Source organism: Erinaceus europaeus, chromosome 21, assembly GCF_950295315.1.
Source record: "Erinaceus europaeus chromosome 21, mEriEur2.1, whole genome shotgun sequence".
Taxonomy (NCBI): domain Eukaryota; kingdom Metazoa; phylum Chordata; class Mammalia; order Eulipotyphla; family Erinaceidae; genus Erinaceus; species Erinaceus europaeus.
Genome location: NC_080182.1, coordinates 10,655,160 through 10,798,641, shown reverse-complemented (window position 1 = coordinate 10,798,641; position 143,482 = coordinate 10,655,160). Strand labels below are relative to the sequence as shown.

At 46.8% G+C, this 143,482-nt stretch overlaps 2 protein-coding genes across 7 annotated transcripts; one reads left to right on the top strand and one right to left on the bottom strand.

The window, feature by feature from the left end:
- Positions 1 to 33,048: 33,048 nt before the first annotated feature.
- On the top strand, positions 33,049 to 39,921 carry CCK (cholecystokinin). The gene is made up of 3 exons (XM_007517427.3): positions 33,049 to 33,166; positions 34,416 to 34,631; positions 39,516 to 39,921. The coding sequence occupies exons 2-3, from the start codon at positions 34,418 to 34,420 to the stop codon at positions 39,650 to 39,652; spliced, it is 351 nt and encodes a 116-aa protein (XP_007517489.1). The 5' UTR covers positions 33,049 to 33,166; positions 34,416 to 34,417; the 3' UTR covers positions 39,653 to 39,921.
- Positions 39,922 to 78,147: 38,226 nt separating this feature from the next.
- TRAK1 (trafficking kinesin protein 1) lies at positions 78,148 to 134,573 on the bottom strand. Of its 6 annotated transcripts, none has more exons than XM_060180368.1 (16): positions 134,497 to 134,573; positions 125,379 to 125,495; positions 121,182 to 121,282; positions 120,576 to 120,684; positions 119,867 to 119,945; positions 118,321 to 118,451; positions 117,289 to 117,363; positions 116,434 to 116,571; positions 112,648 to 112,724; positions 110,149 to 110,385; positions 104,749 to 105,059; positions 94,867 to 95,205; positions 83,966 to 84,068; positions 83,086 to 83,176; positions 82,111 to 82,186; positions 80,971 to 81,160 (listed from the first exon to the last, which is right to left on the bottom strand). In XM_060180368.1, exons 1-16 carry the CDS (start codon positions 134,545 to 134,547, stop codon positions 81,114 to 81,116), a joined length of 2,082 nt encoding a protein of 693 aa, XP_060036351.1. In that variant the 5' UTR covers positions 134,548 to 134,573; the 3' UTR covers positions 80,971 to 81,113. The 6 variants fall into 6 exon arrangements, with proteins under 6 accessions (XP_060036347.1, XP_060036349.1, XP_060036350.1 ...); XM_060180369.1 differs by having other exon boundaries at positions 94,987 to 95,205; XM_060180364.1 differs by lacking the exons at positions 82,111 to 82,186; positions 83,086 to 83,176 and having other exon boundaries at positions 78,148 to 81,160.
- Between the last annotated feature and the right edge of the window lie 8,909 nt (positions 134,574 to 143,482).

Here is a 143,482-nt window from a genome sequence, read left to right as displayed (position 1 = left end):
TTACAATAACACTCACTAGTACTTGGGATTAAGACCTCAATATATCTTTATGAGTAATATAATTCAATCTGTAACAGTTAAATATGTTATATTTTTTCATATCTCTTTTGGCTTCGGCATACGAAGTTTGTTTATGTGCAAATATAGTTTATGACTTGATTTTTACATTTAAATTGTTTGCCGGGCTAGCTTCGTGGGCAGGAGAGACAAACAGGGACTTATGGCTGAGCTGGGATGCAGTTCAATCTTTATTGGTGAGCGAGGATGCAGTGCAATCAATCAATCTCTATTCGTTAGAAAATCCTGTCCTTTATATCTCCTGAGGCAGAAGTGTCAGGTCAGAAAAGGATGTATGTAGGATAGGGGGTGGGGAGAAGGAAAAAAGCACATGAACTAGTGGGGATTAAACCAGTGCAGGTCTCAAACAAAACAATGATTATGTAAATAGCCCATAGCGTTAAGCAATGCAAGCAAACCTAATGTGATGATCAAAACAGAAGGGGACTGAGAAGCAGAATTAGAAGCAGACCAACAATTTTTGAGTCCTCTAAAATTGTTTTTGGGTGAAGAGTGAGGTCATGATTCAATTTTGCATTTCCCATATGCCTAGACAATTATTTTCAGGCTGATCACTAAAAGATAGTTCTTTCATGGTCCGGGACGTGGCGCAATGGATAAAGCACTGGACTCTCAAGCATGAGGTCCTGAGTTCAATCCCTGGCAGCACATGTGCCAGAGTGATGTCTGGTTCTCTCTCTTTTCCTATTTGTCTCATGAATAAATAAATAAATAAAATCTTTTTTAAAAAATAATTCTTTCTCATTGCTTTGAAATGCCACACATTTAACTCAAGCATCAGAAGATCTGGAGATCAAGACTCAAGGGGAAGTTGGAAGGGATGTGAGTTCAGCCACTTCCCCATGGGACCTGATTTATAGCACGGGAGTACCATCACGGTACATCACGTGGTGCAGAGGAACACAGCTGCTTTTTGTTCATGCCAGTCTTCCAGATCTTATGCAAATGCTTCTTGTGACTCATGCTGGTTTACAAATATGCAGAGAGTCTATTCAAAGCTAATTTGACCCAATAGGGTTTGAACATAGGCATGATGTAATTTAATTAATTAATTAATTTTTATTCATTTATGTATTTATTTTACCAGAGCACTGCTCAGCTTTGAATTATGGTGGTGCTGGGGATTGAACCTGGAACTTTGAAGTCTTAGGCATGAGAGTTTCTCTGCATAACCACTATACTATCTATGCCCTAATTTGTAGTTTTTTGTGTGTTTTTTTTAATAGATTTAATAATGATCCACAAGTCCACTGGATAAGAGGGTGACAGTTCCACACAATTCTTACCATTTGAGTTCCATATCCCATCCCCTCCATTGGAAGATTTCTGATTCTTTATCCCTCTGAAGCATGGACCAGCGATCATTATGGGGTGCAGAAGGTGGAAGGTCTGGCTTCTTTAATTGGTTCTCTCCTGGACATGGGCATTGGCAGGTGAATCCATACTCTCAGCTTGTTTCTACCTTTCCCTAGTAGGGCAGGGCTTTGGGAAGGTGGGGTTCCAGGACATATCAGTGAAGTCCTCTGCCCAGGGAAGTCACGTTGTTATCATGGTAGCATCTGGAACCTGGTGGCTGAAAATCATTAAGATATAAAGCAGAACAGATTGTGTAATAGTCAGGAACTTAAAGGTAAGAATACAGCAGATGAGATTTGGAGTCTCTATTTTGGAAAAAGCTAGGAAGTCTATTTTAGATATATTCCAAGGGGCCCACGACTTTACTAGTTTTTGCCTGACCCCAACAACTAACATACAGGTAGACTAAAAGTATTGTCTGGGGAGATGGTGTCAGTGTTAGATATAGAACTAGAAAGCTGGATCAGGGAAGAGAGTAGCTCCCAAATAAGGGAAAAGTATGTAAATACCATTAACTGTAAACTTGAATTTTAACACTGGTTGTGGGGGACAAAGGAACTCTGCTTCACTCAGCAGAAGGAATGTAAATTGGTCCAGCCCCTGTGAAGAGCAGTCTGGAGAACATTCACAAGGCTAGAAATGGACCTTTCTTATGACCCAGTAATTCCTCTCCTAGGGATATATCCTAAGGAGTCAAACACACTCATCCAAAAAGATATATGTGCACCTATATTCATAGCAGCACAGTTTGTAGTAGACAAAACCTGGAAGCAACCCAATTGTCCCACAACACTTGAATGACTGAGAAAGTTGTGGTATATATGCACAATGAAATACTACTCAGCTATTTAGAATAGTGAACCCACCCTCTCTGACCCATCTTGGATGGAGCTTGAAGGAATTATGTTAAGTGAGATAAGCCAGAAAGAGATAGGGGAGTTTGGGATGTTCCCACTCATAAACAGAAGTTGAAAAAGAAGAACAGAAAGGGAAATACAAAGCATTTGGAGTTTGGAGTATTGCACCAAATTAAAAACTTGGGGTAGGGGGTTGATTTTCAGCTCCACAGTAGGGGGGTAGGGGTAGGAACACACACTTTAGGTTGCTATGGTGTTAATATACACTCCTAACTTACAGTCTTATTAACTTATAAATCACTATTTAATCAATCTGAAGGGGAAAATTGACTGTCTCAAACTTTTAATGCATAGACTTCAGTTCTGAGTATATACTCCTTCAGTCTAAGCACATAAGATTTCAAATGAATAAATTGAATTTTAACATTGGGCTTATATTGTTAATGCATTTCTAATAATAACTTTTTTATGATATATTAAATCACCTATAATCTCATACCAAGAAAACCACAAGCAACGGGTCTTGTTAGTATATAAGATAAAGTTATTTGTAAATAGCTTTAAATGACATAAACAATGTAATATCTTATTTGGTACAGAAAATCCTAACTTTGGGATTTTCAAAGTAAATAAAGTTCCCAAATAAGTTGGTTATGGTAATAATTATCTGTTGCCTTCTTAAACTTTAAGACTGCAAGGAACCTTCCTCATTCTCTACAAAACTCTTGTACTTCTCTCAGTCTTGGAACTTCTGGGTCTTTGCTCATTTTTATTTCTTTTTTTTTTTTAATATTTACTTATTTATTCCCCTTGTTGTTTTATTGTTGTAGTTATTATTGTTGTTGTTATTGATGTCATTGTTGGATAAGGCAGAGATAAATGGAGATAGGAGGGGAAGACAGAAGGGGAGAGAAAGACACCTGCAGACCTGCTTCACCACCTGTGAAGTGACTCCCCTGCAGGTGGGGAGCCCAGGGCTCCAACTGGGATCTCCACCGTCACTGGTCATCTCCATAAGGAACAACATAATAAACCCTCTTGTGGGCCTCTCTAGGACTTTGTCCTAAATGTGGAACAACAGTGATAGAGATTGTCACATTCTCTGAAGGGAGACTGGGTCAACATACTCTGCCATTGGAAAAAGACAAGTCCTGAAATAAGTGCAGACTAGAATGTTCCACGGAATAAAGCTCAGACCCACAGCAATGCAGAGGTTACACAGGCTCCTGTGCTAAATAAGAGTTGATATGAGCTGAAGGTCAGATTGATGGGATTTACATATTTTCCCCATATTTGGGAGCCACTTCCCTGATCCAACTTTCTAGTCATATTTCCAACTCTAGCACCAGCTTCCCAGGCAATGCTTTTAGCCCAGCTGCATGTCAGCTATCGGGCTCAGGCAAAAATTAGTAAAGTCACAGGCCTCCTAGAATATATCTAAAATAGACTTCCTAGCTTCTTCTAACATGAGGACCCCAAATCTCATCTGCTCTATTCTTACCTTTAGGTTCCTGATTACTAAGCTATTTGTTCTGCTTTATAACTTAATGCTTTTCAGCCACTAAGTTGCAGATGCTACCATGACACCAACCTGACTTCCTTGCGCAGATGACCTCACCAATATGTCCTGGAACCCCACCTCCCCAGAGCCCTGCCCCACTAGGAGAAGATAGAAACAGGATGGGAGTATTGATCCATCTGCCAATGCCCATGTTCAGGAAAGAACCAATTAAAGAAGCCAGACCTTCCACCTTCTGCTCCCCATAATGATCCTGGGTCCATACTCCCAGAGGGATAAAGAATAAGGAAGCTTAATAAATAAATAAATAAATAAATAAAAAATACAACAAGTACAACAGAAGGGAATAAATAAATAAATAAAGAATAAGGAAGCTTCCAATGGTGGAGATGGGATGTGGAACTCCAGTGGTGGGAACTGTGTGGAATTGTACCCCTCTTATCCAGCAAACTTGTCGATCATTATTAAATCACTAAAAAAAAAAAAAATCCTTACATAACTAAAGTAACACAATAATCAGCAAAATTAATAATACCTAACTATGTTATCTAGTATTCCTTCCAAGTTTTTGTTTCCCCAGTTGTCTTTTAATAATATTTTAGCTAATTTGTTTGAATTAAGATCCAATCAGGAATCACACATTGAATCTGTTGTTATAACTTTTAAACCTCTTTTAATCTAGAATAGTTTCCACCTTATCCTTTTAAATTTAATTTGATTTTATTTTTATGAAACTTAAAAATTGAAGAGATCTGGCCAGATGTCTTATAGAATGACTCATGTCCTGAGACTAAAATTTACTTCTATGTTTAGGTCAAAATATTAGGCAGAAAAGCACGCTATAGGCAATGCTGTGTACTTCATATCAGATCACACCAGGAGACACATAAAATCTGATCAGTTCATTATTGGAAATCTTAAAGTTGCAATTTGATTTTAAAATTACTTTTCAAAGCAATATAAAATGCACACCAAAGATGAAAAGATACTGATATTCCTAATTCGGCTCATGGATTTATACCGTAAGGGAATAGTGAACTCAAAAGAAAAAGGTGTCCCTAGACTTGTTGCTCTTATCTACTTTAAGACAACAGCTAGTAATAATACGAGTGCTTCAAAGTAATGACTTTGGTTCACTCATTGACTGAAGACTCAATAAACATGTTTTTAGTTCTTACTATGTGCAAGACACGAGGTCAGAGACTAGAAACATGAGGTCAATCACAGTACGGCTCCTACCTAGGGATCTGCTGCAAGGAACAAGCAAATATTTCTTCATCTACTTCACAGTGTGAGGGAAAAGCCCAAGAACATACGGCCGAGGTGGCCTAGCTGTAGAGTGCAGGACTTGCATGTGTGAGGCCACAGGTTCAGATACTGGCATCACACATACCAGAGGGATTCTCTGTCCCCGCCTCTCAGAAAAATAAATCAGAATCTTTAAAAAACAAAAAGCACACAACAGCAATCATTTTCCATCTTGAATGATTTCATTGTACTTCCCCACCCCATGCCTTCCTCAGATGAAGAGGCACTCAAAAATTGATTTCTAAGTCCTATGACATTGATTTCTCAGGTGATTGCAATTTGGTCTCTGTAAAAGATAAACGAAGTGCTAGTTCAGTGGGTGGGTATTGATTGCCTATAGCCCTGAAACACTGAAGAGACCCAAGATATGGGAAATGATATTTGTTTAACTATAGACATGTATCCATCAAGTTTTAATGACCTGGAAGAGGATATATGGGTAGAGGCTGATTATAGTTTATTTGTAGATGTGAGTCATGCCAGTATTTTTTTTTTACTGAATCACTAATGATCAGCAAGACCGTAGAATAAGAGGGGTACAACTCCACCCAATGCCCACCCTCAGAGCTCCATATCCCATCCCCTCCCCTGATAGCTTTTCTATTCTTTATCCTTCTGGGAGCATGGACCCAGGATCATTATGGGGTACAGAAGGTGGGAGGTCTGGCTTCTGTAATTGTTTTTTCCACTGAACAGGGGTGTTGGCAGGTAGATCCATAGTCCCAACCTGTCTTTCTCTTTCCCTAGTGGGGCAGGGCTCTTCAGAGGTGAGGTTCCAGGACATATTGGTGAGGTTGTCTACTCAGGGAAATCAGGTTGGTGTCATGGTAGCATCTGCAACTTTGTGGTTGAAAAGACATTAACATATAAAGCAGAACAAATTGTTGAATAACCAGTAATCTAAAGGTAGGCTTGGGGTCTCCATCTTGGAAAGGGCTAGTAGGTCTGTTTTAGGTATATTCCACGACTTTACTAATTTTTGCCTGAGCCCGACAGCTAACATGCATGTCAGTTTTTAATGATGACATCTGCTGTCTTAGAGATTAAAATCATGGTCCAGTCATAATTCGTTCATGGTGGTGTTAGGGAATGCTGGCTTCCCAGGTGCTATACATCAGGGAATCTAGGCAGTGCTTCTTTGCAGGTGGCTTTTCTCTGCAAAGAAGCCAACTACCTCAAAATAGAGCTGCCAAGATATACTGAGTAGTTTTTCTTCAACATATGTTTATACTATAACACTTATAGGGGGAGATAGCATAGTGGTTATGCAGAAAGACCTTCACACTTGAGGCACCAAAGGTTCCAGGTTCAAATCCCTGTACCACCAGAAGCCAGGTTTCATCGAGTTCTGGGAAAGAAAAAATTAAAAACTTTAAATGGCTAGGGGAACAGCATAATCATTATGCAAAAGACAGCTTCCATGCCCGAAACTCTGAGATCCCAAGTTCAGTCCCCAGCACAACCATAAGTCCAAGCTAAACAGAGATCACAGAGATCTGGTCTGTCTTTTTGTCTAGATTTTTCTCTTATTAAAACAAAATAAGGAATTTAAAAAGACACTCAGAAACTTTATGACTGAGTCAGGCTTGGAGGAGAATTTAGAATGTCTTTATTTCACTCTTCTGCCTTTAAGTTAGCTCATGACTACTTCAACTCACAAAGGTAACCATTTATCTTTTCAAAAGAATGCCAGTAATAATCATCAGTACCCCATGGTACAGTTTTGACATTTGTCCCAATGGCAATTACAAAGAGAGTGAGAGAGAGAGAGAGAGAGAGAGAGAGAGAGAGAGACTCTCATATGGCATGAGGAGGAGGAGAGGCAAGGACACCACTCAAGTATATGTGACACTGGGGACTGAAGCAGAAACCTGAGGTGGGCAAATTCTATGGTCTACCAACTGAGCTTTCCCCTAAGTCAAAATATCAGTTCTTGGGGGCCTGGTGGTAGCACATCAGGTTAAGTACACATGGCATGAAGTGCAAGATCTGGCACAAGGATCTCGATTAGAGCCCCTGGCTCCCCACCTGTGGGGGTGGAGGGGTGGGTCACTTCACAAGCGAAACAGGTCTGCAGGTGTCTATCTTTCTCTCCCCCTCTCTGTCTTCCCCTCCTCTCTCGATTACTCTCTGTCCTGTCCAACAACAACAGCAGCTGCAATAATAACAACAACTAGGGCAACAAATGAGTGAGACAGAGAACTGTGGACCCATCCAAACCACATGAACTAATGTTCTCCAAGTCCTAAGGAGTCTTGGTAGCACTGGAAGAGGAGAAGGTGTTCTGGAAATGTCATGGTCCACCAGAGAGGGAAAGAATGAGCATCTGGATCAGAAGAATTGTAGTCTCAGTGGGAAAAACCTCCTCCACTTGCTGTCGGCTGCAGCATCACACAAATTGTCTTGTCTCTTGTGGACTTCTGTGGTTCTCAGGCATCTGGGGGAAAGTAGATCCTCGGCTTAGGAGAAAGGCCAGAGCCCTGCCCTGCCTTGTGCCACTTGTCATCTGTCTTTTGTGCTATCTTGCTTCTGCAGCAGGACAAAAGGTCACTGGACTGCCCTCAGCATTCACAGGAAAGGGTCGTGCTAGCCTGTAATTTATTCAGAATAGAGAAGAACTCGACCTTCATGGAGAAGTAAACAACTCTCGGGGGAGTTCAGTGACCTTGACCTAAAAGATTCACATATACAGTGATGGACATTCATGGACAGAAAAGGGCATCTATAGTCACCTTCTGCCATGAACTTCATGCTCTCAGAGAGTGTCCATGAAATGAGAGTCTTTCTACGCCCCCCACCCTGCCTTCCTTATTCAAACTATTCTACCTAAGAGAAAGGACATTTTTGCTGATTTTCCTGGGAGTCAAAAAACAAGGCTCAGTGACGGTAAAAGTTCTGTTTTTCCCATTGAACTCCCCCCTTCCCTGGTTTCTGTTCTGTCATTTATTTGCTACAAGGCCTGGGGTTGGAGTTTGTTTGTATCCTGCCTAGACTGTTCTCTCAGGGATGGGTAGTAATAATCAAACCTGTACAAGAAGACACACACACACACACACACACACACACACACATCACACACATGTTCCCTCAATTTTCTTTCCCCAGAACCTAGGACATATTTTTGAAACTTCTTTTTTTTTTCCTTTGCAGACTGTGCTAGTGTTATGAAACAAGGGCTCTATACCAGTGAATGTTAATATCCAGACCTACTCAAATTTATATTTATTCACACTTCACAGCTCCCGGTGTTATGCTAAGAATTGTGGTTTGTTTTTTTTTTTTTTTTGTCTGGATATTCATCAGAATGCTAGAAATGGACCTGCAATTCCTCTCCTGGGAATTTACCCAAAAGAAACACAAACACCTATCTGAAGAGACCACACACGTCTATGTTCACAGAGGCAACCCAGATTCTCAACAACAGATGAGCAGAAAGATGTGATATAGATAGACAGATAGATAGATAGATAGATAGATAGATAGATAGATATCATATATATGATGGATTACTATGAAGCTATAAAAAGGATGAAGTCACTTCCTTTGCCATATCTTGGGCAGACCTTGAAGGAGTCACGTTAAGTGAGACAAGCCAGAAATAAGAATCAGTAGCAAGTTATCTCAGTCACAGGTAGAACTTAAACAAGGACAGTAAGGGAAAACACAAGGTGAAACTTGGTCTAAGTATGGTGTATTGAACCAAAGCAAAATACTCTGGGAAAGGGGCCAAGCAGTGGCACACCTGGTTAAGCATACACATTACAGTGTGCAAGGACCCTGGTTCAAGCCCCTGGTCCCCACATGCAAGGGGAACACTTCACAAGTGGTAGAGTAGGGCTGTAGATATCTCTGTCTCTTTTCCTCCGTATCTCCCTCTCCCTCTCAATTTCTCTTTGTCTCTATCCAACAATAAATAAATAATATTTTTAAAGATTCATCATTTTGGAAAGCCAGGTGGTGGAGCACCTGGTTGAGTGCACATGTCACAGTGCACAAGGACCCAGGCTCGAGCCCCTGGTCCCCACCTGCAGGGGGAAAGCTTCACAAGTGGTGAGGCAGTGTGACAGGTGTCTCTCTGTCTCTCTCCCTCTCTATCTCCCCCTACCCTTTTGATTTCTGACTGTCTCTATACAATAAATAAAGATAATAAAATAATTAAAAAATAAAGATTCATCATTTCTAAAAAAGTGAAAAAGAAACTCTGGGAAAGGAGAGAAAAGAATAGAAGGGAAGGTCATCGGGAGAAAGGAGCTGGGTTGACCGAGTGAATTTCTGACAAACACCTATCATGGGGAGAGAATTTGTCCCTATGTGTCAATAAAGTATTAAGGAAAAGAACTGTGCTTTTATCAGCTACTTTGCTTAATTCCATACATAAGAACATTACCTGGTTTGCTGATGGAAGCCATTCTCTCAGGTGTGAGGTGTTATCTCAGTGTCGTTTTAATTTACATTTCTCTAACGACAAGTGAAATGTAGTATTTCTGCATGTGTTTGTGATCCATGAGTATCTCTTCTTTAGAAAACTGTCCAGTTTTCTTTCTTTTTTCTTTTTTTTTTTAGCTTACATTTTATTGGGTTGTTTCTGCTTCATTTATAGATCTGCACCAATTCTGTATAGACGTTTGGTATTAGTCATTTGTCTGATGTGTGATGTGCAAAAATCTTTTCCCATTTACTCGGTTTCCTGGTTATCCTTGTTTGCTTTTTTTTTTTCCTCCAGGATTTTTTTTTTAATTTTATTGTCTTTATTTATTTATTGGATAGAGACAGCCAGAAATCGAGAGAGAACGGGGCTAGAGAGGAAGAGAGACAGAGATACACCTGCAGCACAGCTTCATCATTTGTGAAGTTTTCCTATGCAGGTGGGGACTGGGGATTTGCACCTGGGTCCTTGCGCATTGTAACATGTGCGCTCAACCAGGTGCGCCACCACCCGGCCTCATCCTCCAGGATTATTGATGGGACTCAGTGTGCCTGCATCACAAATCCACTGCCTCCTGGAGGCCATTTTTCTCATTTTGTTGCCCTTGTTCTTATTGTTGCCATTGCCGTTGTTGTTGGATAGGACAGAGAGAAATCAAGAGAGGAGGGGAAGACAGAGAGGGGAGAGAGAAAGACAGACACCTGCAGACCTGCTTCACCGCTTATGAAGCAACCCCCACGCAGGTGAGGAGCCGAGGGCTCGAACTAGGATCCTTGTGAGGGTCCTTGAGCTTTGTACTATGTGCGCATAGCCCACTGCACCACCACCTGACCTCCATGTAGTTTGCTTTTGATGTGTGGAAGCTTTTTAATTTTATTTACTTTTGTCTTCATTTCCCATGTCCAGGGGGTTGAATCTCCAAATACTTTTTTTTTTTAGTTTGGGTAGTGACAGAGAAATCAAAAGTGGAGAAGTGGAGTGGGGAGACAGGAAGAGAGATAGAGAGACACCTGCAGCACTGCTTCACCACTGTGAAGCTCTTCTCCTGCAAGTGAGTGTTGGGGGAAATACATCTTTGATGTAAAGACCCTCCAAAGGTTCGCTGACATTTTCTTCTATAAATTTTAGTTTCTGGTCTAATATCTAGATCTTTAATCCATTTTGGTTTGACGCTGGTGTGTGATGTTAAGACTAGTTTCACTTTTCTTTTCTTTTTTAAGATTTTATTTATTAATTAGAAAGATAGGAGAGAGAGAGAGAGAGAGAGAAAGAACCAGACATCACTGTGGTACATGTGCTGCTGGGAATTGAACTCAGAACCTCATGCTTGAGAGTCCAGTGCTTTATCTACTGCACCACCTCCCAGACCACCAGTTTTACTTTCCTGCATGTGGCTGTCCATTTTCCCAGCACCACCTGGTGAAGAGACCTTCTTTAACCCCATTGAATGCTTGTGGACCCTTGTTATATATTAAGTAGTTGTATCTGTGTGGGCTCATTTCTGGGCTCTCAGTTCTGCTCCACTGACCCGTGTCCATTTTTATTCCAGTACCATGCTGTTTTGATGACTGTTGCTTTGCAGTATAAACTGAAGTTGGGAGCACAATGTCTCCATATTTTTCCTTTTTTCTCAAAAGTTCTTTGGCAATTCATGACTTTTTGTGGTTCCACACAAATTTTTGGACAAGTTGTTTAATTTGCTTTTTAAAAAAATCTGAAATTTTGATAGGGATTGCATTGAAACTGTAGATTGCTTTTGGTAGAAGGGCTATTTTAATGATGTTTATTATTCCAATCCAGGAACAAGGGATGTTCTTCCACTTCTGTGTGTTTTCTCTATTTCTGTTAGCAATGTTCAGTTGTTTTTGTTGTAAAGGTCCTTCACCTCCTTCATGAGATTCACCCCAAGGTGTCTTATGTTTTGGAGAATCAATTGAAAATGGGGTTGAGTCTTTTCTTTACCTTTCCTCTGTTCCTCGTATACAAAAATATCACAGATTTATGTGTATTGAGTTTGTATCCTGCTACTCTACTGAATTTATTATTTCCACGAGTGTTTGGTGGAGTCTTTGGGGTTCTCTAAGTATATTATCATTTCATCAGCAAATAGTAATAGTTTGAGTTCTACTTTTCCCATCTATATACATTTGATATCTCTTTCTTGTCTGGTTGAAGTGGTGAGAGCCTTGAGAACTATGCTGAATAACAGTGGGGATAGCGGGCATCCTCGTCCAGTTCCAAATTTCAGGGGAAGGCTTTCTGTTTTCCCCACTGAGAATGCCGTTAACTGTGGGTTTGTCAAAAATGGTCTTTATTATGTTGAAGAATGATCCTTCTATTCCCAGTTTCTGGAAGGTCTTTATCATAAATGGGTGTAGGATCTTGTCAAATGCCTTTTTGGTGTCAATTGATATGCCATGTGATGATTTGTGCATATTGAATCATCCCTGTTTCCCAGGAATGAATCCCACTTGGTCTTGGTGAATTATTCTTTTGATATGACGTTGGATTTGATTTGCCAAGATCTTGATCAGGATCTTTGCATCAGCGTTCCTCAGCAATATAGGTCTATAGTTTTCTTTTCTGATAGAGTCCTTTCGGGTTTGAGAATCAAAGTGATGTTAGCCTAATAGAACATATTTGGTGGTGTTTGCCATTCTTCAATTTTCTGGAATAGTGTGAGGAGAATACATATTAGTTCTTTTTTATTTGTATTTATTTTTTAATTTGCTTATTTATAAAATGGAAACACTGACAAGACTATAGGATAAGAGGGGTACAATTCCCACCACCAGAGCTCCGTATCCCATCCCCTCCATTGGAAGCTTTCCTATTCTTTAATCCCATGGGAGTATGGACCCAGGGTCACCATGGGGTGCAGAAGGCAGAAGGTCTGGCTTTTGTAATTGCTTCTCCACTGAACGTGGGCATTGACAGGCCAATCCATACTCCCAGCCTGTCAACATTCCGAGTTGCACCAATTTCAGGTCCCATCTTCTTCAAGTGGAAATAGAGTATGTTATCCAACCCCCCTTCAGAGGATGGAACATTCTCTACCATTGTTAATTTACATTGAGGGCAAGGTCCTATAGGGGCCCACAAAGGGGTCCATTATGTTGTTCTGATGGAGATGACCACCGACAATGGAGAGAGGGACCTATCCAGGTCTAGGCTCATCATGTTTGTGTAGGAATGCCAGGACTCCCTGACGAGGGCCCCAGCTGATGGGGTGGCTTGATAGTGACTAAAGAGTCATCGTTAAAGTATGCCAGTCTCTTGCCCTTATTCAGCTTTTGTAGTCCTTACTTTGATAAGGTCAGCTTTGGAGTGACTAAGGGAAGTATAATAGGAAGTAGGGGAGGAGGGTATTTATGTCTAAGTAGAAGCTATTTCATTAGGTACTTTATGGTGTCTTTTTAGATCTTTCTATTTGCTTGCTTCATTCACTGGCTCACTACAAACTATTGTGCACTTTTGCTTCAATGTATATATTTTGCCCTAATTTATGGATACATGTGTACATCTTCCCTATCTCATGGGAACTGGTCTATATCTAGATTTTGAGGCTTTGTAAGGAAATGAACCGCCCAAAATGGAATTAAGGAGTCCTATGAGAAAGGAAAGGATTTAAAAAAAAGTCACACTGCTTGTTGCTTTGAATTGTTTACCCAGTCTAACAAAATCACAGTCTCTGCTGCCTTCAGTTATATGGTTTGGACAGTATCATTTTATAATCATCTTAGTACAAATACATACACCTTCATCTGCTGTGTGATGGGGCTTCTTCTGATCCACATAGAGTATTTGGTAATTGTTTGGTAAAAAGCAAACATGAAATTGTAATCACTTCTCCAACAATGAATATTTGTTTCATCGACAAACTCTCTTAAGTTTTATTGCTATTTCTGTGCCTTTCTGAATCACAACAACCTCTCATGTTAATGTCAAGATGGACTGTAACCTTTCTAAAGATGGGTTAATGGTGTTTAACGTCAACACAGCACACTCCTCAGTGAAGTGTTATCAGTAGGAATAACCAAGGCCAAGTTTGCACCTGCAGACAACAATATTCACAGACCTTCTAGTCTCCAGTGAATGTAAGTTGCTATTGACTATAATGAGTGTCCTGACTTCAAATGTCAAAGTGTAGAAAAAATGATAACGTACAATTGATAAAATGTGACAAGTGAAAATTGCATGCATATACGTGGACATGCACTTACATAAGCTACATCCCAAAGGAAATAATAATTTGTTCACTAAATTTTTATTAGTAATTTAGTAGTGGTTTACAAGATTATAATATTACTAATTATTTCTCCCATTCTGATTTCAAGTACTGTACATATGCATTGCTATTGAGCTGTCAGGTGGCCACATTTTGTAAATTGGACTAAATTTATGTATAGTTCTCCTAAATGAGAGTAATTATAGTGTGAGCATCTGGATGGGCAGGCCTTGCTCTCACCATCCATTGGCATCATTTTGCGGTAAGAGTTGCCTTTAAATGAAGTTTATCTTTTTTAAAGTTTGTATTTGTTTATTTTGATAGGGCAGAAAGAAGTTGAGAAGGGAGGGAAAGAAAGGGACACCTGCAGCACTGCTTCACTGTCGTGAACTGCCGTGCTGCAGGTGGGGTACTTGAAGGGAGAAGAGAGAAAAGAAGAAATTGAGGGAAGAAGGAGAGAGAGAGGGAAAGAGATACAGAGACTCTGATGATGATTCAGGTAAGAGTTCATGAGGCTCTAAACTACATGAGGTCCAAACACATTACCAAACCCAGGGCTCCTGCCCCCAGTCCCAGGGCTCCTGCCCCCAGTCCCAGGGCTCCTGTCCCCAGTCCCAGGGCTCCTGCCCCCAGTCCCATCTATAGAAGATGGGAGCAGAGGGGGCTAAGCTTAAGGAGAAGTGGAGTTATGCTACAGGTGTCTATCCTTCTCTCTTCTCCCCTTTATCACTCTCTGTTTCTCTCTGTCTTTACCAATAGAGGAAAGAAAGAGAAAAAAAGGGTACCAGGAATAGTGGAGTTGTCCTGCAGGCACTAAGCCCCAGAAATAACCTTAGTCTCACACACACACACACACACACACACACACACACACACACACACACACACACACGTCCTGGATACATCCATAAGGATCTAAATTATAGACTATTGTTAAAGTCTTCCAAATTGGACAATAATCATTAGAGATTTTGGCCATTGCCTCAGATTTGTAATGTAATTTTTAATTTGTAATGAGAGCTTGTTCTCATTCATAGCTGGGGATCAAGTCTGAGCTACATAGAGGCTTCACTGATCTCAATGACAAGCCCTTCAAAGGAGTGTTTTTTCTGAGAGGCAGCTGCTGTGGGGCACATATAAGACTGGGGAACAGGGTGTAACAAGCCCCCAAAGCACCTGACATCCTTCCTTCTCACTCCTCAATGCATCTAATTCTTTCCTTTCCAGAGTGATTCACAAATTCATTTGTTCTATGCGGACACAACCCCACCCACACACAACAGAAATCATAATAAGCTTGGACTTTTCCAGGACAATTCTAGTGCTTGACACAAAGACAGATGCTTCAAAGTGACTGTGAAGTGACTCTCTCCCATCATTTGCACAATTGCATGGTGCCTTCCCATTCAGATTCTATTAGGGATTTGGGATGTCCTTTGTAGTATCTGTGGAGAGAGGGGCAACTTGGTAATAAGCCTGGGAGCTTCTCCTACCCCTCCATCAGAGATAGGCTCTTATGATTTGACCCACATAGGCTCACCAAGAGTTTGCATTTGCTCCGAAAGTTAACCATCAGGCAACCACAAGGAATAACAAGGCCCATGGGTGCACCTCAGAAGGAGCTAGTCTTTCTCATAGATGGGGCTTAAGAAGCGAAGAGAAGAGAAATAAAAGCTTAAACTGTAATTAGATAAGGCCTACTGCAGCAGACCCAAGGACTCAGAAGGGAAGGCTGAGATGGGACTGAATAGGGGTGGACTTAATGTTAAATGGTGGAGGAAGAAGAGAGTGGTGAGAGAGGGTGTGGCAAGCTAACACCTTTCATGAGCAGGTGTGAAAGTGTGTACATGGGATGTCTTGTAAATCAATACTTCCTCCCAAAAAGTCATTTCAAAAGAGCTTCTTCTTTCTTTCTTTCTTTCTTTCTTTCTTTCTTTCTTTCTTTCTTTCTTTCTTTCTTCTTTCCTTCCTTCCTTCCTTCCTTTCTCTCCCTCTTTCTTTTTTTTCACCCCTATTCAGTCCCATCCCAGCTCTTCCCTTCTTTACTCTTTCTTTCTTTCTTTCTTTCTTTCTTTCTTTCTTTCTTTCTTTCTCTCTTTCTTTCTTTCTCTCTTTCTTCCTTTCTTTCTTTCTTTTTTTCTTCCGAGGGCACAGAACAGAAGCTTCCTTCAGCGTGGTGGAGATTGAGCTCAAACCTGGGTTGTACACGTGGCAAAGCAGTACACTATCCAAATGAGCCATTTTTCTGGGTTGGAGCTACTTTGAGGATTATGACATATCTGGAATTGTCCAGCTAAACCTCGCTCTTCATCCCCCAGACCCTCACACCCTTTTCCCACCAATAGCTTCACTCCATAGAATTCTTGTTCAGCATTCTGATTTTGTATGAGAATCACAATCCCCCCAACTGTGCCTTTAAGTAAGCATATCTCTCTGTTATTTATTATTTTTTTAATTTTTACTTATAAAATGGAAACACTGACAAGACCATAGGATAAGAGGGGTACATTTCCACACAATTCCCACCACCAGAACTCCATATCCCCTACCCTCCCCTGATAGCTTCTCTATTCTTTATCCCTCTGGGAGCATGGACCCAGGATCATTATGGGGTGCAGAAGGTAGAAGGTCTGGCTTCTATAATTGCTTCCCTGCTGAACATGGGCATTGGCAGGTGGATCCATACTCCCAGCCTGCCTCTCTCTTTCCCTGGTGGGGAAGGGCTCTGGGGAAGCAGGGTTCCAGGACACATTGGTGGAGTCGTCTGCCCAGGGAAGTCCAGTTGACATCATGGTATCATCTGGAACCTGGTAGCTGAAAAAAAAGAGCTAAGATATAATGCAGAGCAAATTGTTGACTAATCATAAACCTAAAGGCAAGAATATTGACGATGAATATTTGGGGTCCCCATTTTGGAGGAAAAGTTAGTAGGTCTATTTTAGGTATATTCCAAAGGGCCCGTGACTTTACCAATTTTTTTGGTTGAGCCTGACATCTGATATGCAGGTGGACCCAACTTATTGTCTGGGGAGATGATGTCATGGCTGGAAAAAGGGCTAGAAAGCTGGATCAGGAAAGAGTGTATTTTCCCAAATATGGGAAAAGTGTATAAATATTGTTGACTGTAAACCCCATCGATTTGATCTGATGCCAATTTTCAGAATAGGAGCCTATGTAACCTCTACATCCCTGTAGGTCCGAACTCGCATTCTGTGGTCATGAGTTGAGGGTTGGGTGGTAATGCAGTGCGTTGAGTGCACGTGGAGCAAAGCACAAGGACTGGCTTTAGGATCTCGGTTCAAGCCCCCGGCTCCCCACCTGCAGGAGGGTCACTTCACAGGCGGCGAAGCAGGTCTGCAGGTGTCTATCTTTCTCTCCCCCCTCTCTGTCTTCCCCTCTTCTCTCGATTTCTCTCTGTCCTATCCAACCACAACAATGACAACAAGAATAATGATGACGACAACAACAACAACAAAAAGGAACGTTCCAAGTTGCAGCAGTTTCAGGATCCATCTTCCTCAGGTGGTAGATAGCATATGTTATCCAACCTCCCTTTGGAGAATGGAAGAGTCCCTACCATTGTTGATCTACATTGAAGGCAAGGTCCTATGGAGGCCCACAAAGGGATCCATTATGTTGTTCCTGATGATGACCAGTTACAGTAGAAAGAGGGATCTATGAGATTCCCACACAGACATGATGGGCCTAGACCTCAAATAGGTCCCTCTATTTATTTATTTTTGTTGCCACCAGGGTTATCACTGGGGCTCAGTGCTGGCCCACTGCCCCTCATGGCCACTTTTTTCTTCTTTATTTTTCTATTTTATCCGATAAAACAGAGAGCAACTGAGAGCGGAAAAGGAGATAGATAGATAGATAGATAGATAGTAGATGATAGGTATAGATAGATATGACAAATATAGATAGATGATAGATAGGTAGATGATAGATAATAGATGATAGAAATAGATAATAGACAGCTGATAGCAATAGATGATAGATGATGGAGATAGATGATAGATGATGGAGATAGATGATAGATGATGGAGATAGATGATAGATATATGATAGATGATGGAGATAGATGATAGATATATGATAGATGATGGAGATAGATGATAGATATATGATAGATGATAGATGATGGAGATAGATGATAGATATATGATAGATAGATGATAGATGATGGAGATAGATGACAGATAGATGATAGATGATAGCGATTGAGATAATAGATGATAGAGATAGATGATAGATAGATAGATAGATAGATAGATAGATAGATAGGGACCTGTAGACCTGCTTTACCACTCATGAAGTGTCCCTGATGCAGGTAGGGAGCAGAGGCTCAAACCTGAGTCCTTGTGTGTGTCCTTCCACGTAGTACTATGTGCACTTAATCGGGTGTGCCACTGCAGAGCCCCCCTCTCCTTCTCTATCTCTATCTTTATCCCTTTTTAAAATATTTATTTATTTTCCCTCTTGTTGCCCTTGTTTTTTGTTGTTGCCATTGTTGTTGGATAGGACAGAGAGAAATTGAGAGAGGAAAGGAAGACAGAGGGGGAGAGAAAGATAGACACCTGCAGACCTGCTTCACCGCTTGTAAAGTGACTCCTCTGCAGGTGGGGAGCCGAGGGCTTGAACCTAGATCCTTACGCCGGTCCTTGTGCTTCGCGCCATGTGCGCTTAACCCGCTGAGCTACCACACAACCCCCTATCCCTTTCTTAAATAACCATCTCTAACTACCGTATCCGAGGATCAATGAGGAGTTCCTCCCTGACAATGAGCAGTCCACATATGTGATCTAGACTTCAGGAAATATATACTGGTGGTTTGTCATGTAATCTGATGGTCTTAAAAACTGAGAGTGGGGCTGGGCAGTGGCACATCTGGTTAAGCTCACACATTACAGTATACAATTACCCAGGTCCAAGCCCCCTGTTCCCACCTGCAGGGGGAAAGCTTCACAAGTGGGAAGTAGGGCTGCAGGTGTCTCTCTGCCTCTTTCTCTCTTTCTCCCCTTCCCCTCTCAATTTCTCTCTGTCTCTATCCAGTAAATGATAAATTAAAAAGAATAAATAAAAAATTGAGTGTAAGACTTAAGAAGACGTGCTCAGGGACTTGCAGAGGCGTGGCTATGGAATAGGAACCATTTTAGATTGCACTCCTGATAAACTAGAAAAAAATAAAGATCACCTGAAAACTCAACAAAATACAAGCAGGATCTCTCTGGAAACTCACTAAACCACAGCCATCAGGTTTGCAGATGCTGCTATGATTCCATCTTGAACTCACTGGGCAAATGACCTCACCATTGTGTCCCAGAACCTCACCTCTTCAGAGCTCTGCCCCACTGGGGAAAGATAAAAAACAGACTGGGCATATGGATCAACCTGCCACCATCCATGTTGAGCAGAGAAGCAATTACAGAAGCCAGAACTTCAACATTTAGCATCCCATAAATAATTTTAGTCTATACTTCCAGAGGGGTAAATGTTAGAGGAATATGACCAGAGGGCCCTGAACTCCAAATTCTATCAGGACCTGGAGAGAGAAGGGGGGTGGGGAGAGGGAAAGCCACTAAGAAATAGTAGGTGTGACTTAGAAAGGAAGAGAAGGCAGGACCATAGGAAAAAATGAACAAATGTATATATAAATATAGATATGTAGTTATAGAAATAATAGTCAACCCATGTCTGTGATCTTTGGAAAACTAATGCAGTTTCCAATGGAGGGAATATGGACACAGAACTCTGGTGGTGGGAAAGGTGTGGAATTATACCGCTGTTATTTTGTAATTCTGTAAATCAGTATTAAATTACAAATACTTTATTTTTAAAAAATTGAGAATCAGATGTTGAGGTGAAACCATTCCCACTTCCCAGTGAGGGACCATAAAACATTTGGCAAATGCTCTGGCAGCCTGTGCAACAGGAAGCCTCTCCAGCTTCTCAGAGGAATCCCTAATATCTGCATGTTAGCCCAGGCCCATTGGAGAAGCAGGCTCTTGAAAGGCAGCCCCACTCCCTTGTTACCATAATGTCTGAGGACAGCAGTTTCTTTACCACATGGCCAAAAGGGAGATGCTGCCCTTGACAGGTAATAAGCACGAGGAATCTGCGTGCAGTGCCTCAAACTCAGCCATTATAGTTCAAGCTCGCCTGAGCAAAGGTTTTGAGGATAAGTGCTTTACCTGGGAAGCGATTCCAGGAAACATGGGTGCAATAAAGACGTAAAACAAGACCGGAGGGCAGCCAATAAAGTATACGTCACTGGGGCCAAGAGATGGCTCAGTCAATAAAGCACTTACCTGCCTTACCACATGTGAAGCCCTGAGTTCAAGTCCTAGCACCACAAGAAAATGCCATAAAGAGCACAGGATGGGGAGTCAGCAAGGACCAGTGTAAGGATACTGGTTCGAGCCCCCTACAGGGGAGTCGCTTCACAGGTGGTGAAGCAGGTCTGCAGGTGTCTGTCTTTCTCTCCCCACTCTCTGTCTTCCCCTCCTCTCTCCATTTCTCTCTGTCCTATCTAATAACGACATCAATAACAACAACAATAACTACAACAACAATAAAAAGGGCAACAAAAAGATAAAATAAATAAATACAATTAAAAAAGGAGCACAGGATGTTCTGCAGATAGTGGAGTCTTTCCCCTCACCTCTTTCTGTATTTATCCCTCTCACCTCTTACACACACACACACACACACACAATTAAAAAATTGGCCAGGTGACTGGCAAGATGGCTCAGGGGGTACTGCAAGAAGCCCTGGGTTCATTGCCTAGCACTGCATTTAATAAAAGGTGCATATGGAGCAGGAAAGCACCAAGGGCCTTTGAGGTTGAACCCTCATGAAGAACTATGAAAGCCAGGGTAGAGCATGGCTGAGTTGAGAGGGAGAGGGAGAGGGAGAGGGAGAGGGAGAGGGAGAGGGAGACACACACACACACACACACACACACACACACACACACACACACACACACGGGGGGGAAAGGGAGAGGGAAAGAGAGAGGGAGAGGGAGAAAGAGAGAAACAGAGAGAGAGAGAGAGAAAGGGAGAGAGACAGAGAGAGGTCTTCACTTCCCATCAGTACTAGTTGAGTGCAGCTCCCAAAGACAACAGCCCCCAGCACCTGCAGCAGACCCGTGCAAGGACAGTCCAACACCAGAGAGAACACTACAGACAAGAATCGCAGAGATCTGCAGCTGGGGTCAGATCACCACTGCACTGGAGTGGCTTCCTGTAGCCAGTGCTGTGGAGACACAGGCCAGCACTGTAGCATCTGATGGAGCCTCCACATTCACACAGGAAGTCCTCTCTGTGAAGATAGGTCACTTCTAATCACAGTGCACTTTTTTTTTTATAGCCACCAGACTTAACACTGAAGCTCAGGGCAGGCAAGTCTCCACCATTCCAGACCACCATTTTCTTCTTTCAACAGTGACTGAAAGAGAGAGAAATAGAGAGGAAAGGGAAAAGAGGGAGGGAGATGATAGATACATAGATAGATAATAGATAATAGATAGAAAGATAGATGCCAACACTAACCCACCACTTGTGAAGATTTTGCCCTGCAGGTGGGGACTGGGAACGTGAACCCATGTCCTTGCACATAGGAATATATACACTCTACCAGGTGAGCTACCACTTAGTCCTGCACAGTCTCTCTCTCCTTCTCTCTCCCTCTCTCCTTCTCTCTCTCTCCCTCTCTCTCTTTCTCTCCTTTTTTTCTCTCTCTCCCTCTTTCACTCTTTCTCTCTCTTTCCTTCTCTCTCTTGCTCTTTCTCTCCTTCTCTCTCCCTCTCTCTCCCTCTCTCTCTCCTTCTCTCTTCTCTCTTTCTTTCTCTCCTTCTCTCCTCTCTTCCTCTACTTCTCTTTCTTTCCTTCTCTCTCCCTCTCTCTTTCTTTCCTTCTTTCTCTCCTCTCTCTCCCTCTCTCTCCCTCTCTCCTCCTCTCTCTCTTCCTATCTTTCTCTCTCTTTCTCTCCTTCTCTCTCTTTCCTTCTCTCTCTATCCCTCTTTATTTCTCTCTCTTTATCTCCTTCACTATCTCTCTTTCTCTCATTCTCTCCCCCCCCCCACTCTCTCTAAGAAGCCATGGTTGTGGGTGGAAGGAAGAGAAGCAGTCATATTCATGAATTCTCCCGATCCCTAAGACCCATCTGGAACTTCCCAAGGAAGACAGATTGCTTTGTAAGTTGCAAGGCTTTGACTGGTAACAAACCTGGCTCCTTGCATCTGATTTTCCCAGCTGTGTGTACAGCATAGGCGAATGCCTTTAGCAGCCTGGCAACTCTTGCAGCAATTAGGACTGCCAAGAAATAGCTGCACTTTCTCTTCTGCTCTCTGCATCCATAACATCTTTTTAAAATTAGCATCCTATTATGCAGAGGATTGTCCACAGGGAGCCCAGAATAAACCTCCTAGAATATGACTGTGTTGGAAGACTGGAGCTCTCAGTGTGGCTTCCCTCTCTGTTTAGGAGTCAGCGTGCCCAGAAAAGAGAGTGGGTAGCCATCCACAGGAACCTTAGCATAGGGCTGGGGAAGAGACATTCCCAAGATACCTTTCGGCTCCAACCCATCCTTTCCAAAGTTCTCTCTCCTTCAGCAACTCACTCAAGACAAGTTCGTTGTTGTTCCAAGAAAAACGACTTTAAGGAAGGGCTGAAAGGCAGAAGTTTTCCTGTCCTAGGAAAACCTGTCCTTATATGGCAATTGCTAACGGAGGGTCTCTTGTGTTCAGGGAGGTGACTAGTACCCAGCTTGTTTGAGCAGTGTGCAAACCCGGAGTGGCAGAACCAAAGCTCCTGCTGTGGATCACACGACCGCCAGTGATATATCTACTAGCACTTCCGAGGCCAAGTTCCCAGGATCAGAGAAAAAAGAGAACAGTGTTCAGCCTAAGAATAAGCACATGTTTCTTGAATGGTTTTCTCCAGGGTGAAATATAGCGACTTACTGCTGCTCATGTGCCCCAAAGAACAAGAACAAAATAGTGAGACTTGAGTGTCTTCTGTGTGTATGGAGACCTTTCTCAAGATCTTCACTTGGTAGCTACAGGACATGCATATCCTGTACCTCTCAGCCTGCCCCCAGCCCACCCCCCAGCCATTCACCTGCAGCTGCAAGCACAGGTCCTGTGCATTGGCTTGTGAGGGCAAGTTCTCTCTGGCCCTGGCAGATGCACCTCTCTTTTCTGCCATTTAGGTCGCATTTGACTCAGCAACCCTTTTTTAATTATTATTCTCTTTTGTTGCCCTTTTTTATTGTTGTAGTTATTGTTGTGGTTATTGATGTGGTCATTGTTGGACAGGACAGAGAGAAATGGAGAGAGGAGGGGAAGACAGAGAAGGGGAGAGAAAGATAGACACCTGCAGACCTGCTTCACCACCCATGAAGTGACGCCCCTGCAGGTAGGGAGCTGGGGGCTCGAACCAGGATCCTTATGCCGGTCCTTGCGCTTTGCACCACCTGTGCTTAACCGCTGCGCTACCACCCGACTCCCAGTAACCCTTTAACAGTAGGACAGAGGAGTCATGGGTAAATGCTCCAATGGAAGAAATCTGAGGTGTTTTCCATGAGGCTTCATAGAGGGGGCATCACAGCTGAGCCCACTTGTCCCATCAGTAACCTGCATTCCCCCAGGTCGTAGCCACCTTCCTCCCTTCATGTCCTCACCCTCTCAGCTCTTTGCAGACCTCCACTCCCAGCAAGCACACGCCCCTTGGCTTTGGGTCCTGGTGGGATTTGTTTTTAGGGGTATCCCAGCTAAGGCAGGGAGCCAAAATCAAAACCAGCTTTTTTGCTTGAAGAATGAGCTCCAGAAACTTACATAAGCAACACTCTCTGGGGGAGTCGGGCGGTAGAGCAGCGGTTTAAGCCCACATGGCGCAAAGCACAAGGACCGTCATAAGGACACTGTTTTGAGCCCCCAGCTCCCCACCTGCAGGGAAGTCATTTCACAGGTGGTGAAGTAGGTCTGCAGGTGTCTCTCTCTCCCCCTCTCTGTCTTCTCCTCCTGTCTCCATTTCTCTCTGTCCTATCCAACAATGACACCAATAACGACAACAATAAAAAAAAGGGCAACAAAAAGAAATAAATAAATATTAAAAAAAAACACACTCTCTGGCAGATGAAATCATATTCTCATTTCTCCACAAGTGCTTGGCAGCCCCTGGCCTCAACACCTCCAAACTCCCCGCTCATCTGCAGGCCTGTCTGTTGCCAGATGTCTCTGGGGAAGACTCGGAAGCTGGTAAACAAATGCCTTGCTTCATTCGTCCTCTCTGCTGCTGGGAAAATGCAAGCACACGGAGCCCTCCTTTCCGGGCTGCCAACTGTGAGCATTTCATCGCATACGCGGTAGGCTCAAACTATTCCTCATGGAATGGATGCCACGAACATCTAAGTGAAATGTTTGTGGTGAAATTCCCTCTGTCCACATAGCACTGCCTGTTTAGCATGAGATGTTCTTGTTTTGTTTTGTTTTTTTCCTTTTGACTGCCTTCCCTGACAGCATGTCCTTTGAGTGTCAGTCAGTACTACCACTGTCCAAAGGAGCTCCAGACTTGGTTTCCCTAAAACACAGACCTCTGGGCTGGCTCTGTAACTTCTAAGCTGAAATCTGGGACCTCCCTTTCCATTCTGGTTCCCAGGAGAAGTCAGCATAGATTGGATGGGGGGTTGAGGGAGGGGGTCAGGTCCAGCAGTTAGTAGTGTGGTAAGGAGGGAGAAGAAAAGTGTGCACAATTCTCTTTTGATGACAACACCCTGCCCCCTGCCCTGCACACACACACACACACACACACACACACACACACACACACACACACACACACACACTTCCCTGCATCTTCTCAGCATCCTGTCTACACCCCGATCCCAAGGTTTGCTTTTCTGTCTCCTCCAGTTTTGTTCAGGAGAGTAATAAACAAAGCATGGTTTGGTCTTTAACATCCTGGAAGTAATTTCCACACAGGTCATTTGACAATAATTTGTTTTAAAATTTTATCTGCACGGTCATTTAATTTAGCAATTCTATTTCTAGGATTTCATCCCCTAGGTTTAACTTGTGCAGGTGAAAAATGTGGCCTAGTCAAGAAGTTTTATAATGGAAAACATTGAAAACAACTTGTCTTATGCTGAGAACAGCCCTGGCTTCAAAGGAAGCTGGGTCAGTGGAACCAGACAGACTGTAGCCTTCCCCGTGGAGAACCTGAGTATCTCTGGACATTGACCTGTGTTAAGTACAGTTGTAGACTTTTTCTAAAACTTCTACAAAGGAAAGTGAGTCAAAGGAATGGCCGGTGGTTGACATCTACCGGTTTCCTTGACAACTACCATTCCTCATGGCTCTTCAGTGTTAATTTGAAAAGCAAAAGGCTAGCACCACATAGAGATCAATTGGCTGGGAGGCGACCTCTTCCTCCTGTCAGCCATTCAGAAGATGGCCTCCCGGTTCCAGAGGCTTTTTCATCCTTATCTAAAAGAAATGATGCTTAAAAAAAATCACCCAGTTCCTGTTGTTATTTTGGAATCAATGATCCAACCATGAGTTAACCAGTGCCTATTTACTTACCTCTATATGCTTTGTAAATGTATTCAACCAAACGGACAAGAGTTGTTTACTTGATAAATGTCTCTGAATCACTTAGCATGTGTCTAGCACACATGAATGAGGACAGGGGTTCTCTTCTGGTCTACCGGCAGATGGGGTGTAGACCTAATTCATGTGCAGATGTTCATGTGGATGGAAAGTCCTGGCCACAAATACTTATCAGCTAACTACTCTGTACCAAGCCCTGTGGTACTATGGAAATTTCGACTGAGTTCATACATAGTTGCTCTGACACACACACACACACACACACACACACACACACACACACACACCCCTCAGGTCTTACAGTCCCTGAAGACTTTATATACCTCCTGCAGCTTTGCCCCTGAAGGTTAGAAGCCCTTGGACCCAGAAATCTGGCAAGCAGAGAGGGAGTGCTTGGGAATGAATGCTCCTGAATTGCCCTCAGCCAGGAGCTAACAGGAGTTGATAAACACTTAAGAGAGCTGCCTCACTCCTCAAGTGAGTGTGCAGAGTCACAGGCTCTCCAAGAACCCAAGAGCTCTTCAGTGGGATTAACTACCACCCTCACATGTCTCTGGCTTCTTTTCACTGTGGAGTTGCTATTGCTGTTTTCAGGACACAGTCTGTGTCCTGAACTCAGCTGGGGTTTGGGTTCAGATGAGATGGTCTTCAAGCTTCTCCCCAGACTTCAGCTTCCTTGATTTCAGCTAACCTGATAGAAATGCAAAGTAAAGAGGGTCTGGCGGTGGCACGGCACACGTGGTTAAGCACACATAGTGCAAAGTGTGAAGTGCGAGGATCCCGGGCCAATCCTCTGGCTCCCACCTGCTGGGGGGGCGGGCAAGAAAGGTAGATTCACAGGCGGTGAAGCAGGTCCGCAGGTGTCTGTCTTTCTCTCCCCCTCTCTGTCTCCCCTCCTCTCTCTATCTCTATCCTATCCAACAACAGCAATGGCAACAACAACAATAACAGTGACGACAACGACGATGGAGAAAAGATGGCCACCAGGAGCAGTGGATTCATAGTGCAGGCATCAAGCCCCAGCAATAACCCTGGAGGCAAAAGAAAAAAAGAAAAGAAATGCAAAGGAATGACATTTTCCGAAAGGGCCAGCCAGTTGGTGGCCCACCTGGTTGAGCACACATGTTACAATGCACAAGGACCCAGGCTTCAAGGCTCTAGTTCCCAGCTGCAGGGGGAGAGCTTTGCGAGCGGTGAAACAGGACTGCAGGTGTCTCTCTGCCTCTCTTCCTCTCTATCTTCCTTTCCTTCTTGATTTCTGACTGTTTCTATCCAATCAATAAGTAAAGGTAATTATTTTAATTAAAGAAAATGTGTTTTTAAAAAGACATTTTGGGCACTGGGTTGTGGTGCAACTGGTTGAGTGCACATGTCACAGCGCACAAGGACCCAGATTTGAGTCCCTGGTCCCCACCTGCAGGGAGAAAGCTGTGTGAGTGATGAAGCAGGGCTGCAAGTGTCAAGAGCAAGAACCAGCCTAAAGAGCCCAGTTCCAGTCCCTGGCTCCCCACCTGCAGGGGAGTCACTTCACAGGCAGTGAAGCAGGTCTGCAGGTGTCTGTCTTTCTCTCCCCCTCTCTGTCTTCCCCTCCTCTCTCCATTTCTCTCTGTCCTATCCAACAACGACAACATCAAAAAACGACAACAATAATAATAACCACAACAATGATAAAACAACAAGGGCAACAAAAAGGGGAAAAATGGTCTCCACGAGCAGTGGATTCAAGGTGCAGACACTGAGCCCTGGCAATAACCCTGGAGTCAAAAAAATGGTGGGAGAATGGTGAAGGGGTGCACTGCTGCAGCACCTGACAGCCACTGTTGGCAGCAGCCCTTTTGCAAATGAATAAACGCCTTGCTCCCGCTCCTTATATTTTGCCTTGATAAGTAATTTTAATTGGATGTCATTTACAACACTTCTAAAAAGGAATCACAGAGCTTGCTCTCTTTCTCTCTGCACTGAGCAGATACAGCAAGAACAGTCATTTATAAACTAGAAAGAGAGTTCTCATCAAGCTTCTAATCATGCCAGAACCCTTATCTTAATCTTCCCAGCCTCCAGATTGTGAGAAATAACTCTTGCTATTTAAACCACAAATGCCTGTTTTGCTGAGCTAGTTCCCTTGGCTTCCCTCTAACTGTTCCTATTTCAGCCATCTGCTTCTCTCTTCTCTGCCCAGGGCTGCTCTGGCACAGCAGGGCAGGGGGACCTATTAAAGCGCAGAAAGGGTGCTAACATTCCCGTAGCCAAAGGGCATGGTGTGGGTAGGTCCAGGCTTTCCTCTGGACCTCAGCTGGGCTATTGAGGAGACATTTTCCCAGAGACATTTCACAGAGACCCAGTAGGATTGAGTCCACAGCAGTGATACACTCATCAGCCTGAAGAGCAATTGTCCTCTCCCTCCCTCTCTCTCTCTCTCTCTCTCTCTCCCCCCTGCTCCATCATGCCCACTTCCTTGAGATCACACCCAGGAGCTTCTTTCTCCCCTATTCAAGGAAGAACTCAAACTAAGATAGGCTCTTCTAAGGAACTCATTATAATTATCATTATTTGCAGATGATGTGCTGTTATACCTAGAGGGCCCCCAAAACTCTACCCCTACTGGAAGTCATCAATAAATTCCAGTAGTCATCAAACTACTGGAAGTCATCAATAAATTCAACAAAGTAGTAGCTTACAAAACCAATACTTGATTGTTGGGCAGTAGTGCAGCAGGTTAAGCGCACATGGCACGAAGAGCAAGGACCGGCATAAGGATCCCAGTTCGAGCCCCCAGCTCCCCACCTGCAGGGGAGTCGCTTCACAAGCAGTGAAGCAGGTCCGCAGGTGTCTATCTTTCTCTCCCCCTCTCTGTCTTCCCCTCCTCTCTCCATTTCTCTCTGTCCTATCCAACAACAATGACATCAATTACTACAACAATAAAATAACAAGGGCAACAAAAAAGGGAATAAATTTTAAAAAATCAATATTCATAAATCTGTGGTATTTCTTTATACAAAAGGAGCTTCTTATTGAAATAAAGAAAGGAAGGAAGGAAGGAAGGAAGGAAGGAAGAAGGAGGGAAGGGGGGAGGGAGGGAGGAAGAAGATGCAGAACAACCACTGCTGCTTCCTTCCTTTCAGTGAGGTGACTCTGTGTTACAGCAGATGACACCGGCTCTGTGGGCCTTGGGAAAGCTCCGGGACAAATAGTGGCATTTCTGATACGTTTTTAAGAGAAAAAAACTCCTAAGATCAGAATAGATGGCTTCAGATCACTGCATCTCCAAGTACAGCAATCATTTGACTTACTTTCTATCAGTATTCTTATAACAAGTGTAATTATTAGGAATAACAAATCCAGAGGTTCTAGCTTGTGCCTGCAAATTCTATAGATTCGAAGTTCTCTATAGATCTGGACATATGACTTTGAGATACTTCTCTTTACTAAGAACTCCAGCAGTGAAACCATCACATCTGTTTCAGGGACTGCTCTTTGAGGCTGCCTCCTCAGCTCTGAGTTGAACCTCATGAAAATTCTTTACACTGCAATCAGGCAAAAATTCCCAGATTCTAAAACCAGTCAACCATCACAAGTCTCATCTCATCACTTTTCTCTCTCTTTCAAAATCAATAGGTGGATATGACTTTCTGAGGAGGGCAGGAACCTTCCACCGCTTCAGGTACTTGGGGCTCCAGCAGGTGCGTCTCACTCAGTGATGGGTGGGGTCAGCAGGGGCACCAGGAAGAGAGCTAAGAGGACACTGCACTTCCTGTTCCCTCCTTGGGACAAAAGGATGGACTAAGGGTAAGGTTTTATTACCACGTCACCGTTGGTGAAATGCTAACACCACCAAAAGAGGTATAATTCTATTGCAACTTCCAGTACCTACCTTCTCTTGTCCTGAGAAGCACACTTCTTTTTTGTATACACAGTAAGGTTACACATATCAAGAGCCTACGGGGGAGGAGGCACAAACAGGGTTTTGAATAAGTTCATTCACGTCCCTGTCTATGCCACCTCAGAGGCCCTCCTATTCCACTTTTCTCCTCGGCATTTGAGGACCTACTGCTAAGCATTTTTCTTGTCTATTACGTGTCTCTCCCACTAGAACAGAAGCACCAGGGATTTTGTCTATTTTGCTTCCTGTCCTATTTCACAGCACGTGATGACAGCTGGTGACTTCTTAGAATTAGACTACCCTGGGTCTATGCTCCCAAAGGGATAGAGAATGGGAAAGCTACTGGGGAGGGGATGGGATATGGAGATTGGGTGGTGGGAATTGTGTGGAGTTGTATCCCTCCTATCCTACGGTTTTGTTAATGTCTCCTTTCTTAAAGAAAGAAAGAAAGAAAGAAAGAAAGAAAGAAAGAAAGAAAGGAAGGGAGAAAGAATTAGTCGAGATGAGGTGTGTTCAGGGAGGTGTGGCTGTAGACAGAGTATCCTAGAATTACACAAAGCGTTCAGGGCAGGTAGTTTATTCTGAAGATGATCCTGGCTAGCAGAAATGAGGAAACAGAACACTAAGACAGGGAAGGTAGAAAAAAAAAAAAAAACCCTAAAGAGATGTTATTCAAATGTTTGCTGCAAAGAACTTTTGAGAAACTCCTAAAAACAGTCCACACAGAGGGTGAGATACTGAGCTAGTTTAAACTCCCTAGTTTAAAGCTGTTCTCTGAAGAGTTAAGACCCTTGTACTTCCTGGCAGGGAATTTGCTGGGGATCTGAGGTAGGGAAAGCACTTAAGTGCTCAAAACTGCCCAGCTCAACTGCAGTTAGAACCACTGGAGGGACATGTCACTGCTGAAAAATATTAAAGCATCTGCCACAGGAATGAGCAAGCAAAGGCTTCAGTCACTCAATGAATTTTCTTTAATGCAGATGCATATATGACTCACAGGAGAAGTATGAGTTCAAGATCCGTCTGAAGAACAATGGTCATAATTTAATCATTAAGGCAGAAAACTCAGGCCCAGCAAGAAGGGAAGCTTGTCACTATCACCTAGGAGTCAGACATCCCTCTCCTCTCCTCTCCTCTCCTCTCCTCTCCTCTCCTCTCCTCTGCTCTCCTCTCCTCTCTCTCCTGTCCTCTCTCCTCTTCCCTCCTCTCCTCTCCCCTCCCCTCCCCTCCCTTCCCCTCCCCTCCCCTCTCCTCTCCTCTCTTCTCCTCTCCTCTATCTCCTCTCCTCTCCTCTCTCCCCTGTCCTCTTCTGTCCTCTCCTCTCCTCTCTCTTCTCCTCTCCTCTCCTCTCCTCTCCTCTCCTCTCTCTCCTGTCCTCTCCCCTTTCCTCTCCTCTCCTCTCCCTTTCTCTTGTCCAGTATCAGAGCCTCACATAGATATGATGGCAGCACTCCTAGACCAACTTTTCTATTCTTGTAATTGTAGGTATGGGGGGAGGGAGCGATGACAGGGGGGAAGGGAAAGATATCACAGACCACTCCACCCTCTGTAGAGCTTCTCTTGATGCCATGGTGCTGCCAGGTGGTGTGACCGGGACTCAGACTTAGGGCCTGTTGAATGGTCAGGCAGTTGCTTCACTAGGTGAACTATCTGCCAACCTTATCTTCCTAAATATAAATTTCCATTCCTCCTGCTTCTCTCCATCCTAGAACCATCCTAACCAGTTCCCTATTTCCGGTCTACCACATCGCAACTCCTCTCTCTAGTACCCCAAGTGCAGGCTGAGAAGATAGCTCACCAGGTAGGGGGCCTGCACTGCCATGTGTGTGACGTGACCCAGATTCTGGCCTGGTGCCACATATGAGATGCTAGAACAGAGGAGGAAGTTCCTGTGCCATGGTGTCTCTCCTTCTTCTGTCTTTCCATCTGAATGAACCCAGCGACCCAACGCAACAAATCCACAGACACAAGGCCCTGGCTCCACCGCGCCCACAAAACCTCAGCCCTTCACTCTCATCTTCACCATGTTTCTCTGGGAGGCCTCCTGACACCCCCCCCCCCCCCCCGTTCCCAAATACATCAGAATCAGCTGGGGGGGAGGGGTGTTCACTGACTTGCTCAGTCTTTTTTCCCTTTCTGCAGCCAGCCCTCCCTCAGACTTCATCCTCTAAGCCTGAAACACAGCTAGTGTTCAATGAACACTAAGCAGATGGATGGGGGGAAGGTGTTAAGCTATCGTCATTAAAAAATAAAAGACTTTGGGGGGTGGCTTAGTGGAGGCTTTAGACAATCAAAGGTTTATTACATGGCATGGCGGTACAGCAGTATGGAACTGTATATCTGAGGTACAGCAAGATAGGCAATTATTGGCAGAGATATAGGTTACTCATTACAGCCGTTACTCATTAAGCTAAGTTTACCGGAGTTTGGCTACACGTGTTCAGTTCCTGGGAGAAGCAGCCACGGCTGGCACATGCAGGAAAAGAGAGAGCTGCAGCAGTTTGCCTGCACGTGTTCAGTCTCCTGGGAGAGGTGGTGTGGCAGGGGTCCAAGGGGAAGGAAAGCACGCAGGAAAAGAGACCATCTTCTGCCCACCCGCTTAAATAAGTGAGGACATACCCACAATGCCTTGTGGGCTTGTGTAAGTTCGTACTGTGCTTGTAGGCTGATGTCAGTTGTATGTTAATTACATCCATCAGCCATATGCTAATTATACCCCCAATCAGTGTCACAAAATAAGCAACTGGTTCAGGGCAGGAAACTATTGCAGTGGTTATTTTTTTTAAAAAAATATTATCTTTTTTATTTATTGGATAGAGACAGTCAGTAATTGAGAGGGAAGGGGGTGACAGACAGGGAAAGAGACAGAGAGACTCTTGCAGCACTGCTTCCCCACTTGCAAAGCTTTCCCCCTGCAGGTGAGGACCAGAGGTTTGAACCTGGGTCCTTAAGCATTGTGACATGTGTACTCAATCAGGTGGCCTGCAATTCTTTTTTTTTTGACTCATTTATTTATTTATGTTCATAAAAGACATAGAAAGAAAGAGACAGAGAGAGAGAGAGAGAGATCAGGGCACTGCTCAGCTCTGGCTTACAGTGCTGGGAATTGAACCTGGGACTTCAGAGCCTCTGGCATGAGATTCTTGTGTAACCACTATACTGTCTCCCTCCCTTTGGCAGTGGTTCTTACAGTGGGTCCTACAACCTGGGAGCAACATCACTCTTTCTCCTTGCTATTCCCCCTTGCCCTCTCAATTTCTGTTTTGTGGGGAAAAAAATGACCGGGAGCAGTGCATTCATCATGCAGGCACTAAGCCCCAGCAAGAACCCTGGTTAGAAGAGAAAGGAAGGGGATTCGGGCTGCAGGGCAGCAGGTTAAATAAATAAGCATTTTAAAAAGTGACACTACTTGCCCCACCCCCACCCCACCACCAACACAGGTTCCCCTGTGCTCCAAAGACCACTGCTGCCTTGGGTGCTCAGAAAAGATGATCTCAAATTGCCCCTCACTGACACACACCGACACACAGTCTAGGACCATTGACCCCTTGGCAGCTTCTCCATCGTGGAGCAGAATTCAAACTCCCGGGCCTCCCACCTAGACTGCCCCGGAGTAGACCTGGGTCGGAGAGGGGGCGGGACACAGTGGCGCAGGGGCCTGCCCCACCCCCCACTCCGAGGTGCCGAACGCCGAAGGTCCCTCCTGGGAGAAGCAAAACCCGCTGGCAAGGGCTGCGCCCCTCCCTCTCCTGGGAGCCACTTGGCACGTGGGAGGCCGGTGACTGGCCCGCTGCGCCGGGCGGGGCTTTTTAAGAGGCGGCCGCCCGCCCACCTTGAACTTAGCTGGGCTGCCCTGTTGCCGGCACAGAAACCCAAAGCCAGCTGCTCCCTGCTCCAAAGGTAGGTGGCCCTCGCTCTCCTCACGGCAGGTGTCCCTGAAAGATGTCTTTGGTGTTTGTGACCTTTGCATTTTATTTGTCTGCTTTCTGCATCTTCCTTCCCATAGCTCGAAAGACCGGTCTTAAAGTCTGCAGAGCACTGAGCTCTGGGTGGGTCGAGCTGCTAGGAGACCTGCACTTGCCTGCTTTGTTCTGTTCTTAGGTTTGCCATATCGAAGGGTGTGTTTGCTAGGATTACCATGCAGAATCTGGTAGATGTTGTCCAGGAATCTCTTCAGATAAAGCCCCGAGAGGTTTTACCTTCTAAATACTGCAGAAAAAAAATCCAAGACTTTGGGATATAAATACTTCGTGTTCACCTCACTGAGATGTAACCCAGTATTGTAAAACAGTGCATGGTGAGACTTTTGTAACAGCACATGATGTGACACACGGCACTACATTGGCAACCATGATTACAACAGGTAAATGCGCCCAGGTAGAGTGGACACCTTCGATTGGCACATTGTTCCACATTCGTTTTTTTTGGTTTTTTTTAATATGCAACACAGTTGCCAATGCTGCATGAGCGCCTCATTCTGAATTTTAAACCCTGCCTGTGTTTTGTCTTGTGTTATCCCCAACTCTCAGGTCCTTAATGAAGACACATTACAGAGTGGCTTTTAGAAATCATTCCCACCTTTTAAACTATGCTTTTCTTTTCTTTTCAAAAGAATTTTTTAACAGAGCACTGCTCAGCTCTGGCTTATGGTGATGCAGGGGATTGAACCTTGGACTTTGGAGCCTCAGGCATGAGAGTCTCTTTGCATAACCATTATGCTATCTACCCCTGCCCTGTGCTTCTCTTTTCTTTCACCACTTGTTTCCCTAATAAAACTTACTGCTTAACTGGCTGTAAAACGGTGTTAGTACAGCAGGCATGGGGCAGTGCGCTAACCTGGAGCAGCCCTGTGGAGCAAAGCCATTCTCCCGCGGAGTGAGTCCTCCTTTTAAGTAACATACTCCTCATACTGTTGACTCTTACTTTCCTCCTTAGGAGAAAAGCGATGCTGCAAAACGGTCCTCAGACCAAAGGAAAACAGGAAACGTCTCTCTTGCTTAGGTGTCCAGCCCTCCGCGCCCTAAATGGGTGCGTCCTGGCTGCGCCTGGGGAGCTCTGGTGCCAGCACCCCGCGTGTCCCCTGAGCCCGGCTCTGTGGTCCCAGCCGTCTGGACCCTCCTAGCTCACCTCTCCGTTTTGCTCCCCGCAGCCATGAACAGCAGCGTGTGCCTGTGCGTGGTGTTGGCGATGTTGGCTGCCAGCGCCCTGGCGCAGCCGCTACACCCGGCCGAGCTGGGGGGCTCCGGGGCGCGGCGAGAGGAGGAGGCGGCCAGGCGGCAGCTGAAGGCGCTGGAACGGGCGGACAGCGACCCCCGAGCGCGCCTCGGAGCGCTGCTGGCCAGATACATCCAGCAGGCGCGGAAAGGTACCGCTCCACCTCCCCAGCCCTCCTGTGCCTTTGCCCACAAGGGCAGGTTGGGGTGGAGGGAGGCGGTGGGCAGTGCTGGACCCCTTCTTCTGACTGGTGGAGTGGGCTCACTCCTAGGCAGGAAGCTTAGGCAACATATTAAGGTCAAAGATTCTTCACTCTATGTTCTTTAATTTTACTGCACCAGATAGTAGGATTTTTCTGAATGCCTTTTGTAGTGAGCCTGGAGAGAGGAGGGGGAGAGAGAGAGAGAGAGAGAGAGCGATTAATGTATTAGGAAAGGAGAGCTTTTAAAAAACTTTATTTAAAGCAAGTTTTGCCTTGGTGTTACTATTTCATTTCAACACTACACAATGAAAACACTGAGAAATAATGACCCAGCACCTTCAAAGAGCACAGACCCACTAAGCGCCTGGTGCTGTTCATGTGAAGGAAGCGGGAGTCACCCTGAAAGGGATACTTGGGAACTCCCTGGTGGGAAGCCATCCATGCTGAGGACACTTGAGACCCAACAACAGTGACAAGGTGCTGGGGGGGAGGGCGGTTATCAGTAGCAATCTTGAGTTCTCCTTGGCAGTGACTGAAAATGATTAGAGACTTGTTTTTATTTTGTCACTGGAGAGATGGTCCCATTTGCAACAGCAGGAACCGAGAGAGAGGGAGGGAGGAAGGGAGAGAGAGAGAGAGAGATATCCAGCATCAAGGCTTTTCTCCAGGAATGAGCCAGTTCAGCAGCTCACCCCCTTGGTGGCACAGAGACAACTCTATCCCGTCCTGTGCCTTTCTCATCCTGAAAGGAGGATGAGTTCAGAGTGTCACTGAACTTCCTCCAAACCATTCAGTGTCATTCAAGAGACTCACCTATCTCCTGGGTCCTTTAGGGGTCAGGACTCAGGCAGTTTTGTTCCTGTCCCTTCTGCCAGCTTTACCTGTATTGCCCCTAAATGGGGATACACTAGCTGTGGGGCAGTGCGCTAAACCGGACCAAACCGGCTGAGCCAAACAGACAGGCGGAACACTGCTGGGAAGGGTGGGAGTGGGCTCCGTCCTGGGGCAGCTCTCTCAGCCTGCTGCTGCTGCAACTAGAGCCTGGGCTGCACCTACACTGGGCTATCAGGAAATGAGCTCAGCCCTCTGGAAGGTCTTATGACCTCATATGAAAGTGGAACTGGGAATTTATGAAGCTGGAGATTTTCAGAAAAAGAAGAAGACACAGAAGATAGTTCATTGTATCTCTCTCTCTCTCTCTCTCTTTTTGGGAAGTTGAAATAACTGTCTTCTGTTTTGCTGTCCTACTGATGAAATTGGAAAGAGTAGAAAAATACTCATCAGAGGACAGAGAAAAGCTTTGGGACACTTCCTGATTGTTTGAAAGTAATTTTTGTGCCTGCCTATGGGATGCATGTCAGCAGGATCACTAGGAAATGTACTAGACTTGTCTTTGGGTACTTTTGTTTGTTTGTTTGTTTGTTTGTTTTATTACTTGGGGAGGGGGACTGCTTTGGTGCCAGGACTTAAACTCAGGACCCCATACATGCAAGGCATACACTCTACCACTGACCTATATCTTTGGCCTCCTAAGCTTATAGTTACAAAAGGTAATCTCCACCTTCTCCTTTGCTTTTAAGATACAGTTTCAGAAAGAAACCGGTTTCCAAATTGTTTCCCCAAAACTGACATTTGCCGGTGGCTAAGTACCACATATTTTACCCAGAAGATTCTTCCCCGTAGCTCCTTCTCCCCTTCTTTTACCTTCAACCTACAAGGCCAAAAAAATAAAAAGTAAACACAGATGAAGATAGCAGTCACTTAAAACACAGGCTTCAAGCACAGTGCTTGATCAGTGCTAGTGAGAAAACCATCATATTCTTCCATTTGATACATAGTCACCAAGAAAGAACGTTTGTATATACAAATACTGCCCTGTTTCTTTGAATATTTAACCTATTTTGTGATTGGATTTTTTTTTGGCCCAACTATAGTACTGATCATGCTTAAACGTTCTATAATGCACACTTTGAGCAGTGCCTAAGAATTTGTAGTTAGGGAGTTGGGCAGCAGCGCAGTGGGTTAAGCGCAGGTGGCGCAAAGCACAAGGACTAGCGTAAAGTTCCTGGTTTGATACCCCGGCTCCCCACCTGCAGGGGCATCGCTTCACAAGCGGTGAAGCAGCTCTGCAGGTGTCTATCTTTCTCTCCCCCTCTCTGTCTTCCCCTCCTCTCTCTATTTCCCTCTGTCCTACCCAACAATAACTACAACAATAAAAAAGCAACAAGGGCAACAAAAGGGAATAAACAAATAAATATTTTAAAAAGAAACAAAAAAGAATTTGTAGTTAAGTATTGACTGCAGGGCTTTCAAGGTTCTGAAAAGAAGTTCTACTCAGTTGCAGGGGTCACCTCATTTCCTCCTGCACCATACCCGGCAGAGTCCCAGTGTTACATCAGATAATAACCCTGCACAGAAAGGCTCGGTATCTTCATTCTGTCAGTGTAGAAGTCAGGGCTTTAGAAGAATGGGTAGCGTAGATGAGGTTCACAGCTGAGTAGCAACAGGACTGAGAGTCTGTTGAAGTCCTACCCTCCCTAGAGGGTCCAGAAGCCATTCAGCTTCCCAACTCTGCTGCCCATTCAAGATTTTCACATTTAAAGGAGCCTGGTTATTCAAATTAAATTCCATAAGTCACCTGTAAGCTCCTAAATTGTGCCCATGCTGGGGAGGTGAGTGAGGACAACCCTGGTTAATGTACACAACCCAAGCAGAGTTGTGCATGGTCTGGGGAGACTGGGGTGTGTACCCAGTGCAGTGTCCAGAGCTGAATACGTCACTCCCCCAGCAATCCAGAGTCTTCACTCATCTTAATGGGGCTATTCCGCTTCCACTAACTGGAGCTCCAGGCTGTGTCTGAATGCCCATGGCAATCGGAATTCATTCCTCTTGGTGCCAGGGCTGGGAATGGGTAGGGTGACGGGGGAGAGGAAGAAACGTTGGAGTTCTCAGTCTGCATCATTCTAGATGTTCTTTTAATTTAGCTTGCTTTATTTGATTACCCAAAAGTCACTGCAGGGTTAACTGCTTCTGGAGTGTCATTTATTGATAAATAAGACCTTTATTGGACTCTGTTTATCAGCCTCTGGGTAGAAGTAAGCAAGGATGGCCTCATGCAGAAGGACTAGATTCCAGCATCACCAGAGGTGGGGACACCGTGACTCCCTCAGTTAAATGGGAACTATGCAATAGTTCACTCTTTCCTCTTACCCACTGAGGCTCCCAAGGGGTATCTCCTGCTCCTTAGTTTGTGGGATACTGATTTCATATCCCTGGCAAGGAGATAACATAGTTGTTATGCAAAGGATTGGCTCTCCAAGGTTCAGTCCCCCACATCACCATAAGCCAGAGCAGAACAGTGCTCTGGTAAAAGAAAGAAAAAAAGGTAATTCACATAATTTCCTATTCCAGAGACCTGTGCTAGGATCTGTGGGCTAGGACTGTGTCATCCACTTTCACAGAAAGCGCCTCTTTCTGCCCTCGCTGATTCAATATTACACAGAAGAATCATCCTGAGCCTAGAGACTTAACTCCCATCTCAGATGGTTCCTTTGGAGTTCAGATATTTTGATAAAGGTGACAGAATTAAAATGGCCTCTTGATTACCTTTATGCCCCCCCTTCTTTGAGATGTTAGGGTTTAGATGTGCCTCTTTCACAATCTCCTTTTAAAAAAAGAAAGCAGCAACTTTCAAGTGTATGATGTGAAATGCTGTTTATCTGCTAAGCTTTCTAGGAAGCTTGATCTCATTTTTCAGATCATTTCAATGTTCGGATATTGTCATTGTGGCTAGTAAAATAACTCACTGAAGGGAGCTTCATCATTGTGGTCTTTTATCCTCCTCTTCTTCCTCTTCCTCCTCCTCCTCCTCCTCTTACATCTCTCTCTCTCTCTCTCTCTAAAAAAAATAAGATGAGGGACCTGGTGGTAGTATACTCGGTTGAGTGCACACACTATAGTGCCCAAGGACCTGTGTTCAAGCCCTTAGTCTCCCCGAGCCGAGGGGATTTCTCACTAGCAGTGATGCAGATCTCTCTCACTCTCTTCCTCTCCCTCTCTCTATCTCCCCCTCTCATCTCAGTTTCTCTCTATCCAGAATTAATTAAGATAAATTTTAAAACTGGGTGGGGAGTGGGGCGGTAGTGCAGCGGGTTAAGCACACTTGGCGCCAATCGCCAAGAATGCCGTAAGGATCCTGGTTCTAGCCCCCGGCTCCCCACCTGCAGGGGAGTCCCTTCACAAGCAGTGAAGCAGGTCTGCAGGTGTCTATCTTTCTTTCCCCCTCTCTGTCTTCCCTCCTCTCTCCATTTCTCTCTGTCCCATCCAACACAACGACATCAACAACAACAACAATAATAACTACAGCAATAAAAAAACAACAAGGGCAACAAAAGGGAAAATAAATAGCTAAAAAAATGTTTTAAACTGGGCATTGCCTTAACAAGAGTCAGGTGTGTTGATAGCTACTAAGTGGTGAAGTTCACCAAGAGATAAACACCGCTTGGCTTCTGCTGGGGACCGACTTCACAAGGAAGACTCTCCTTAGCGTCAGGGAACCAAGGTAGCTCCTGGCTGTGACAATCTGGAGGCAATAAATCCATGTCATCACAAACTGCCCCAACACCCGTCAATATAGCCTCTCTTCCGGAAATGAGTCCTCTGCTCTTACGGCTGTGGTTCAGCCAGTGCACGATCCTGATAGTTGAGTGATAGCTTTGAGAGGCTGGATGTGACATACTGCCCCCCCCCGCCCCTGTCCCCACCCCATGTTGTCCTCCTTTGTACCTTGAACTAGTGGTGTTCTTAGACTTAACGGCCCTGCCTGTTTCCTAGCTCCTTTTGGCCGAACGCCCCTCATTAAGAATCTGCAGAACCTGGACCCCAGCCACAGGATAAGCGACCGGGACTACATGGGCTGGATGGATTTTGGCCGGCGCAGTGCAGAGGAGGAGTATGAATACCCCTCCTAGGAGAGCCCGCCTTCATCAGCACAGCAGGAAGCTGCCGCCTGGTGCAGAGGAGGCAGAGAAAGGAGTCACACTCCTAGCCCCTTGTTTCTGAAGTCTGATGTCTTAAGTATCTATTTATTAAGTTCCCTATGTGAAAAATCTCTTAAGATTGTCCAGTGCAACTGTACACCTCAGCAGAATTGTACAAACAAAAGATTAATAATGTTTCCCTTGTCTGTGACTCCTGGTCCCCCGGTGTTGCTATGCTATTAAAGTGATTTCACTCTGTCTGTCTTTGTCTGTGTCTGCTGAGAGCAAAGGGCTACATTTCATCCCCAGAATGTTCAAGGAGGGTGGCGTGATGTCTGGTGCCCAAGGAGGAATCATTGCTACAAGCAGATGGTTTTTTTGTTGTTGTTGTTTTTTGCCGCTAGGGTTATTGCTGGGGCTCGGTTCCTGCACCATGAACCCACTGCTCCTGGAGGCCACTTTTTCCCCTTTGTTGCCCTTTTTTTTTTTTATCGGTGTTGTGGTTATTATTATCGCTGCTATTGATGTTGCTGTTGTTGGACAGGACAGAGAGAAATGAAGAGAGGAGGGGAAGACAGAGAGGGGGAGAAAGACAGACACCTGCAGACCTGCTTCACTGCCTGTGAAGTGACTCCCCTGCAGGTGGGAAGCCGGGGGCTCGAAGCGGGATTCCTGACGCCTGTCCTTGTGCTTTGTGCCACGTGTGCTTAACCTGCTGCGCCACCGCCTGGACCCCTGAAGATGTTTCTAAAGGGCTTGATAAATGAAGGTTGAGTGTAGAACTGACTTCCCCACTTCAGGCGAGGTGGCCAGTGAATCCTTCTGTGTAAGTGCCATGGCCCAGGCCGGGCCAACGTGGTTATTGGGGCCCCACTTGCAAAGAGAGCTCTTGCCCTGCTTGGAGTAAGTGTTCATTTGTCTAGGTGATGCCCAACATAGGCACACCTGAGGACAGAGTCTTCCACCAGCTGAGGTCCATAGACTATTCTTCTCCATGGCCAAACCCATCCCACACCAGGGTTTCTTCAGGATTTCCTTTATCAGTTATGGGTTTGTACTGACAGCGCTTCTGCACAACTTTCGTCTCTGCAGGGCCATGCAGCACAGGGGATTCTGTTATCTTTTACAGATGAGAACACAGGCCTTGAGACGCGAAAGACAGTGGCCCACACTTCTCATCCCTAGTGAGGAAACTCATAGACTGAAGGCTGTCACAGGAGTGTGCCCTCCATCTCCAAGCAAGCACTGCCCCCGGAGTGCATGTGCGTCACCTAGGGAATCTTGTTAAGCTGCACCTTGTGCTGCAGCCAGTTGCAGGTGGAGCTCCCACGTGAGTCAGTGTGGCTGGTCCTAGGCTACGTGTGCAATTGTGATGGTTCAGATGCAGGCCTGCAGTGCCTGTTCCTGGGCCCCATCCAGTCCACAGGGGTAGAGATGTCGGGGTAGCTTTGGTAGCTGTCCAGAGCAGAAGCTTTCCTCTGCTAAATGAATCCCTCTGTTGGGTTTCTGTATTGACTAGTAAAGGGGACTAGTCTATGGGGGGGGGCATCCACAGATGACCTAGTACCACCCACCCACAGTGCAACCTTTCCGCATCGCCTACCTACAGAAGCGGGTTCTTCCACAGAGGCCCCAGGTGACCTGCAAGAGCATCCACAAAAGATTAACAGCTGGTCTTGGTGGTGGGGGCAGAGGGGCCACCTCCCTGGATGCTCAGCGCTGTCTTCTTTGGTGGCAGAAAGAGGACACCATGAAAGTCCTTGGAGAAAGGACAGGTCTGTGCCAGTTCTTGAATTGGTCTTGGAAGTAGGTCTCTGTCTGGAACGTGACTCCAAATCAACTCCAGAGGATGTTATCTCATTCAGCCCTTACAGTGTTGTCTCCAGGACTGTTTGGTATCTTAGATGCTCAATCCCACCTCAGTCCAAAATATCCAGATGTTTATGTCTTATCACACGTGGACATGACGTCCACTGTTTTTCAGACTTGGTAGGAGATACTCAGTGTCTACAGGGAGGGGAGTGTGTCCCTGTGTGTGATGCGGGTGAGGAAAAGCAAGGGACTTGGACTTGAATGTAAAGTCGCCAGTGAGTAGGATGGGTCTGATCTGAATTAACGATCTAAAAATCATCAAGTGAGTGGGTGTTAAAATGTTATCTTCAAGGGGAGTCAGGCAGTAGCGCAACGTGTTAAGTGCACGTGGTGCAAAGCGCAAGGATCCTGGTTCGAGCCCCCAACTTCCCACCTGCAGGGGAGTTGCTTCACAGGTGGTTGCCAGACTAGCTTCGTGGCGGTAGACAGATGACCAGGGACACACGGCTGAGCAGAGAAGCAGTATTTCTTTATTCACAAGCTAATGGTTCAAAAAACTAATCTAATCTAATCACAACCCAAATCTGTCCTGCATCAGCAGCGTCAGGAACTCAGGAAGTACATAGGCTAGGGGGCGGGGAGAAGGGAGAAGCAGGAAACTAGCAAGGGCTAAACCAAATTTCCCAGAGGCGGAGGAAGTGAGACCAAACCAATGTAACAGAAAAGACCATGTAAATAGACCACAATGTCAAACAATGTAACAGAAGCAGAACTAGATCCCAGAAGCATACCAACAGGTGGTGAAACAGGTCTCCAGGTGTCTGTCTTTCTCTCCCCCTCTGTCTTCCCCTCCTCTCTCCATTTCTCTCTGTCCTATCCAACAACAATATCAATAACAACAGTAACTACAATAAGAAAACAACAAGGGCAACAAAAGGGAATAAATAAATATTTTTTTAAATGTTATCTTCCAAAGTTAAGTCATGACATTTACATATAAAAGGAACCCATGTCCTAAATGCCATTTAACTCATTGGCTAAAAAAGGGGGCCGGTAAGATGTCACAATTGTTTTTGAAGGAGAATCTTGAGGGCAGACTCAGGCAGTCAAAAGTGCTGAAATGGGAAGCCCAGCAGTAGTACAGGGGGTTAAGCTCACATGGCGCCAAACACAAGGACCAGCACAGGGATCCTGGTTTGAGTCCCCAGCTCTCCACCTGCTGGGAGGTCACTTCACAAACTGTGAAGCAGTTCTGCAGGTGTCTATCTTTCTCTCCCCCTCTGTCTTTCCCTCTTCTCTTGATTTCTCTCTGTCTTATCCAGCTATAACAACAGCAATAACAACAATAATAATGTTAACAATGATAAACAACAATGGCAACAAAAGGGAAAAAACGGCCTTCAGTGGATTCATAGTGCAGGCACTGAGCCCCAGCAATAACCCTGGAGGCAAAAAAAAAGAGTGCTGAAATGGGGACAGAACAGAGACACATCTGATTGAGCACACTCATTCCCATATGCAAGGACCCAAGTTCAAGCCTTCGGTCCCCATCCACCTCAGAGAAGAAGCTTCTGGAGCAGTGAAATAGTACTACAAATGACTATCTTTCCCTCTCTCCCCCTCTTCTCAACTTCTCTATCTCTATCCAAGAGAAATCAATAAAATAATGCATCAAAAGCAATTAACTGGGTCCAGGTGATAGCATAGTGGGTTAAGCACATGGGGCGCAAAGCACAAGGACTGGCATAAGGATCCCAGTTCCAGCCCCTGGTTCCCGCCTGCAGGGGGGTCTCTTCATAGATGGTGAAGCAGGTCTGCAGGTGTCTGTCTGTCTCTCCCCCTCTCTGTCTTCCCCTCCTCTCGATTTCTCTCTGTCCTATCCAACAACAATGACATCAATAACAACTAGGGCAACAAAATGGGGAAAATGGCCTCCAGGAGCAGTGGATTCGTAGTGCAGGCACCAAGCCCCAGTAATAACCCTGGAGGGAAAAAAAAAAAGCAATTAAACATTGGAAAAAGAGAGTGCTGAAATAAATTTGCAAACAGACACAAAGACCAGTTTAAACCTATAGGTCAATAGAACTGTAATGTCTGAAGAAGAAGAAGAAGAAGAAGAGGAGGAGGAGGAGGAGGAGGAGGAGGAGGAGGAAGAAGAAGGAGAAGGGGTCTCAGGGGAGCTCGTGGGACAGACAGAGTAGCGGAGGAAGCAGCACTGCACTCAGGCTGTTCTGCTCAACCTGTTTGATGGCTGTCACAGGGCCTCAGGGCCCAGGAAAGATAACCTGCCCTTTCTTCAGCCCTTGCTCATAGCCGTAGCCTGCGGTGCCTATGCCAGACAGATTGGCAGAAGAACCAGCAGCAGCTCAAGCTTCATTTAATTTTCTATTTAAAAGAAAAAAAAAATATATATATATATATATATATATATGGGGGTCGGGCAGTAGCGCAGTGGGTTACGCGCACATGGTGCAAAGCGCAAGGACCGCATGAGGATCCAGGTCTGCAGGTGTCTATCTTTCTCTCCCCCCTCTGTCTTCCCCTCCTCTCTTCATTTCTCTCTGTCCTATCCAACAACAATGACATCAATAACAACAACAACTACAACAATAAAAAAGGGTAACAAAAGGGAAAATTTATAAATATAAAAATGTTTTTAAATATATATATATATATATATATATTTAAAGATATAGATTGAGAGAGAGAAAGAGACTGAAGCTTTCTTCAATACAGTGGAGGCCAGGCTCAAACTTGGGTGAAACACAAGGCAAACCTCACCATGGAAGGGACACACACACGCACACGCACACGCACACACACATGCAGGAGCGGAAAACCATGTCTCTCCTCTTTCTCCTCTTCCTCCTCTCCCATGGCCTTCCATTCCACCGATACTCACTTCCACCCCCCACACCACACCCCATCACCTCTCTTTTGCCACCTGCCACCTGCCTTCTTGAATCTCTCTGCTCCCAGCACCTCTACACCAGACCACATCCTAATACAGCTGTTTCTCCTCTTTCCATCTCCAACTCTGCTCCTAATAGCTGCTTCAAGACTCTCTTGTGTCAAGGGAATCTGAAAGTTGAAAAGAGCATCATTTGTCGTTCTAGTCCAACACACACCTCTCCCCTTTTATTGCCACGAGGATTATCACAGGAGCTCAGTGCTGGCACTACAAATCCACAGCTCCCAGTGGCCATTTTTCCTTTATGGGACAGATAGAAATTGAGAGGGGCTAACAATATTTATACACCTTTCCCATATTTGAGAGCTACTGTCTTCCCTGTTCCAGTTTTCTAGTCCATTTTCCAACTATGACACCAAACAATAACCTGGGTTCACCTGCATGTCAGGCTCAGGCAAAAACTAGTAAAGTTATAGGCCCCTTGGAATATACCTAAAACAGACCTACTAGCTTTTTCCAAAATGGAGACCCCAAATCTCAACTGCTATATTCTTGCCTTTAGGTTCCTGATTATTTAATAATTTGTTCTGCTTTACATGTTAATGCCTTTTCAGCTACCAGGTTCCAGATGCTAACATGATGCCGACCAGACTACCCTGGACAGACAACCCCACCAATGTGTCCTGGAGCTCTGCTTCCCCAGAGCCCCGCCCCACTAGGGAAAGAGAGAGACAGGCTGGGAGTATGGACTGACCTGTCAACACCCATGTTCAGCAGGGAAGCAATTACACAAGCCAGACCTTCCACCTTCTGCATCCCACAATGACCCTGGGTCCATCCTTCCAGAGGGATAGAGAATGGGAAAGCTGTCAGGGGAGAGGAGGGGATACGGAGATCTGGGAGGGGTGAGAATAGTGTGGCATTATACCCCTCTTATCCTATGGTCTTGTCAATATTTCCATTTTATAAATAATTTTTTTTTTAAATTGATGGAAGAGGGAGGTAGAGAGGAAGAGACAAAAGAGACACCCACAGACCTGCTTCAACGCTTGTGAATCTACCTCCCCGCAGGCAGGGAGCTGGGACTCAAACCCAAGGCCTTGTGCACAGTGTCGAGTCCTCTCACACAGGTGCACCACTGGCCCTGGCCCCATACTCGCCCCATTCAATAGGCAATGAGCATGCCCATGGTCACACCAGGATGCACTGGTGATGGAGTCTGTGACTAAGTCTGGAATCAACTCCTCACCCAGTGGAGACATGAGGAACTTGCCCAACGTGCCTCACCTCTGCAGAGACCTTTGGACCTCGGCCTCAAGAGGCCTGGCCTCCTCTGACGCTGACCAGCAGCCACAAGAGAGACAGGATTCATTTTTCCAGACCGTCTTTACCAACGTCTGACTGGAGCTTACCTTTCCACAAAGCAAGGGAGTCTCACTCCCTGTGGCCCAACTTATAGAGCCCCAGAAACTGGACTCAGCCAGCCTGGACTCAGGTAACAGGAAAGTGGGCTAAATGAGAATATATTATATTTCCTTTTTTTGCTAATAACATACCCATCATCTTTTTTTTTTCTTGTCTTGCATTTAGAAACCCAAAGGAAATATTCCTGACCATTTAGCTAGATTTCCAGGTTTCTGGAGTATTTTTCCAGGACTTCCAAATAATTGCTAGTCCTGAAGATGAGGAAAGCAAAAGTCAAGCAAAATGAGAAAAACCTGTTGTCTCACTAATTTCCCCTGGGCTCTGGGAAAGGAAAGGAAAGGAATCATTTAAATGATCTGTGTCTGTCTTTGATTCTCAGTTCTGGCCTCCCAGAGAACCAAGACCCTACCAGTGCTGAGTTTCCCATCACACTGGAAATCCCCTCTCAGACAGACCTCCTCCAGACACCTTCCTCACCCTCCTCTCTTTGGCCTCCTCTCTGTTCACCACCCCACACCCTGCACTCCAGTCTCACCTTCCTCACTATTCCTAGCAAACGCCAAACTCACTACCACCTCAGGCCTCTGTACCTGCTCTCTCTCCCTATCCATCTCTCTTCTTCTCTCCCTCTCCCTCTCCCCCTCTCTCCCCCTCTCTCCCTCTCTCTCCCTCTCCCTCTCTGTCCTTCTCTCCCTCCCCCTCTCCCTCCCACTCTCCCTCTCCCTTTCTCCCTCCCTCCCCCCCTCCACCCACCCACTAAAGCCATGAGGCTCTGAAAATGCGCCCTCTACTGATGGAGGTAAGAGTCTTTGGCTGCTTTGTCTATGCTCCTTGGATTCCTGTCCTCAGTGTGGGAGCCTGGGCCACAAGGCTGCCATCTTCTCAGAGGATTCCATTGCACATCACAGGCCCCAGGAAGCACAGGAACCTCTCTCTCACGACTAAGAATATTAACAAGGTAAAATAAAATATTTACCTCTTTAAATCTTGATTTATTTATTGGAAGGAGACAGTCAGAAATGTATAGGGAAGGGGGTGGTAAAGAAGGAAGGGAGACAGAGAGACACCTGCCATACTACTTCACTACTCACAAGGCTTCCCCCTGCTGGTGGGGACCAGGGGTTCGAACCTGGGTCATTGAGCGTTGCAAAAGAAAAAGATTTTAAAAAGGAATCCTTGGTCATGAGACAGCTTAGTAGCTATCACCATTTTCTCTCTGTGTGTCTCTCTGTCTCTCTCTCCATAGCTACACATGATAATACAATAAATTATAAATATTTCAACTAAAAAGACCTTGTGCTTAGGAGCTATCTTAGGAACTCTGCCGAGGACTTCCACGAACCCAGTTTCAGTCCCCAAGACAACTTTTGCTTAAGCAAGCTGACAGTCTTCTGGTGTTTCTCTGTGTGTTTTTCTCCCTGGATCTGTGTCAGAAAAAGAAAATGAAGAGAATATTAGGAGAAATACGGCACCCCTTTGGTTGGGTCTGTTCTCTAGTAAGGTGCGTTCTGCTCTGTGTCCACAAGGCAGCGATATAACCCAGCAGAGCCCCTGCTGGGCGGGCCTTGCTCCCACTGCTCCGCCCCTTGGTCTGGACTAGTTCCTTTGGGCAGGGTGTTTGCAGTCTGCTTACAGGATCTGTTCTTGGGAGCTTCCTTCCCAGGAGCTGGAGAGAGGCAGGAGACAGAGTTCACAGGCCAGAGCCCCAGGCTTGTGAGGCTGAGGTGCCACATTCCCTCATGTGGTGGGGTGGCCACTGGGACAGAAGGGTCCTGGAGCTCTGCCTTTGCTCCCCCTCTGTCTGTGCCGTGGGCCAGTCCCCTTCCATCTCCTGCACTGATCCAACCCCCTGCCTGGGAAAAAGTGATTTGAGCACCTGTGCTGGGCTGCTGGGTGGTGGGGAACCCGCTGGAGTTCCCAGGGTGGGAACCCCATTCATTCCCCCCATGCAGAGGGAGGAGAGGTGAGGCAGGTCTGCAGGGGTCTCTCTTTCTCTCCACCTCTCTACCTCACTCCTTCACCTCAGTTTCTCAGTGTACTTTAAAATCAAAGAGAAAGAACAACTGGGAGGTGGTTGGAGACGGTGTGGGAGGGACTGCTGCCAGCATCCCCGGCTTCCTAGTGCAGCACCGAGGCTCAGCCATCAGCCTAGTGGCATCCAGACTAGAAAAGGGGGTGGAGGCAGAAAGGAGAGTGGTGATGCAGAGTCACTCGCGTGCCTGAGACTCTGAAGTCCCAGGTTCGATGCCCCACCCACCAGATCACTGCTCTAGTTTTAAAAGAGAGAGAGAGTAAAAAGGGAAGAAAATAGTGGGGGAAAGTACAGGTAAGAAAAAATGGGAGAAAGAAAGAGAGAATGGGAGAAAGGAAGGAAGGGACAGTGTGGGGAAAGCACATTTGCAGGAAGCCTCGCAGGTCCTGCTGGGGATTGAACTGGTAGAATGAAGGACAGGGCTTGTTATTGGGCCAGCAAGCAGAAACTGCATCAAAGCTTCCAAGCTGTGCACAGTGCCTGGGGTCAGGGTGGAGGTCAACTCAGCAGGAAGCCTTCAAGGGGCTTCATTCCCTTGCAGCTACTGACCCAGGAAGCTCTGTGCTGCCCCCTCATTGAGATATGTGACTCTGGTGTCCCAGGAGGTGGGTCAGTGCACAGGGCCTTGGAGGGTGATAGGTCTGAGTTCCTTTGACCTTTATCTGAGCAAGAAATGTTCTGAATCTCAATATCTATCTCTCTCTCTCTCTCTCTCTCTCCACACCCCCATGAGGGTGGTGAGTGGTTGTAATAATAACATCTTGAAAATGTTACATCCTCTGTTGATGCTATTTGGAAAAAAAAAATCAGAGAGAGACAGTGTGAGAGAGATAAATCCCTTGGCTTGGGTTGTTCAGTGCTAGGAAAATGGAAAACCCATACAGCAGGAGCAGAGTTGTGGGCAGCACAAGGGGGGGACTTGTGTCAAGGTCTCCTCGTTGGCCAGGGAGCGGGAGAGTTTGCATTTGCCAGGCCGCACAGGAAGTCTCTCTTTCTTTCTACAGGGGAAAAACAAGTTTGAGTATTTAGCCAAATAAGTCAAGGGGTGAGGGATCACAGCACTTGTGCCTGGGAAGGGCAGGGAATGGAACTGGGGCTCTCAGGTGTCAGCATCACTGTCCTGCACTGAGCCATGAGGCAGGCTGCTCCATTCTGGGCCTGAACCAACACTCTGGGGGCTCCTATAGAAAGAAGCCCTTTGGGGCTGGAGAGAAAGCTTAATGGTTCTGTTCAAAGCTTTCATGCCTGAGGTTCCAAGGCTTCAGGCTGAATCCCCGGCTCTCCAGCATCAGTCTGAGCCGACACTGCGCTCATTCTCTTCTATATGTGATATAAATATGGTTGTTGTTTGTTTCACCAGAGCTTTGCTCAGCCCTGAGTCATGGTGAGGCAGGAACCTCAGAGCTTCAGGTATGAGAGTCTCTTTGCATCAGCATTATGCTATCTGCCCCTACCCATCTCCCTCTCTCTGCATCTTTCTGTATCTCTAGCTCTCATCACTAAACATAACTATAAAATAAAATATGACCAACTAGTGAGTCAAAAAGGAGCTTGGGGAGAAGTGACTGCCCAGTAGTTATCATCTTTCTCTCTTTGAACCTACGTCTCATTACTAAAAATATTAAAGTCAAAAAAATATTAGAAAAGAAATCCTTGGATTGGGAGACAGCTTAGTAGCTAGCATCACTTCCTCTCTCTCTCTCTCTCGATAGTTTAACATAATAATACAGTGAAATATAAATATTTAAAATAAGTTTACCTTGTGCTTAGGAGCTATCTTAGGGGTTCTTCTAAAGACTTTCATGCAGTGGCTTCAAGAACCCAGTTTCACTCCCCAGCTCCACCGTTAGCTTGAATCAGATAGTGTTCTGGTGTTCCTCTCTGTGTGTTTTTCTCCCTGGCTCTGCGTGACGAACAGAAAGTGAAAACAATATTGGGAGACATTCAGGAGCGCTTTGGTTGGGTCTAGCTTCCCATAAGGTGCATTCTGCTCCGTGTCCACAAGGCGGCGACATAACTCAGCAGGGCCTCTGCTCGGAAGGCCTTGCTCCCAAGGCTATTTATTTATTTATTTATTTATTTTTTTTTTTACCATAGATCTGCTCAGCCCTGCATCATGGTGAGTCAGGACCCAGAGAACTCCAGGCATGAGAGTCTCTTTATATCATCAACCTTACGATTTTACCCCTGCCCATCTCACTCTCTCTGTATTTCTAGCTTTCATTACTAAACATTAGAAGAAAATAAAATGTGAAAAATATATTAAATAAAAAGGAGAGCGTGGGTGTAAGTGACTGCCTTGTAGTTATTATCTTTCTCTCTGTAAACCCATCTCATAACTCAGAATAGTAACAAAGTAAAGTAAAAATATTTTAAAGGGAATTCCTTGGCTGTGAGACAGCTTCATAGGTAGCATCATTCTCTCTGTCTCTCTCACAATTTCTGTCTCTCCATAGCTAAATATAATAATACAAGAAATTACAAGTATTAAAAGTAAAAAAGACCTTTTGTTTATGAGCCATCTTAAAGAGTTCTTCTACCAAGATCTTTCATGCCTGTGGCTTCAAGAACCCAGTTTCATTCCCGGCACCACCTTTAGCTTGAGCTGACAGTGTTCTGGAGTTTCTCTGTGTGTTTTTCTCCCTGAGTCTGTGTCAGGAAAAGAAAATGAAGAGATTATTTGGAGTAGTACAGGAGCCCTTTGATTGGGTCGTTTCCCATTAGGTGCATTCTGTTCCGTGTCCACAAGGCGGCGACATAACCCAGCAGGGCCCCTGCTAGCCTGGCCTTGCTCCCACTGCTCTGCCCCTTGGTCTGGACTAGTTGCTGCTTTGGGCAGGGTGCTTGCAGTCTGCTCACAGGATTTATTCTCAGGCGCTTCCTTCCCAGGAGCTAGAGAGAGGCAGGAGACAGGGTTCAGTGGCCATAGCACCAGAGGCTGAGGCGCCAGGTTCCCTGGCCTGGTGGGGTGGCCACAGAGACAGAAGCGTCCTGGAGCTCTGCCTTTGGTCCCCCTGTGTCTGTGCCGTGGGTCAGTCCCCTTCCTTCTCCTGCACTGATCCAACTCCCTGCCAGGAAAAAAGTGATTTGAGCACCTGTGTTGGGCTGTTGGGCTGTGAGGAACCCGCTGGAGTTCCCAGACATCCGTGAACAAGGGTCAGTCTGGAGAACTCTCAGAAGGCTAGAAATGGACCTACCCTATGATCCTGCAATTCCTCTCCTGGGGATATATCCTAAGGAACCCAACACATCCATCCAAAAAGATCTGTGTACACATATGCTCTTCGCAGCACAATTTGTAATAGCCAAAACCTGGAAGCAACCCAGGTGTCCAACAACAGATGAGTGGCTGAGCAAGTTGTGGTATATATACACAATGGAATACTACTCAGCTGTAAAAAATGGTGACTTCACCGTTTTCAGCCGATCTTGGATGGACCTTGAAAAAATCATGTTGAGCAAAATAAGTCAGAAACAGAAGGATGAATATGGGATTATCTCACTCTCAGGCAGAAGTTGAAAAACAAGATCAGAAGAGAAAACACAAGTAGAACCTGAAATGGAATTGGCTATCGCACCAAAGTAAAAGACTCTGGGGTGGGTGGGTGGGGAGAATACAGATCCAAGAAGGATTCAGAGGACCTAGCGGGGGTTGTATTGTTATATGGAAAACTGGGGGATGTTATGCATGTACAAACTATTGTACTTACTGTTGAATGTAAAACATTAATTCCCCAATAAAAAAAAATACTTCACATACTGACATTTAATGATGAAAATATGAAACATGACAGCATGGGGGCGGGGGAGTGCTGGCGTGTGACAACCCGGGTTCAAGCCCATCAAGTCCACACCTGCAGGGGGGAAGCTTCCACAAGGTGGAGCAGGGCTGCAGGTGGCCCTGTCTCTTCCCCTATCCTCCCTCCTGATTTCTCAGTCTCTCTCCAATAAAATGTAAAAAATTACAGGAATGTCAAGGAGTCTCGGGACTCCAAGTATGGGTGGGCCGGGAGGGATCCGTGTCCCCTTGTCATGCTGGGCGCTCAGAGCAGGTGCAGGAGCCAGAGGCAAAGCTGGGCGGGAAACGGCCATGGGGCCCAGCTCTCCTGGCTGGCACTGTCCTCCTCGGACTTGGGGACACTGAGGACCCCAGGCAGCGCCACCCCTGGGCCCCTCCCTCCATGCCTGACCTTTGACTTCCCACCCACGCCAGGGCCCCCAACCCCCTGCCAACACCAGCAGGACTCACCATGCCTCCGGGTGAGGGGGGCTGCCACGGGGCCAGTGAGAGGCCACTGCATCTCCAGTCCTGCATTTGCGCAGGCGCGGGGTTTACGGCCACGCCCACACGTGCTAGACGACCTTGTGGTGCATGTCTGGCCACGCCCACCAGAGTCTGCCCCGCCCCGCAAAGGCTGGCCTCGGGTTGCCCATTGGCTGATCCTGCATCCACGCAGCAGGGGGAGGGTGTTGACGCTTGCCCCCCGGATTAACCACACCTGCAGCCCTTGCACTCAACACATCCATCTCCAGGAAAGTGACTTAGGAGGGTCTGCGTTGGCATAGCCATAAGTCCAGCCAAGTCAAAGGTGGGGCTGCACAGACAGGGGCGCTCTGATGGTGGAAGGTGGGGAGGGACCAGATGGTGGTCCACCAGGCGCCATGTGCTTGGACCCAGGTTCAAGCCCCAGGTCTCCACCTGCATGAGCAACGTTCACGAAGAGTGGGTCAGTGTTGCAGCTCACTCTCTCTCTCTTTCTTTTCTTTTTTTAAAATATTTTATTTATGTATGAGAACGATAGAGAGAAAGAACCAGACATCACTCTGGCACATGTGCTGTAGGGATAGAACTTGGGAACCTCATGCATGCGAGTCCAAAGCTTGACCACTGTGCCACCTCCTGGACCACTACTCTCTCACTTTCTCTCGCTCTCTCTCCATCTGCATTGATGTCTCCTGTCCACATTATCTCACTGGCTCTGACCTCTAAATTAAAAACAAAACAGCAGTGGAATCTACCAGGTAACTAAAGAAAGATGTTCATTGAATATAAATTTATATATTATAAACACCAGATACTCCATACATCATAGGGAAAAAAAACAAAACAATAGTTTGAGGGTAATTGTGGCACTCATGTGCTTAAATCCACTGTGCAAAAAGCCACATTACACAGAATGCTTAGAAACAACCAGGATGGCAGTGTTTTGCTGCCGCCCTGTGGACATACTGAAGAATGCATCTGAATATAAAATTTTGTAACTCTCCATATACTCTTCAGGCAAGTGTGTGTGTGTGTGTGTGTGTGTGTGTGTGTGTGTGTGTGTGTGTGTGTGTGTGTGTAACTTAATTTTAAAAAAGTATTTAAGAAATGCACTGTGTACAAAGTGTGAGCTCCTCTTTTTACAAAATATTTAGAAACAACTAGATTATTGTGTTTCGCTGCCACCTTGTGGACACACTGTAGAATGCAATTGAATAGACAAATTGATCAATTCCCAGTGTAAGCTTTATATACTCAAAGATATTCGTCTCACTGCACTTAAAAATAGCATGGAGGGCAAGGGGGAAAGCAAAATGGTGATGGAAATAGACTCTCCAGCCTGAGGTTCTGAGGTCCCAGGTTCAATCCCTTGAACCACCATCAGCCAGAGCTGAGTAGTGCTCTGCTAATATAGAAGCTGGGGAGATAAGTCAGTGGTGGAGAGCAGGACTTGGATGTGTGATCCCAGGTTAAATCCCTGTCCATCCTGGGCCTGGTTGTTTCTCTGGAACCCTTTCCCTCATTAGATGGCTAGAAAGTGTAGAAGGTGTTTTTTTTTTTATATTATTAACTTTTATTTATAAAAAAGGAAACACTGACAAAAAACATAGGATAAGAAGGATACAACTCCACACAATTCCCATCACCAGATCATCTCTATATCCCATCTCCTCCCCTGATAGCTTTCCTATTCTTTATCCCTCTGGGAGCATGGACCCAAGGTCATTGTGGGATGCAGAAGGTGGAAGGTCTGGCTTCTGTAATTGCTTACCTGCTGAACATGGGCGTTGTCAGGTCAACCCATACTCCCAGCCTGTCTCTCTTATTTTGCTAGAGGGGTGGGGCTCTGGGAAGGGGGGCTCCAGGACACATGGTGGGGTCCTCTACTCCAGGGAAGTCCGGTTGACATCACGATTGCATTTGGAACCTGGTGGTCTCTCTGGAGAATCCCAAGTTGAAAACTTTTTTTTTTTTTTTAACCAGAGCAATACTCAGCTCTGGCTTATGGTGATGTGTGTGGGGGATTGAACCTGGGACTTTGGAGTCTCAGGCAAGAGAGTCTCTTTGGTTTGTTTTTTTATATTTTTATTATTTATTTTCCCTTCTGTTGTCCTTGTTTTATTGTTGTTGTAGTTACTATTATTGTTGTCATTGATGTTGTTGTTGTCGGATAGGACAGCGAGAAATGGAAAGAGGAGGGGAAGATACGGGGGGGGGGGAAGATAGACACCTGCAGACCTGCTTCACCGCTTGTGAAGTGACCCCCTTTGCAGGTGGGGAGCCGGGGGCTTGAACCTCCTTGTGCCGGTCCTTGTGCTTCATGCCACGTGCACTTAACCCGCTGTGCTGCTGCCCCAAGAGTATCTTTGCATAACCATTATGCTATCTACCACAACCCAGAAGTGCTTTTATTTTTATTTTGAACAATATTTTTATTTCGTTTTTATATTTATTTATTTTCCCTTTTGTTGCCCTTGTTTTTTATTGTTGTTGTAGTTATTATTGTTATTGTTATTGTTGTTGTTGTTAGGACAGATAGAAATGGAGAGAGGAGGGGGAAGACAGAGGGGGAGAGCGAAAGACAGACACCTGCAGACCTGCTTCACCGCCTTTGAAGTGACTCCCCTGCAGGTGGGGAGCCGGGGGCTCGAACCAGGATCCTTACACTGGTTCTTGCACCAGAAGTGCTTTTAAATGAATGAATATAGACCACCAGCTTCTCAGAAGAGGAAAAGGACCCCAAGACCACAGGGAGGTGGACAAACACACCAGAGAGCTGTAGCCTCAGAAGAAGGGCAGCTCGCCTGCTCCTCGGGGACTTGATTCCAAAGACTGTATCTGAACCGCACCTTGTGGTGAGCTAGCGGTGCTCTGATTCCGTTATTAAACCGCTCAGCCCAATTATGTCAGGAGGCCTGCTGCCTTCCCTTCTGTGTCTGAGGAACGAGCGTTTATACCTCAGCGCTCTAGAGCCAGGGCTGCCCTCGGTCAGCAGGGAGCTGCTGTGGTGTCCGTGGGGAACCTCGGCTCCATCAAGAGGCCTCCCCCTCCACCAGGCTCTAGCCAGATGAGGCCAGGGAGCTTTCTCCTTCTCTCATTTTCCCCTTTATTTAATAGGATAGAGAGAAACTGAGGAGAGAGACAGAGACACACCTGCAGACTTGATTCACCACCACTCCTGAAGCTTTCCCCCTACAGGTGGGGACCTGGGACTTGACCCCAAGACCGCCTGTATTTTACTATGTGTGCTCAACCAGGTGTGCCAGCACCTAGCCCCAAACCACTTTCATTGTATAAACTCGCTATTAACTGGATCCTGCTTGGACAGTGAGGTTGTTTCGAGCTGTTTTCTGTGACAGTGCTTATTTAGATTACTCAGTCTTGGCTGGAGAGCCGAGACGCTGAAGATCAAAGCCCTCTCTGGGCACCTGGCTTTGCCGGAGGCACCTGGGCCTCAGAGCTGAACATCTGGGTACTCTAGCACGGAGAGGTCTCTAGACCAATGTCAGGGATGTTGTCTGCCCTGTCCTGTCCTTTTTCCCCCTCCAAAATCAAATTCCAAAGAAGAGCAGCACAGGGACAGTTTCACAGGGGATGGAGCTACACAGCGGCATCTCCCTGTCTCCTTCCCTCTCACTCCCCGTCTACTTGGATCTCCCTAAGTCACCCCCACCCCCAATAAAACAAGGAGTCTGTCATGAGCAGGGACCCTGCAGACACCTATTTACACAGAGACACTCATGGTTAAATAAAGAAAGACATGCTAAGTAAACACACACATAATAGCCTGTCTCCACACTGACTGCCATCAAAGCAGAAGGAAGCATTTCATGGATAATCTGTATAGTTCACAGGGTAAGATCTGGGGAAAGTCTGGGCTCTCAATAGTCCACAAGTCAGAGACACCTGACTGCAGCTCTCTGCTGCCACTTCTTGCCTGTGCCACAGGATGGGGAGGGGCTGCCATCTGGGGTGAGGTGAGCTGGGGTGGGGTGAAGATGCCGGGCTCAGGGGTCAGGAAGTACGTGCCTGTGGAAACAACTGGCACAGACATCATTTTCCCCAATTGTGACTTTTATTTTTCTTAAAGAAATATGTCTGGGGGCCACTCGGTGGCACACCTGATTAAGCGCACACATTACAGTCCTCAAGGACCCAGATTCAAGCCCCCACTTCAGGGGCAAACTTCACAAGTGGTGAAGCAGGTCTGCGGGAGTGTCTTTCTCTCTCCCTATCTCCAATTCCCCTCTCATTTCTCTGTCTCTATACAATAATAAATAAATAAATAAGTCCTAAAGTGAGCTGATTTTTTTTTTGGATCCATATCAGAAAGGAATATATTGCTCCTAAAAGATCGGGGAAACATATATCCACAGATATAATCAGCCCATATTGGTGACCTTGGGAGAATCACTGCAGTTTGCAGTGGGGAAGATGGGACACAGAACTCTGGGGTGGGAACGGTGTGAAATTCGATCCCTATTACCATACAATTCTGTCAATCAATGCTGAGTCACTCATGATTAAAAGAGCTCTCTGCTGTTTGTAGACTAACAAACTGACTGATCTGACCGAGATAAATCTGCCTTGTTTTCTTGCCGACACAACTCACTGAAGAAAAGGTCAGAACTCTCCCCACCTGCAGGGGAGTCGCTTCACAGGCGGTGAAGCAGATCTGCAGGTGTCTGTCTTTCTCTCCCCCTCTCTGTCTTCCTCTCCTCTCTCCATTTCTCTCTGTCCTATCCAACAATGACGACAACAATAAAACAACAAGGACAACAAAAGGGAATAAATAAATACATATAAAAAATTTAAAAAGAAAAGGTCAGAACTGCTTAGCCTCAGGCCCTGCCCTCCTCGTGCGGTGGGCACACACACACAGGAGCAAAAAGCAACTGGCTGAGGACAGCTTGACCCTCAGATGGGTCAACTTGGAACCAACATCAGAAGACACAAAGCTGGGGGGGTGAGCAGGGGTGCACCTGCTGAGCACACATGTTACAATACACAAGGACCCATGTTCCAGGCCCCCAGTCCCCACCTGCAGGGGGAAGCTTCACGAGGGGTGAATCAGGGCTTCAGGTGTCTCTCAGAACCTCCCCTCCCCAGAGCCCTGCCCACTAGGGAAAGACAGAAACAGGCTGGGGGTGTGGATCCACCTGCCAATGCCCATGTCCAGTGGAGAAGCAATTACAGAAGCCAGGCCTCCCATCCTTCACACCCCATAAAGAATTTTGGTCCATACCCCTGGAGGGAGAAACATCAGGGCAAGATGACTAGAGGGCTCTGAACCTCAATTCCATCAGGACCCAGAGAGAGAAGAGGATAAAAAGAAGGACATTTGGAAGTAGTAACAAGTGTAGGTATGACTTAGAAAGGGAGAGCAGGCAGAGCCATAGGAAACATAGGCAAATATATGTATATATATGAATATAGAAATAATAGTCAGCCCCCATCTGTTACCTTGGGAGAACCACTGTGGTTTCCAGTGGATGGAATAGGACACAGAATTCTAGTTGTGAGAAGGGTGTTTATTCCTAGTGCAGACACTGAACAAGCAATAACCCTGGAAGCAGAAAAAAAAAGATTAAATTTATTTGTTACGTTTGAGAGAGTTTCCCATGAGGCAGAGCACACCACTGCAGTGCCTGCATGCAGGGGTCAAACCTGACTCTTCAGGCATGAAAGACTGACAGTATACCAGCTGAGCTACTGTCCTAGTTTTGGCTTGGGTTGCTCCCATGACAAGCACCAGTGTAACTAATATCAGAGCCCGCCCCCCCCCCCACACACACACACCATTTCTAGGAGGAAACTCCCAAGTCTAAAGGGATGGTGACCTGTCATTTGGAGACATTCCACCGACAGCATGCTTCTCAGAGGGCCTCCTGTCCTTTGCGTGGCTCAGACGTGTGAGGGGGAGAAGGTCTTCATTGTTACTTATTGGATTAAATGAAATGAACCCTTCATTAAAAGCACAAACAAGCAGAGTCGGGCGGTAGCATAGCAGGTTAAGCGCATGTGGCGCAAAGCTCAAGGACCAGGGAAAGGATCCCAGCCTGCCAACCAGGCCAGGGAACCTGGAGCCTCAGCCACACAAGCCTGGTGCTCTGCCCAGTCAACTCTGCCTCCTGCCTCTCTCTAGCTCCTGACAAGAAGCTGCCAAGAACAGACCCTGTGAACAGACTGCAAACACCCTCCCCACATGAACACTCAAGAGGAACAAGGAAGCTCACCAGTGACAGTGCTGTGAAATGTCGCCACCTTGTGGAAACTAAGTAGAATGCACCTGAAGGGAGAGGAGCCAAGCAAAGGGCTCCTGTCTTTCACCAATATTCTGTTCATTTTCTTTTCCTCACACACATCCAGTGAGAAGAATACACAGAGACACACCACACCACCACTCAATTCAAGCTCATGATGGAGCCAGGTATTGAGACTGAAATTTTGGGAGGGATTGATAGCATAATGCTTATGGAAACAGACCCTCATGCCATAATCCCAGGTTCAATTCTCCACCCTACCAGAAGACAGAGTGAACAGTGCTCTGGTAAAAAATCAGTCAAACAAACAAACAAAACCCTGGGTTCTTGGAGTCACAAGCCTGAATGTCTTAGGATAACTCCACTCATAGCTCCTAAGCCCCAGATTTTATTCTAAACATTTGCATTGTATTGTGTTGTGTTGTGTTGTGTTGTACTGTATTGCATTGCACTGCATTGCATTAAATTTAGCTACTGATAGAGAAATAGAGAATGTTGCTATCTAGTAAGCTGTCTCCCAGCCCATGGAATTCTTTCATAAATAAGTTTATTTTACTTTACTTTGTTAATAAGTTGAATAATGAGACACAGGACGCTTCTGTCTCTGTGGACACCCAACCAGGCCAGAAAACCTGGCACCTCAGCCTCAAAAGCCTGGTGCCCTGCCCAGTGAACCCTGTCTCCTGCCTCTCTCTAGCCTACTGGAAGGAAGCTCCCAAGAACAAATCCTGTCAGCAGGCTGCAAACACCCCGCCCAAAGCAACAACTAGTCCAGACCAAGGGGCAGCTCAGTGGGAGCAAGGCCCGCCCAGCAGGGGCCCTGCTGTGTTATGTCGCCGCCTTGTGGACGTGGAGCAGAATGCACCATATGGGAGACTAAAACTAACCAAAGGGCTCCCGTATTTCTCCTAATATTCTCTTCATTTTCTTCTTCTGACACAGATCCAGGGAGAAAAACACAGAGAAACACCAGAACACTGTCAGCTAAAGGTAAGGGAGGTGCCAGAGACTCAAACTTGGTTCTTGAAGCCACAGGCATGCAAGGCCTTGGCTGAAGAACAATGTAAGATAGCTCGTAATCAAAAGGTCTTTTCAGAGATTTCCCCGGGGGAATGCTGGCTTTCCCACCCTCCATTGGAATTAGCAGTCAGACCTGTGGCCAGAAGTTAGCTAGCCTAGGGCATGCACCTGGGACACCCACCAGTGGAATTGGCAGGAGAAAAACCTGTGGCCAGATTCTCCCAGGAGTCATCCCCTCAGTGGTAGAGTCTTGGCCTAGCTAGCTAGTGCTGGAAAGACCCTATCGCCATACAGGTCAAGAAGGAAAGAGTGAAGGATGCCTGCATCCGCCTAAGAGCCCTCCAGACATTGGGGCTGTCTCCCCTGGCCTCCCTGCTGGAGAGGTACCTGACCTGGACTGGCAGTCAGCTAGGGCTTCCTGCAGCAGAGGACAGCTGAGCTGACTGAGCTGAGCTGAGCTGAGCCTTAAAAAGCAGCTGGGTGGCCCTGGGGGAACTAGATGGATGGTGGAGTGGCGCATTGGTGCATCTCCTTTCTGTCTCTCTGTCTGTCTCCTCTCCCATTCTCACTCTCTCTGCATTTCACTCTAAACTAAAGAATAGAGCTGGAGAGATAGCATAGTGGCTCTGCAAAATTTCATGCCTGAAGCTCCAAAGGACCCAGGTTGAATCTCCCACACCACCAGAAGCCACAGCTGAGCAGTGCTCTGGTGAAAGGGTGAAAGGAAAGGAGGAAGGAAGGAAGGAAGGAAGGGTGAACTGAGATGTCTTCCTTTTTTTTGTCTTTCTTTTTTTTTTCAAGATTTTATTTATTTATGAGAGAGATAGGAGGAGAGAGAAACAACCAGACATCACTCTGGCACCTGTGCTGCCAGGGATTGAACTTGGCACCTCATGCTTGAGAGTCCAAAGCCTTATTACTCTGCCCCCTTCCAGACCACCACACTATTCGTTAATTCCACAATGAACATATTTTAACTCAGAAAGGTGGAGAGCACCTCATTCTAAGAAAGACTTTTTTTTTTTCTTTTTAACCAGAACCTTGATAAGCCAACTGACTTATGGTGGTGTGGAGGACTGAACATCACACTTCAGAACCTCAGGCATAACACTCTGTTTATGGGGGCTGTGCAGTAGTGCACTGGGTAAAGTGCACATGTCACAAAGTGCAAGGACCAGCTTAAGGATCCTGGTTCTAGTCCCTGGCTCCCCACCTTCAGGGGGTTGTTTCATGGGCAGTGAAGCAGGTCTGCAGGTGTCTATTTTTCTCTCCCCCCTCTGCTCCCCTCCTCTCTCAATTTCTCTTTGTCCTATGCAACAATGACAACACAATAATAATAACAACAACAAGGGTAAAAACAAGGGCAAAAAAAATGGGAAAAATGGCCTCCAGGAGCAGTGTATTCCTAGTGCAGGCAGGGAGCCCCAGCAATAACCCTAAAGGTGAAATAATAATAATAATAATAATAATAATGCCAAGGGGCTGGATATGGTTGAGCAACCACAGTGGAATATAACAGAGGCACAGTTTCCCATGGACCCCACCCAGACCGTATTTTTGCACTGCCCTCCAAATATATATTTATGTCACCAGGGTTATCTGCTCACTGCTGGTAAAACTTCCTACACACAAGCTTATGAGGTTGTGGTGGTAGCCAGAGGGATTGAACTCTCCTCCCTCTGAGCTTTACTAGGGAACCACCCACCCCATTTTACATTTAAAAAAGAACAAGTGTGGGGTGTGGGAGTTAGCATAATGGTTATGCAAATGTACCTCTAATTGCAAGGCCTGAAACACAATCCCTCATAACAACATATGCTAGAGCTAAGCAGTTCTTTACTTTGGGAAAAGAAAGAAAGAAAGAAAAAGAAAGAAAGAAAGAAAGAAAGAAAGAAAGAAAGAAAGAAAGAAAGAAAGGAGAAGAGAAGAGAAGAGAAGAGAAGAGAAGAGAAGAGAAGAGAAGGGAAGAGAAGAGAAGAGAAGAGGGACTGGGTGTGGCCCGCCTGGCTGAGTACACATGTTACAGTGTGCAAGGACCCAGGTTCAAGTCTCAGTCCCCACCTGTTGGGGAAAGCTTTGTGAGTATTGAAGCCTGTCTGTAGGTGTCTCTCTATCTCTCTGTCTCTCCCCCTATCACCTCCTAACCTCTAGATTTCTGGCTGTCCCTATCCAATAAATAAATAAAGATAAGAAAACAGAAAATATAAAAATGAAAGTATAACTTAAAAATCAGCATCAATGCCTGGTGAAATAGCTCACTTGAAAGTTTCTTTTTTCCATGTGTGCAACTCGAGTTTGAGCCCAGCCTCCACCACACTGAAAAAAAGTTTCAGTGTTGTGTGTACTCTCTCTCTCTCTCTCTCAGATATACAACTCCCTATGTCTCTGTTAAATGAAACTAAACCCAGCAAGGATACAATGAAATACAGCCCCATACTTCAAAAAGATGAGCCTGTGTCATTTGAAAGAAAACTCATAGAGCTGGTGGCTATGCTAAGCTAAAAAGAACTGAGAGACAAGTCCAAGATAACATTCCTTATATGTGAAACTTATAGAACCACAGCAAACCAATTTACAAGAAAAGGATCACCACACAGGAAGCTCTGCCCCAGAGACCCCCTGGTTCACAGGGCCCACCCACCCAAATGCCTGACTCTAATTCTCACCCGCATGCTCCACCAGGGGTCCCCACACCTCCATAAAGCAAAAAGCACCCCCCCCTAAGGTGCTCTCCAACCCAGAAATCCACCTAGAGCATGACTGACCTGGTCATGTGGCTTTGAAAGCTGCAGACAAGTCAGGAAAACACTAAGTCTAAACAACTCAGTTCAGTCATGCAGCTCACAAGATCTTCAGCAGCAGAGATGGTGGCCCACTTGCCCCATGCCTTGTGTCTGTGGCCTGGCTGTAAAGTCTTCTGGGGGTCAGCCATTTCAAAGCCTGCTTCCCTACAGCAGACCAAGCCTTGCTCACCTCTCCGGAAAAGCCAAAATCAGATTTCAGTCAAAACAAGCCCACTCACCTACCAACTCCAGGCTGACGCTTTACAATGTCTATGGGGGTGGTGGCGGTGAGGGTTAAGAACCTGGAGGCTGGGGCTTGAATTCTTAACTGTGCATCTGCTCAGACTAGCCTGCTGCTTCCCCTTTATGCAGGTTCCCCTCTGGGGGCTGGGGGCTGGGGGCTGGATTTTGGCTTTCTGGGTAGTTTCTTTTCTCCTCTTCTAAATGCTAGGATTTATGGTTTGCTGAAAACTGAACCTGGGACTTCAGTGCCTCACGCATGAAAGTCTACTGCAGGGTGTGGGGCGGTAGCATAGCGGGTTAAGTGCTCGTGGCACCAAGTACAAGCACTGGTAAGGATCCCAGTTCCAGCGCCTGGCTCCCCACCTGCAGGGAAGTCACTTCACAGGCAGTGAAGCAGGTCTGCAGGTGTCTATCTTTCTCTCCCCCTCTCTGTCTTCCCCTCCTCTCTCCATTTCTCTCTGTCCTATCCAACAACGGTGACATCGATGATAACAACAACAGTAAGTACTACAACAATGAAAAACAACACAGCAAGAAAAGACAAAATAAATACTTAAAAAAAGGAAGTCTATTGCATACAATGCTCCGAAAAATTTTTATGACTGTCTTCAAAGCACTAATTTCCAACTTCATCTGTTCTTGACATTAGTAATAGCCAATGTGTAGGTCATATTGCAAATAGTTGTATTTCATCTCTACCAACTTGTCATGGGTCTTCCTATTTATTTATTTACTTACTTACTTTCTTCTTCTTCTAGCGTTTGCCCTTCTTCCGTAGCCAGTCAACAGCGTCAGGTTGAGCCTGATGTAAAGTTTCGAGACCTCCTTTGAATCTGGAGAGGTGGCAGTCGTTGACTATGTGGGTCATAGTCTGTCTGGAGCCGCAGGGGCAGTTCGGGTCGTCTCTGGCTCCCCAGCGATGGAACATAGCGGCGCACCGGCCATGGCCTGTCCGATAGCGATTGAGGAGGGCCCGATCATAACGTGCTAGGTCAAAGCCGGGTTGACGCTTGCAGGGGTCTGTGTGAGGTGTTTGTTCTTTACCTCAGCTGACTGCCAGCTCTGTTTCCAAGAGTCTGGAACAGAGAAGTTCAGTGTAGGCGTAGGGGACCAGATTGGGTGACGAGACGTCAAGCGTTGGACAGGGTGGGCGAAGATATCCGCGTATATTGGCAGGTCCGGTCGAGCGTAGACGTGGGAAATGAACTTAGATGATGCCGCATCCCGACGAATATCTGGCCGGGCGATGTTGCTAAGAACTGGCAGCCATGGAACCGGGGTGGAACGGATGGTTCCAGAAATTATCCTCATGGAGGAATATAATTTGGAATCGACCAAGTGGACATGGGGGCTACGGAACCATACTGGGGCACAGTATTCTGCAGTGGAATAGCATAATGCCAGAGATGATGATCGTAGTGTGGAAGCGCTCGCGCCCCATGAGGAGCTGGCCAGTCTTGCAATGATGTGATTCCTCGCGCCCACCTTTGCTGCAGTTTTTATGAGATGTTCGTGAAATGACAGAGTGCGATCGAGAGTAACGCCAAGATACTGGCTGGGCTTCATGCCGGATTCTCGTATCGTCAAGCTGCACATTAAGCTCACGTGAGGCTGAGGCATGGTGTAGATGGAAAACAGATGATACCATTTTTGCAGTGCTAGGGATTAGTCGCCATTTTTTACAGTAATCAGATATCAGAGACATGTCTTTCGTGAGTGTTTCCTCGAGGATGTCAAACTTTGATGCCTGAGTTGCACAGCAGATGTCATTGGCGTAGATGAACTTCCTTGAAGAAGTTTTTGGGAGGTCATTGATGTAAATATTAAATAGTGTGGGAGGCCACTTGAGACAAGTCTCCATCTGCTAGATTTGTCACCCAGATGCACCCGGAAATCTTCTGCTTTGGAGAAGAAACAATATAGTGTTGGCCACCCATGGAGGCAGGCATCTTGAGATCTTGACTAGGAGACCACGGTGCCAGACCGTGTCATAGGCTGCTGTGAGATCAACAAAAACAGCACCCGTCTTTAAATTCTTCTGGAATCCATTTTCAATGTAAGTTGAGAGGGCCAGGACTTGTTCGCAGGTAGATCTTCCTGGGCGGAAACCAGCTTGGGCGGGTGATAGGAATTTCTCTGTAAGAGGAGAAATTCGTGACAGAAGCAGCCTCTCAAGGAGTTTGTAACACATGGAGAGGAGAGAAATTGGTCTATAGCTGGCGGCCAGTGTTGGGTCTTTCTTTGGTTTCAAAACTGCTATTATCTTCGCACGATGCCAAATTTTGGGCATAGATTCGGATTCCAAGATGTGGGACAGGAATGTAGTGAGCCACTTCTTTGCCACGGGGCCCAAGTTAAGAATGAGTTCTGGGGTGATGTTATCATAGCCAGCAGCCGTTCCCGGTTTAACCCTCTTCAAAGCGTCTTCCAGTTCAGACAGTGTAAAGGGAGAGAGTTTTGGAGATGGACAAGATAAACAGAAGTGGGATGACTGCTCATGGGAAATTTCTCTTTTCCAGACTGGGTCGATCTTAGCATGTCCAATTTGAGTTAGGTGACTGGCCACTGAGTTTGGAGATATGGGAGGATGGGAGACGGGAGAGGGTTGGCTACCGACACCCAGACTATGAAGAAGCTTCCAGGCCTTCCTACTTGAGTGGGTGAAGTTCAGACTGTCTATTTCTATAACATGTTCTTTCTTCTCCAGGGCTATAGTATAGCATGATTAGATGCTGATAACTGTGATAGGAATGAGCTCAACCATAAGAGTGATTATGTCTTGATAGTAAGATAAAAGTTGTTTTTAATTGGTAGCTAGACTTTTTTTTAATGAAAGAGAAAAACAGATGGACCCCAGTCTGCGACACAGTTCTGGTTTTCGGTGGTGTCAGGATTTAATCTAGGCGCTCTTGGGTGTCAGCCCTGGTATCTGAAGCATACACCACTGTGTGATCCCGCTTACCCAATAGCTGTTTTTCTTCTTCTTTAAATTTAACACCCAAGACAAGCTGCCACCTATGTGTATATGAGCCAGAAGCAAATAAAATAGTCATCTAAGGGCTGAGTAAGTTGCGGTCTACATACACAATGGAATACTACTCAGCTATTAAAATGGTGATTTCACCTTCTTCACCCTATCCTGCATGGAGCTAGAAGGAATCATACTAAGTGATAAAAGTCAAAAAGAGAAAGATGAATGTGGGATGATCTCACTCACAGGCAGAGTTGAAAAACAAGATCAGAAGGGAAAACACTAAGCAGAACATGGACAGGAGTTTGGTGCATTGCACCAAAGTAAAAGACTCTGGGGTGAGTGGGGGGAGGGTTCAGGTCCTGGACTGTGATAGCGGAGGAGGACCTAGTGGGGGTTGAATTGTTATGTAGAAAACTGGGACATGTTATGTATGTACACAAGATTGTGTTTTGGTGTCAACTGTAAACCATTCATTACCCAATAAAGAAATTTAAAAACATAGTCATCTAAGGTGTAGAGCTACAAAGTATCATTATACTAATATATATGCTATCAGATAATATGAATAAGAAATATACTATACTATTGATGGGTAGAAGAACTATTGGGGGAGATGCAGGAGGGTATGGTGATGACCCTTTTTATAAGGATGCTGCGCAAATCATCCATCACATCCATCACTTGCACCTTCTGGTGCAGAATGGGTCTGTGCCTGTTAAAGTGTAGAGGGACATGCTGGGGCGGCCCTGTCCCGACAGATCTGCAGGGACTCGGTCCCCTCTCAGGCATGGAGGGCCAGCAGCGTCAATGCTCTGGTCGTCTTGGAGACCCCATGCATGCGGGGGGGAGCACCGGCAGATATCTTCCCTGCTGTACAGAGGAGAGCTGACGTTCTCCTTGTAGTGTCTATGCACCACCATCTTGGCACCCTGGTAAGGGGAGCACTTGGTAATGCGGGGTGGTGCGGGCCAAGTGGCTGCTCCACCTGCAGAGACACCTGTGAAAGAGACATTTCCTGTATTTAATGCAAGGCATGCATTAAATACATTAAATGCATTAAATCATCCAAGATCACACAGGAAAGAGAGCACAAAGTCTCCCATCCCCAAGCACAGAGCCAAGATGGCTGCATGAAGGCAAGCCCAGGAAAATTCTGCTCAACAGATCTCTTCAGGTCCTGATCTTCTTGACCAGAAAGGTCCTATCCAACAACGATGACAACAATAATAATGACAACAATAAAACAACAAGGGCAACAAACTAGAATAAACAATATTTTTAAAAGTATGCTATGAAGGAAAAAAAAGCTTTTTAAAGAGAGAGAGTGTTAGAGAGATAGTATAATGGTTATGGGAAAAGATTATCATGCCTGAGGCTCTGAAGTCCCAGGTTCAGTTCCCCACACCAGTAAAAGCCAGAGATGAGCAGTGTTCTGGTGAAAGGGGAGTGGGTGGAAAGAGGACATGACATCCTATACTGAAAATTAGAAACACACTCTCTCTCTCTCTCTTTCTGGAACCTAATGACTTTTCTAGTTGAAGAAGTACTAATTACACTTTCTTTCTTTCTTTCTTTTAAAATATTTATATATTCCTTTTTGTTGCCATTATTGTTTATTGTTGTATTTATTACTGTTTTTGTTATTGATGTTGTCATTGTTGGAAAGGTCATAGAGAAATGGAGAGAGGAGCAGAAGACAGAGAGGGAGAGAGAAAGATAGACACTTGCAGACCTGCTTCACCACTTGTGAGCTTGTGAAGCACTCCCCTGCAGGGGGGGAGCCAGGGGCTTGAACCAAGATCTTTCCTCTGGTCCTTGTGCTTTCTGCCATCTGTGCTTAACCTGCTGCACTAACTCCCGACTCCCTCACTTATTACACTTTCTATGTAATACTTTGAATGGTGCTGTACCAAGCACCATTCAAAGTATCCTTCAAGGGCATGACAGCATAATGGTTAGGCAAAGAAGTTCTCATGCCTGAGGTTCCAAAGTCCCAGATTCAACCCCCCTCCCCCCACTGCCACAAACCAAAGCTGAGCAGTGCTCTGGTGTTTCTCTCTGAGTCTTTCGCTCCATCTCAAAAATAAAAAAAGAAAGAAAGAAAATATGCTTCAACACTGGTTTTTTTTTTTTTTTTTTTGGTTATTTAGTGTGTGTGTGTGTGTGTGTGTGTGTGTGTGCGTGCCTTCCTCTTGGATTATCACTGTGACTCAGTGCTGGCACTACAAACCCACTGCTCCTCATGGACATTTCCTCCCATTTATTAGACGGACACCTGCAGACTTGCTTCAAGGCTTGGGAAGCATCTCCATTGCAGGTGGAGTGCCAGGGCTCCATGTAGAATCCTCGTGCTTAGTACTCTGTGCGCATAACCAAGGGGCCACTGCCAGTCCCCTATTTGTTTTCTTTGAGAGACTGTTTATTTATGAGACAAAGAAAGCCAGAGCACAACTCTGACACATACAATGTCACACACATGACCTTACACTTGCAAGTCCAGTGCTCTCTCTACCTGCTGAGCCACCTCCCAGGCTGCTGCCCAGTGCTCTCTAAATAGTAGCTCAACCCTTAAAGCAGCCCTACGTGATGGCAAGGTTCTACCATGACTGTTTCCCTTTAACAGAAAAGGAAAGATGAAAACCAGGGAGCAGGTGACTGGAGAAGTGTCCCAGAGAGGAGAACACTGGAGTCGAAGGCAAAGTTTACATGTGTGAGGTCCTGAGTTCAATCCCTGGTGCTGTGTATGCCATAGCCTGGGCCCTAGCTAACTTCTCTCCCCTCCCCCCTCCCCCCCACCCCCACACCCCACATACACTCTCAATCAATAATACCTGGCAAGTTAGCTCTCTTTAATAGTTATCTTCCTTTGACAATGCCTAACACGGGTTTCAGTCTATCCATACTACACAAAAGGAAGCTCTGATGCTATGATTTCTTTGTCTCTTTGTCTCAGTCCTGCTGCCAGACAAAAAAAAAAAAATCAAAGATTTCACCAATGTATCTCAGAACCTTACCTCTCCAGAGAAAGATAAAAATAGGCTGGGGATATGGATTGACCTGCCAACACCCATATCCAGAAAAGAAGCACTTACAGTAGTCAGACTCCCACCTTCTGCAACCCATAAATAATTTTGGTTGGAGCCAAGTGGTGGCACAGCTGGCTGAGTGCACATATTACAATGCACAAGGACCTGGGTTTGAGTTCACGGTCTCCACCTGCAGAGGGAAAGCTTCACTCCCTCCTGAGTCACAGGTGGCACCACCAGTGAGCTGGCCTCACAGTGGGTCCACCTAACTATAAGGTTAGTTTGTCCACTAGGAGCCAAAAATGTGTCAAAATCTAAGTGGTTGTGTTGCTGAGGAGTTATTCTGATGCAGTCTCTGCCCCCAGGTTTTACTACGCGAACCCTAGCATTGCCCCCTTCAACCAATCCTGGCCCTACACGTCACCTCTGGTTGTCGCCCAATAAAAAGCCCCCTCACTCCCCCCCCCCCTCTCTCTCTCTCTCTCTCTCTCTCTCTCTCTCTCTCTCTCTCTCGGCTCTCAGCTCTCCCTCTCTGAGGTCTCGCTCCCTGCTCTCCCCCGTGGTCGGCCATTGCCGGCTGGCTCCACGTGGTCTGAACCAACCCCCCCCCCATCCTATAATAAAGATTTGTGTACCCCTTTGCTCTGGACGTCCGCTCTCTTCTCCGCGGTGCAGCCCAACACCAGACCACCTCAACAACATGGTTGCTTCACTTCTCTCCTGTTTCCTTTTACCAACCAGTTAATTTTTTTTTTTTTAACCAGAGCACTGCTCAGCTCTAGTTTAAGGTGGTGCCTGGGATTGAACCTGGAACTTTGGAGCCTCAAGCATGAGAGTCTCTTTGCAGAACCATATCTACCCCCACCCCATGAAGATAATTTTTTTGTGTGTGTGCCTCGAGGGTTATCGCTGGGGATTTGTGCCAGCACTGCTCCTGGAGGTCAATTTTTCCATTTTGCTACCCTTGTTGTTATTAATGTGGTTGTTGGATAGAACAGAGAGAAATTGAGAGAGAAGGGGAAGACAGAGGGAGAGAGAAAGACAGAAACCTGCAGACCTGTTTCACCACTTATGAAGCCACCACCCTGTAGGTGGGGAGCTGGGGGCTTGAACCCACATCCTTCCGAGATCAGATGAGATCGAGCGTGTTCAGGGTGGTATGGCCGTAGACGAACCCAGATCCTTAAGCCGATTCTAGGGCTTCATGCCATGTGTACTTAACTGCCCAGCCCCTCATCAAGTTAATTTTTAAACAAGCTGTGTAGTCAATGTTGTAATCAAAGATGGGAAAGTTAACTGTGTACACATGCTTACTTTGTAAGCCAGAATTTATAGATTATCAAACAAATCCCATTGGAATTCTTTGGGCAAGACACAACTTTAAACCTCTCATCTTCCTTTCCCCTTTCTGAAGGCCATTTCTCTGAGAGGAAGTTTCACTAAGACACTGAAGCCTACAGTTTTGAAGACAGACATTTTCCCCTGAAAGCAGCACTATTTTCAGTCTGAACTTGCTGAAAGAAATAAAATTCTGATTCACCTGTCATATTGAAAACTTTAATGTTGCTATACTCATTCTTCCTTCAAAATGATTAGATACGTGCTCTTAAGTACCACATGACTCATGACTCGTTACTTTTGTCTAGTCCGGCAGATCAGAAGTTGAGTATCATGGTGGAGACATTGTAGAACATTTGTTAATGTCTTAGGCACTTTCAACAAATGATCTAGTTTTCCTTTTTTTTTTTTTCATTTTTCCCATTTCATATTTGTTCTTAATTTTTTGAAATGTGATTTAATGTCTGTTGAACCCAGTTATTTAAAAAAGTAGTCTTAACTATCAGATGGTTTCATTCATATATGGAATCTAGAGATCTGATACACATGAACTTGCAAAAAACAAACAAGTAAAAAACCAGAAGCAAGGAAACAATGTCTAAGATTTGTGAGAACTATTTGGTGGTTTATCTGTAGGAGATAGGAGGACACAGAACTTTGGTGGTGGGTTGGTGTGGGATTAAACACTGTCATCTTATAGTCTTGTAACCTACTATTAGTCACAAATAAAAAGTGAAGAAAAAATAAACATAAAATAACAGTGGTCTTGTATTTCTTTTTAATGTCACCTTCCTATAGTTCTCCATTATTGTGGTTTTACAAAAACACTGGTGCTTGATGGATTTATTTAAAAATACAATTAACAGGGGCCGGGTGGTGGTACACCTAGTTGAGCTCACATGTTACAATGAGCAAGGACCCAGGTTCAAGCCCCCACTCCCCAACTGTAGGGGGGAAGCTTTGCAAGAGGTGAAGCAGGGTTGCAGGTATCTGTCTTTCTTTTTCCCTATCACCCCCTTCCCTCTTGATTTCTGGCTGTCTTTACAGTTAGCTAATCAACCCTTCACCAGCACTCTACATGCCATAACGTGCCTGGGGGTGCCAAGCTGGGATACCTCGCCAAGCATCCCTCTTTGCCTGTCACCACACTGGACCAGACTCCAGTCTTGACTAGGTGGCCTCCAAGGGGCCCAGGATGGAGTCAGCCTGTGTGGGTGGAGGGCCTCTCTATCTACTTCCTGGGAAGCTCGTCTCTTTGGTGAGTCAGTGTCTGCAGAACTTCAGTCGGCCGGGCCACCCAGAGCAGCTGAGCACACACACGACTGCCCCACAGTTCCAGGTGGGTGGCCAGGTGTGACAAAGTTCACTGCTGACTCGAAGTCAGGAGAAGCGGACATGCTGCCATAGCTCCACTGGTCTTAGTGTCTCAGGTGACCTAGAGGGCTGAAAAGGACCCAGGGTTTCTCTTTGGGGGAGGGCATCTGGGGAGAAGAAGCCACCTCTGGAATTTGTCTCTCTTGAAACGATATCCCTAAGCTTTAGCCTGCACTTGACAATCTCTGCCAATGTGCCTCCAGTTGGCAGCAGCTTCATCTTAGAATACATCTGCTGACTTCCTCCCGGCCCTCCACAAGGAGGCCTCCAGGACCACTACCACTTTCTCCCCCTTCTCTGCCTCGTCCTTTCTTATTTATTTATTTTAACCGGAGTACTGCTGAGCTCTTGCTTATGGTAGTACAGGGGACTGAACCTGTGAGCTCAAAGACGGAGGCATAAGAGTCTATTACAGCACAGGCCATGGTGCTTTCTCCCCAGTCTATTGTAGGTTTACACGACTCCCTTTCCCTGGACCTGTTGTGTCTACTCTCAGACATGCTGGGGCCATAGCACTGCTAGTATAAACGAAAGCCTCTACTCTCTCTCTGGTTTTACTTTTTTTTTTTGTCCCTTCACAAGATTTTATTTTAGGAAGCAAGATTTTATTTTAGGAAGTTTAGTAATACATTCAAGTGTCTTCATACTGATACAGCTATAATTTCCCCCAAAATATGTACATAAAAAGATACTTAAGATGACCAAAACTGCACTTCATGTATGCAATGAACTGCTAAGTACACCAAATGGAGTGAAAATAGTTGGGAATGAGAATATGACTGATTTCAGATTTTACAGACTCCTGCAAAATGCTTAATACCATTTTTCCTTATTCATTTTTTAAGCATTATTTATTCCCTTTTGTTGCCCTTGTTTTATTGTTGTAGTAATTATTGTTGTTGTTATTGATGTTGTTGTCATCAGATAGGACAGAGAGAAATGGAGAGAGGAGGGGAAGACAGGGGGAGAGAAAGATAAACACCTGCAGACCTGCTTCACCGCCTGTGAAGTGACTCCCCTGCAGGTGGGGAGCCGGGGTCTCGAACTGGGATCCTTACTTCAGTCCTTGTGCTTTGCGCCACCTGCGCTTAACTCGCCGCGCTACCACCTGACTCCCTTCCTTATTAATTTTTAAGTGACATTGGTTTACAACATTATGTAAGTTTCAGGCACACAGAATTGTGACTCCACTTCTGTATACACTACATTATGATCATTCCCAAAAGACTAGTAACCCTCCAGCACTAAACAGTTAACCCTCTTGACCCACTTCACTCACCTCTAGTCCCATTCCCCTCTGCTAACCATCCAGTTTTTTCTCTGTAACTAAGGGCTGTTTTTTTTTTCTTATATTATTTATTCATTTTCTTTGCTTCCTTATACTCCCTATATGAGTGAAATCTTTTGTCATTCTAGCTTATTTCCCTTTGGTTTATTTTCCATTTTACTTATGAGAATACCTTCCAAGTACATCCATGTTGTCATAGAAGGCAAGGTATCATCTTTTTTAACAGTCAAGTAGTACTCCACTGTGTGTATGTGTGCATAGAGCCCATCCTCAGTAATAGTTTTTATATTGATTATAGGGTGAAACAATAGTATTTTAGATATACTGGGTTAAATGAAAGAGATTATCAATATTAATTTCACCTATGTCTTTTTTATGTTTTTTTCTTCTTCTTCTAGCGTTTGCCCTTCTTCCGTAGCCAGTCAACAGCATCAGGTTGAGCCTGATGTAAAGTTTCGAGACCTCCTTTGAATCTGGAGAGGTGGCAGTCGTTGACTATGTGGGTCATAGTCTGTCTGGAGCCGCAGGGGCAGTTCGGGTCGTCTCTGGGTCCCCAGTGATGGAACATAGCGGCGCACTGGCCATGGCCTGTTCGATAGCGATTGAGGAGGGCCCGATCATAACGTGCTAGGTCAAAGCCGGGTTGACGCTTGCAGGGGTCTGTGATGAGGTGTTTGTTCTTGACCTCAGCTGACTGCCAACTCTGTTTCCAAGAGTCTGGAACAGAGAAGTTCAGTGTAGGCGTAGGGGACCAGATTGGATGACGAGACGTCAAGCATTGGACAGGGTGGGCGAAGATATCCGCGTATATTGGCAGGTCCGGTCGAGCGTAGACGTGGGAAATGAACTTAGATGATGCCGCATCCCGACGAATATCTGGCGGGGCGATGTTGCTAAGAACTGGCAGCCATGGAACCGGGGTGGAATGGATGGTTCCAGAAATGATCCTCATGGAGGAATATAATTTGGAATCGACCAAGTGGACATGGGGGCTACGGAACCATACTGGGGCACAGTATTCTGCAGTGGAATAGCATAATGCCAGAGATGATGATCGTAGTGTGGAAGCGCTCGCGCCCCATGAGGATCTGGCCAGTCTTGCAATGATGTGATTCCTCGCGCCCACCTTTGCTGCAGTTTTTATGAGATGATCGTGAAATGACAGGGTGCGATCGAGAGTAACGCCAAGATAGACTGGCTGGGCTTCATGCCGGATTCTCGTATCGTCAAGCTGCACATTAAGCTCACGTGAGGCCGAGGCATGGTGTAGATGGAAAACAGATGATACCGTTTTTGCAGTGCTAGGAATTAGTCGCCATTTTTTACAGTAATGTTTTTTTAAAGTAGCACTACTAGAATTTGAATGACATATCACTTCTATTTTTTAGATAGATGTAGTGATATGTCACTTTATTTATTTACTTACTTATTTTTAATGTTTCTCCATAATTATTTTATTATTATTATTATTATTGATTTAATAATTACCGACAAGACTATAGAATAAGTACAATTCCCACCACCAGAATTTCATATCCCATCCTGCTATATTCTTTCCTTTTTAGGTCCCTGATTATTACACAATTTGTCTGCAAGTTGGTTGGTAGCGCAGCGGGTTAAGAGCACATGGCACAAAGCGCAAGTACCGGTTAGGATCCCGGTTCGAGCCCCCAACCTGCAGGGGAGTCACTTCACAGGTGGTGAAGCAGGTCTGCAGGCGTCTCTCTGTCTCTCTTCCTCTTTAGCTCCCTCTTCTCTCTCAATTTCTCTGTCTTTATCCAATAACAAATTAAAAAAAAAACAAACAATTTGTTTTTCTTTCTGTCTTAATGCTTTTCACTCACCAAGTTACAGATGCTACCATGACACCAACATGACTTCCCTGGGCAGATGACCCCACCAGTGTACCCTGGAATGCCCACCTCTCCATAGCCCTGTCCTACTAGGGAAAGAGAGAGACAGACTGGGAGTATGGATCCACCTGCCAATGCCCATGTTCAGCGGGGAAGCAATTACAGAAGCCAGGCCTCCCACCTTCTGCATCCCATAATGCCCCTGGGTCCTACTCCCAGAGGGATAAAGAAATATCATGTGTATTTTACAAAGGTAGCACAGTGCTGCACAGTAACATTGATCCAAATTCTTTCTAGAAATGCTTCTGCATCTTTGCTTCTCCCTTTTTAGTCTGCATGCAGTTTATTCTTCTACTCATTCCTTAACTGTCTGTGCCTCACAAGGTGACCCTTCATCTCTTTTTCCTCCCCATACTAGGTATTCTTCCTGGACGACCTCCCCTCCCCTCAAATTCCCACTACCATTCGTACACGGAAGACTTCCAGCCCTCTGTGTCAATCAGAGCTCTCTCCTGAGAACGCTCTGTTCAGCTGTGCACACATCTAAGCTCCTCTTCACATCTAAGCAAATCTGCCATGACACATTTTAGAGACTTATTGCTCTAATATCATAAATCCAGCACCTTATTTCATCTGGGCTCTGGTGATTCATTATCTTTATCACTAAATATATTTCTTTCTTTTTTCAGTTTTATTTATTTTATTTTATTATCTTTATTTATTGGGCAGAGAAAGCCAGAAATCAAGAGAGACGGGGGCTATCGAGAGGGAGAGAGACAGAGAGACACCTGCAGCCCTGCTTTACCACTTGCAAAGCTTTCCCCCTACAGGTGGGGCCTGGGGGCTCGAACCTGCGTCCTTGCATACTGTAATATGTACGCTTAACCAGGTGCGCCACCACCCAGCCCCCTAGTATTTATTTATTTATCTATGCGATTTGTAGGACAGAGAGAGATTGAGAAGGAAGGGGAGACAGAGCAGGAGGGAAAGAGAGACACCTGCCATGAAGCTCCTCCTCTGAAGGTGGAGGATTTGAACCTGGTTTCCTGCACATGGTAATTAGAGGTCTGAGGCCTGGCGGAAACTGCACCTGGCAGCTTTCTTGCCTTCTAGGGTTTTGTCAGTGGTCTTTGCCAACCCAGGGCCTCTAGGGTTAGTTGAAGGCAGGGTGAGGCGGGGGCCTCCCTAGGTCTCCAGCTCCTTCTGACCAGTGTTTTTGGAACATGACCTATCACTGTAGGCTGAGGCACGCCCTCCTGTGTCCCCACAGTGGAGGCCCCTGGAGTGCAGGCCCCCCAACTTCTCTGGGGTTATTCACAAGAGGAAGGGTGGTTACACTCAGATGCTGCTCCCAGCAGGGCCCCACACAACTGTCTGACTGTCCGTCCACACCCATTCCCACCAGCAGGGCAGCCTCTGAAGCACTACTCAGCCCAGTCACAGTTCTGATCTGACTTTTTTTTCTGGAGAGGGCAGTCAGGAAGTGTTAGTGTAGAGCTGAGGTCAGCCACAGGAGGCTGGGCGGTGGCCCTGTCCCCCAGGCCCTGCAGAGACTCATGCCTGGGTAGGGCAGGTGCCTTTGTGGAGAGATGAGGGGAAGAGATGGGGGAAGGGGAGGGGAGGGGAGGAGAAGGGAGAGGAAGGGGAGGCAAAGAAAGGGAAGGGAAGGAAAAGGAGGGGAGGGCAGGGGACAGGAGGGGAGAAAAGGATGCTCTACCAGTTGATTTATGGCCAAAAAGCATCCTAAAAACTTTTTTTGCTTATGTGGGAAATAGGTATAAATCTTATTTTATGCTGTATTTTATATATCTGAGTTGTGTTTGAAAACATTTTGATTTTTGGAAACACATCAAAATAAACGGTGGCCTTTGTTCTAAATAATAATAATAACGGGCTGGGCGGTGGCACACTGGGTTAAGCACACATAGTGTGAATGAAGCACAAGGACTAGCATAAGGATCTTGACCAGACTTCCCTGGACAGGCAATCCCACCAATGTGTCCTGGAGCTCCAATTCCCCAGAGCCCTTCCCTACTAGGGAAAGAGAAAGACAGGCTGGGAGTATGGATCGACCAGTCAACGCCCATGTTCAGTAGGGAAGCAATTACAGAAGCCAGACCTTCCACCTTCTGCACCCCACAATGACCCTGGGTCCATACTCCCAGAGGGATAAAGAATAGGAAAGCTGTCAGGGGAGGGGATGGGATACGGAGTTCTGGTGGTGGGAATTGTGTGGAGTTGTACCCCTCTTATCCTATGGTTTTGTCAGTGTTTCCTTTTTATAAATAAAAAATTAAATAAAAAAAGTGAAAAAGCCCAGGGGTGGTACAATCACCTGCAGGGCCACAAACAATAAATAAAATCTATGCTCTATATTCAGATTTATCTGAGCCACAGATAAATGTGTCTTCCATAACATCTTTTTCATTCAGGATTAAGAATTGCCCTGGTTGCTTTGTTTCTTTAAGCTCTTCTGAGCTGAGATAGTCTCAGGCTTATTTTCAAGCTGATATTTTCATGGGGAGGGGTACATTGGTTTCCAACCTGTCCCTGGGTTGGCTTTGCCCTCTGTCAGGTTCCTGGGCGTCATACAAGGAGCCGCACATGGGAGAGGGGCAGAGCATTCGCTAACCACACTCCCCTGATCCTGCCAGCATCAGCCACACACGCCTGCTCTCTGCTCCTCCACTGCGGCCTTGGTACCAACTGCTCTCTGCCCTCTGCCCAAATGCTCTTCCGTCAGACTTTTATCTGGTTGATTCAAATGCCACCTCCCTGGAGAAGCCTTCCCTGATCGCCCAAAGTAGCACTCAACCCCTCACACCACCCTATTTTCATTCTGACAATCATTCCACATTTGGAGTCTTCTCTCCCCCTCCTGGTAATAGAACACACACAAACTCCATGAGAGGAGATACGCAGCTGTTTCACCATATGCCCACTGCCTGGAACCAAGCACATGAGACATGCTCAGAGTTGGTCTACTCAGTGAGTCTCCCATGATTAGCATCTGTCTCCACTTTCCAATTTACAAAGGATCCCAAGAGAGGACCTGCCCACGTCATAGCACCTGATATTAGCGCCTAATTGACAACCCGTGCTGCCGCCAGCCACAAGCACGTGTGTTTGCATGTTTCACCGCTTCTCGATATTAAAAGTGGGAGGGGGGCTTTTATATTTCGGTCATCACAACTCTCCGTCTGGTGCCCTTTCACTGTCTTTGGCTCTTAAAAGTCTCCTAACACTGGGAGTCCAGCTGTATCGCAGTGGGTTAAGCGCATGTGGTGCAAAGCAGAAGGACCGGTGTGAGGATCCCGGTTCGAGGCCCCGGCTCCCCACCTGCAGGGGAGTCACCTCACAGGTGTTGAAACAGGTCTGCAGGTGTCTGTCTTTCTCTCCCCTTCTCTGTTTTCTCCTCCTCTCTCCAGTTCTCTCTGTCCTATCCAACAACAACAACATTAATAATAGCTACAACAATAAAAGCAAAAAAGTCTCCTAATACTTTGGCAGTATCTATCTAGGAATCTGGTTCCCAGATGTGTTCACATATGTGAAAAATTACACTCATATAATGTCATCCATAAAGAACACTAGAACTAAGTAATCCCCAGCTGTAGTGAAAGAGCCCAGAGTGTGCGTGCGTGAGTATTCGCAGTGGGCGTGTGCATGGGGTGGGACAGCACAGCCCTGAAAAGTGGACCAGATGGGTCTTCAGATTCTGACTGGGAAGCTGTCCAACATATCAGGGGGAGGGGCTGGGGGGCCACCGGCGTGCAAAATGCCTTCTGCTTCAGCTCCCTACGGAGCAACACATTTCAAATCTTACACAAAGATCATCTCCTCACCGACAGTGAAAAACAAGTAAGTGAGAACACCAGTGTGGTTTCCATCCTTTGAATTTATTTTATTGATATTCATTAACAAATAAAATTTTATTATTGAGTTTTGACGCATTACCACACACTGTTGGGGTGTGGTTGCACAAGGTTGATCATTTTTATTTATTGATTATCCTAAATACCGCAACCTCCAAATGGTTGATTTTCACACTGGTGTTTCCTTTCTGATGGTTGGTGGTGCCTCTGTCTGAGTACATAAAGTGGTCCGTTCAGTCCATGGGCTTCACATTCCTTTGTTAGTCTACCTACTTCTTGAAGATACATTCAAACAAAAAAGATGGAAGCTCCTTGCAGTTATGTGCACTCGTAAACAGTGAGGAGACTTAAGAACATAATTACCCAGGACCAGGTGGTGGTGCACCTGGTTAAGTACTCACATTACAGTGCGAGAGGACCCAGGTTCAAGGCCCTGGTCCTACCTGCAAGGGAAAAGCTTCACGTATGGTGAAGCAGGGCTGCAGATGTCTCTCTCCTGCTATCTCCCCTCCCCTCTCTGTTTCTCTGTCTCTAGCCAATAAAAAAAACATAATTAACCAAAATACCCTCATTTTCTGAGAATAAATAGTCTGAAATAGTGGGACTCTTGCTGGCTCCCAGGGGATGTCCTCAAAGCATCTTCAGGGAAAATAAGATTACGCTCATCAACTGTCTTGGGGACAAGTCTCTTTGCTAAAGGGGGCAGGTGGGAGGGACAGGGAGTGGGGACATAAAGTGACAATGTCATTTTCCAAACATAACTGGAACAAATGGCCACAGAGCACCGGCTTATACAGTGCAGTCCTCCGATTAGAATAAATAAAGTACCTGCCTGGGGCAGAAAGTCATAGACTCTGTGGCCACAGCTGGGGAGGAAAGAGGATACTGCTCCCAAAACAGCACAGACAAATAATAAATAAAAGTTGAAGACTCTGAGGATGACAGCAACGATGGTTCATCTGTGGTTCCTCTCAGAAGCACCTCTAGCTGTTTCTAAGAGTAAGAAGTGGCACAGATTTTCATACCTTGCTGGGACCACTCTGAAACAAGGAGGCAGAATGGATGGACATTGAGAGAAGACACAGAAGCGACAGCACGGGCCCCAGTGATGGCTTCGAGCAAGGACTGGACCCAGCAGATGTCAAAGCCTCGTTTTCTCCTCCAGAGAGCTCAGCTGTATGTTTAGTGGCGGTTCTTCTCTCCTGCTTACAGCTGGCAAATTTCCTTCACCACCGTCACCCCCATACCTCCCTTTCATTTAAATCCGATCCTAAACGTGCCTTGGGGTCAAGTCTTAAAATAATTTGGTTGTGACACTGGGTCCCAGAAGTAAGCTGCTGACTCACTTGCAGCTAAGTGTGCTTGGAACTTGGCTGCTGGTGTCCTAGAACCACAGAGAGGAAACATAGACCCGGATTTCCAATCTAGTACAGCTGCTTCCCTACAGAAAATGGAGAAGGAAAAAAAAAAAAAAAAAGGAAAGGAAACCCAAGCAAATCACACAGGGGCTGTTGAGCGGCGCAGGAGTGGAAGGAAATACATTCTCTTTGGGGTCAGGTGTCTGGCCTGAGAGCTGATTACAACACACAGGAGGGTGGACTTCGGGGGCAAGGGCGGCATGAGAGTGAAGTCATGCCTCTGGAAACAAGTGACCATCCGTCAGAGCAGAATCAGAGCAGAATCCCGTGGCTCCGAGAGGAAATGCTCTCCATCAGCTACAGTGGCCCGGGAAGGAGGCTCCTTGTGCTCCGCTGAGGCGAGAGTCGCGTGCCCACAGCACCCAGTGGCAGAGGTGTCGTGCCCCTGCGGGAACAGGGCCGGCTCCCCGTGTGCAGTGCAGGCAGCGGGCCGTGGACTCACTGGTTTCCTATCCATGGGATAAGAACACTCTTGGGGGTTTCAGTGCTTCTCAAAGGAAAGAAGGAACAAAGGACACCTGCCTGGCTGCAGCCCCCCGGCTGGTAGGCGACGTCCTGGGGGAGCTATGACAGTGCTGGGCCACCTCCTGGGGGCAGGGGCTCTGTAGAACAGGCCGGGCGGAGGCCAAGTCCTAAGTCCTATGTGCACATTTCACAGAGCCTCCAGACTTCCCCCCAGGCGGCAGGAGGCTGATTTGCCAAGCTCAGGAGGGGGTGGGCAGAGGAGAGAAGAAAGAGGGGGAGCGGTGCCAGGGGGAGTGAGGGAGGCAGAGGGCAGGCCGCTCTCCCTCCAGGACAGCCTCACCGTAAGCTTGTCTGTTTGGGGAGCTTAGCACCCATCAGGATGCCCGAGGTGAGCGTCACGGGGGCTTTCATCTGCATGCTGGAGCCCACCATGGTGGGGAAGCTGCGGTTTCGACGGATGCCGCTGCCAAGCTGCAGGCCCCCCACGGCACTGGAGACGGGGCCGCAGCCCAGAGGCAGCCCCTCGGGGACCAGGCCACCCGGCATGAAGCCCGGCACCGGGCCAGGGGGGCCCCCCAGGAGGGGCCCCGGGTCCTCAGTCAAGGTGGGCACGTGCGCCCGGCCCGAGTTCACCACTTTGGCAACACCAAACCTCCTGACTTTGTCCACGAGGTTGAGGTTGGAGACCGACACGTCCGTCTGGCTCTCGCTGCTTCGCACGCTCTTCTTCTCCCTCACCTCCCTCAGGATGGAGCTGGCCGGCTTGGAAGCCAGGAAGTTGTCGTAGGGGGGGCTCGTGCACTTGAACTCAAAGGGCGGCGGGGAGGAAGTGGGCGTCTGCATGGGCGAGTTGGGCGGTGTGGAGGGGATCACAGCCATCCTGGGAGTGTAGGAGTGCAGGAGTGAGCTCCGGCCAGCTCTGTCCCAGCTCTGCGGGTCATACACGGCCGCGGAGATGCCCCGCTCTTTCAACAGCCACACCAGGCCCAGAGACGTGCTCATGGTGGTCGTGGACTCCCGCACGTTCGTGAAGGACTCGGCCAGGCTCAGCCTCCGGGGTGTGCACGGCGTGGCCACAGGTGTGGGCTTCAAGTGGCAGGCGCTGCCACAGGCTGGCGTTGGGGCTGAGTTAAGGCTGATGGGAAGAGAAGGCAGGTCACTGATCAGAACACGTCCATGGGCACCAGGACAAGAGCCAGAGGCCAGTTTCCCACAGGGGGAGGGGTGGGCCTGGGACACAACCATGGGGGCTCTCAGCCCGGGCTCTTCTCATCTGCTCTCACTCACCCTGGAGGCCGTGGGCGCCCTTTACGTGGGGCCCTGTGCTAGGCTAACAGCAAGTTGCAGCTGCTGGCTTCCTCACAGCCCTAGTGGGGGGCAGGGCGGAGGTTAATAACTGCACCCTTTGCAGGTGAGGAAACTGAGGCTCAGAGAGGAAGTGAGGTGGCTTGCTCAGTGTCACACTCACACAGCCGTTAAGTGAAAGATGTGGGGCTTGAACCCCTGTCTGTGTGACCCTCTAGGCTGTCAGAGGGCAGACTAGGAAGCAGAAAGTGTCTCTCACCCCCACGCTACCAAACTGACTCAAATTCCAGCATTCTTTCCTAATGTCTACTTCTAGAGGCAAGCAATGAACTGGATGTACGGGGCCAAAAGCAGGTGGGACAAACCAAGGTGGAGGGCTCTGGGGGAGGGAGGCTCACATCAAAGTCAGTGGCAGGTCCCAGCTCCTGCCCCAGTAGTGAGAGTTACAGGGCTGGAGGAAGTCAGGCCCTTATCCTGTGTTATCCACTACACATTCATGGAGCTACCTAGGAAAAGGTCGTGTGTGTGTGTGTGTGTGTGTGTGTTGTGTGTGCCCTGTGTGACAAAGAGGACCTGTGTGACTCCTTCATCCACCTGTGTCACACCGAGGACCCACTGTGCTCCTCCAGAAGCTACAATCTGGCAGTGCAAGGAGCTGAGCAGAAGGAAAGGCACTGCAATCTGCCCAGAAAAATAAAGCTGCTGTAGGGATGCAACAAGGCCACACAGGCACAGATGCTCTGTTTGCTGCTGGACAAGTGACACATTAGCAGTCAGTACCTGCTTGAGGAAGTGTCTGGGGCTGCAGGGACCCCTGGAGCAGGGTGGAGGCCAGATACCTTGGGTAAAACACCAACTAGAACAACAGGGAGGAAGGAGACTCGCTTTGGAGCAGGTCTCTGGAATGATCTAAGATGAGTCTCTCCCGTCCCACAGGAGGGGCCAATTCCAAAGCAAGTAGACACCTGGGTGACCACACCACTGCAAGGGGTAAGGAGCACAGAGCAGGCCAGTCACACAAGCTTGGGAGGGGGGCTGCTGGCAGGTCGGGAGCACTAGTAGAAACGTGAGGTTAGATACCACAGCAGGTTCTCATTAAGTGTAAACACCACTGCACTCAGACCAGCCAACCACAGCAGTTTCTTAAGGCACAGGGGGATTTCTCTGAGATGTTGATCTAGGAGCAGTCTGGGGACAAAGCCATTCTGGATGTAAAAAAAAAATCCTACTTCCTGGACCATTCCTAGAGAGATCACAATTTTGCTTCAAGCCGTCATGCTTTTAAACTCAAGGAAAATGCAAACGTCTTGGTACTAGCCTCTCGACTTTTTTTGGTCCCCTGTGGACTTACTGATGAGCATGTGTGGGGTTTTGAGCTCTCTGTCTATGGTTAGGAGGAACACCAGATGCCAGACTCTCCCAGGAGGAAACGACGCCCCATGTGTTGCAAGCAACCTCTTCCAAACATAAAGCCACAGAATGGGGGAGCCAGACTCTCTGGAGGCAGAAAAGGAGACAGAGACAAGCCAACATTTACAGATCCCCTTCCTGTGAGGACTTGGGTTAGGCCTGGATTAGTGACGGCTCTTTGGCTCAACTGGGGTGGCTTAGACAGGTTAGGGGTATCCCCCGTCAAGGCCAAGTTAGCCAGAGACACAACTGCACCTAAGTCCCGAGTTAGTGGCGACCACGCGTGCACACACAGCAGGGTCCACGCGGCCCCACCAGGGCAGGCACTGCTGGCGGTGTGCTCACCCCCTGCCTTGCCTCTGGGTTCACTCTCTGCCCTACACCTCCTCTCAGTTCAGCCGGGCAGAAGGCCGCTTCCTCGTCCTCCTCACATGACCTGCGGAGAGTCATTCAGTTCAGGCACTCCCTGGGGTGCTGCTCCCCTCTTGCCTCCCTCCCACTCTGCTTTGCCATCCACCAGTTCTGCCATCTTGCTTGACTGCACCCACCATTTCTCCATGCTGGAGGAGACCCCCACCTTTTTTATTTTTTGCTTTTATTGGAATCTGTGGGAGACCTGAATTCAAGCCAAGCAGGCTGCCCTCTTCCCACAGGGTACCAAACCTCTAATGCTTCTTAGAAGCAGCAGAGTGAAAAGAGCCGGGTCGGACAGAAGGCCACCCTTTGCTCTTTATCGTTTCCAGTGTGAAAGTGTGACTGTAGACAGGTTCCTCAGGTCTTCTCCAGAGGTACAAGGGGTCCCATCCCGTAAAGAACCCTGTACTCTGCTGTCAAATTTGGGGGCCAAAAAAAAAATCCCAACAGACTTGGCCTTCGGGTCTGTAGTCGTATCAGCTTCACCTGGGTAAGCAGGACTCCCACTCATCAACATCTCTAAGGACCAGTAAAGATGGGCCGGGATCTCCTTCTCTGAGCTAGCTTTGAATCGCTGGGGGTCTTGAGTCAGAAGGGAAAGTGGTCACTGAGGTGAACTGGGATCCTTATGCCGGTCCTTGCACTTTGCACCATGTGTGCTTATCTGCTGCGCTACCGCCTGACTCCCAATGGCTTTTCAAAGAAAAAATGGCCCTGACTCCCAATGGCCTCTCTACTTTGGTCTTCCCTGCCTCACAGAGAGTCCCCACCACAGCTGACCCCTGCCTACCATGGGGCTAAAGTTCCTTACCTTGGTGTGACCCGCGTGAGTTCATCTGAGGGGTGCAGGATGCGGCAGGTGGTGAAGGTGAACGTGGAGTTGGTCTGAGACATGCACTTCCCAGGATGGTGGGCTAAATTGGGGAAGGAAGCAAAACATTGACCTTGTACCTAAGTATCTCCTAGAAAAGACTGAAAAATCCAGCATATCCTCCCCCGACAGAGGCAAGAACAGTCGGGACCTTGCTTGCTGGATCTGGGTGAGAAGGTGAAATGCAGACGTCCTGCAGCACGAGTGGCACCTCAGTCAACCCCACTGTGGTGCACTGGTCTGAAGAACAGAATTCCAGCTTTGCACCCAGTCCAGACAGGCTCCCGCATCAGTGAACTTTGGCCAGTAGTGGATCCTTTCAGGGGGTGGGGGGAGGGGCAGGGAGCGGAGGAGCAGAGGAGAAATTTTGGCTTTCCTCTTCAAAGGCTAGGACTGGCTTCATTCTCTTGTCACTTTGCATTTTGTTAGCCAGCAGATATAATACCCTCTCTGTGGAGAGGAGAGGTGCCTAGCATCTGGAAACGAGACAAAACTCACAGCTCCCTTCCTATCCACACAGGAAGGAGCTGAGTGAGGGACATTGGTTCCACTACTGTCCATCTGTGATCAGCAGGGCAGGAGATGAGCCCTCGGCTGCCTCAACAGCGCTGTGCTCAGAACCCTGGGACTTCCCCAGAGCTAGAGCTCTGGGATCAGGTCTGGCTGCACACAGGGTAAGCAGTCCCCCCCCCCCCCCCAACCCCCGGCACCTTCCTGCCAGCCCTCTCATGTCTGGTTTCGGAAGAAAAGGAGGTAGTAACAACTTGTCCTCAATGTGCTTGCTTTTTCCCCCAGTGCTCTCAGGTGCCGTTGCTGTTGAGGCAGCTGAAGGCTATTACGGTCTGGAGCAAAGTAGATCGAGAAACATTAGGATCATGCATCAGAAAGCAGGTGAGTGATGAAAGTGTGCCAGAGACATCATGATTGTAGAGGTCATCCTCATTCAGAACTCAAATATTAGAGAGAGAGAGAGAGAGAGAGAGAGAGAGAGAGAAATGTCAAGAAAAAAGGAAAATAAAATTAAAAGAATAAAAAAGATGCAGCTCTAAGTAGCATGCACAGTGGAGACCCAGATGATTCCCCTCCAGCCCGGCCCAGCCCACAGCTACTGCAGCAGCTCAGCCCCCAGAGACCTCCTGGGAGAAAACCAACTTAAGACATCAGAGGCCGTGAGCGACCAGAAGATTCCAAACGCTGTGAACTAGAATCTTCCAGCTCTTTATGGCAAGTTATTTCATGGACGTGGCAAAAGGGAAAGAGAACAGAAGAGACCGGTGCCCCCAAGTGTGTATAGATTCACACATATATGACCCTGTCTTAAAAAGACAGAGAGGGAGAGGGAGAGGGAGAGGGATGAAAGCGAAACATGTCGGAGACACACCGCAGCACTGGTTTGCCCTGGTGAGTAAGGTCCAATCCATCTCTGTGACAAAGGGGGCTCCCACGTGCCCCGTGTGTCAAGAGGCACCGTGGCTACAGGTGCAAACTCTCAGCCCTGGGGAGGTGGCAGGCAAAGCAGAAAGGAGTTTAAAAATGCTTAAAAATAGCCTTTATGAATGTTTCTCAACCAGTTCATGCAATGGCTTTGAAACTCAAATCATTGAGAACTTGCCACAAAGGAAATAAAAATGGTAAAAGCTGCAGAAAAGGCAACCAAACAATCACAATTCTCTTGCTGCAGTGAGAGCTGGAGATGAAAGTGACAGAAAACCTGAGAACAGCCTCCCTAATAACAGTTGTGGTGGAGTTATTGGGGAGAGGAGGACAGAGGAAAAAAACACAGCAAATAGGAGTGGTTAGGGGGAAAACAGCTGAAGAGACGAGGACATGAAACAAAATCAAAGCGAGGCTGGATTTCAAATTAGCAGGTGGACCCGCTGGTCACGACACCCGACAAATCACAGATATCCACTGCCTCTCCCACCCCCTTTCCACATCAGACCTGTGATTGCAACAGGCCAGTGTAGGATGGACAGTTTAGAGACACAGTCGTATCAGCAGAAGCAAAACCCATCTTATGCAAATGGGTTTGGAGGATAGGAAAAAGGCTGCTAAAAATTCAGAAGTCTGAGACCACTCCCCAGAAGCAATGGACAGCTTTTGGAAGACCCAGGAAAATCAACAAGTTTCCAGAATGCTAAGGCGGAGGTTGGTTCCCTCTAAAATACCACTGGGATGCCCAGGTCCACCAGCTCTCCACGGTCACCACTGACTGCCGGGTGGCTGCAGTACTTCCCCTCCTTAGGACACAATACAGAGACAGTGAGTGGCTCTCCTGAGCCTCCTGGAAGCACCTACTCACCACAGCAACACGGGCTGGCTCTAAGGTTGCAGTGAGCAGAGAGTCCTCACAGCATGAGGTATCTGCCATGTTCTTCTGGGCAGGGAGCAGGGAAGCCCAGGCTGGGTCTCCCCAACCAGCCCAACTTAAGAAGTTGCGTTCATCCCGCCCACTTGGAGGTCTCCCAGGATAGGCTTTCAATTGTTTTTTTTTTTGTTTGTTTCTTTGTTTTTTGATTTTGCCTCCAGGGTTATTGCTGGGGCTCAGTGCCTGCACTAAGAATCCACTGCTCCTGGAGGCTATTTTTTCCCTTTTGTTGCCCTTGTTGTTTATGGTAGCTGTTGTTGTTAACTGCTGTCATTGTTGTTGGATAGGACAGAGAGAAATGGAGAGAGGAGGGGAAGACAGAGAGGGGGAGAGAAAGAGAGACACCTGCAGACCTGCTTCACCGCTTGTGAAGTGACCCCCCCTGCAGGTGGGGAGCCGGGGCTCAAACCGGGATCCTTACTTTGGTCCTTGCGCTTTGCACCAGGTGTGTTTAACCTGCTGCGCCACCGCCCGCCCCGCAAGGCTTTCTTAGTTCCAATTTCCTTCCCAAATCCTTATTCTCACCCCCCTCGCCCCCACCCCCACCCCAAGTCTGACCAAGGAAGGTCTCACAGTACTGCGAGAAGATGCATGGATCAAAGCACCATAATTACTCTCACCCATCATTCTACTGAGGAATGAACTTACTCTTTCTCCTCCCAAGCCCCTATGCTTTCTTATTTTCAATTGTTCCCTAGATTCTGACACTGGTTCCAAAGACAAATATATCGGGTAACCCTCATGCTGAATTAGGAGGCTTCATTCGTCAAGACTTGCTATGTCGGTGGATTACATATCGGTGGCTAGCATGCAGGTTGTCCTGAAAAGAAGCCCATGAGTGGCAGGAGGTGGAGGTGGGGGGTGTCCCAGGGCTTTTTAAGGTGTCCCAGGGCCACTGTGATCATTTGCTCTCTGATCTGACTCTGGTGGCTCTCTGCCCAGGGTAGGTGTACTTGGCACATGGTTCTGATCGGGAAACTGGAGAAGCTGGGGTGCCTGGTAATGACGGGGAAACCAGGCACTTGGGATCTTGCAGTAACCCCAGCCTCCAGGGGATTGGGATGTCCTCCCTCGATGGACACTTCATCCTTAATATTATAACTAATATAATGATTGATATGGGAGTGGAATATAAACAAAGAATAGTAGTTATAGCAGTGATTTTTTAAAAAAGATGAAAGTGATTTTTAACACTACACATGTCATAAGATGGCACTGTTTTAGCTCTTAGTTCCAGGCTTAACATGGGTTGGATGACCTGTTCTCTGCTTAAGCCTTCCTCACGCCAGCCCATATCTGGCCCCGCAGCCCTGCAAGGACCTGGGTTCCCTGTGTAGATGCTGGCCTACAGGCAGTTTCTGTTACAGGTTTTAGAGCTTTAGCTGGTTCTATGTCAAGGTCTATTTTTAGTTCCTGCAAAGTTAAAAGTCTGTTCTTCTCACTACAACGAGCTGCTTCTATTTTGTCTGAGAACAACCCACTTTTGACAGACTAATACTCTGATTACAGCATCTAGAGCAGGGAAGAAGTCCATTCAGTTGGCTCCTGGGTATCTTATGGAGAAAAAAAAGGGCACAGGCTGGGGGCTGGGTGGTGGCACAGCGGGTTAAGCACACGTGTTGCGCAAGGACTGGCGTAAGGATCCCAGTTTGAGTCCCTGGCTCCCCACCTGCAGAGGGGTCGCTTCATGGGCAGTGAAGTAGGTCTGCAGGTGTCTGTCTTGTCTCTCCCCCTCTCTGTCTTCCCCTCCTCTCAGATTTCTCTCTGTCCTATCCAACAACAACAGCCATGGCAACAATAACAAGGGCAACAAAATGGGGGGGGGGGGGCATGGCCTCCAGGAGCAGTGGATTCATAGTGATAACCCTGGAGGCAAAAAAAAAAAAAAAAAAAAAGAAACGAAACGAAACAAAACAAAATAGGAGCTGGGCAGTGGCACAGCGAGTTAAGTGTACATGGTGCAAAGTGCAAGGACCAGCATCAGGATCCCGGTTCAAGCCCCCAGCTCCCCACCTGCAGGGGGTTCACTTCACAGGTGGTGATGCAGGTGTCTGTCTTTCTCTCCCCCCTCTGTCTTCCCTTCTTCTCTCGATTTCTCTGTCCTATCCAACAACAACGACAGCAACAACAACAATGATAAACAACAAGGACAACAAAAGGGAAAAAATTTAAAAACAAAAAAGGAAAAAGTTGCAGGCTAAGTCTCTTTGGGTCTTTGGGATGCCAATAAACTTGCCCCCTTGCCCTCAGTGACAGGTACCAACAGGCTGGGGGAGGGAGGTTGCTATTTGCTTTGGACCCTCCTGAGCAACCCAACCACAGCTCCTGCCACCCTGTGCTCCCTCGGGGCTCCTCTCTTAGAGCATAGGCTGGGGTGCTGGTGCTGGGGGGACTCTGGTTTTCACAAGGAGGTTGCTTCAAGCAGACTTTGCTCAAGATTTTTTTTTTTGTCACTAGGATTATTGCTGGGGTTCAGTGCAAGCACTATAAATCCACAACTCCAGGCAGTTTTTTTTTTTCCTTTCTCTTTCTATTTTTTTTACTAGATAGCACAGAGAGAAATTGAGAGAGGAGAGGGAGATAGCACACTTGTGAAACACCTCCATGGGTGGTGGCTCAAGCCCAGGTCCCTGTGTATGGTAATAAGTGTGCTTAGCACCCAGGCCCCACTTAGGAAGAAAGTCTAAACAAAACTGCCCTATGCTGTTTGTTCGTTTTGTAGAGTCAAGTATCTCATTCTTTCATATTTCCTTCTGAGCTGGTCGATTTTGCTGTGGTTTAATCTAGAGTCAGATACAAGGGCAGAAGAGCTTCCAGAGCCTCTGTGAAATGCAAAGGGGTATGTGCAGACCACCCACCCAGTTGACAGCTACCTGACCCTCCCACGGTTGTGACAGAACCAGGGATGGATGGAAAAACTGCCCATCAAAGTGAGAACTCGCCGTCAGCTCACGCCAAGGGCGCAAGAAGGAAATATCCTATACTGAGGGACTGTGACTCCCACGTGCCAGACTTTCCCTTTCGACTGTCAGGATTCCACAACCAATTCTCCCTCCAAGCCCACCTACGTCCAGCAATGGGGCTGAAAGTACAACACAGTACAGGCTGTCTCAGCTTTGTTCAAACGGTCCCCTGCCCAGACCCAGCAGGAGGAACCTCAGCTTCCTGAACTTTCTGTCTGGCTCTGTCCTCCATAACTCATAGCCCTCTCTTCCCTTGTTCAGTCATAGCTCCAGAGAAGAAATTGGACCTACATATAACAGATAAGGAAGTCACAGAAGCGAATTCTTGGATTTTGCCCCTGGGAGACCAGAGTTTGGAATTTCAGATTTTCAAAGGTCAAATATGATTTTGACCTACTAATTAGGGTCGTTCCCATTGTGACACAGCTTCACTACAGGGCAGTCACCTGGCAGGACACCATGATTGACACGAGCCTACTTCATAGCACTGTCCCCACTTGAAATATCCCCCATGTGGGTGAATATGAAAAACCAATGGCCTCACTTTCCTCTATGTTTCTTTAACCACTCCTCCTTCTCTCTTTTAAGGATCAAGGGGTCCGAGACAATTCAGATGAACTGCATTCAACTGATCAACTACCAACTTATCTCTGATTCTCACACTCAGAGCTAAGCTCTTGCTTAGACACAAACACCTACAACTCAGAACACCAACTGTACAAGAGGGAGATTGTTCTGACAGAGAGCATTTCTATACAGATTTAAGTCAAATGTATCACTGAAAGTAAAAATATCATCTAAAATGTGTGGAAACAAATCATTTTAATCATCTAAACTACTTACAATGTAATAACGTGGAACGATCCCTGCTTGCAAAGACATGGGATTAGAGATACCAGCACATGATGACACAATAACACATTAAAATATAGAATCAATTTTTTTTTCAGCAATCACATTTTTTCTCCAAGGGACAGCAGGCTTTAGGCAAAAGTACCTAATAATGAGTCTTCTCAATTTCCTCTCTTCATAATAGTTGAGGGGAAGAAAAAAAAGGTTAATATCCTCTGTCTGCAAATTTTCTTTTGAAACGCATGTGATGCAAAGAGCAAGGACCAGCCTAAGGAGACCAGTTTGAGCCGCCAGCTCCTCACCTGTAGGAGTCACTTCACAGGCCGTGAAGCAGGTCTGCAGGTGTCTGTCTTTCTCTCCCCCTCTCTGTCTTCCCCTCCTCTCTCCATTTCTCTCTGTCCTATCCAACAACAACAATAATAACTACAACAATAAAACAACAAGAGTAACAAAAAGGGAATGAATAAATAAATATTTTTTAAAAATTTCTCCTGAATAACTCCTCCTGGCATTGTGTTGTGTGACAATAAAAAGTCCCAACATTGAGAAGGAGAAAAAGATAAGACTTGGCTCAGCTCAAATATAAATCCCAACACAGCATTCCTGCTAAAGCTTAGCTGTCTACAGATAAGTCTGGGCCTCTGGAGTTGATTTATTTGTTTATTTGGTTGGTTTCTTTGTTTCTTACATTCCAAGAAACAAAGTAGGCCTGTCATTCCCCAGAGAGAAATAATAATCTAGTTATTCTGTGCCCTGAGCTTTCAAAATGCTTCTCACCCGGAAAGCAAGCTCCAAAGAACGCTCACAGAAATGAGGAGACTTAACCAAAACTGCCCTCCATAGCCTATGTAGTTCTTTTTGACCACACACTTTTTACCTGACCCCTGTAAGGCTTTGACTGCACACCTGTGGTCTCTCCTCAAACAGAGCTGCTAGGAAGAGTCTGCTACAGGCTTGAGTGTGAGGAGGGAAGTGATAAACATGACTTTGTGGCAAAGATACTACCCAGGGTTTGGCATTCTCCTGTCTGGTCTTTGCTTTCTCCCTCAGTCTCCAAAGGAAATTTTCAGCTGATCTGATGAACTGAACTCCCTGAAGATGGGTGATTCCCTCCTACTCTACCTTCAGGGTACGGGGAGAGGGCAACATGGTGCTGTCCAGGGCCACTGAAAAAAAAAACCTGCTTCTTTTTCTTTCAAGCTTTAATTTTGAGAGAGAGGGAGGGAGGGAAAGTGAGAAGGACAGGGAGCAGGAGTGGGAGAGAGAGAGGAGAGGGAGAGGTAGGGAGAAGGCAAGGGAGAGAAAAAGGCAGGGAGAGGAAGAGAAAAAGGCAGGGAGAGGGAGAAGGAGAGGGAGAAGGAGAGGGCCAGGACACTGTTCTGACATCGCAGTGTGGGGACTGAACCTGGGACCACAAACCTGCTAGTTCTTTGGCTCCCTGCTAAGCCACCTCTTGATCTCAGAGATTCTCAGCGTGTGCAGATACTGAATAATAAACATTACATTCCTTTGCAAGCTCAATCTGGTGAGTTATTTACTCATTTGTGTTTTTGTTTTTTGTTTTTTTTTTTCCTCCAGGGTTACTGGGCTCGGTGCCTGCACCATGAATCCACTGCTCCTGGAGGCCATTTTTCCCCCTTTTGTTGCCCTTGTTGTTGTAGCCTTGTTGTGGTTACTATTATTGCCATTGTTGATGTTGTTCGTTGTTGGACAGGACAGAGAGAAATGGAGAGAGATGGGGAAGATAGAGAGGGGGAGAGAAAGATAGACACCTGCAGACCTGCTTCACCGCCTGTGAATCGACTCCCCTGTAGGTGGGGAGCTGGGGGCTCAAACCGGGATCCTTACGCCGGTCCTTGTGCTTTGTGCCATCTGTGCTTAACCTACTGTCCGACCCCTTACTCATTTGTTTTTCACCAGAAACACTGCTCAGCTCTGGCTTAAGGTGAACAGAGCTGCAGGCATAGACGTCTTTAGTATATAATCACTATGCTATCTCCCTGGCCCTTGATAACTTAATTGTTGAAAAAAATATTGATCTGTAAATAAACCTATGTGAGAAACCTTATTTATTGCCACCAGGATTATCACTGAAGCTCAGTGCTGGTACTAGCAATCTACAGCTCCTGGCAGTCATTTTTTTTTTTTCCTTTCCTATTTTATGCCACAGGACAGAGAGAAATTGAGAGGGGAAGGGTAGATAGAGAGTGAGAGAGAAAGAGAGACACCTGCAGACCTGCTTCACCAATTGTGAAACGTCCCCGCTGTAGCTGGGGAGCCAGGGGAATCTACAGCCCTTCTGCCTAGCACTAAGTGCCCTTACCAGGTACACCACAACACAGTATCTAGACACCCTTCTACATGTGGATAGCTCTTGGGTTCAGGTCAAAGAAAATAAAAAGTTGATCTCAAAGCTGTTTGACTGCAGGTATCTGAATTGTGGGAGAAGCCACCCAGATCATCATCTCTCTCTGCCCTGTATCTTGTGGGGAGTGTCATCCAGCCCTGGCCTCCACCGTGGTGGCACAGAATGTCATGAGTGGGAGTCGGGCGGTAGCGCAGCGGGTAAAGTGCAGGTGGCGCAAAGCACAAGGACCGGTGTAAGGATCCCGGTTTGAGACCCCGGCTCCCCACCTGCAGGGGCGTTGCTTCACAGGTGGTGAAGCAGGTCTGCAGATGTCTTTCTCTCCCCCTCTCTGTCTTCCCCTCCTCTCTCTATTTCTCTGTCCTATCCAACAATGACAATAATAATAAGCACAACAACAATAAAACAACAAGGGCAATAAAAAGAGGGAAAATGGCCTCCAGAAGAAGTGGATTCGTGGTGCAGGCACCGAGCCCCAGCAATAACCCTAGAGACAAAAGAAAAAAGGAATATTTAAAAAATAATAATGTCATTAGCATGACAGCACTGGTTAATGAGAGCACTTGCTGGCTCTTTCCCCTTCACGCTCAGCTCAGCACAAGCAAGGTGAGACTCTGGAAATCTGGGGCAAAGAGTAATCACATGGGAGTCGGGCGGTAGCACAGCGGGTTAAGCGCACGTGGCGCAAAGCTCAAGGACCAGCGTAAGGATCCCGGTTGGAGCCCCGGCTCCCCACCTGCAGGGGAGTCACTTCACAGACGGTGAAGCAGGTCTGCAGGTGTCTGTCTTTTTCTCCCCCTCTCTGTCTTCCCCTCCTCTCTCCATTTCTCTCTGTCTTATCTAACAATGATGACATCAATAATAACTACAACAATAAAACAACAAGGGCAACAAAAGGGAATATATAATAAATAAATATTTTAAAAACAAGAGTAGTCACATGACTGGGGATCCTTGGGGCTCAAAGCTAGTCCCCAGGATGTGAGTAATTCTGCAAGCTCACTGCCTGCTGGGCACAGGTGGTGGTGGTGGGGGGAGGTTGGCCAGAGAGTTTCTATAGATTCATCCAGTCCTCTCTTTTGGGAAGAGTTTACCGATATCCTCTTAGGGTTCCTTTGGTTCAAGAGCACTGCTAAAGCACTTCACCAACATTCACTTTGGCTACATGTGTAAATTGGAAGGAAAATCATTTTCATCAAGTTAAAAAAAGCAAAAAAAAAGTGCAGTATATGAAGCTCTGTTATTATCAAGCATGAGGTCCTGGGTTCAATGCCCACTACCATATGTACTGTAGTGATACTCTGGGACCCCGCTTTCTCTCCCTCTCTTCCCCTTCCCACTCCCTCTCCCATAATCAGTAATTTAAAAAACTATTTTATTTTTTTTATATTTTATTTATTCCCTTTTGTTGCCCTTGCTGTTTTATTGTTGTAGTTATTATTGTTATTATTTTTTAATTTTTTATATTTATTTTCCCTTTTGTTGCCCTTGTTTTATTGTTGTTGTTATTATTGTTGTTATTGATGTTGTTGTTGGATAGGACAGAGAGAAAGGGAGAGAGGAGGGGAAGACAGAGAGGGGGAAAGAAAGACAGACACCTGCAGACCTGCTTCACCAGCTGTGAAGCAACTCCCCTGCAGGTGGGGAGCCGGGGGCTCGAAACGGGATCCTTAAGCCAGTCCTTGCGCTTTGCGCCACGTGCGCTTAACCCACTGCACTACTGCCCGACTCCCAATCAATAATTTTTAAAAAGAAAAAAAGTAAAGACTGATCTATTCGGTGTTGTCTGAAATCCTGAACACTTCTTGAACTTCCTTCCCAATACTGCTTGTGGAAAGGCTCTTATATTCCTGCTGAACAACCCAGCCCGGCCCGGCCCTGCCGGCCCAGTCCAGCCCAGCCCAGCCCAGCTCAGCTCAGCGGAAACCCCACTTTTCAACGTGGAGCAAGACTCATAACAGGAAGAGGAGAGCTGATGGAGTGAGGGGGTCCAAATCTACTTTTTTCCCCTTTGTTTTTAGCAGCCTTTCCTGTTCCCAACTTTAACAGTCCTCCACTGGGCCATGCACCTCTAAGATGGGCAGGGAGTTTCACCCATTTGTTACAAAGAGGAGGCGTAAGACTATATTTAAGAAAAAAAAAAGGAAACGATTTAATCATCACCCACACAAACGAGCAGAAGCTACAGACAGAGAACCACTACAGATGGTGCCCAGAACAGAGGTGTGAATGGCCCAGAACTCTGCCTCTGGTAAGGGTGCCAGGATTACAGGACTTATCGTGGTGCCCTCACCAGACCCCTCCTCCTCCTCAGTGGCCGCTGGCGGTTCCTGCATCTCCTCTGGACAAGCCTGAGGTTGGCTCGGGGAACTTCTGCTGCCTGAGACAGTCACACGTGCTCGGGACCTCTCACCTGAGGTCTCTGGGTGCTGAACTGGCGTGGAGGTAGCTAGGCCCGGGAGGGAAATATGGTCACCTGTGTCATCTTCCTCAAAGTCGTTAAGGCAGTAGACTTCATCCAGGTCAACGTCCAGTGGCCGGAAGCCCTTGGTGACCACACCGGGTCGGGGGTCCAGGATGCCCCCCAGGTGAGGCTGGGCCAACTGCTGCCAGTGGTGAAGGGTGGCAGAACCTTGCAGGAGAAAGAGCGGGAAGGAGGCAGGGAGAAAGAGGTTAGGATGGCGGGAAAGCTGATGCCGTCACCACCCACAAAGCGGGGAGCAGGAACCCAGCACGCCCTAGGCTCCACAGTGGACTTTGCAAGGGGCCATCTGTGAGGCTGCTTTTGTCCTTTCTCCTGTGCGAAAGGAGCTAATACCCTCACCAACTTAAGGAGCCAAAAGTTAAACTGTCTTTATAATTTGCAGAGCTAGGGTCTTGTACATGCATGAACTCACCAATCGTGGGTTGTTGTTTTTTTTTCATTGAGGGAGGGCACATAGAGAGAGAGGGAAACCACAGGGGGCTCATAGAGATAGAGGGAAAGAGAGAGAGAGGGAAACCACAGGGGGCAGAGAAAGAGAGTGGGGGACCAAAGGGGACACAGAGAAAGAGAGAGAGGGAAACCACAGGCGGGCTCATAGAGAGAGACACCACAGGGACACACACACACACACACACACACACACACACACACACACACACACAGGGAAACCACAGAAAGAGAGGAAAAGCACAGCATCCGAGTCTCCCCCAGGGCTAGGGCACCCCCCCATGTGGTGTAGGTCCTGACCCTGGACCAAGCCAAGACAAATGCCCTAACTGGTGAGCCCTCAAGTTAACGTTTAAAGACTAAAAATTTCTTGATTTTATGCACACTCTGTACCTAGGATGTTTGGTGCCAAACTATATTAATCAACTCTGGTCAGGCCCCAGATTCATCATATAGTTGCTTCAGACACAGAGGAGATAAAAATAGGCACAAAGGGCCGGTGGCAGGGGTGTGTGTGTGTGGACTACCCAGCATGAGTGGAGCACACAGTCTGGGGGCAGGGAAGCCAGAGCAGAAGCCAGAATAGGACCATATGATATCAGCCCCAGCAAAAGAAAGGCCAAAAGCACCCTCGGGAGCACAGACAGGCAAGGAGTAGGCGTGGCACTGTCCCTCCACCTGGGATTTCTGCCTTCTGTCAGAAATTCAGAAACAACGTGGGTCTGGAGAGAGCTAATGGCTACAGAACACAGAGGTCTGAAGCAGAAGAGCCAATCTCCTTGGTGACATCAGACTCTGGGACTCAGAGGACATGGTGCCAGGTATGTAATGATACCTGGTGAGTCCCAGAGCCTTAGGGCAGCAGATAGTCTGCAAAGAAAGGCTTCTGAGACCAGTGAGCTCGGGGAAGCTGGGCAGAGAAGGGCAGGGACTGGAGGCTACCTCAGAGTTCCTGCTATCTGCTACCTGCTGGGATCTGCCTGCCTGACCCTCTGCCCCCCTGGGAGCACCAATACCCCTGGTGGGCCTGCTGTGGTGGTGTGTGCCTCCCAGCTCTGTGAGTTCTAGTCCCATTTGTTCTACAGCTAAGCAAGTTGGTCACACAAAGGAACACAAGAAAGGCTTGTGGGGAGTCGGGCAGTAGTGTAGCAGCGGGTTAAGCGCACGTGGCGCAAAGCGCAAGGACCAGCATAAGGATCCCGGTTCGAGCCCCTGGCTCCCCACCTGCAGGGGAGTCACTTCACAGGCAATGAAGCAGGTCTGCAGGTGTCTGTCTTTCTCTCCCCTTCTCTGTCTTCCCCTCCTCTCTCCATTTCTCTCTGTCCTATCCAACAATGACAACATCACCAACAATAACTATAACAAGAATAAAAACAAGGGCAACAAAAAGGAAATAAATATTAAAAAGAGAGAGAGAGAGAGAGAGGCTCATGAGCAAGGATGAGCAAGAGCCTTCCGTACAGACTCCCAGAGAGTGGCCAGTTTTCTGTTGGGGGAGTGAGAACCCCTCTAGGCCACCAGGATGTCCTGCAGAAGGCCAGGAAGTGGGGCTGGGGCTGGGGAGGTGTCCCAGCAGTACAGCACAGGGCTGCATGCATGGGGCTCTGGGTTTGAGGTCACTAGTTCCACATAGGCCACAGCTGAGCAGTGCTGTGGGCATCTCACATAAAAATAAATAAACCTACAATTAAAATGTCTTTGAAAGAGGGAGCATGGGATAAGGAGTCAGTAGCTCTGTAGTCAAGACAAAAGAGAGAGGAAGGGAGGGTGGTGGGGCCAGGGAATGTGGTCTGGGGATGGAAAGTGAGAGGTGAGGAACCAAGCTTAGTGGGAGTGTGAGTGTGAGGTGTGGTGGCCTCCGAAACACTGCTGGGCAGTGACCTCTCGTGGGACAATGTCAGCCCAGCAATCTTGAAAGAATTTTGGAAATGGGCAACATCAAACCCATTTAAGGACCATTCAGAATGGCTTTCCTCCCCGAGGCTTCCAGATTCCCAGTGTAATCCTGGGCATCACCATAAACCAGAACTGAGCATTACTCTGATTTAAAAAAAAAATCCACTTAAATGAGAAAAAAAAAACCCTGCATAATGCTGCCAATACATGTCTAGAAGCATGCCTAAACTCTGAGTTGGTCCCAGGTCAAAAGTACACAAATACAGTAGCAACTGACTTCATCCAGATCGACTTGAGTGAACAAAGTATTTCTAGGTGCCAAGAAGGGAGAAAGATCAGTTGATGGAGGGGTACCGAAAATGACAGAGGGCACCACACACGTATTTTAAGTAGGAAGACACAACAAGAGTCATGGTTCTCTAGGAAGGGTGGTTGACTGTGTGTCCCTACCAGGGGACATATGGCAGTTTCTCAAGACATTTTTTTTAAAAAAAATGTTTATTGATTTATTCATTCTCTTTTGTTGCCCTTGTTGTTTTATTGTTGTAGTTACTATTGTTGTTGTTGTTATTGATGGTGTCATTGTTAGACAGGACAGAGAAATGGAGAGAGGAGGGAAAGACAAAGAGGGGGAGAGAAAGATAGACACCTGCAGACCTGCTTCACCGCCTGTGAAGCGAGCGACTCCCCTGCAGGTGGGGAGCCGGGGGCTCGAACCGGGATCGTTACACCGGTGCTTGTGCTTTGCGTCACATGCACTTAACCCGTTGCTGTGCTACCACCTGACTCCCTTCTCAAGACATTTTTGCTTGTCACAACTGTAAAGGAAGGGGGTGGGGGTTACTAATGGCTTCTAGTGGGTAGAGTCAGGCACGTGACTGTGTATCCTCTGAGTTTCCCTACAGCAAAGAAGGACCGGGCTCCAAATGCCCAGTGCCCAGACTGTGGTTCTTAACTCCCAGGTTGTGAGAGCCTGAAGGCAGATGTGGATTTTCTCAAGAGTGCTCTTATGTAAGTGATACCAGATGTAAAGCCAGAGCTCTGTGGCCATGCTGAAACCAGGCATGTGCTCTTCTGCGGCCTGGCCGCCACAGTATCAGTTATTTACTTATTGATTTATTTTAAAGAACTCAAGGCCAGGTGTTGGCACACTTGGTTGAGTGGACATGTTAGCATGCACAAGGAAGGACCCAGGCTTGAGCCCCTTGTCCCCATCTGCAGGGTGAAGTGTTTTTGCAAGTGGTGAAGTCTCTGTCTCTCCCTTCTTGATTTTTGATTGTCTATCCAATAAATAAAGATAATAAAAATATATTTTTTAAAAGAGCCACTTTACACTGAGACCTGCCTGCGAAACAGAATCACACATAGTATATCTAGTCTCTGTTCACATCTTCACGGAGGTCATGACTGCGCACGCTTTCAGAATGAGGGAATTGAGGTCATTTTACAAACTGAAATCAGTAGTGACAAAGCAAGGATTTGGTGCCAGAGGCCAGGCTTATTCAGTAATGTTACTCTAAAAACCTCAGGTCTGAAAATAAGCAAAGACACTGACATTTCATTCTTTAAGTCCAGGGACAAAGCATAAACGGGGGGTGGGGTGGGCGGGAGATAGACATTCTTGCTGACAAGACTCCTTGTGCTAGTCTTAGGGATCCTCATTCATGATACATAAAAGACTCCATGTTCAAACATTCACTGGAAGCACAGACAATTCTGGCAACAAGGAAGATACTGGTGTGTGTGTGTGTGTGTGTGTGTGTGTGAGAGAGAGAGAGAGAGAGAGAGATTGAGAAATGGCCACATTACCTCCAGTTTTGGAAGGAGAAGCCGACACTAGAAACTAATGTCAAGAAGAGTTGACCTAGGGTGGGACAGTGGTTTATCTGGTAGTGCACATATTACCAAGCACAAGGACCCAGGTCCAAGTCCCAGTTCCTCACCTCCAGGAAGGAAGCTTCATGAATGGTGAAACAGTGCTTGCAGTCCTCTCTCTTAAATAAAATAAATAAAATATTTTTAAAAAGAAGCAGCATTCACACTCTGATGCTTCTGAAGGAGGTCTGAGACATCTCAAATGGGAAAGAATTCAGTGAGACTACAGGGCCCATGGGCCTTGACCTTCCCCCTTTGCCCCACCCCCAGCTGTTGAGCAGGCTGCTCTGTCTCTTCCCAAGCCAGGCACGAGAGAGAATGGGGACTATAAAAGACTGACGCCAGGGTTACAGGTTACAGAGGCAAAGGGCTGAGTTGTGTTCACCGAAGACGCATGGCCAAGGCCATCACCACTGAAATGTTATCCCGAAATGCATGTGGACTTTCCACCCCATGTCTCAGCATTAGTTAATCTCTAAGATCACCCAGACTTCCTGAGAACTTCACCTACTTCTTGCCAGACACTCTTCCAGGAGGCCTACATTTACTGACTCATGTGACCTTCATGTGGACCCTTCCCCCCCTCCCCCCCCCCCCCCCCCGGTACAGATAAGGGGCTGAGCACCAGGAGGTCAAGTAGCCTCCAAGAAATGAGTGGCACACCTGGTGAGGGGCCGGTCTGAGCTAAAGCCCAGGCTGGCTCCAGTGCCCATCTCTGGACAGTACAGGCTGCCGCTCAGCCAGTGAAGAGGAGGCCTCGCAGGCCCTGGCACTCAGGTCAGCAGGGCACCCGGGCAGCACTAAGCCTCACGCAGCTATGTGTTCTCTTCAGCCAGAGCGAGGGCGGTAAAGCCACCTGACACCTGACTATTGGACGTGTGTTGTACAGTGGGGCTGCTAGAATGTCTTCACTTCTGGCCAGTTCTGGGGTTCCAGACCTCACACCCCACCTCCCCTCCACGTCTTCCAATGTCTACATAATCTCCTGTAAGAATTATGCTTGAGGGAGTCGGGCTGTAGCTCAGCGGGTTAAGTGCAGGTGGCACAAAGCACAAGGACTGGCATAAGGATCCCGGTTCGAGCCCTGGCTCCCCACCTGCAGGGGAGTCGCTTCACAGGCGGTGAAGCAGGTCTGCAGGTGTCTGTCTTTCTCTCCCCCTCTCTGTCTTCCCCTCCTCTCTCCATTTCTCTCTGTCCTATCCAACAACGACGACATCAATAACTACAACAATAAAACAACAAGGGCAACAAAAGGGAATAAATAAATAAATATAAAATTAAATTAAAAATTAAAAAAAAAAAAGAATTATGCTTGAGGGAGTCAGCGCAGCGGGTTAAGTGCACGTGGACGCAAAGCACAAAGACCGGTGTAAGGATCCCGATTTGAGCCCCCGGCTCCCTACCTGCGGGGGGGGGGGGGGGGTGTTGCTTCACAAGCAGTGAAGCAGGTCTGCAGGTGTCTTTCTCTGCCCTTCTCTGTCTTCCCCTTCTTTCTCCATTTCTCTCTGTCCTATCTAACAAAGACGACAGCAATAACAACAACAACAATAAAAACAGCAAGGGTAACAAAAAGAAAATAAATATTTTTGAATAAGAAGAATTATGCCTGGACCCAGGGCCTGCCTGAAAACCTTCCTTTCATACGAGACAGCATCTGGATCAGAAAGCTAACACAAATCACCTCGCAGTCAGAGGCCCTGTTGCCTCTTTCCCACCCCCCCTCCTACCTTAGGCCTTTGCCAAGCACTGAGCAGGACACTCCCTTCACTGTCACCCACCTTCCTTTTCCACCAGCTCCTCCCAATACAGAGGAAGCCGGGCGGAGTCAGGCAGCAGGGCAGAGAAGAGTGACCTCCAGGCCTAGCTGGCAGCAGGAAAAGAGTCCTTAGGGAACAGGGGTGTGGCCAGAGAGGGGAGAGACATTAGGGGCATTGTCCACTTGCCTCTGCTTGTTTTTTTTTTCCCCTGCCCTCCTGTTCTCCCTAAAAGGTTTTCACATCATTTAAGTAGAAGGAAATCATTCCCTTTATGCCAGAGAAGTACCTGAGCTTAACAGTTAAGTGTGCAGCATAATGCAGTTTGGAAGGACAGGTTTCCCCCAATCATATACTCACTTGTTTATCTGGACGCGCCCTCTTGCTATAGTTAATCAGAAAGGAGAAGGCACGTGCTAGGGGAAAGTACTGCTTGATTCAGCTTTCCAGCACAGGCCTATCTCTTTCTAGTCTGAATGTTCTGTTTGTTTTGCACCCGCTTAAAACAAGTAAGGTAAGATGAGGAGACAGCGTGCTAGCATTCTTAAACACCTGGTCCAGCTGTTTTGGCTGACACTAATAAGCAGCTTGCACGGCTAATTAGAGAGGTAAAGGAGACGTAGATGAAGACGCAGATTGCCTGTTGGTTAAGCTATGATCCCAGCCAACACTCTCCGAGGGACTCACTCCCTGGGCTGCCGGAGCTCAGAGGAATCCTGTCAGCTTCTCACTGGGCCCATGAGAAGGGCTGATCTAAGCACGAGAGCCCAGCACAGTGCTGGCCAGGCCACTGTTCAGACAGGAACTACAGCAGAAGGGGCTAGTTTAGGCATAAGTTAGCATAAGTTATCTACCAGGTGGCAGGCACAGTACAAAAACACACCTGACAGTGTTCGTCCTTGCTGCAGTCTTGTATGGCAGGGTTATTATGGCCCTGTTTCACAAGTAGGGAAAACAGGACTCAGTTGACGGATACAAAGTCCCAATGAGAGCTGTCCTGAGCCTGGCATCAGGCAGACTTGCAACCAAACTAAGCTTAGCAACACAAGAAATAATTGTGGAGAGGAGCAGAAGAGGAAATGCAGGTCGGATTTTAAACAGCTAAGAAGCCAGAAGATTGCGAACTGAGCCAGAGGGGTCTCTCAATCAAGAGAATGGGCTAAGATATGACTTCTGAATGGTCATGCCTCAGCTTCCCAGTGAGCAGGGTACTAGAGATGGAGTCTACTTAGAACAGCTAATGGAATTTCCTCTTTGCAATTAACCTTTGACAAAAGTACAACTCATCACAAAATAAAAAAAAAAAAAAGATGAACTGGTTTTCAGAAAATTTCATCCCATAATATGCTTGGAAACTGAATCAAAAAACATTCCTAGATGATTTTACATGAAACACAAAATCAAATATAGAAAGCAGACAAGATACAAATGATAACTTCCAATGATCTCAGGCGAGGGAGAAAAAAGGGGGAAAAAAAAAGGCAGAAAGTAAAATTGCAGAAATGGAAGATTTTATTGAAAGAAAAACAGACATTAACTGTAGGTCAGAAAACAATCACCAAGCTTACAACTGAATAACAATTAAAAAAAAAGAATGGGGCAGCCCTTTTCTGAAATCAAAGAAGAAATTATACAATAAAAGATGATCATGAACAAAAGAGAGTGCTGACCCACTCTCGTCCTTCCTTTAGAGAATATGGGGCCTAGCAAACATCTCGAGTCTGCACCGACACCACCTCATCTAGAACACACATTCTCAGTCTGGCTGACAGTGCCTCCAACTCACTGTAGATGCATGCTGTAGGGGGACCTGACTGTATTCTTCTTCTTTTTTTTTTTTTTTTATAAAATATTTATTTATTTTCCCTTTTTGTTGCCCTTTTTTATTGTTGTAGTTATTATTGTTGTTATTGATGTCTTCATTGTTAGATAGGATATAGAGAGAAATGGAGAGAGGAAGGGAAGACAGGGAAGAGAGGAGGAGAGAAAGACAGACACCTGCAGACCTGCTTCACCGCCTGTGAAGCGACTCCCCTGCAGATGGGGAGCCGGGGCCTTGAACCGGGACCCTTCCACTGGTCCTTGTGCTTTGCGCCTTGCGCCATGTACGCTTAACCCACTGTGCTACTGCCCAACTCCCGACTGTATTCTTCTTAAGTATAAGAGCAGATAGTCAGTAAGGCATTGTGACTAGGTTTAAAACTGCATTTTTCAGCAAAACAGGGTATAAATGAAGACAATTTTGCCATTGTTCAATTGACAAAAACAGGACTCAAGTTCCTTAAGGCATTTTTCTGATCATAAAAACACACCAAACTTCTCAACAAAAATCTCCCAAACTGAATAGTAATACATTGTATTTGTTTGCTTGTGCATTCACTCACTCATTCACTCATTCATTTTCCAACTTGCTTAGCTTATTTCAGTCCAGGTTATGGCAGCTGGAGCCTATCTTAGAAGCTCAGGGTATAAGGCAGAAAGCAACTCTGGACTGGTTACCCTTCCTGAACACACACACACACACACACACACTCACAGTCACTGACACAACTCGGTCAATCGAGACATGTCAACAATGTGCACACCTCTGGGGTGAGGGGGCAGGCATGGAGAGAACAGCCAAGCCCCACACAGACAGTGGGCCTGGCAGGGAACTGAGCTCATCCTCATCCTCATCCTCATCCACAACATAACAAATGACATTGAATGAGACGACTCTATTCAAGGACCTGCTGGGGATACATCATGATAAAACAGTCTCCTTGTGGATGAACCTGGGGGTAGGGGGCCACTAGGAATAAATGTCAAAAATGGCTTCTGATGCCTGAGGACTTAAAAAAACGGAGTATCATCCGGGTAGAAATTCAGGTTTGGCATCAGTGATGTGATACAGACTTCTGAAATACCTTTTCAGACTCATAGGGATCTCCAAATGAAAATAATAATGATAATACTACAAAGAAAGAGGAAAGAAAAGTGCTCACAGCTGGTCACTCCTAGCAGGCTGTGATCTTTGCTGATGCCTGGTGCGAAGGGCAGGGAGAAGGGCACCCTTTTTCCTGAGTTGAGTCATCTGGGGTGTCTCTCCTATCAACAAGGTGGACTTAAACATAAGACTCGCTTGCCTCCACAGAATGATGGGAATTGGGGGTCATGTTCAGCACACTGGCTGGGAAGACAGTCCTCTGCCTCTGTAGTACAAAGTGAACCAGGTATGGCCCAGAAGCTGCTTTCAACATGCCATATATATATATATTTTCTTAAAGAGCATCTTAGAGTTGGTTTGGCAGCCCTTGTTAGCCCACATTCTGAGGTAAGTGCTAATTCTGAGCACACTCATAGCTCCAGGCACCATTTAATTAATTCTCAAGTATGTTAGCAGTGCCTCTGCCCCTAAGGGGAAAAAAAAAGAGTTTTATTTCTAAGTCTCTAAACGCACAAAGAAAGAACTAGAACACCAGGAGCTGCAGGCTCTTTGGCTTATCTGGCGGAGATTAGTGGGGATGCTGGTATGTGTGCTTCCAAATCTGACTGGGGCCACATGGAGGGAGACCTGTGGGGAGCTCCCCTCAGAGAAACTCGAACCAGCAACGCGGGTGACTGTCTCTAAAGAAAAAGGAGTAGGTGTTACAGAGGTTTCCTGCTCTGCGGTGGTGGATCAGGGCCCACAGGGAGTCGCTGAGAAGGACAGAGAGAGGCCGAGGCCCCTTGTGATCACCTTCCAGCGGCTTCACAATCTGCAGCTTCTCAGGCAGGTAGGAGCGAGTGCTGAAGGACATGCCCGAGAAGCCCGTGAACTCGGAGAAGCGGGAGTGCGTGCCCAGGGACATGATGCTCTCCGTGGGCGTGAGGGAGCCGCCACTCAGCAGCTCGCCCTTCTCCGCCAGCTCGCGGAGCTTCCTCTCCTGCTCCTCCTCGAAGAACCTCCTCTCGGAGAGGTAATTCTCCCGGCGCAGGGAAAGCCGCCTCAGGGCCGTCTCCAAGTCATGGGAGCCCGGGGTGCCTGGTGTCCCTGGCTTCTTGCAGTGCCTAGAAGGAGCGGAAGAAGGTGAGCACAGAATAAATATCCAGGAGGAGACACACTGCACAGCACACACTCTGACCACTGTGCGCAGCAGGCGGCGCTGGACTGCAGGATTTTCTAGTTAAACGAAGCACAGAGGTGAAGTCTGGGTAAAGTGGAGACAGATGCCTGCTCAGATCATATACAAATAGAGACAGACAGTCGTAGGGAAAATCGTGAGCCCATATCTGCAACCACAGGAGAACTGCTGTAGCTGCTGCTAGAGGGCTGGCGATTTAGACGTCTGGTGGTGGAACGGTGCGAGATTAGATCCCTGTTAGCATGTGATTTTGTAAATCTTTATTGAATCACTAATTTAAAAAAATGACTGGGGCCAGGGGCCAGGCGGTAGTGCAGCAGGTTCAGCGCACGTGGTACCAAGCTCAAGGACCAGCTAGCTCAAGGATCCCAGTTCGAGCCCCCCGCTCCCCACCCATAAGGGGTCATTTCAACGCCGGTGAAGCAGGTCTGCAGGTGTCTGTCTTTCTCTCCCCCTCTTTGTCTTCCCCTCCTCTCTCCATTTCTCTCTGACCTATCCAACAACAACAACAACAACAACAACAACAGTAATAACAAGGGCAAAACATGGGGAAAATGGCCTCCAGGAGCAGAGGATTCATAGTGCTGGCACTGAGCCCCAGCAGTAACCCTGGAAGCAAAAAAAAAAAAAAAATGCCTAGGGGCCAGGTGGTTGGGCACCTGGTTAAGTCCACATATTTCAGTGCACAAGGATGCGAGTTCAAGGCCCTGCCCCCACTGCAGGGGGAAGCTTCATGAGCGGTAAAGCAGGGCTGCAGGTGTCTCTTTGTCTCTTTCCCTCTCTATCTCCCCCTCCCTTCTTAGTTTCTCCCTACTTCTATCTAAATAAATTTTTTTAAACAAGAAGAAGAAAAAAATGCCTGCTCAGAACCACTAACTTCCTCTTGGGAATGATGGGAAAGTCCTCAGAAGGAACACACTATGCAGAATCCAGTCCCGCTATAAACTCCAGCCCCTTGAGCCTTAAAGCAGCAATCTGTAAGTTCCTAGTGTTTGAAAAGACAGGCAGTTGGCTTGAAGGGCATTTCTCTTCCCTTCTCAAAATAACAGTCCTGAGCACAACTGACCCGAGCTTCCTCTGACCATCAGTCAAAAGAACCATTTTCTTTTCTTCTTCTTTTTTCCTTTTTTTAAAATATTTATTTATTCCCTTTCGTTGCCCTTGTTTTTATTGATGTTGTTGTTGGATAGGACAGAGAGAAATGGAGAGAGGAGGGGAAGACAGAGGGGGAGAGAAAGACAGACACCTGCAGACCTGCTTCACCGCCTGTGAAGCAACTCCCCTGCAGGTGGGGAGCCGGGGGCTCGAACCGGGATCCTTACGCTGGTCCTTGCGCTTGTGCCATCTGCGCTTAACCCGTCGCACTACCACCTGACTCGACTCCCTTCCTTTTTTTTTCTTTTTCACCAGAGAGCTGCTCAGTTCTGGCTTGTGGTGATGAGGAAAATCAAACTTGTGACCTCAGGTACAGAGCCTGTTATTCAAACCATTATGCTATCTCCCCACTCCTTCCCCCAAGGATCAATTTAAGTCACAAGGGTGCACAGAAATGGACAATATGTGTGAAAATGGGGGGGGGGTGGACTAGGAAGAGGTTCTGCAGGGCTTCAGGAAGGACAGGGACTGAACATGACGGAGGAAGGTACAAAGCAGACACGTGGTCTCCTGGTCTCAGGAAGACTGGTCACTAGCCTGAGACAACCCAAGTCCTCCTCAGCCTTTTCGAACATGCAAGTCACACAGGGCTTGTGAAATAAATGTCTATTTGCTGACTAAACAGTGAAGGTCTGGCAGAAGAAGAAAATTCACTTCTCCTCCCCATCCGCGCTTCACAGAATAGCATACTTCCTAGTGCATCTCACCGTAGCTTTTTAAACTGGCTAAAATCTCAGCATTTCAGCCACTCATCTGCTGTTGGACACCTGTGTTAATTCTCAGGTTAGGCCGAAAGAAAGCTATGGATACACACCCAGTGGAATACTACTCACTTAAGCCATCTTCTTCACCTCGTATGGGTGGGACTTGAAGGAGTCATGGTAAGTGAGATAAGCCAGAAAGAGAAAAAGAATATGGGATGTTCTCACTCATAGGTGGAACTTAAGAAACAAGAACAGAGAGAGAGAATGCAAAGTAAAACATGGACTGGGAATGCTCCAAGTCTCTGATTGTCAGAGAAATGCAAATAAAGACAACAACGTGACACCACTTCACTCCTGTGAGAATGTCACACATCAGAAAAGGTAACAGCAGCAAATGCTGGAGAGGGTGTGGGGTCAAAGGAACCCTCCTGCACTGCTGGTGGGAATGTCAATTGGTCCAACCTCTGTGGAGAACAGTCTGGAGAATTCTCAGAAGGGTAGAAATGGACCTACCCTATGACCCTGCAATTCCCCTCCTGGGGATATATCCTAAGGAACCCAACACACCCATCCAAAAAGATCTGTGTACACATATGTTCTTAGCAGCACGATTTGTAATAGCCAAAACCTGGAAGCAATCCAGGTGTCCAACAACAGATGAGTGGCTGAGCAAGTTGTGGTCTAGATACACAATGGAATACTACTCAGCTATTAAAAATGGTGACTTCACCATTTTCAGCCGATCTTGGATGGACCTTGAAAAATTCATGTTAAGTGAAGTAAGTCAGAAACAGAAGGATGAATATGGGATGATCTCACTCTCAGGCAGAGTTGAAAAACAAGATCAGAGGAGAAAACACAAGTAGAACCTGAACTGGAATTGGCGTATTGCACCAAAGTAAAAGACTCTGGGGTGGGTGGGGTGTGTGTGGGGAGAATACAGGTCCAAGAAGGATGACAGACCTAGTGGGAGTTGTACTGTCATATGGGAAGCTGGGAAATGTTATGCATGTACAAACTATTGTATTTACTGTTGAATGCAAAACATTAATTCCCCAATAAAGAAATTTAAAAAACAAAAACAAACAACAACAACAACAAAAACTTGGACTGGGTACGAGGGGGATGGACTGTGGCACAACCGGTTAAGCACACTAAGCACAAGGATCCTGGTTCAAGCCCCTGGTCCCCACCTACAGTGGGATGTTTCACAGGTGGTGAAGCAGGCCTGCAGGTGTCTTTCTCTCTCCCCTCCTTTCTCAATTTCTCTCTGTCCTGCCTAATAAAATGGGGAAAAAATGGCTACCAGAAGCAGTGGATTCTTAGTGCTGGCACTGAGCCCCAGGGATAACCTTGTAGGCAACAAATAAAATAAATAAAACTTGGACTGAGTTTGAAGGAGGGCATTGAGGGGGCCAAGTGGGGGGGGGGGTCTCTGAGATTGCTGTGCTTGACGATGGAAAAGCTGGGATGAGAGTGTTTTGCAGACACCCATCCCAGGGAGGGAGATAAGAAATTGTACCCATGTGTCAACAACTGTTTTGTAAACCATTAACCCCGACCCCATAAAATGATAAAAGCAAGGACTGCAAAAGCTGAATAAGGGCAAGAGACTGGCATACTTTAACAATGACTCTTTAGTTACTATCAGGCCACCCCATCAGCTGGGGCCCTATTCCGGGGAGTGAGATTCCCAAACAGACATGATGGGCCTAGACCTTGAATAAATCCTCGAATCCATTGTTACTGGTCTCTCTATCAGGAACAACAAAATTGACCCCTTTGTGGGCCCCCACAGGACCTTGCCCTCAACTTGGATCAACAATGGTAGAGAATGTTCCATCCTGTGAAGGGAGGCCAGACAACATACTCTATGCTACACCTGAGGAAGATGGGTCCTAATATTAAGGCAGCTTGGAACATTCCTACTCATGACTACAGGATATGAGCTCAGATCTACAGGGATGCAGAGGACACATAGGCTCCTAAACTTAATAGGGGCCCCAGATCACATCAAATCGATGGGGTTTACAGTCAACAATATTTATACACCTTTCCCATATTTGGGAGCTACTCTCTTCCCTGATCCAGCTTTCTGGTCCTTCTGCCAGCCATGACATCATCTTTCCAGACAACAACTTGGATCCACCTGCATATCAGATGTCAGGCTCAGGGGGAAAAAGAAAAAGAAAAAAAAAGCTAATATAACCACAGGCCCTTTGGAATATAACTAACGTATTCCTACTAGCTACCTAAAAATGGAGACCCCCACCCCTACTCTTCATCTGCAATACTCCAGCTTTTAGGTTCATGATTAGTCGATAACTTATTCGGCTTTATGGGTTTTTTTTTGTTGTTTTTTTATCAGAGCACTGATCAGCTCTGGTTTATGGTGGCGTAGGGGGTTGAACCTGGGACTTCAAAGTCTCAGGCATGACAGTCTGTTTGCATAGCCATTATGCTATCTACCCCTGCCCTGTTTGGCTTTATATGTTAACTCTTCTTTCAGCCACTGGGTTCCAGATGCTAGCATGATGTCAACCAGACTTCCCTGAACAGACAACCCCACCAATGTGTCCTGGAGCTCCAATTCCCCAGAATTCTGCCCCACTAGGGAAAGAGAGAGGCAGGCTGGGAGTATGGATCGATCTGTCAATGCCCATGTTCAGCGGGGAAGCAATTACAGAAGCCAGACCTTCCACCTTCTGCATCCCACAATGACCATGGGTCCATACTCCCAGAGGGATAAAGAATAGGAAAGCTATCAGAGGAGGGGATGGGATACGGAGTTCTGGTGGTGGGAATTGTGTGGAGTTGTACCCCTCTTATCCTGTGGTTTTGTCAATGTTTCCTTTTTATAAATAAATTATATAAAAAATATCATACCCATGTGTCAACAACTGTCCTGTATACTATTAGCCACCCCTGCCCGCCCATAAAATGATGAAAGCCAAGAAAATCACTAGGAAGGTTAATAAATTCCCTTTTGGTGGGAAAAAAAAAATCTCAGTGTCATAAGCTCTGTGGGTTGGTGATACCGATTTGAGAATGAAAAAGCCTTTGTTTATCCAGTGATCCTCTCTAGTGACTGGACCTACCCTGAGTCCACAACCCCTCTTCCCAAGACAAAAGGAGAGCAAGTTCTGGCTGCCTCACCCCTGGTCCGCTGACTCTGCCTCCAGGATGATGCTATTGGTCTTGTTGTCCAGGATGACATTGCCAACGTCACTGCCGTAGAAGCTGGATCTGGGGGTGCTGACGCAGCTGGACAGGAGGGAGTTCATGGCCGAGGACTGGTTGGAGCCAGGGATGTTCATGGGGGATGGAGTCAGAGAACGCTGCTTGACTACCTGGTTGATGTTTCTCACCGTCTCAAAGACTCGCTTCTGGTGGCTGGGGGAATGCATGACACAGTCTATAAGTAAGCTGACCCGGGAGTGAACTCCCACCCCGCTGCCCCACAAAAGAATCATTCACTGAAAAGACAAAAAGACAGTTGGTCCAGGCTAGACCTCCAGAAAACCTGCCACCCTCATAGTGTTCTGGATGTTGGATGAAACTGGACAGACTAAATACCTACCGAATGCAGGATTCTCACAAGTAGATGTGCCCTAATGTGATGCTTGTAATTGTGATAATGCTTTTTCACTTCTCTATAAACTTAACCTACACATAACAGGACTTAAGAAGGACTTTTTTCTCTGGCTAACTGTCTTGTTTCAGGACAGTCACTAGCATGTACCCTCCAGGACGGCAGTGTTCACTGCTTAGCACATACCAGGTCTCCAGACATTTCTGAAGAATGGTTATTTGCTGTCTACTCATATTTCTAAAAGTTCATCTTAAAAGTCTGTGCTTTTGAGATTCCAAATGGAACTAAAACTGCATTACGTTATACATACTTGTCTAAAATATGACTGGTTTCCGATCAAAGATATTACTGAAATACTCACTTTCCTAACCGTTTCCCTTACCCAAACTTCCTAAAATCCAAAGTGAGAACACAACTTACACTTGGTGTGTGTTTTCAGAATTTGTAAAAAAAAAAAATTAAAAAAAAAGTCTGTGAGATGATGGACACCCAGTTAATCTACCTTTAGAAATTGCTATTTCTTTTTTAAAAAAATATTTATTTTCCCTTTTGTTGCCCTTGTTGTTTTTCATTGTTGTTTTAGTTATTGTTATTGATGTTGTTGTTGGATAGGACAGAGAGAAATGGAGAGAGGAGGGGAAGGCAGAGAAGGGGAGAGAAAGACAGACACCTGCAGACCTGCTTCACCGCCTGTGAAGCGACTCCCCTGCAGGTGGGGAGCCAGGGACTCAAACCGGGATCCTTACGCTGGCCCTTGCACTTTGAGCCATGTGTGCTTACCCCGCTGCGCTACCGCCCGACTCCCAGAAACTGCTATTTCTAAGAGTAAGATTCACACTTAGATGTTCATTCTTCCCTTTCTAAGGAAAAAGGAAAAGGCTGGCATTTTCCTAAAATGGCCACTGTTTTCTTAGATGCAGAGGGCTTCAGAAATACAAACAAGGGTTAGGGACAGCGACCACAAAGTCTCAACTTGGGGAGGGAGGTGGTAAAGGCAAACATTCTTAAATGTATCCAGAAAGGAAACGTCAGTCTTGCCCACACCCCCTTGAAGAGCCCTCTGTATCTCACACAACATCCTCAGCTTTTTCCTCCAATAATAAATGTTAATTTCAAAAGAAAATTTGTATCAGGATTAATGCTGGGGCTGGGTTAATGTATGGTGACCACACTCCTTCCTTCCTTCCTTCCTTCCTTCCTTCCTTCCTTCCTTCCTTCCTTCCTTCCTTCCCTTCCCTTCCCTTCTCCCTTCCCTTCCCTTCCCTTCCCTTCCCTTCCCTTCCCTTCCCTTCCCTTCCCTTCCCTTCCCTTCCCTTTCTTTCCTTCCCTTCCCTTCCCTTCTCTTCCCCTCCCCTCCCCTCCCCTCCCCTCCCCTTTCCCTTCCCTTCCTTCCTTCCTTCTTTTCCTTTCCTTCCTTCCTTTTTATTCCTTTATTTTTTCTGTTTCTCTCTCTCTGTGCGCTGGAAACAGAGAGAAACAGAGAGACACCTGCAGCACTGCATGCATGGCAACCTGCACTTCTCTGGGAGTGTTACTGCCTAGTTCCCAGATGTTAACCATTTTTAATTTAATATGTTTCACTGAAAGATAAAAATAAGTGTTGGTATCAAGACAGAGTTTGTACTAAGAGAGATGAAAAACAATGCCTCAGGCTGGGTGGTGGCGCACCTGGTTAAGCGCACGTGTTATAGTGCACAAGGACCTGGGTTCAAGCCCCTGGTCCCCACCCGTAGGTGAGAAGCTTCACGAGTGGTGAAGCAGTGTTGCAGGTGTCTCTCTCCTTCTCCCCCTCTCTATCACTCCCTTCCCTCTCAATTTCTGGCTGTCTCTGATAAATAAATAAATAAAGATAATTAAAAAGAAAAGAAAAGAAAAGCAATGCCTCTTTTCTCATAACTTTCTGCAGTCTCTTATATTTGTGACCTAACAGCTGGATGTGTGGTCAGCTGAGCCCTGTCATTCCCTTTAGTCTGGACCTTAACCCGTGGAAGGACCAGTGTCTTAAGCCCAACCACCGGAGGCCACAAGGCTGGAGTCTAGGGCGTTCAGAACCAAGGCCGTACGCAATGTCTGGTGACTCGGGCTCTTCCAACTGCAGCTCCTTCCGCATTGTTCCCTCAATCTCTGCGGCCAAAGAGTCCTGGGAAACAGAAGACACACAGTCAGCAGTTCACACCTTCTCTTCCTGGCAGACAGACTCAGCCGGGCTGCCCCGGGAATATAACCTATACGCCTCAGAAGCCTGCGGATGCCCCACACCACAGCTGACAGCACCTGCCACTGTTAGAGACCCGGCTTCAGAAACCAGGCAGGTCCTGAACTCAGCGGGCGGGAGACAATGGGCCCTGACTGTGAAGCCTCCTCACCCCCGGGCAGTTAAAGGTCTGAACACAAAGCCTGTGAGCTGCTGGCCAAACCACAGAGCTATCTATGTCTGTGGCCACCAGGAGAGGCAGAGAGCTCATGTGGGAGCCCACGTCATGGGCACTGCCACTGAGGCTTCTTTCTTAATGCCCCCTGCCCCCCAGAAAGAAGTTCCTTTCCCCATCAATCACCCAAGGCCCACACACTTCTACCCACCAGTTGTTCTCCACTCACTCCCCCTAGAAAGCGAGCACTTGTCTCCTCCCCACGCAGACACCACAGATACACTTTGTCTTTGCACGTTCTGCTGTGACTGTTGTGGGCACAGTCACTGAGGTGAGGACCGGAGGGAGCTGGCACGGGCCGGCCTGACTGATAGCGGCCGTTTCCTTGAACTTCCCCATCACTCCTCACCATGTGAGGTGGTACCTAGCCAAGGGCCCTTCACACTCTGGTAGGTGTGCCCCACCAGAATCAGGTGGGTGAAGTGCCTGCCAAGGCTTCAGAGCAGGGCACCCTGCAGAGTAGGGTCAATGCCCTTCTATTCTTCAGAAGTCCTTCTTCTACTCTGGGAAGGTTTTTATTCTGCACTGTCCAATATGGGGGCCACTGGCTGCAAGTGGCTTCTCAGGACTGGAAATGAGTGCTGCGACCAAGAATGTACTCAATTCCTGTGCCAAAGGTCTCCTTGTGCATGGGCAACTGTGGGGTGTCCATCCCCAAGCCTGCACAGTCCACTGGGGGACATTCCAGACTAGGAGGAGGGGCCTGATGGGAGTCAGCATAAACCTGATCAACTGGGGCCAGGTGAGGATGCATCTGCTTAAGCGCACACGTTACCATGTGCTAGGGGCAAGACCCTGGTCCCTACCCGCAGGGGGGAAGCTTCATAAGCAGTGATGCTTACACTGCAGGTGTCTCTCTCTGTGTCTTCCTCTTTACTCTCTTATTTCTCAATTTCTTATAAATAAAGTTCTAAAAAATTATTTTAACAAAAATCAGCTCTGTGTGGTCTAGGAGGTAATATAGCATGCCAGGGTCCAATCGAGTTTGGAAAGGAAGATTTATAATCCTGACACCCATTTTCTCCTCCTGCAATCCATTGTCTGGGATGGCATGCTTTCGGATTTCTGACAGGCCTGTATCAGTCTTTAGAACGAACACCCAGGTAGCTGGATTTTAGCCACACAGGATCTTAGATCAAGCTCTTGTCGGGCACATACTATGCAGGCCTATGCAGCTACCCTACGTAAGCGAAAAGGGGCTTGCTTTCAGTGCGGTCACCAAGGGCATTGGCATAACCAATGTCCAGAAAATAAGCCAAGACCCCGCCTCCAGTCAGGGAGCCAGAGACCCTGAATGCCTTGTCCCAGATGCCAGAAAGAGTTAAGCAGGGGGAAGCTGGCGTACTGCCCAACAATATCAGATAAGGCATTGGAGCCTCAAGCATGAGGTCCTGAGTTCAATCCCTGATAGCACATGCACCAGAGTGATATCTGGTTCATTCTCTCCTCCTATCATTCCCATAAATAAAATGCAAAAAAAAAAAAAATTCAGCTCAATCTCCTAAGCCCCTATGAATCTATGAATTCTTTGTAGCTTTAAAAAAAACCTGATTAATCAACGGGCGAGTGGGCTTGTTTTCAGGCCCTGTTCAGAGATGTACAGACAGACTGCCATTCAGCACAACGCTGTGGTGAAGTGCTTACTGAGGTGATGACAACATTTAAAAAAATATTTATTTATGTTATTTATTCCCTTTTGTTGCCCTTGTTGTTTTATTGTTGTAGTTATTATAATTGTCATCGTTGTTGGATAGGAGAGAAATGGAGAGTGGAGGGGAAGACAGAGAGGGGGGGAGAAAGATAGACACCTGCAGAACTGCTTCACTGCTTGTGAAGTGACTCCCCTGCAGGTGGGGAGCAGGAGGCTTGAACCGGGATCCTTATGCCGGTCCTTGCGCTTTGTGTGCTTAACCCGCTGTGCTATAGGCCGACTCCCCACAACATTTTTTTAAAGACAGTTTATTTTTCCTCATACTGTTAGTTACCAAGAGTTGGAATTCAGAGTGCATATGACTTAAGAGAAATAAGATGTTCAGGTTCTAAGCACAAAGCCACAATGGGAGAAAGTTTCCAAGAAGGACCAAGACTTTTTTTTTTTTTTTTTTTTGTCATGAGCTCCTCTGGAAGTCAGATCCTTTTCAGAATAACAATGTTAAATAAGAAATAACTATAGCGATGAGGTGGACAGGAGGGTAGCATAATGGTTTTGCAAAAGATTTTCATGCCCGAGGCTCTGAGGTTCCAGGTTTAATCCCCAGCTCCACCGTAAACCAGAGCCAAGCAGTTTTTTTTCTCTCCTTCTATCTTTCTCTATCTCTCTCATTAAATAAATAAATAAATAAATATTTAAAGCCTCTTCATTAAAAATTGCTATGTTTCTGTTTTCTTTTCTCTCTTCTCTTATTTGTGCCTTTATAAGATTTCTACTTTGTACTAAGAAATCAGAGCCAGCAAGAATTTCTTCATTATTCTATTTTTGATGAGGGTGAAAATTTTCATTAAATAAACATAATCTTCTTTAAGAAGAAAAAAAAAAAAGCTAAAACCCATCACCTCTTTGTTCCTGCTTGACTTTATAAAGTAAATAAATAAAATAATTAGGACAAGAAATGAAGCCAGAGACACTGAGCTAGTTATTAGACTATCAATGACATTTGTGATATATTAAAATTGGATTAGGTTTTGGGACTGGTAACTTCTGTCTTTCTGAAATGGCAATGAACACACAGGGCATTTTAAGGCATGTGCAACAAATAGAAATGTGATTCCAAAAGGTGACAGGATCACAGGAATGCTAACATCAGTGTGAATCATCAACAACCTCCATAATGGATGGGAAGCCTGCAGGCAGTTAGGATTAAGGCAAACAAAATATACATCCTCCCTTCAGCTCATGGCTGCCTGCAGGCAGTCAGGATTAATGCAAACAAAATATACGTTTCCCCCTTCAGCTCATGGCTGCCTGGAATCCTACCTGTGAGTCTCAGATAAAGAATTGTAATCGTGAGGGGCCAGGTGGTAGCACAAGGACCGGCATAAGGATCCCGGTTCAAGCCCCCAGCTCCCCACCTGCAGGGGAGTCGCTTCACAGGTAGTGAAGCAGGTCTGCAGGTATCTATCTTTCTCTCCTCCTTTCTGTCTTCCCCTCCTCTCTCCATTTCTCTCTGTCCTATCTAACAATGATGACATCAATAACAACAACAATAACTATAGCAACAATAAAAAAAACCAAGGACAACAAAAGGGAAAATAAATAAATATATATAGTGATACATATATATAACTAAAAAAAAAAAGAATCTAGATCCCCATTGCCAAATGAGGAGCCTGCTGCAAAGATGACACCCCGGACCCACCGTCCCACCTAGAGCGTGTGTGACCCTGTGGGTGGGGAGGGGCCGGGGGAAAGCAGACACTCACCATGGGGAACAGGCCCAGCGAGTGGTAGCGCCGGGAGGTGGTGTTGGGCATGGTCTTGTTGCGTAGGTTCTTGAGCTCCTCCTGCGCCTCGTGCAGCATCTCCATGCACTCTGCATACTTGTCCTCCAGCTCCCGCAGCTGTGGAGCCAGAGAGGGGAGGCTCAGGGTCTCCAGAGAACCAGCTGTGCCTGCCCAGAGCTAGAAGCATGCAGCAAGGCTCTGGACAGAGGTCACGGCACGCCGTGGGAGCGGGTGGACTGAGGTCAGAGGCCAAAGAGGCCTCCAGCTTAGGTGTTTGTTTTGTTTTGCTTTTTCTTTACTCGGGAAGACCTCGTAGACTCAGACTTTTTTTTTTTTTTTTTTTTAACCAGAGCACTGCTCAGCTCTGGCTTACGATGGGGGATTGAACCTGGGACTTCTAAGCCTTAAACATGAGAGTAACCATTATGCTACCTCCCCTGTCCAGAAGCTGGTCTTTAGGCAGAGTGAGGTAGAGCTCAGACTCCCAGGAACTTTTACCCAGTCAATGACAGTGGGGGCTGGGGACTGCTTTAGAAGGAAAGATAACATTCCTTCAGGTCAATATAAAAACAGCTGTTAAGGGGGGTATGACTCTCAGCCTGTCAGAGGGAGGCCGGTGCACCCCCAGTGGAATGGAAGTCTTTTTTTTTTTTTTAAAGATTTTATTTATTTATGAGGAAGATAGGAGGAGAGAGAAAGAACCAGATACTCTGGCACATGTGCTGCTGGGGATCGAACTCGGGACCTCATGCTTGAGAGTCCAAAGTTTTACCACTGCACCACCTCCCAGACCAAGGAGTAGAAGTCTTGATGACACAGAGGAGAAGCACTCACCTCAGCCGTGAGCTGCCGCTGGGCGTCCTTAGCAGCCCCCAAGTGCTGGACAAGTTCTTCATTTTCCACTGCACACTACAATGTGTCAAAGGCAAGTCATTTTCTCTCTCTCTCTCTCCCTCCCTTCCCCTAATTTCTTTATTGGGAGATTAATGCTTTACAGCCAACAGTTAAATACAATAGTTTGTTACATGCATAACATTTCCCAGTTTTCCACATAACAAGTTTCTCTTTTAAGATGCCTAGACTAGTCTAACTTTATCCTCATGTGACCCTGGCACTACATTTCGATAAGGAGAACTTAAGCTTCTCCTGGAGTCAAATCTTTTTCTGTAAGTGTGAAGGCAAAGTCTTTCCTTCTCATTCGTCTTCATTCTCTAGAGAGTCCACTCCCCTACCTCCAGCCCGCATAATCATGATTCAAAGAAGTGACATGGGAAATGAAATTGCTTCTGTTGTTCTACTCAATGCTAAAGGGAAGCCCGGGCAAACCAGATAAGGACAGATGCTAGATCACATGAGTCATGGATTAAACTCCCTATCTATAGAACCCTTTTTAAGCAACTCTATTAAGTTGCAGTTCTTCTTAGGAAGTGAGTGGTGTTCAATCTGACACGCTCATCCATATGGTCCACCCAGTTTCACACTGTGAGGTCTAGCATGCTTTGCCTGCCAAAGGGCAGCACAAGCTCCTCCTGGGTAAAAACTCAAGGGCACTCTCTCTGACGTAAATGTCCCTCTTTTGGGAGTTGGGCAGTAGCGCAGCCGGTTAAGCGCCCATGGCGCAAAGCACAAAGACCATTTTAAAGCTCTCCACCTGCAGGGGAGTCACTTCACAGGCAGTGAAGCAGGTCTGCAGGTGTCTATCTTTCTCTCCCCCCTCTCTGTCTTCTTCTTCTCTCTCCATTTCTCTCTGTCCTATCCAACAACAATGACAACATCAATAATACAACCACAAAGGCAACAAAAGGGAATAAATAAATAAGTAAAAATGTCCTTCTTTTGTATTGGCCAGAGAAACAGAAGCCTTACAGCCTTTGCCTTCTTCTGCAAATCCACTATCTGGGACAGCAGGTGTGTGATCTCCTCTTGCTGGCGGGCAGCATCTTCAGTCTTCTTGGCCAGTTCTTCTGAGATGCTGGCAATCTGCACGTTGGCATCCCCTTCAAACAGGAAACCACCGTCAGAGTGAGTCAGAGACCCCCGTGTGGAGACCCAGCGAGAACCGTTCCTTTACGATTTGCACAAAAGATAAAGCCTTTATTAGAAAATAGAGGAGTGGAGAAGACCTGTGAAGAAGGTACTTGGAGTAGGTGTTGCCCCTGATGACACGCAGTGAGGCAAGGTGGGTTCTGGGTCTGAGGCAGGCTGGGAGTATGGATCGATCTGTCAATGCCCATGTTCAGCGGGGAAGCAATTACAGAAGCCAGACCTTCTACCTTCTGCAACCCTCAATGACCCTGGGTCCATGCTCCCAGAGGGCTAGAGAATGGGAAAGCTATCACGGGAGGGGGTGGGTTATGGAGATTGGGTGGTGGGAATTGTGTGGAGTTATACCCCTCCTACCTTATGGTTTTGTTCATTAATCCTTTCTTAAATAAAAAATTAAAAAAAAAAGAGAGCAAAAAAAAAAACATAGGTACGGGGTTTCCTTTTGGGCTGATAAAAATATCTTAGAAATAGATAGAACTAGTAGTTGTATAACATAATGAAGGACTAAATGTTATGTGATTGCACAGTTCAAAATGTTAAGTGGGTAATTTTATTTTATGAGAATTTTCATTAAAAATATATAAACCCAAAATATATATATATTTTTTTAAAAAGAAAGAATGTGGGAGTCGGGCGGTAGTGTGTCGGGTTAAGCGCACGTGGCGCAAAGCGCAAGGACCGGCATAAGGATCCTGGTTCCAGCCCCCGGCTCTCCACCTGCCGGGGAGTCACTTCACAAGCGGTGAAGCAGGTCTGCAGGTGTCTATCTTTCTCTCCCCTCTCTGTCTTCCCCTCCTCTCTCCATTTCTCTCTGTCTTATCCAACAATGATGACAATGAATAACAACAACAATAATAACTACAAAATGAAACATCAAGGGCAACAAAAGGGAATAAATAAAATAAATTTTTTTTAAAAAAAGAATGTGTCTCTGATAAAGTAGTGCTGATTTCTTTCTTTTTAAATTAATTTGTATTTATTATTGGATAGAGACAGAGAAAAATTGAGAGAGGATTGGGTAGATAGAAGGGGAAAAAGACAGAGAGAGACTTGTAGCCCTGCTTCACCATTCGTAAAGCTTTCCCCCTGCGGGTGGGGACCAGGGGCTTGAACCTGGGTCCTTGTGCACTGTAATGTGTGCGCTTAACCAGGTGCGCCACTGCCTGGCCCCTGGATTGCTTATAAATCAGGGTCAGGGGTGCCTTGCGAGATCCAGGAAAGGCTCTAAGTTTAAAAGAATTGTTGCTATACATGCCCCCAGGCTGGCAGGCAGGGAAATCACACTTTATCAAAAGCAATGTGAATGTGTTTTGTCAAGATGAAGACAGATACAAAAAGAGGGCACAGAAGTGGGGCAGAGACATACTCAGCTCCTTCACGCAGTCGTTGACCAGCTGCTGTTCCTTCTCTTCGTAGGTGATGGTCTCTGTCTTCAGCTGACAGGCCTGTGGGCGAGGTTCCGGTCAGAATCCACACCTGGGTGGGTGGGGCGTGCATGGCCAGGGCATGGAGCCAAACTGACCTGGGTCTGGGAGCTGGCCCTTCAGCATTACCCCACCTGCCACCCACTGAGTCAGAAGAAGGAGCAGAATTCCTTCTCTGCTCACCCGCCCAGCTAACATGGCGCACTGGTGGGCACCGCACAGAGCTGTGAGCACAAGTACTACACACCCAGCTCTGCTCAATCCTGTAAGTGCTGCCTTCTCTCGGGCTGTCCACTCATCCTTGCCTGCTCTGGCTCAGAGGAGAGCCCCACTGTGACCCTCCCTCCTACTCAACTAGCCTGAGGTCACTCCTCTGTCTGTCTCAGCCACACTTTTCACACAGCAACGTTGTGCTGGGAACTATTTCTAAGTTGGAGTTCAAGTGTTTTAATGAGTACAAACAAGGTACAACGTAGTTCACTGTAGGAGACAAGGAACAAAGACAGTGGCTGTGGGCTAAGGCTCAGGTGAGTCTTCTGCAGACTCCACGCCTCTGAGGGCGGCACTGTAACCGAGCTTGTTCTCTCCAGGTAAGGCAGGTGGGCCCAGTCCCGCATCAGAAGGCACTAAGGGCAGGAAAGGGCACTTCACCTCAGAGCGAAGAACCACATTCTCCTCTTCAAGGTCCTTCAGCTTCTTCTGAAGAGAATCTAGGTGAAAGTAATTCTGGACTGAGGAGGACGACTCATTTCTCTTCAGCCTGAGAGAGAAAAGGACTGTCACTCCTTAGAGAGAGAGAGCCGAGTCCTCCCACCACCCCTCCCCATTTGACAAATGAGGAAATGAGCACAGAGAGGTTAAGTCACTTGGTCTAGAGCAAATAGTCACACGAGTCACACTGAGGTGGGCACAACAGGCTGCAGAGTCCACGCTGCTGATGTGAGGCTCTACTGTGGCCTCTGACATGTTGCCTCTGGCTCCAACAGGCGAAGATACCCAGCCGGGAATTGATGACCGGCCAGGCCAAGTCAAAGTAGCCCAACAGGAAGACCCAACAACAGACTGGAGGCCTGCCCCTTCCTGTGTCACACTAACATAGTAGAGTCCATCTCTTAGCAGCCCTTGGATGTGCTTGAGGGAGGCAGGAGGAGCTGGCCCAGCTGGCTGGTGGAGGTGGCCCTGCCCCAGGCAGCACCAAAGATATCCACAGCCACTTTCTGTTCTGGCCTCTGGGGACACGGCCCCCTGGGGACTTACGGGGTTGAGCAAACGGATTCAGGCTCGCTCTCCTCCGCGGCACTGGTATAGAACTGCAGCAGCTCATCCTTCATGGACAGTTCATGGCGGAGCTGAGAGACCTGCATAAGACAGGGCAGTGTGGGCAGGGTGGGGGCCGACCACTTCCCAGGAGCAACAGTGTACTCCTCACTCATTGTAAGAGGCTCTTAAAGGTAAAGGCATTCCACCAATTTCATGCATTTCTAAGAAAATACAGGGGCAACCCCTGGTTGAGTGCACGCGTTATACAGTGCACAAGGATCTGGGTTCAAGCCCCTGGTCCCCACCTGAAAGGGAGAAGCTTCCTAAGTGGTGAAGCAAGGCTGCAGGTATCCTCTCTCTCTCTCTTTCTCTCTCTCTCCCCCTCCCCTCTCAATTTCTCTGTTTCTATCTAAAATAAATAAATAAATAAAATATTTAAAAAAGAAAACAGAGTTGAGTTTCATCCTATCTGAGGGAAATATTTCTTTTTTGGCAGAACCCCTGCCTAAAGTTTTACTTTGGGACAAAGAAGAGGAAAGAGGGCTTTTGTAATGAATTTTCTTTTTCGTATTAATTTTATTTATTTATTCCCTTTTGTTGCCCTTGTTGTTTTGTTGTTGTAGTTATTATTGTTGTTGTTATTGATCTCATCGTTGTTAGATAAGACAGAGAGAAATGGAGAGAGGAGGGGAAGACAGAGAGGGGGAGAGAAAGACAGACACCTACAGACCTGCTTCACCGCCTGTGAAGCGACTCCCCTGCAGGTGGGGAGCCGGGGGCTCAAACTGGGATCCTTGCAACAGTCCTTGCGCTTTGTACCACGTGCGCTTAACTGACTGAGCTACTGCCCAACTCCTTGAGAGAGGGCTTTTGAAAGATGATTGTGGGCAAGAAGGCAGATTATGGGTTTGCAAGTGGCCAGATGACTAACTGGGCAGCTGGCCAAAGAAACAGACCATGTCAGCAAATAAAAGGCCATTTGTTTCTGTTGAAGCCAAATCTCCCAGTGCCCTGGACCAGCACCCTGCTGATGCCGGCTCTGGTGGGCAGCTTTCAGCTCTCCAGCGCCGGCTCGCACACATGGAGAAGCCCACAGCCCCACCCATGACTGCTGTGTCCTCAGAGGGCTTGGTCACTGTGAGCTCCAGATTCAGGGATCACGAGACCAGGATTTCAGATACAGAATGAAAAGAAGGGCCGCCAGGAAGTGTCTGTGCCAGCTACACCTTGGCTTGACTTGCCCATCATAGTTAAGGGTAAATAAATAAAGTAAAGTAAAGTAAAATAAAACTCCACAGAAACACTTTGCACCTGCCCTCTCTCCGCTCGGCACTGATGAATAGGAACAGGTCGTGTTAAGTAAGAACTGCAATTCTGGGGCTGGGTGGTGGCACACTTGGCTGAGCACACATGTTCCAGTGTTTAAGGACCCAGGTTCGAGCCCCCAGTCCCCACCTTCAGGGGAAAAACTTTACGAGTGGTGAAGCAGGGCTGTAGGTGTCTCTCTGTCTCTCTCCCTCTCTATCACCCCCTTCCCTCTCCATTTCAGACTGTCTCTATCCAACAAATAAAAAATATATATAAAAGAACTACAATTCTGCTATAGTTCCTTGTTTCTAAATTGATTACTGGTTTATTCCAGCTTCCCTAAAAACAGTGAATATATTATCTGTTCCAGAGAGAAACCAATTTTATATGCATATAGATTATAGTTTTCAAATGCAAGCTTTTTCCAAGAGGGGTGGGGGAGGACATTTCTATTTTCAAACAATAAGATGCCCACTAATCAGAGGCTGGTTCTCATGTCAAGCATGTCCCTCTGCTCTGGAGAGGAATGGCCTGCTGACTTGGGGATATCAGGTCATGATGCCAAAAAAGCAGGAGACAACCATATTCAATCTTTAACAAAGCAGAGTAAACTTTTTTTTAATAGAGTGGCAATGCTAGTGTATCCTTTTAAGACTACCATGAACCCCAGATAACAACAGCTGGGAATCAGCTTAGCATGAAAAAAAAAAAATCACCTTAGCATGAGAACTACATCTTAGAAACAGAAGGACAGTGTCTTCTCTCACTAAGAAATTTCTGAAAGAAAGAAAGTAAGGGAGAAGACAAAAGAAGGAAGAACTGAAATGGAAGTCTCTGAGGTTAAAATTCTCAATGCTTGCCTGGACAGACGACCCCACCAATGTGTCCTGAAGCCCCACGTCCCCAGAGCCCCACCCCACTAGGGAAAGAGAGAGACAGACTGGGAGGATGGATCCACCTGCCAACGCCCATGCTCAGTGGGGAAGCAATGACAGAAGCCAGACCTTCCACCTTCTGCATCCCACAACGACCCTGGGTCCATACTCCCAGAGGGATAAAGAACAGGAAAGCTGTCAGGGGAGGGGATGGGATACAGGGTTCTGGTGGTGGGAACTGTGTGGGGTTGTGCCCTCTTCTATGGTCTTGTCGATATTTTCTATTTTTTAGTTTACAAATAAATTTAATAATAATAATAGTAATAAAAGAGAAACTGGGGTGACCAGAAAGAAGCTGCAGAAAGTGGAGCCTTCCTCCTTCTTCCTGTCCATACTGTGTCCCTTCCAGAAGGCCGAGTACTGCCCCTCCTAAGCCTCACCCCTTAGGTAAGCCGACATGGCTGGGCGCTCGTGCAGAGGGGAAGAGCGACACTTTCAAGTATGGGGTCCTGAATTCAAGCCCTGGCATTGTGTGTGCCACAGCGATGCTCTGGTTCCTCCCTCTTTTTCATTCATTAAGATAGAGACCTTAGGGGAGTCGGGCGGTTGTGCAGCGGGTTAAGTGCACGTGGCGCAAAGGACCTACATAAGAATCCTGGTTCGAGCCCCTGGCTTCCCACCTGCAGGGGAGTCGCTTCACAAGCAGTGAGTGAAGCAGGTCTGCAGGTGTCTGTCTTTCTCTCCCCCTCTCTGTCTTCCCTTCCTCTCTCCATTTCTCTCTGTCCTATCCAACTACAACGGCATCAATAACAACAATAATAACTACAGCAATAAAGCAACAAGCGCAACAAAAGAGAAAGTAAATAAGTATTAAAAAAAATCAGAAACCTTAGTGGCTGGGTGTGGATGTGCCTGGTAGAGCACACATATTACCCTGGCAAGGACCTGGGTTCAAGCCCCTCACCCCCACCTGCAGGTTGGAAGCGTCACAAGCAAGAAGCAATACTGCAGGTCTCTCTCTCTCTCTCCCCCTCCCTCCCTCCCTTCCTCCCTCTTTATTTTCTACTTCTCTCTCAATTTCTCTCTACAGATTAAAAAAAAAAAAAAAAAAAAACTACCAGGAGCAGTGGATTTGTTGTGCAGGTTCAAAGTCCCCGCAATAGCCCTGGTGGCAATAAAAAACAACCAGGAAGACGTAAGACAGAAAGGGAAACACAAAGTGAGACTTGGACTGGGTATGCTGTATTGCACCAGAGCAAAGGACTCTGGGAGGGCGGGGGAGGATGGAGCTGGAGGCAGGGGCTCCCAACCCCTGGCATATGAAGGTGGAAGGAAGACCGAGGCTGGGGTGAGAGTGTTCTGTAGATGCCGATGTGGAGATAAGCAATGGTAGAATGGTATCTACTGGCAACACCTGTCCACGGCCCCCATAAAATGAAAAAAGGAAAAAAAAAAAAAAAAAACACAGGGAGGATTGTGTGTCCCATCCCCTTTCAACACTGATAATCACCAGCCAAGTTTTGTATCCTGACAATAATGGAGTTTCAGCCAAGTTTTATATACTGACAATAATGGAGTTTCATTTCTCACAAACACAGAATGCCACTGTAATGAGGAATGTGCAATAGCTGTGGTCACTCAATGGCATGGCTGATCCCAAGTAGGATTCCCGCCACCCGCTGCCTGGCCACCCCACATGCTGAGTCTCCCTCAGCCTCCAAGACCACCTGGGCTGTGGCTGGCCCACTGACAGTCCTGCCCCAGGATTGGAGCCTGCTGACTAGGGAAGGGCCATTCTCATCTCTGGACGGCTTAGCCACGATGTCAGAAATGGTTAACAGAAGGCAGCTGCCCATCGCAGGTGGCCAGGGGTCGGGAGGCGTACCCAGCAGAGTGATCGCACATCCTACCTGGCTCAGGAGGCCACAGGAGCAGGCAGCCCTGGCCCCGGAATGTGGGCGTGGCCTCAGACTGCCAGCTCAGCACCTCCAGCCACAGCTGGGCTCCTTACCTCTTCCCTGATGTGTTCCACCTGCTCCTCTAACAGCTCGTTCCTCTCGGTGAGTGTCTTGTTCTTCTTCAGCAACGACTGGCCAATTCGAGCAGCCAATTCTAAATCCCGCTCTTTCTATGAAAGGCAAAAGGGAAAACGGTGATTTCCCCAAGCTCTGTGCTTCCCAAAGGACCCAACAGTACTCAGTGTCCACTAAGAAATCCAAGACATTCGGGAGTCGGGCAGTGGCGCAGCAGGTTAAGCGCATGTGGCGCGAAGCGCAAGGACCGGTGTTAAGGATCTGGTTCGAGCCCCTGGCTCCCCACCTGCAGGGGAGTCTTTTCACAGGCGGTGAAGCAGGTCTGCAGGTGTCTGTCTTTCTCTCCCCCTCTCTGTCTTCCCCTCCTCTCTCCATTTCTCTCTGTCCTATCCAACAACAATGACATCAATAACAACAACAATAATAACTACAACAACAATAAAAAACAAACCAAGGGCAACAAAAGGAAAAACAAATAAATAAATAAATAAATAAATAAATTTTAAAAAAGAAAAAGAAAACCAAGACATTTAAAAACCAGGGCTGGGTGGTGGCGCACCTGGTTGAGCGCACATGTCACAATGCACAGGGACCCGGGTTTGAGTCCCCGGTCTCCACCTGTAGGGAGAAAACTTTCCAAGTGGTGACGCAGGGCTGCAGGTGTCTCTCTGTCTCTCCCTCCCTCTCTCTCTCCCCCTTCCCTTTCAATTTCTGACTGTTTCTACCCAACAAATAAATAAATATAATAAAGGTTTTTAAATAAGAATAACAAAGGGACTAATCGGGGCCGGGTGGAGACACATAGGGTGCAGCATACATCTGGTTCCCACCTGACTCTCGAAAGCTTCACGAGCAACGGAGCAGAGCTACAAGTGCCTCTCTGTCTCTCTTTACCCCTCTCTCTCCTTCTTTGTCTTGTTCTCTATTCAAAATTGGAAAGATAATAAAAGGACATGGGGAATGGTAAAGTCATTGCTTGGGCACTAATAGTCCCTGAGGTAGCCCTGGTGGCAGAGGGGGGGGAAGAGGGAGAGAGAGAGAAAGAGAGAGAGAGAGAGGAGAGAGGGAGAGAGGGAGGGAAGGAGGGAGGGAGGGAGAGAGAAAGAGAAGGAGAGAGATGGAGAGAGAAGGAGAGAGAGAGGGAAAGAGAGAGGGGAAGGGAATTAATAAATGACTATCTTTGTCAGCATTTGCTATCTGGGTCAGGGAGGGGTGGGGACACTGCTTATGTGCAATGTACAAGGGTTTGTGGATCTCAAGCCATGAACAGGAGCTTTAAAATCTTCATAAGCCAAACTTTGGTCTCTACAGGGAAACATGCTTCCAAAAGCATTAATTATGGCTGCTTTCGGTGTCTATCCAAAGACTGAGCTATTTTATCAGCAGAACCAAATTACAGAAACATTCAGTAACCACTGATATTGGATGAACAGACGGACATGGAAATTCCAAAACACTCTTACAATGAAGTCAAGAGCTGACATAGGGAGGGGGCTCCATTATACACATTAGCTAGGGTTAACTTACGTCCTTCTGTCAGTCTCACACACGACAAAAATGCTTAAAATTACTCTGAAGTAGAAGCAGGCGTTTCTTTGATTTACATCTTACCTTTTTTAAATCCCACTTAACAAATGGAGAGATAAGGGGGCTGAGCAGTAGCACAGTGGGTTAACACAGGTGGTGCAAAGCGCAAGGACTGGCAAAAGGATTCCAGTTCGAGCCCCCAGCTCCCCACCTGCAGGGGAGTCACTTCAGAGGCGGTGAAGCAGGTCTGTGGGTGTCTATCTTTTTCTTGCCCTCTGCCTTCTCATCCTGGATATTTCTCTCAGTCCTATCCAACAGCAATAACAACAACGATAAACAACAATGACAACAAAAGGGAAAAAATAGCCTCCAGGAGCAGTGGATTCATGGTTCAGGCACTGAGCCCCAGCAATAACCCTGGAGGCAAAAAAGGAGAGTTAAACTTAAAACTTTCTTGCAGACTTCAGAGACAAGACTGTGTTAAGGACAGAATTTTCTAGTGGCTCAGCTGATTATATCACTTAGCATAGAGCGGTACACCAGAGAACATCTATTTAGTGACATATAAAGGTTCAGCTATCAGTGTGAAAGGAAAGATTTTCATTCCCTGCTAGTGGAGACAGTGGGGAAGGTGCCATCACCAAGCACAGACCTGCCCCTCTGTGCTACAGAGAGTGCTTGCCACTATGGGCAGCGTCAGTTCACTCACTGTTAGGGTGGGGGATAATAAGGGGAGGTGTGCAATTCATGGATCAAGCGCATACTTGAGACCAGAACAAAGACAGGAGGGGAAAACCCTAGCTTGAAAGCTATTACTGCATGGTCAGCAAAGTCACAATTTTTTTTTTTTTTGCCTCCAGGGTTATTGCTGGGTCTCAGTGCCTACATCATTAATCCACTGCTTCTGGAGGTCATTTTCTCCCATTTGTTGCCCTTGTTGTTTATCTTTGTTGTTGTTATTGCTGTCATTGTTCGATAGGACAGAGAGAAGTCAAGAGAGGAAGAGAAGATGGGGAGAGAAAGATAGACACTGCTTCACCACCTATAAAGCAAAATCTCGTGCAAGTGGGGAGCTGGGGGTTCGAATTGGGGTCCTTATGCCAGTAAGGCTAGAAATGGACCTACCCTATGACCCTGCAATTCCTCTCCTGGGCATATATCCTAAGGAACCCAACACATCCATCCAAAAAGATCTGTGTACACCTGTGTTCATAGCAGCACAATTTGTAATAGCCAAAACCTGGAAGCAACCCAGGTGTCCAACAACAGATGAGTGGCTGAGCAAGTTGTGGTATATATACACAATGGAATACTACTCAGCTATAAAAAATGGTGACTTCACTCTCAGGCAGAAGTTGAAAAATAAGATCAGAAGAGAAAACACAAGTAGAACCTGAACTGGAATTGGTGTATTACACCAAAGTAAAAGACTCTGGGGTGAGAGAATACAGGTCCAAAAAGGATGATAGAGGACCTGGTGGGGGTTGTATTGTTATATGGAAAACTGAGAAATGTTATGTATGTACAAACTATTGTATTTACTGTCGAATGTAAAACATTAATCCCCCAATAAAGAAATTAAAAAAAAAAACCATTCTGCTATTGTAAGTGAACCATTCTGTTCTAAAACTAAGAGTTTAGGTTGTAATTAAGCACCCTTAAAGGGCTGGCGAGGTAACTAAGTAGGATCATGAATTTTCTCATGTACAGGACCCTGGGTTCAGTCCCCACCCCACCCCACACAATTAAAAAATAATCCCTGGGGAGTTTTCTCATTTCTTAGATCTCTTGATGGGGTAGACTCACTGAGGCAGCCTTGGGAGACTCCTCCAGCTTTATGACTCAGTGAGCTGTGTTCTGTATCCTGAAGAGCAGCTTTTCTTTCTTTTAAAAATCTTTTTAATATATATTTATTTATTCCTTTTGTTGACCTTGCTGTTTTTATTGTTGCTGTTGTTATTGATGTTGTCATTGTTGGATAGGACAAAGACAAATGGAGAGAGGAGGGGAAGACAGGAGGGGAAGACAGAGGGAGAGAAAGACAGACACCTGCAGACCTGCTTCACCACCTGGGAAGCAACTCCCCTGCAGGTGGGGAGCCGGGGGCTGGAACCGGGATCCTTGCGCCGGTTCTTGTGCTTTGTGCCACCTGCTCTTAACCCACTGCGCTACCACCCAACTCCCAGCAGCTTTTATTTCTGACATCTTACATATTTAGAAAAATCATCCCATGCCCTGACAACATGCGCTCTTCTGTTTATTATAGAAGTTCCAGTGAATTATGAACAGAGCACTGGAGGTCCAAGGATAGTTTAGGGAGTCTGGATCCCACAGCCACTTGGGGTTCCCTCTCTCTCTCTCTCTCTCTCTCTCACATACACACACACACACACACACACACACACACACACACACAATGGTCTCTTTCTCCAAGCTCTTTATAGTCCAGAAATCTGTAACTGCTGTCACCACCGTCCCAGAAACCAGCTGGGTGTCACACCAACGAAGCCATCAAGACCTCCAACTCATTCCCTCACTCTGTGCTTCTGCAACATGCCCCCACCCCCAAGGGAAAAAAACTCACTGATGTTCAATCCTGTGTATTATCTGAGTGAAATGCAGCCGCCAACAAGGAGGGAGGGGGCTCACCCCAGCAGCCTGTGATCACTTCAGCCTCAACATTTTGGCTTGTTCGGTGCTTGGAGGTAAGAAATTTGTGTGAAAGGGCCAACCTCGCTGGGATCAAATTAAAATGAGGACCTGGTACAGTGGTTCCTTCAGCCATTCTCAGGTGACAATCATTTCCCTTTGGAAGTGTGAGCTCCACAAAACCCAGCTCAAATTTGCTGACGTCTGAGAAGGAGGCAGGTTCTCAGAACACCCAGCAGTAGAGCCCATCTGGCTCACTGGCTCACTGACCTGCCTGGTCTTTATACATCCAAGCTGATAAGTTGCAATAAGCACTGACATTTTGTATTCAGTTTCCACCACAAACAAATCAAGCCAGAAGTGAAGTCATGAAGACTGGTCTGACAGAGTCCTGGAAGCTCGGGGCTTGCTCTGCACAGAGGCCAGAATCTGGGCAGAAGGGGCGACAGGCAGGGAAGAGACACAGATGGAGGAGTCAGCTCAGCCATGAACCCCCTGCCTCTCCTACCCCAAAGCTCGGACCCAGGGTCCTCTTCTCCTCCCTGCCCCACAAATGGGGAGCTTTTGCTTCCTGCACACAAAAAGTCTCATCTTTAGGGGATAATGTAAAGAAAACTCTCTACTGAAATATAAAAAAATATGTCAAAGTAAAACATTTTGTGGGTGAAATACCACGTTTTAAGTTATTGCCATGTCACTGGTTTAGCCTCTGTTCACTTATGCCAACAGCCTGGCTGGGTTTCTCTTTGAGAGTTCCAGGAATGGAAGAGAAAAAAAGCACACAATAAATGTTTTACTTCTAACAACAAGTACATGTCTAGGAACTGACTGCCGGATTAAACTAAGTGAGAATAAAAGACCACAGGTAAATAACGCAGGCCATAATAAGCTGTTGACTGAGCAGGTCCTTGGATTCCGCAGGAAATACAGACAGGTGGGGCCCATTCTAACTTGGCTCCTCCTTCCTCTCCACTGCCCTGTGGCCGCCAGTGAACAGGCGTGTGCTGCCCACGGAGCAGCTGAGCAGCTGCCCCCCCCCCACCCCGGCACTTAGTGGCTGACTCATCTCATTCACCGATTCTGGATAAAAGATGACTAAGGAGTCCTCGGAATAACCCTCTCTGAAACTGAAGCGGAGGCGGGCTTTGTCCAAAGGTAAATTCCGAATAGCAGTGAGTCAGGGCCAGCCACAGAATCCTCTTCCCCTCACACCCGGTTACAAAGTCCCCACGCTGGACAAGAACTGGGCTCTGGCATCCCATGCAGGGACCCCTGGCCCCCATCAGTGTGTGGCAAGCATGCAAAGCAAATGGCCACAAGCAGAAGCAGAACCAAGAACAGCTCAGCACAGTTCAGCTGTCACCTAGTCGAGAAGAAGCCAGGAAATCCACCTGCTTCCAAAGAAAGGCAGAAAGTAGCCCAGATATGTTTCTTATCAGGACAAGGCAAAACAAACAGTGTCATGCCCACAACACAGGGGCACAGATCGCTGGCAGGAGACAACACAGAAACGCCCAGCAAGTATTCTTTTCAGCAGCCCTTTCCCCCCACCCCAAAGACTGGCAGCCTACTCTTTATGCAAAGATGCTTATTTGGGAAATCAGATGGGGGCTCAGAGGGCTGGAGTCCTAGGCTCCTTTGGAAGAGGCCTCACTTGTTCAAGCAGGAACGCCATCCTCCCTGTGGGGGCACTGCCCAGCACCACCAACTAAACGCAGCAGGTGGCAAGAACTAGGGACATCAGACATCCACAGAAGCAGCACCTCACTGGAAACATCCAGTTCATGTTCTCCAGACTGACCATCGTGGACCACTGTCCACTGACCATCGACAAACCAAGGTCACAAGAAAGCCCAAAGAGTCCATTTTTTTTTTTTTTTTTTTTTTTGCCTGCAGGGTTATTGTTGGGGCTTGGTGCCTACACTACAAATCCACTGCTCCTGGGGGTTATTTTTCCCATTTTTGTTGCCCTTGTTGTGCTTGTTGTAGTTGTTACTGTTGTCATAGCTGTTGTTGTTGTTGGATAGGACGGAGAGAAATGGAGAGAGGAGGGGAAGACAGAGAGGAGGAGAGAAACATAGACACCTGCAGACCTACTTTACCGCTTGCAAAGCAACCCCCTGCAGGTGGGGAGCCGGGGGCTCGAACCGTGATCCTTATGCCGGCCCTTGCGCGTTGCGCCACATGCACGTAATCCGCTGCACTACTGCCCAACTCTCAAGAGTCAGTTTTTAACAGCAGTTAAAAAAGTGGGTTGGAAAGGGGGCTGAGTGACCTTGCTTCTGCCCTCTCAGATTCATTCCCGGTAGGATGCGGGGTGGGAGTTGCGGAGGGAACACAGCCATCTAAATCAAGACCTACCATGGCACTGAGGAGATAACGCTTAGCTCTCAGCTGGTCCTTAGGGGGCCAGGCAGTGGCGCACCCAGTTAAGTGCACATATCACTAAGCACAGGACCCAAGTTTGAGCCACCTGCAAGGAGGATGCTTCATATGCGATGAAGCATGTTTGCAGAGGTCTCTCTTTCTCTCCCTCTATCTCCCTGTCCTCTCTCAATTCATCTCTGTTCTATCAAAGAAAATGAGGAAACATTAACCTCAAATTTTATCCTTAAAATAAGCATGACAGCAGAGGTAGACATTTATCAAAGCTGTATTGTTGGCATGGTTAAAAGCAACAACAACAACAACAAAATCACCCAAACAGGCCTCCCCCATGACCCTTGAGAAAGCTTCTAGCCAACGAACTAAGTGCAGGGATTAGTATGGGCACAGACTGTGTCATGGTGATGGGGACAGCCATCCAGCTCCCCAGGGGCCCTACAGCATGACACTGAGAAGTCAGGAGAGAGCTGGTCAAGCAGGGCAAATGGTCAAGGTGGGAGAGGAGGCAGGTCCGGTCAGTCAGGAGAGAGCTATGGGGCAGGACCCTGGGGGCCCTCCAGTGCCACCCTAAGAACCCAAGTGTTGGGAGAGGTGAGTGATGCCACAGGCTCTGGGCAGGGGCACTGCCAGGAAGGCTGGAGCAGAGAGAAATTAGTCTCTCTGTGGAGGCTCTAAGAGCTTGAGAGGTGGCCTGGGAACCAAAGCAGAGGTAAAGAGACAGGCCCCTCTCAGAGGGGCTGGGGAGCTGACTACCTAGTGGCAGCTGTACCACCTAGTACCTAGTTGTACCACCACGGCGGGTGGCAGCTGCTGGCAGAAGAGTGGCACTACAGGGGAAATGGATGCAGCCAGAAGGGGTCAGGAATGAGCCACTTTCAAAGCTCAGTAACATGGGCAGGATTCCTGTGCCACTATGCATGTGACCCAGGTTGAAGCCCTGGCCCTGTGTGGGGTGCTCTGAGAGTGGAGGGAGGCTTGGTGCCTCTTTTTCTCTGTCTGGGTGAAAACAGTAGCCTGGAGTGGTCAAGATTCTGCATGCTTGAGGTGAGGTGCTATTCCAAGGGAAGGAAGGAAGGAAGGAAGGAAGGAAGGAAGGAAGGAAGGAAGGAAGGAAGGAAGGAAGGAAGGAAGGAGGAAAGGAAGGAAGGAGAAAGGAAGGAAAGAAGAAAGGGGGAGAAAGGAAGGAAAGAAGGAAGGAAGGAAGGAAATGGTTTCCAGGACAGTGTATTTGTAGTGCAAGCACTGAGCCCCAGTAATAACCTGGTGGCAAAAAAAAAAAAAAAAAAAAAAGAACCAGGCTCTCAAGAACAAGGTCCTGGGTCTGACCGCTGGCACTGCATGTGTCAGAGATGTTCTGCTACGTCCCCACCTCCATGAATAATAAATAAATTGGGGGTTGTTTTTTAATTAGGGGAATTCATGATTTACAGTAAATACAGTTGTTGAAACATGTGTCAAGTTTCTTGATTTTCTGTAAAACACTCACCCTCAGCCTAAAACCTCCTCTGTCATCAGGCACCAGGATCTAAAAGTCCCCCTCACCCCAGAGTCCTTCACTTTGGTGCAATACACCAAACCCAGTCCGAGTTCTGCTTTGTGTCTCCCCTGTCCTTATTTCTCAACTTCTGCCCATGAATGAGATCATCCCATATTCATCCTTCTCTTTCTAAATGTTTTTAAATACCCAGAAAATAGAGCTTTGGTTAAATATATATGTGTGTGTGTGTGTGTGTGTGTGTGTGTGTATATTTAATATAAATATATACATATAAAATGGTTTTTACTTAATGTATATATATGTGTGTATATATATATATATAATGTTTTCATCTTTTTTATCTTTTAGGCATTCCAGTGAATATTTAAAAGCTCATTTTAACCTGAACTGGAATTGGCATATTGCACCAAAGTAAAAGACTCTGGGATGGGTGGTGGTGGGGAGAATACAGTTCCAAGAAGGATGACAGAAGACCTAGTGGGGGTTGTATTGTTATATGGAAAACTGGGAAATGTTATGCATGTACAAACTATTGTATTTACTGCTGAATGGAAAACATTAATTCCCCAATAAAGAAATTTCAAAAAAATAGATAAATAAAAGTTCGTCTTAACACATTCCTTTTATAATCTGAGGTTCCCTGTACAAAGCCATAGTAATAAGGACCTACATAGGGGCCAGAGAGACAGTGCAGCTGGGATGGCATCTGCTTGCCATGAATATAAGTCGTGTTCAAGCCCCGGGCGTACCACGTGGTACTCTGCACTGGAGGTCACGTCTGTGCTGTGGTATCTCACCCTCTTTCTCTGTCTCTATCTGAAAGGGTTGGCTCAGAGCTCCGGAGCCCTGGCAGCAACCTCCCTCCTCCCAAAAAGAAATCTACATAGCTGCCAATTCAAAAAAACAAAAATTTGAAGTCGCTACACTTTACCCAGAACAAGTCCAGTTCCTGACCATCTTTACTGACACATACGTTCATCAGGATAAGTCATAATCCAACAATCATGAGTGATTTTTCGCCTCCCCTCTATACTCACCTCCTCAAGAAGTCGAGTGACAGCATCTATGTCATTATATGTCTTAGTCATCTGGCCAACTCTTTCAGCACATAAAACTGCAAGAAACAGAAATGACAGTGAGACCACTCACACCTTTAAAGACCCAACAAGCCACCTACCTAAAAGAGCTGTGAAATCCTGGGGATGACTGCAGTTAGTAACACTGCCCTGCAATTTGAGAACTGCTCAGAAAGTAGACCTTAAAACTTTTCATCATGGGAGTCTGGTGGTAGCGCAGCAGGTTAAGTGCATGTGGCGCAAAGCACAAGGATCAGCCTAAGGATCCCAGTTCGAGCCCCCTGGCTCCCCACCTACAGGGGAGTTGCTTCACAGACGGTGAAGCAGGTCTGCAGGTGTCTGTCTTTCCCTCCCTGCCTCTGTCTTTTCCTCCTCTCTCTATTTCTCTCTGTCCTATATAACAATGACAACATCAATAAAAACAACAATTTTAAAAAAAGGGCAACAAAAGGAAAAATAAATAAACATAAAACAATTTTTTTTAAAGTTTTCAATACAAGAAAAATTATGACTCTGTGTGATGACAGATGTTCGCTAAACATTATAATCATTTTCTACACAATGATTCATCATGCATATGTCAGTTATACAGCAATTAAAAACAAGCAGGCTGGGGAGATAGCTCAGTATGACCTCAGAGGAGAGGATTTGCAAGCCTGAGGTCCTGGGGGCCTAGAACCAATCCCCAGCACCACCACAACCAGGGCTGAGCAATGCTCTGATCTCTGCCTGACTCACACAAACATAAACAAATATACCTTTTTTAGGAGGCCGTAAACTGCGCCTGATAGGTATAAAGAATTATTGGTTGGGGGAGTTGGGTGGTAGCACAGCGGGTTAAGTGCAGGCGGCGCAAGGTGCAAGGACCGGCGTTAAGGATCCCGGTTCGAGCCCCCAGTTTCCCAATGGCAGGGTAGTTGCTTCACAGGCGGTGAAGCAAGTCTGCAGGTGTCTATCTTTCTTCTCCCCTCTCTGTCTTCCCCTCCTCTCTCCATTTCTCTCTGTCCTATCTAACAATGACGACATCAATACCTACAACAAAAATTAAAAAAACAAGGGCAACAAAAGGGAAAATAAATAAATATTAAAAAAATTAAAAGAATCATTGGTTTGTCCAGTCCTGGACAAATTGAACCCACTAGTCCAGTCTGAGAGAAGAGCCCCATACTTTGAGGAAATGAAAAGGTCTGTGAAGCCTTGACATTGGTGTGTGTGTGTGTGTGTGTTGTGCGTACCTGTGTACACATGTGCATGTTCATAGATGGTGCTGATGGCAACGTACCTGCCTCTTGATAAATTCAACAAACTGAAACACCCCAGCAGCACAGTCACCACCACGTAAATTCTAAGACCTACAGGCTCTAGACCCCACTAACGGTAGAGATCAACCTCCCCACACTAGTGTTTTTCAGAGAGCAGCTACTGGATAAAAATCACTAAACAAGTCTCAACGGGTCATTTCACGAGCCCCAGCCCTCCCCAAGATGGCCTAAGTTCCAAGCTTTTGAATCTGTATTAGGAAGACTGTATGTCCACCAGATGTCGGATCCATACCTAAGGCCACTGCTATTATCACTGTGCACACACGAGCAGAGCGTGCATTACACAGACGGTTTACTGTAGTTATAAGTCTGCATGCTGGACACTTTTAGACTGCGTGTCTTTGTTCTTCTTCCATTATAGAAAAAAAAAGTGGGCAATGAAAGAAAGCTTTGTTCAACTGAAAACTCTCTCTGGGTGGCTTGATCCTAAATCCAACGGCAAAGAACAGATTTGTGGTTCAACCAACAATGAGAAAATGGCACCAGTTTCACTTTGAGGAAGAAAGAAGAGTGGTGAAGGCAAAGGGCTACAGTGTAAAACTTTTTGAAGTCTGCAACCATTGGGCTAAATCATAACTTCAAGGAGCTTTCCTTTTTTTTTTTTCCAATGATTTTCCCTTTTGTTGCCCTTGTTGTTTAACATTGTTGTGGTTATTGATGTCGATGTTGTTGGACTGGACAGAGAGAAATGGAGAGAGGAGAGGAAAACAGAGAGGGGGAGAGAAAGACAGACACCTGCAGACCTGCTTCACTGCCCGTGAAGCGACTCCCCTGCAGGTGGGGAACCGGAGGCTCGAACCATGATCCTTACACCGGTCCTTGCGCTTTGCGCCACGTGCGCTTAACCCACTGCGCCACTACCAGACTCCCTAAGAGCTCTTCTTAAACACGACTCTGCAGAATAATTCTTGCCAAGTGGCAGGCTTAGCTCAGCTTTTGCAGTGACCCACATGCAGTAACGGCCCATGCGAGGCATTTGGGAATTGAAGTGTATTACGAAGCCAAAAACTCAGGAGTGTGGCTGACGGTGAACTGCTGGCGGAATGCGATAGGTCTCTAAATATTTCATTAGTTGCCAGCAGAGATCATCCTTGGGAATGAGCTCAGGGCAATCTGATCTGCTGGAATGATTTTCTATTTAAGTAGGAGCCCTGAAATCTGGTCTCAAATCTGAAACTCTACCAACACAGAGCCCTCAGAGCCAAGAAAGGGGTTCTTATCCCCTCTTTCACCTAGCAATTTATTGCAGGAACCCAACCACCAAAACAGCCTGAGGTCTCTCCTTCCTTCCTGCTTTCACCTTCCACAGAGCTGCCAGGTCAGGAGAAGGCATAGTGTGATTTATAAAGGTTGGTTTAGACCAGAACTTAATTTGATGTACATGGAGTCCCTCTCAAATTGCTCTAAATAGTTCATGAGCCTGAGGTCCCAAGAAATCTATAAGTGAATATTATTCCTAAAGAGAGAACAGGGGCTGCACAACTGTGACATTCTAGTAATTCTGCAGATAAAAGATACTGGAGCCCTCCAGCCAGTTCAAGTTCAGGAAAGCAGCTAAGAAAGCCCAAGTCTGTCCTGCCAGCAGAGAGAAGGCCACTGTGGTCACAAATGGCCTCTGCTTTGAAATTTGCTCTGAGACTTGAGGACAGCCAGACCGCCCTACTCCTTCCCCTCAAGGGACTAAGCTCCCTGCTGCTCTGGAGAAAAAGGAAACCCAATTCGATGTAGTCCCATTGATTTGTTTCTGCTTTAGTCTTCCTTGTAAATGGGTTTGTATCATCAAAGATGCCCTGGAGGTTTAGGTGGGAAAGTGTTCCCTGGCTCCCCACCTGCAGGGGGACACTTCACCAGCTGCAGAGCAGGTCTGCAGGTGTCTTTCCCCCCCCCCATCTCCCCTCCTCTCTCAATCCTACTCAATAGAATGGGGAAAAAAATGGCCGCCAGGAGCAGTGGATTTGTAGTGCCCGCACCAAGCCCCAGTGATAGCCCTACAGGCAACAACAATAACAAAATTACAGCAAGAAGCGGGGGGGGGGGGGGGGGGAGCACTGCCAAGACTCAGCAGCTTAGACTTTTCCCACAGGAGCCTGGACCAAGGCCACGAGGCCTCAAGTCCAGCACGTGATTACTTTGTCTCCGGTTTCCCCTTCCAAGAAACGAGGGGGCAGGGATGACACCAAGGAGGTGGGAATGCTGCCTCAAACAGTAAGACAAGTCCAGGCTGTACTTTCTAAGCACCAGCATTCCAGATACTCGGTCTACGAGGACAGCAGTCAGGCTTCTCTCTCCACAGGGACAGGAGCTTAAATGGAAGTTCCAATCCCAAGGCAGGGAGATTTATAAGATAAATTCACTCCTACCCACAATATGACCCCACCCCCCCAAGAGAAAGAGCTAGCATAATCCTCTACACAACTTACCAGAGAGGCTGCTGCTGCTTACCAGAGAGGCTGCTGCTTTCTACTGCTAGAAAGGCGAGTGTAGAGTGTCCACACAGCACAACTCCCACAGCTGGAAAGCTACCAAGGCAGGGTCCAACAGCACTCTCTACTGAGCACGAGGCACTGTGCTGAGCCAGACACAGGCCTTCTCCCTCCTGGGATGCACAAGCCCCCATCAGGGCAGCCCTGGGGAGGGTCTAGGCCCTGCAGGACCTGGCAAACCCCTTTAAGGCACGTGGGAAGCAGCTGGAGAGTTTTCCAAGCACTTATTTTGGGGAGTCCAGCTATAGCTCAGAAAAATGGGGGGGCCACACACCTGACCAAGGCATTTGTACAATATCCAACCTCCCCCTTTCTTTTTATCTAATGTACAATATCCCAACACCTCCCCCTTTTTATCTAATGTACAATATCCCAACACCTCCCCCTTTTTATCTAATGTACAATATCCCAACACTAGCGATACCCTCCAAGATAAGCATGTCAGACTGAAGGTCAGTGAGAGGGCAGGGCTGCCCCCTTGGAACGACTGGCATGAGGACAGCCGCCAAGGTCCCCGTGGAATAAAGTGCCAGGCAAGGTACTGGCCATACCCACAGCAGCCAGAGACCCACCCACAGGGAAACCCTCTCTCCAGGGATGCAGGTGCTGAATCTTGGTTCAGGATCATCCACAATGAGATGAGAAGAGAATCAAGAGTTGATTCAGGAGACAGCAGGTGGAATCCTGAAGCCAGAAGAGCAGCCCCTGGCTGACCAAGAGAGGGAAGCTCTCACAGGGCTAAGAGGACATGGGGAGCCACTGTCTGAAAATTGGGAGCATGACCTTTATGTGAATTACACTGTGTCCAAAACAACCTTGAGAGTAAGTACCAGTTGGCCTCCATCTTCAGCTCCTGTTCATTGGACACCGGCCAAAATATCCCAGATTATCTATGGCACTTGGGCCTTGAGTAAAAACAACCCCCCTGCCTAGTGCCAAGGGGATCCAAGCCAGTGGGGAGCATGGGGGGGTGACCTGAGGCCCAAACAGCAAAGTCCCACAGGGACTTTGAAAACACTGGGGTAGGGAAGCACGGGAGTTTTGACAACTTCAGATCAGACATGGGCATCTGAATGCAGGCCAGGAGGGGGCAGCCTGCAGGTTACTGCACATCCAGTGGCAGTGGGAGGAGGCCAGGGCAGGACACTCAAGGGCGGCCCCAGGAAGTCTAGCTGGATGGGCTGGACAGCAAGGAGGTGCAAGCACAGCCCCCTGCTTCCTCCTCACGCTGCTAGGCCTGATGCCGACAACAGCTCCCTCAACATCCTGCCTAATCAGCGGGCTCCAGATTATTGTGTGAGCAGACCTCCCTTCTCATCCTTATTCTGTGTTTTGGTGGAAAGAATCTCCTACAATTGTCAGAATGATGGGCTCTCATCACTTTTTTTTTTTAATAAGTCCTTTTTCCAACTATGACACCATCTCCCCAGACAATAACTTGGGCCTACCTGCATATTAGATGTCAGGCTCAGGCAAAAACTAGTAAATTAGGTCTATTCCCCTTGGAATAGACCTAAAATAGACCTACTAACTTTTTCCAAAACAGAGACCCCAAATCTCCATCTGCAATATTCTTGCCTTGAGGTTCATGATTAGTCAACAATCTGTTTGGCTTTATATATATATATATTTTTTAATATTTTATTTAATTTATTTATTCCCTTTTGTTGCCCTTGTTGTTTTATTGTTGTAGTTATTATTGTTGTTGTCATTGTTGGATAGGACAGAGAGAAATGGAGAGAGGAGGGGAAGATAGAGAAGAGGAGAGAAAGATAGACACCTGCAGACCTGCTTCACTGCCTGTGAAGCGACTCCCCTGCAGGTGGGGAGCCGGGGTTTGAACCGGGATCCTTATGCCGGTCCCTGTGGCTTTATATATTAACTCTTCTTTCAGCCACCAGGTTCCAGATGCTACCATGATGCCAACCTGACTTCCCTGGGCAGACGACACCACCAATGTGTCCTGGAGCCCTGCCTCTCCAGAGCCCTGCCCTACTAGGGAAAGAGAGAGACAGGTTGGGAGTATGGATCCACCTGCCAACGCCCACGTTCAGCGGGGAAGCAATTACAGAAGCCAGAACTCCCACCTTCTACATCCCATAACGATCCTGGGTCCATACTCCCAGAGGGATTAAAAAAAATAAAAATAGGAGGGCGGGGATAGCATAATGGTTATGCAAAGAGACTCTCATGCCTGAGTCCCAGGTTCAATCCCCTGTACCACCATAAGCCAGAGCTGGGCAGTGCTCTGCTGTTTCTCTCTCTCTCTGCATCTCTCTCAAAAATAAATAAAATATTTTTTAAAAATGAAAATAAAAAATAGGAAAGGTATCAAATTAATGATGGAGAATAAATAAATAAATTCTAATGAAACAAACAAAGGTTGTTTCATGAGCATCTAAGAGGGGAAAGACACACCAGAGTGAGCTCTTTTCAGTATACACAGGGCAAGGGGTCAGACCCAGAATCTGGAAGGCCTGTGTTCTGCCCACTTAGCTGTCTCCTTGCATACAGTCACCAAGTCTTAACCTAATCTGGATGTTTCTCCCAGCTATGCAAGTTTTACATACTTTGGGGGCAAAAAAAAATAGAGTATTTTACACACGCGCACGTGTGTGTGTGTGTGTGTGTGTATGTGCATGTGTCTATATGTCCCAAACCCTTTAAGAAGACAGTTTGCTTAACTCTAAGACCAAGTAAGCGATACCCATGAGTGAGGAGTTTGCATTCTGAATTGTTTGGCTGTTATCTGCCTCCTTAGAGGTCGTTCATTTAACCCCATCATTGTTTTCCAACCCTTTGGGTTCCAATCTAACCTCCTAGTCCCCCTTTTCCAATAGGTTCTCCTGACTTCTATACCTAGCACTAGTGTCTTTGAGTCAATTTTATTTTCAGTAACTTCTATTATGAAAGTTAAAGGCATATTGAATCGCCGTCAAGACAGATGTGGAACCATTCAAAACTCTGATGTGCCTGGCTGAGACAGAAGTGGAGTCCTTAGTGCTGGAGAAGAGAGGGGTCTGACCACTAGAGGCGATCTACACCCTGATCCTGTAAGCAGTGGCCTTTTTCAATAATAAATCTTTACCGCCCACCCTATTCACAAGGGTGATGGCTTCGAAGGCTCAAAACCTGAGAGTAGTGACTCAAAAGCTCCCCATGTTTTGAATGAATCACCACTGATGCCACCTTTCCAGGTGCTGCCAAATAGATATCCTTTAAAGTTCTGCCTACAGGCATTTATGTTTAATTTGTTGATGCTCCACTTACAATCCCTCTGTGATTGTGCCGTGCCCTCCAAGCAGCAGCCTCCACAGGCTCCACATTCAGGGACCGTCCTTACGCGGCACCAGTAAAGCACTCCCTCCTCCCCTCTCTCCCTCCTTTCCTCCCACCTGCTCTCCATTCTCCAGCACAGCTCCACACCCAAGGATGCCACCCCTTCAGACGTCTGGGCCTGCTATTTCCTTCTGTAGAGACTGTCTTCTCCCACTTCTCCAACTGGGGAATCCCTGTTCCTCCCCAAGAACCAGCAGGAAGCCTCAGCCTGCACGTAGCTGACACCCCAGGCAAGTCACAGCCGGCCTGTCCATTGTTGCAATGTCTCTGAGACTTACACTTGGCCTTTTCCAGGAAGGCAGCAAGCAGAGGCCAAGACCAGGTCAACTTTCCAAAGCACTCTTGACAAGGGGGACATGTTTTTATTATTATTATTTATTGGATAGAGACAGCCAGAAATTGAAAGGGTAGGGAAGATAGAGAAGGAGAGAGAGGAAGGAAAGAAGGAAGGAAGGAAGGAAGGGAGGAAGGGAGGGAGGGAGGAAGGACACCCGCAGCACTGCTTGACCATGCACAAAGCTTTCCCCTGCAGGTGAGGACCAGGGGCTTGAACTTGGGTCCTTGTGCATTGTAACATATGTGCTCAACCAGGTGCACCACCTCCCGGCCCCCAAGGGGGACATCTTTACACGGCTGTTCTGATCCAAATGTGATACCCACTTAGCTCAGCTAGATGGCAGTTGTGGGTTAGAAACATGTGTTCCACAGCAGGGAATCTGAAGCTCAGAGAAAGTGGATGAATTACCTTAGGTCACAAAAAAGTTTAAAAGTCTCCTAAGGGGGTGGGAAGATAGCCTAGTGGTTATACAAAAGGCTTTCATGCCAGAGACTCTGTGGTCCCAGGTTCTATCCCAGCCCCAGCATAAGCTAGTCTCTCCTCTTCCCCCTGAATTTCTCTCTCATTAAAATAAAATGGATTAAAAATAAATATAAATGTCTTAAGTATACACAGATCTCTAGTAGTTCAAACACGGAGGTAACCTATGTGTCTAACAACAGATGAGTGGCTCAGAACGTAGCAATATAATATATATACTACTTAGCTATTAACATTGATGAAGTCTGGGGTGGGGCGGTAGCACAGTGGGTTAAGTGCACATGGCAAGAAGGGCAAGGACCTGAATAAGGATCCCGGTTTGAGCCCCCAGTTCCCCACCTGCAGGGGAGTCACTTCACAAGCGGTGAAGCAGGTCTGCAGGTGTCTGTCTTTCTCTCCCTTTCTCTGTTTTCCTCTACTCTCTCCATTTCTCTCTGTCCTATACAACAACAACAACAGCAATAACAACAACGATAAACAACAAGGGCAACAAGAGGGGAAAAAATAGCCTCCAGGAGCAGTGGATTCGTAGTGCAGGCACTGAGCCCCAGCAATAACCCTGGAGGCAAAAAAAAAAAAAAAAAAGATTGATGAAGTCACTTTCTTCATCTCATCTTGGATGTAGCTTGAAGGAATCATGTGAGATCAGCCAGAAAGGAAAAGAAATGATGCATTTTGGAGGACTCACTCATGGGCAGAACTTAAGAAACAAGAAGAGAAGGAGCTGGACGGTAGCACAGCGGGTTAAGCGCAGGTGGCGCAAGGCACAAGGACCTTTGGAAAGATCCTGGTTCGAGCCCCCAGCTCCCTGCCTGCAGGGGAGTGAAGCAGGTGGTGAAGCAGGTCTGCAGGTGTGTCTGTCTTTCTCTCCCCCTCTCTGTCTTCCCTTCCTCTCTCCATTTCTCTCTGTCCTATTCAACAACGACGACCTCATCAACAAAACAATAATAACTACAACAACTAGGGCAACAAAAGGGAATAAATAA

What these genes read in the sequence shown, in the direction of transcription:
- TRAK1 (XM_060180364.1), bottom strand. Translation starts at nt 134,547, where the DNA reads ATGACTAAGACATATAATGACATAGATGCTGTCACTCGACTTCTTGAG. An exon ending in ATGTGGTTCTTCGCTCTGAG is followed by an intron (nt 119,946 to 120,575) that starts GTGAAGTGCCCT and finishes CCTCGCCCACAG; the next exon opens with GCCTGTCAGCTGAAGACAGA. An exon ending in CGACTGCGTGAAGGAGCTGA is followed by an intron (nt 118,452 to 119,866) that starts GTATGTCTCTGC and finishes TCCTGTTTGAAG; the next exon opens with GGGATGCCAACGTGCAGATT.
- CCK (XM_007517427.3), top strand. Translation starts at nt 34,418, where the DNA reads ATGAACAGCAGCGTGTGCCTGTGCGTGGTGTTGGCGATGTTGGCTGCC. An exon ending in CATCCAGCAGGCGCGGAAAG is followed by an intron (nt 34,632 to 39,515) that starts GTACCGCTCCAC and finishes CCTGTTTCCTAG; the next exon opens with CTCCTTTTGGCCGAACGCCC.